The sequence below is a fragment of the Anarhichas minor genome, unplaced genomic scaffold (assembly GCF_050575085.1).
Source record: "Anarhichas minor isolate MPS153535 unplaced genomic scaffold, ASM5057508v1 ptg000026l, whole genome shotgun sequence".
Classification (NCBI taxonomy): domain Eukaryota; kingdom Metazoa; phylum Chordata; class Actinopteri; order Perciformes; family Anarhichadidae; genus Anarhichas; species Anarhichas minor.
Genome location: NW_027466472.1, coordinates 3,765,399 through 3,909,577, shown reverse-complemented (window position 1 = coordinate 3,909,577; position 144,179 = coordinate 3,765,399). Strand labels below are relative to the sequence as shown.

Below are 144,179 nucleotides of genomic sequence, written 5' to 3'. Positions count from 1 at the left end.
GTCAGCGGTTGCATTATGTCTGTATGCTAATCTATAAGTCCAGCATGTCTGTTGGACAAGTGACACATCCAAACCTCTGGATGGCCAACCTCACTTCACCCTCGGCCTCTCCTTTGGCTGCCCTGACGAGGCATCTCTTCGAAGCTGCGTGGAGACGCGAGTGAGGTCAAGAGGTCACGGGGATCAAGCCCCTAACCCTAACTGTTCCAATATGCGAAAATATGTCTTGTTTTAACAACAGCGAGCTCAGGTTTCACCCAGGTCAGACAATGTTAAAGTGGGCAAAATGAAAAGCCGTGATAACAACTGAAATATGCCGAAAACCTAAATATTCCCATTGAGCTGGGACACACATATATAGGAATTTAGGAATTTGAATTTTGCATATTCATATTTCCTTTGATAGATGATTACATTACATCAATAATTACATTACAACCGTCAGACAGAATTTCGCTCAAATGGAACTCTTCGGTGTTGTGTCTTTGTTTACCAACTGTTAAATCAATGCACTGCTATCTTAACGCTTCCCGTTCAGTGGCTTTTACGGCCGTTGCCATTATGTAACCTGCATGTGGTGCAGACACAAAAAGAGATAATGCCTCAACATGCGGCTATGATTAATAAGGGAATGTGCTAGCTGTGGTGAAACAAGCCCTGCGGGGCGTCTCTTGAACACCACCGGGGAAATAGACGATTACCTCAGAGACTGTGGGGAAACAAGTCTGATGCTATGTGAACTCAGCAGGGAAGCGGCCATCAATCGTCCCAAACTGAAGCTTACGCTGCAGAAGGGAATCACGGTTGTGTTGTCCAGCGCATTCCAGAGCTGTGAAAACATGGAGACAAACAGGGGGAAACATCAGAGATGTAAATTTAGGTTTCGGAAGAGAAGGAGCAACAAATCTGCTTCCAGTGAGGTTGCGGTGTTGTTTTGTGTATTTAATGTTTAGGTATTAGGTACCTTTCCCTTCCTGTGTGCCTCCCCGGTACCACCACACAACACAATATCACTGCAACACACATTTGTGACAGTGGTACAAACAGAAAATGGATGAACTCAAATGCAAGACTAGAGCAGGTAAAATGGAAATATTTACTTTGCAGCAAAAGTTCAGTACACAGGAAAGCAGTCCAGAATAAGGCAAAGGTGTCCAAAACCACTAAGCTGAGGCAGAGTCAAAGAACACAAAAGAAATGCCTATACCAAAAGGAACATATAGGAAGGGCTGTAATGCTAGACAGTACTACGACAAACAGGCACAGATAAAGGGGAGCACACAGTCTAAATGAAATGAGGGCGGTAATGAAGGTCAGGTGAAAACTTTCAGGGCGGGGTAGGTAATCACACAAGACAAGGAAGTGAAGCTGCCTGAAACGAGACACAAAGATGATTGTAGCAAAAATAAATATCTGCTGGTTATTACAATGCACAGCATCTTATGTGGATTTTTAGCTTAGGACTTAAAGTCTACTAGGTGGTACCTACTTGTCTAGTAACTCATAGCTAGTACTATGTTAGGACATTTCAAAAATTCTCTTAAAATGTATGTAAATTAAAGTGTGGCAACAACAGTTCGATGACACAGCCTGCCATTTAATGTTAAGTTCAAGTTCCTCTGGGACAACAAAGTCTTTGTCAACTAATGGTTTGATGACTTAATGAAGATTAAAATGTCATGTGCTTTTGTCGATTGAAACTAAATAAAAATGTTCTTTCAGTGAGTAAGACAAGACTTAAAAAAACAGTTTAGTTAACTAAAAACTGAGCAACATTAAGAAGTTGACTAATTATGACTTAAACTCACATAGACTTTTGATCTCAATAAGCCTAAATCTAAAAATAGCTGACAAAATGAACAGTGTTAGTTATCATTAATTGTTAGTGTTATTTGTATGATTTGAGTCACAATACATGTGTTGTGATTCATATGAAATTAATTGCAAACGTATATTGGAGATAAATATGTAGAAAATGATGTAAAATGGTCAAAAGGGGTTTTAATCGCAGATTACATTGACTAGACGAGAAGAAATATATATAATGCATATTATATCACTACACCCACTACTCTTTGTTAATATTCCTCAATAAGAAATGACATATGATTTCGCAAGTTTTTAGTGCAGTATTCAGCCACACAGAAAAACGGTGTTCATCTTCATTGTACACATTGCACATTGTATTGTATGTTGTATGTCATTTTATGAATGAAAGCAGCTATTGTAAGTCTATTCTGGCTTCTTCACAAGAAAAGCTGATTGTGGAGAAGTTTATGGTTTCAGTCATAACGCATCAAGAGGCTGCCACTCACTTCCACTCGTCAGCTTACTGTGGATATAATGACAGACAAAGAAAAACATCTTAGATGACTGTATCTAAACCGGCGGCTGTGGAACAAACGCCCTCACTTCAGGAAAGAAAAAAATGAAGAAGGCGGACAGATGCCAAAAGAAGCTGAGCTTAAATCAATGCAATTTCCTCCCTTCTCGTCTCTGGCCAGAAAGACCTTTTAGAGTTTTCCACCACTTTTATTTTATTTTTTTTAAGAAATTCTTTCTGCTTTGAGATATACGTAAATCACAACGCACATGGAGGGGCTGAGCTAGTGAGAGAAAGGGAAGGTTGTGGAAGGTTATATATTTGTCTTTCTGCCAGTATGCGTCTGCTTATGTTTTTCTGAGATCAAGTCACAGGCCTAAAAATCTAGAGCATTTCCTTCACTTCAGGAAGCACTTTCATAACTTCAAATATAATAATTTCCTTTTTGGAAAGACGCCGGGGATTATCCATGTGTATTTGGCTTTCATTTATCTGTTTTCTTCCCCTGAAAGAAAAGGATTAGAGAAAAAAAGGGGGAGCTCACAGATAGTAAATGGTTGGACCTCTGGCCTCTGATCCTAAATGGGTTTTGATAGGTGTGGTGAATTCAGTCTCGGCTCAGGGGTTATGATTAACTGCCTCTCTGGTTTGGCTCCAGGAAAAGCAGCACTCACATCCTTTGCCTATTTTCCTGTTTGTCTTGCCTTCCCTTGGTGGCAGCAAAACGGAATGTTTAATGTATGCAGGAGGAATCCCTCACTCCTCTGACGAATGGCACTATAAAGAGCAGAGACTGAGGTTGGAGTGTAAGGCATTTCAAATAAATTGAAGTGTATTAATGAGAATATCAGAGATTTATTGTAGTAGACATTAACCAATTATTGAGAAGTGTTGTTTGACTTAAAGTTTACCAAAGCATGTGAAAATAACGTCATAATCTCTGTTTTTATAGACTGTATAGGTTCCTCTTTGTGTCCTCTGAGGGGAGTAATACTAGTAAACTGTAGCAGAGTCACACCTAATGAGATTGAGAGTATTTTCAATTTTCAAACACTTGTTCTTTATTTGTGGTCAGAGTTTGTGAAACTTTCTCTTCACATCAACACAAAGTCAAGCTTAGTATAAATGTGACTACAGATGCAGCAGAATAACCAGACAGGATTTTACGAGCACCGGTGTTGTTGTGGTTGGACAATGACTTCACACTGCAGGTAGTTTTTTATGTTTAACATTCAATATTGGGACACTGATACTGTACTGTTGTTAAATTTGCATGAGGCAGTGTTTTCTGCTCACACAACCGCCAGGAGAATGGGCTACCATTACATTATTATATTGATGTTGCAAACTTGTTGCATGTTAAATTAAATATAAATAACAATATGAAATTGAGAAAACCATGAAACGTACTCTATTGTTTGAAAGCAGTACTAATATTGACGCTCAGGCGAGGATTTGCTTAAGGCTACTACAGTAAATGTATGAGAAAAGTAACCGCCGGCGAGACTGTATTTACACTAAATTACAAAAGGCGTTCCAGATGCTCAAACCATTATAATCCTTCCAGCATTACTTTGCCAATGATCTGATTCCCTTGTTTAATGGAGATGAGTTTCAGTTTAGCAGCTTTGGCAAAATTTGAAGCAAATCCAACATGTATTGGTTTCTAAATGCAACAGGCTGTATGCACTGACTCTTGATCCAACCACCGCAGATGATGCTTTAAATTACAGTGTTTACTTGCTGTGGTCCCCCATACTCTACCCCCAAATTTGTGGCTCCCTCCAATGCCCTCCACAGCTGACCAACCGTTTACGTAGTTCTGAACCACTTACACCAACCCACCAGGGTAGTTCGATTTTCATGTGGTATTTGCTGAAGACTGAGGTCAGATACCATTTGACAATAATAGACGAAGAGTGATACATATGGTGCGAAGACAGCAGATTTTGCAATAGAGACATTACGTCAGGTTATGTCATGGCAGCGAAGGGAAGTGTTGAAGCATAAGAATCATTAGAAGAGAAGAGTTTGGCAGGTGCACATGCGGCAAGGTTTGTGCAGGCTTAGTTTGAGGCTTCATCAACAATTTATGGAAACCGTTGAATATTTTTATGATAACTGAAAGGTGAAGGTTAATTTAACCACCTGCAGTCATACATTTTAAAAGCTGTGAATGAATTCATATCACACACCTGTCATATTTTACTGTCATGAACTACCTTTGTTTGCCACCGACTCTTCATGGTGTCTGTCATATGGCATATAAGGACACAACGCCTCTGACAGAAAGTGTGGCAGATGTTTCTTGCTGTGTGAAAAGACGCATCTGGATCCTTAAAGAAACGCTACGAGTACCTTGAGAGAGTATATTCAAACCAGACCTGGCAACCGTTTACATCTGATTGGATTCTGAACTTACTGGATATCTGTGGCTTGTCTGTCTGGAAAGAGAAGCAGAGAGAATAGGGCCAGGCTGCAGTAAGGTGGAGGGTTATGATTGTGAAAGTTTTTGTGTGGGCATGTGGACCGGGTGTAAAAGAGGTACACCGCAGTGTGTTTTTGTACATGTGCCTGATTAACGTCTTGACTGTAAATCAGACAGGGAGTGGAACTGGTGATGGCAGTTTGTGAAGCCACACTACTCATCTAAACTCAGCAGCTGCTTCAGTCTCACTGCAGTCTAACACATTTGGATACATTTTCACAAAAAATGTAATCCAGTGATTTTTGTACATGGACACGATTTCTTTCTTTTTTTTAGTCTTTCTGAATAATGTATTTCATTTGTTAGTATCTTTCGTGCCTGCACCAAGTCAGTCGGACCGACATTACGCAATAAAAGTACCGCTAGCTTTAGGCAACAGAACCAAGTCAGGTTCTGGAATAACATCGTGGTTGGACTTAAATTAAATGCATCAAGTTCTGTTCAGGCACCAGAACAAAACAAAGCCACTTTAGCTTTCGGAAAATCATCAAGAACATGTCACTTCACAAAAACACTTTGGGACACAAACAGACTAAAACTCTGTTCTTGTGGATGGAAGTCCTGTGTTTGTTTGAGCCATCCACCTACCGTAAGTGGTCTTTCTCAACATTCGATACTACGTCACTAGCTCTGCCCATCGCAGACTCATGTGGATATGTTTCACTTGCTTGTCCACCACGAAAAACAATTCAAATGACTTTCCATTGGCATTGTTTTCGTGCTGAGCGACAAGGAAAACACTTTATATTCGCGTCCATACACACGAATCACTAGATTTCAATTTCCTGACTATTTCACAAACTTCCATTGGGGAAGCACATGCAAACAAAAAAGTAATTTACACCACTTCATCACAAAATACATTGAAAAGAAACATTTAAATCTTTCACAGCATCAAAACAAAAGTGAAAATTGTATCTATCTATTGTGTAGCAAATGTTGAGGATTTCCCTTTCAGGGCTATCAGATATAAAAACTGTTGCTTTGCGCTGTGTCTTAAATCATGTCAGCTTGGTATCTACTTCTGGCAGGGCAAGGCTTTGATTGTCCCACACTCATTTTTCCCTTCTACATTTATTTTTTTTCATTTTCATCCCAATTGCTTCCCCTCCCTGTCCTATTGTTCCAGCGACGTGGCGTGAACACAGCTTCCTGGATTCCCACTCAGCGAGGCGAAGGACAGCACTCCAACTCCCTGCCAAGACACCTTATCTGTGCCTGGCAGCCTGCAGACAGGATGGAGGGGTGAGGGCGGGGTGGGATGGGGGTGTGGGGAGGGCTGGAGAGGGTAAAGGCTACAGGCAGCGATGGGAAAATACAAGAAAGGGCTTGGTGGAAGGCGCATAGGTGAAGAAATATTGAAATGCTTTACACAGGAGTTCTGTTTTGGTTTATTGTCCTGTCTTTCAATATATTAATGCAACACATCAGACTGTGTCAGGGAGTCAATTCATGGAGTTATTTTGATCTTTGTCCCTGGTGTTTACACAGTTCACCAACCTTTATTCAACTATCATGTATATATATATATATAGAAGAGTATAAAAAAAAGAGAAGAAAACACATTTCATGTCCATCCACCAGATTAATTGGGAAGATTAATAGAAGCATAATGCTCTTGGGTAACATGTATTGATGAAACGGCAAAGAGGATCGGATGGGAGAATGGACTGAGGGTCGGCACATTGACCTGAAGGGCACACAGCAGATTATTCTTTGCCGTCACACTAGTTGGCTGTCCAAGCGTCCTCAGGGTTATGCATTGTGTCCACTTTCTTTGAGACACTGAATGAGCAAAAATCTCCCATATCAGCAGTCAGCAGTGGTGGACAAATCTGACGGCATCATTCCTCTGTTTGTGTTCTGGCCCTTTCAAGGCCACATGGCTGCCAACTAGTGACTTTTAAAAGGCGATTGCCTAATTAAAGGTACAAAAACACAAGTTAACGGCGGTAGGATGATTCACTGGTCGCCTCTGTTTGAAACTGATAAGGGTGATTTATTTGACTTCCCAATTCTCTGTTGATGTCTTTCAGTTGTTTGTTTTGCTTTGCTGTAGTACTGAAGCATAACTTGACATTGAATTGATTTTTCATTTGTGGACAAGAATGAAAGTTCACCGTTTTTCTCCAGCTCAAACTTCACATTGATTAGTTGTTTGTGTGTGTGTGTGTGTGTGTGTGTGTGTGTGTGTGTTTGTGTGTTTGTGTGTGCATCTGTGTTTGTGTGGACACGAGGAAAGATCTCTATAAAACCCCAGAAAGGGCTATGGGGAAGTTCTTTTTCCCCCCATCTCTGTGGTTTTGGGTACAAAAAGTCAAAATCACTCAAAGCTGGCACAACTTGAGTCAGAACCAGCTGTAGCCTGCAGCCTCCTGAGCCCATGGGTTTAAGCTATATGAAGAAATATGGGAGCTGTCTATAGGTTGGGGGCTGAAATGTGCCACGTGTTTATGAATTTTTCAGTTCAGTGTACTGGAAATAAAGAGTCAGCCTATTTCTTCAAATGTAATGATTCAGATTAAATTTCCGTGTTGTAAAAAATGCTGATTTCATAATTTCTCTTGACTAGAAAACTATCTGAAATCACCTGATGTGCCTCACTAACTTATTCATTTTGGTTGTGATTGGTTCTGTTGTGCAGAGTGATTTATGGAATGCTTTCCTCTGACATCAGAACAAATTGTGTTCTGCAAAGCACTTATTGCTCAAAATGGAATCATTTAGCAGACTGCACTAACATGGACCATTTTAATACTCACTATGTACCCGTGCATATCCCTGTTGTGGAATTGAAAATATTTAAAAAGTAATAAATAGATAGAAATTAAAATGAAACAACATGAGTTCCATATTTTTGGAATAGAGGAAAGAGAGGAAAAACACAGTCTGGCTTGTGAATCTCGGTAACCTGGAAGCAATTAAATATGCCGTATTTATTTTTACAATTTAAATCTTATTCTTGTTTTTAATCCTCGGATTATTTATACATTTTATAAAAAGCCAACTGGATGATGAATGTTTGTCTACATTTTTTTTTTTTTTATTGCTTCTGTGGTGAAATATCAACCAGAATTAGATGTAATTACATGTGACTAAAAGGTAAGGAAACAAAGAAATACACAAATATGAATAGGAATGGTCTCTTTGTGTTTGCTTACGTGTGTGTATCAACAAAACAGAGTGTGAGAAGAGAAAAATAAAACAGATTTTAGAAACATTAAACAGCAGATTGTCATGGTGAGCGCTTAGCCTCTCAAATCCAGCAGGTTTCACATCATCTGGTGCGTTAATGCGCTGCAGCATCTCCTGACACGCAAAGTGAATCCCAGGAAATGACAACTACCCAACCACAACTATGCACCACATCTGCAGTGACATGCAGCTACCAGACACGTCCACTAGATGCCAGCCACGCTCCTAAATGTTCTCCGTTATACAGGAAGATGGACTCGAAGCATGAGTAGAGGAATTAAATGAATCCACATCGTTGGGACATTTGGGTAACACTATGCCCTATTTTGCTTTCGATGCCTGCGATGTGATACGCAGATGGAAAGATGCACGGAGAAGTATGTTCTCTGCACATGGCTGTTCAATCACTTCAGCAGATGCTGCTTTCATTCCATCTATCTCACTCTTCTCACTGTCATTCGCTCTCTCTGTCTCTGCCAGGTGATCGTATTTGTGTGATGTTTCACTAAACAATATCAACATCAATGTTCAAATTTGACACTGACTAGTGATGGGATATTTTGTGATCGGTAAGAAAGGAGCCCTGTGGGGAAAAATAGTAAAATTGTGGCAAAATAATGCTTCCTTATCAGACAGAATGTGTCAAAGATCAGATAATATTTAGTGTGGTAGACGGGTCGTGTTGCCTATTTGTCTCTCTTTGCTTCTTTTCTTGATATTTCCTTCTTTCCTTCCTTCCTTCCTTCCTTCCTTCCTGCCTTTCACACTCTCTCCTACCCCTCCATGCGTTCTCTCAGTGGGACCTCGTGCAGACTCTACCCAAACACTGCTCTCTTGTTTAGGGCTGGGCAAGCTCTCTGTCTGACCACTCCTTGGGCCTAATCGCAGCAGAGTTCTTTCCAAATTACAATTACCGATAAACACAGTTGGCTGATGGGGACAAGTGATTGTGCAGGCCATGGCGGGCAGTATCTGGCATCAGTCTAATTGTCACAAACAATCTGCCTCTTTTCTTTACCCTCGCTACCAGAGAGTGATTGCGCTGAGCACACTTGAGGGGCAAACCATTTATGGGTCCGCTCATTTGGGACCACTTTGAAGTGTTTCTCAAGGAAATGTCTCTCTCCTCAGCAATCTGCGTTTTGGGGATTGTCTCTAAACAGTTGTTTTAGTCCCTGGCGATAAACAGCCTCCGTTTAGAAATATTTTTGATTCGTCTTCACAGATAGAGGGGAGGAATATTCACTGAATAAGACACACAATTCATTTTTTTTGTTTGATGTTCATTTCCCAGGATGCTGTGAAAAAAAATCCTTTTGAGTTTAGTTTTTTTTTTCCTTGTGGCTATACATGTAGTAACTTCTGTACATTTTCTACATCCAAAAAGGTGTGGTGCAACACTTTGCTTTACATTCTGCTACACACTAAAACTGCAACCTTTTAATATACACCCTACTGGATCAGGAAAGTTCCTTGCTCAAGGGCCCATTACCCATTACACTAAAACTTTTTCCTCCTCCCAGGATAAACCAGCAACCTTCCTGTCACAAGCCTGTTTTTTAGCCCTTTACACCGTCATGATACCCTATTTAGAATTATATGAGTCCCACGGTTTCACAAGGCTTCATTCTGCCCAGATGTGAATCTAAGCTAATGCGTGACATGGGACGTGTAAGGGGTTTTCAGTCACTACTGGTGCACAGATTCTTCACCTGGGTTGTAAAAAAAAAAAAAGCAACTCCACATGTCTGTCTACATGTATTGTGTGTGTGAGAGTTTGTGAGTGACAGAAGGTTGAAGGCGAGGAAGCTACAACCTTGTCCTCTCCTCATCCATCCTGAGCTTCAACCTCAGCGAAGTCTGAACCCTCCCTCAGCGGAAAGAAAAAGGAAATGACCCTACTCAAACAGGAAGTGCTGCAAGGTGACCGGTAGCAGTCCACGGGGAGGTGGGGATGGTAATCTTTTCTGTGCGCATGTGTGAGGCAGACAGAGAGGCTTTGGTTTGTGTTGGCCTACCTTTGGTCCTGCTAAACCACTGTTTTAGCAGTTTGGGGCAGGAAACAGCTGTGCAGAGTGAGACAGAGGTTAAAGTCTGCACACAGCCGTTTGAGGGTTACAGCGCTCTGTTTGCCAAAATCAATCAAATTGCACGAAGCTGGGCTCTTACTGAGCTAGAAAACCACATCATGTTAGCACATTCAGTCAGACACAAGTTCCAGCACACTGTCAGTGTGCTGTGAAACACATGGCCACCCTGACGGAGGTGGATCTCGTGACGATAGATTCAGTCACGGGTTCTCGAAATAGTTTTAATCTCAGTGAGCAACAATATGGTAGAGATTTATGAATTAATTTATGGGCATTTCCAAGATGAAAGTGGCAATGAGCAACCAAAATATCAAGCAGATGTAAAAGTGAAAAAAAGAGGAATGAAGACTTGCGTGGAACAACGAGAGATCTTTTTTCCGCGGCTTGCAATGACGACGTGTCACTTTCTGGGTAATAGTCACACCAAAGGCTCAACCGGCCACATCACCACAATTCACTGGGTGTCTTCTCTGTCGCGTTTGCTCTTGACAGTAAATAAATCTTCCACTAATGAAAACCATAATATACTGCAAAGCTGATAGATTGCTGTGTGTGTGTGCATGTGAGCACACAAGTGTACAGAAGGTTGACTGTTATTTATAAAAACAATGGACACAGACATTTGCCATTCACTCCTGAAGCGCATGCCTGAAGCTAATTTGATTTGTATTCCCATGTTTTCCGAGCGATTCTATACCTGTGGCTTGTCCCTGCTAGAGCGGTGGCATTTGGGCATGCAGGTCCCAAGAGCCTGTTGTCAGTTCTGTCAGGAAAAGGTGAAATGTGACACAAGCCTGTAGGCAACTCAGGCATTCACAGATGACGCAATGGCAAAATAATCAAAACTGGCTTAGCTGACTTGGTCAATTTCTGTTTAAATGATTAAATGATTTAAAAAAGATATTAGAGCTCAAGGGATACGTGTGCAGTAGGTATCCTTTTATGTGGACACGATGGACAAAATAATGTAAAGCAATGTTTTACTATACCCCAAATTGAGCCCTAGAATACACCCCTAACATTTACTCAACAACAATTAAATGTTCTGAGCTCCACAAAGGCCCTTTTTACTGCAGTCAATTGCATTATGTTGCACAAATGTTGCTGTTGCTTTGTCTGCATCTGTTCTGTACGCTGGTTTTGGGCTCCCCTGTTTGAAGTAGAGGTGTCTGTATTTGTCTGCGTGTTCAACTGTGAGACAAATAGAAAAGGTAAAACTCTAAACGTTTCGAAGATATGTTCCACACAATAGGTGGAAGACTGGGAGGCATTAGCAGGTAACAGGAGAAGCCCCCTTGGGACGAGCGGAGGGAGCTGGAGGGTAGACCAGTGAAAGATGCTGTCAGTCCCCACATCTATGACCTCTGCATATTATTCCTTGTACAACTCCACATAAACTACTGCAACAAGAGAGACACCACAACAACAAAAGCTGAGTCCCAAGGGACCCCCCATCCTCAGGCAAAATACCTCATAATCCATTTCATGTCAAATCAGTTTAAGACACTCATATATTACCTCAGACATCTTTCTGTCACCCTGTGCCCCCTGGGTAGGGATGACGGTTTTTTCTTTTTCAGAGAAAAGGACGTAACGCTCAATAGCTGATAGCAAATGGGTAATCTGGAGTGCTTTTTTAAATAATCACCTGACATTAACTGGAAGCAGCTGGCAGTGGTATTTATAGAATGATCTGAAATTTCATTGTATCTGTTCTCCAGCTGCCGAGAGTGCATCTGGCAAGCACCTTGGTAGCCTGAGCCATTTTTCTCTCCCTCTCATTCCCAGCTCTCTCTCTCTCTCTCTCTCTCTCTCTCTCTCTCGCTCTCTCGCTCTCTCTCTCTCTCTCTCTCTCTCTCTCGCTCTTTTGTTGTCTAACAAAAGAGTTTTCATTGGAAATGAAACGGGAACAAAGGTAAAGTTTGGCAATGATTACATCAGTAGCCTGGACAAAGAGTATTTGCTTTTCTCGAGAACGGAACCGCAGTGCTGCAATTTACCTAGTAATGACAAGCAACTTGCATTTTGAATGGACTAGAACCAATTGAATACAGTGATGCTGATGATACAGTGTAACGTTGGCAATGACACGCTCCAATTACTTGCTATAAATGTTTTCAATATATGAATATGATCTGCTATTTTTATCAGTATATGAGCACGTTAAGCATATTTTGATCCTCATATGTCCTGTCATCAGAGCAGACACTCTAAGGAGCTATTTGCCGTACTCTGTCTCAAAGTTGTAAATCATATGGCCAGTTTGAGGGTTGGTTTGGAAGCTCTCCTGTGACTACCGAGCACGTTTCTTCTTTTTTTTATGGAATACAGTTCCTTAAAGCAAAATTCCATGCAAAAGTAGCATTCCCACATGTTTTAGCTATGGTAGACAGATTAACCTGGAATAGTAGATATGAACAGTTTTCTCTCAGACGAATAAAAAGGAGTTGCAAGTCATGCCTTGTGTGTCATTTACATTGACATTTTTTGACTAAGCTTTAACTTAATTGGTCATTTCAGTAAAACTTTCCTTTTGCTTGCTTCATCCCAAACACAGACTTTGCATCTGGCCTGCTCGTCTCCTTCAAAGTCGTTCCTGCAGGGTGTATGTTTGTTGTCATGGTTCCTTAAATCCCATGCTGTGCTTGTGGATTCAATGTAGTACTGTTGATCGCATAGTTTGTTCAAGACATCAAAGATCTTTTTTTTCTTTTTCTTTTGCCTCTTTGTTTTCTTTACCTATGGAAGAAACTTGTTAAAAGATCCTGTATAGTGCGGTGGATTTTCTCACAGCTTTGATTAAACATGTTTTTTCTTCCAGCAGCTTTTAAACAAGGTGAAGGTAAGAAAAACAGAAATGCTTTCGAGGGGGTTGTTGTATATTACACACACACACAACTTTGTTTATAGAGTCCAAGAATCTAAATCAACGATTTGCTTTTGCACGTCACTTTACACAGCTGTGCTGTTCTATCCAGGAACCATGCTGTGCCTTTACACGCAACAACCACACGCACACATACATGCAAACACGCCATACCAAATTGGTCTAATATTTAAAGTCTATCTGTGAATCTGGCCGAGATTTGCTTGAATCCTCCCAAAGCCACGCTGCACCAGGATCTGTGGAACGCCACTCCCTCTGTGATGTGTCCCTGTGGATGAAACCATTACAGATGACCTGAGTGGGCCTCACATAGCAGCAGATAAAAGACCTTTGAGGTGAAAACAAGTTATGCTTCAACATTGAGAATGTGCAATGCGAAGCCATATAAGGGGCTATCAGACAAAGTCAACTACTTTTTAGCATGAATAACCTGGTGGTATTCTGTATTTGTATAGAATATAATAGGATTGATGTTGAGGATGTTTTGTTGTAGTTTTTTTAAAATACATTTTTATCTGCCGTTTCAACAGACCAGGAAGTATTTCATTATCTTAATGTTGAGTTCATCATTTATTGTGTTTTTTTATAAAAATGGTCCGTCTGTTTAGTTTAATGTGACATTTTGTAGGTTTTAGGTAGTTTCAGTTTCAGCAGTAAAAGTATGTAATAAAGATGGGATTCAAATATTTGCAGTCATCTTTGAGCTGTCAACATTTCCTTTTAGTTAATTCGACTGTTAGTCTGTAACACTCCAGATTCAGTGGAGGCTCATCTGCAGAGGGCTGTGACTGAGCTTCTGAAGAATGTGTGTTAACTTTAGGAGCACGTGGCCCTGTCTGACTTAGTTTGGTGTCAGTGTGGCACGTTCTGGCACACATCGGGAGCCTCGCTGGATCGCAGTCCTGTTTCTCTTGGAACACTGGGCCACATATTTGAGCCACATGTGTGTTTGAGACAGAGAGCCCAAATGAAACACACATTGGGACACAGAAGTGCTGCGTCTGCAGTTGGATTCCTGGAAGCAGACTCACGGCCTGACAAAGAGGGGACAACTGTCACGGCTGAAATGGTATTCCGGGAATTATTTGACGGACGTCACATTGTTATAGTTTTATTTCTTTTTGAATAGTTTGGAAGCTATGCTACTGTGTCTGTAGTCCAAGGCTTGCTGCAGTGACTGTCATTTTTTGACAGAGGGCAGCAGTAAGCCATTCAAAAACAAACATGCTCTGGTTTGGTCTAAAACCAAAGCCACATGCTAAAGACAAGCCATGAACTTAAGTTGATCACACTCTGCCTAATTCGTCCAATTTAAGCTTGTTTGATTCATTAGTTGAAAATTGTCTGTCTGGGGAGAGCCAAACCGCCATTTGCTCCATCTCCAAAGCATATTTGAAAGTCTGCCAGCCATATTTTGGGTTGCATGCACATTGCTGCATTGAAACAATATGTCAGTTTGGAGCATGTCTTCATTTGAGCAGTAAGCTGGATGAGCCATCTTGATATTGTGCAACAAAGTGCGTGACAAGGGGAGTAACAGAGGTTAAAAGACACTATCAACCTTCTGTCACAACATTTTTTTTCTCTCACATCTTTAGGATTGTTGTGTGGGCCTCTTGAGACCTTTTAATGACTGCAGTATTCCATATAAGAGAATGTAATGGTCCTCATGTGCCCCCCTGAAGAGTTTACATCACCCAGTGTGTGAAAGGTAATCTTCTCTATGATAGACTGTAAAGACAGTCAATACGTTTCTGTGGCTTTATTCTCACAGAACATTTTTGATCGCAGCTCGAGCTGCAGTTAAAAACCTTGTCACTCAAACTTGAACAGTTGTTTCATTTTTTACTGGAAACAAAGGCAAGTATGACAGGGCGTGTGCATGAACTGTAACTGAACTCCACTGGAAATGATCCTGCATGTTTGTTAGGTCTTGTCAGTTGTTGTAAAAATGCGAACACAAATGTGACAAATTAGTTGAAGTTAAGTTCAACATTAGGCATCTTCCGCAAGATCACTTTAACTACAGACAGTGGGACGTTGCGTTTATCTGTCACGGTGTGGCCTGGTGGAAAACTGTTATCTATCAACATTGCATTCTGAGTGCTTGTCCACTGTTGTTTAAGACAGAGGGAGGGCAGGACATTAAAATACTCAGAGAACTGACCGTACTTGTTGGCATCCCCCAAGGCCCCGTCGATAGCCCGCTCTCGCTTGTCTTCATAAACAGAGGTTGCTCGGGTACAAAGGGGGGGTTCATTCCTGCAAGGGTTCATGTACTTGAGCTTGGCATTTTTCATATTTACATTGCTTGATAGTCTCAGTAGATCTGTTTATGATATGTCCCCCCTCACTGTTTGTTTGCAGTTCTTTCTTCTCAACTAATGCTTTCCTCCACCTCCCCTCCCTCCCCCTCTCGCCCTCTCTTTTTATGCACGATCGCGTTCTAAATTCATTCTCTCATTGTTCTTTGATATATTTGTGTGTGTCTGCATCAGGACATATTTATATTTCAAATGCGCAGAAAGGATGTCCATATCGAAAGATGACGTCTTGACAGCAGTTCAGATATTTGACAAAAACATAGCTGTCTGCTGTGACTATGAAGCGAATATAAACAGAAACAAGACTGTTTGTGACTGCACCAGCAAGTCTTTTTCCCCTGGCAAACTTGTAAAAAAAAAAATAGGGCACAAAATTTGGAGGCAGATCCATTTCCACTGCACTCAGTTTACTTTTAACTGTTTCAGCCCGTCTGTCCCACACCTGGTCGCTGAGCGTGGCACTGAACAGAGCACGCTCTGTTCTGCGCCCAGACAAATCTGCTGAGCCATACGGAAAATAAATCAGCTCCACGTTCATTAAACAAAAAAGCTGTGGGCAGATTTATTTCATGATTGGGTCTCTCTCATTTTTACCGTCCGCTTAGCTCTTTGCCCTCTACTTTCTTCTTTTTTTTTTCTCCCCCTCACATACAGCTATTTCACTCTCATCTCAATCCTTTTGGCTCCTCGTGGAGCAAAAGGCCCGAGCTATGCTTCTCCAGTGGATCCTCTTTAAAGGGGGACCCGTGTGTATTGATTTTGTGTGTCCACCTCTTTGCTATCTCTTGTGCTGCGGTTTGTAAGGTGCTGTGGAAAACGCTGGCCCAGCCTGGCCCAGCCAGTGAAATGTCCCCTACCTGGAGAGCCTGGGCTCTCTGAAACAACACAGATGAACCTGCACAAATAAACGAATCTGTTTGTAGAGAGGTGAAGCCTTCATGGGAATAATCAGCGTATTATGGTCAGATAGTTCAAAGTGTGCTATCTGTTTTCCCTCTTTACCCACATTTATGGTCTTTGATAAAATAATTCCCATGCCCCGTCCTCCAGGGGCAGCAGTTTTCTAGGATAAAATCCACTAATTCTCTCTGTCTTTGCGTGTGTCTCTGGCACTTTCTGTGCAACCATAAAAGTGTTGATTTGTTATCATTCTGACTTTGCTATGCTGGTGCACATTGAGGTCACAGAGCAGAGCAACTGTGAAACCACAGTGCCCAAATATGACATTCTTGTGAAAATAAGGTTAGTCAGTTTCATTTAGAGTCTTGAGAGATTGTGTTGATTTGGATTTGGACTCCCTTTCCTTTTTGAAACTCCACTGCAGAACACTCACGGTAATAAATCATGAAACATTTCAGTAAAAACAAATAGTGGTCGTAGTTTGGCTTGTTATTGTTACTGGAACATGACTGGGGCCTTTGAGAAGTATCACCTGTTTTACACAAATCCAATGGCCTTGTCTCTACCCTCCCAGCTGCTGACAGTACAACTACCTTTGAGCTGCTATCAGCTCCATCCTACCAGCATCCTCTGAGGAAGGAAGCAGGGCAGGCTGCATCAGTGCCCCACAAGCTTTGCACCGCCATCTCCTGCAGGGACACTGGTTATTTTTGGACCGAGGGCGGATCGCATTACGACTACGAGAAGACCCCTCAGACAGGAAATCACCCAGCACGCCACCCAGCAGCTCCTGCATTCTTGGCTCTCAGCCGGACCGACTGGACACTGGTTAGTGATTCAGCTCCATATGCAGACGATGTGATCAGAGAGAGGAAAGCCTTATAGAACAAGAGAGCCATCTTCCTTTCAACTGCCGATGACCTCTTCCCCTCTGACATCTCCGCACACACAACCCCTCAGCACAGTGTGACACGAATATATACATCACCATGTGTACTTCTCTAATATTATATATACATTATTTACAAAAAATACTTATTGATTTTTGTGTACCCAAAAGCACTATATTTGACAAAAAAAAAGACCAGCAAAGATTTTTTTTTGTACATAATATTTAATTTGGCTCGTCTATTTGGCTCAAATGAATGGAAATACATAGCTCTACCCATCAGTGCCCTGCTTGGTCATTCATGCTCGCATGAAAGCAAGATTAAATCAAGCTTCTACATGACTGAACTATTTGCTGGATCATTATTGTACGCCAGCAAGACACTGCATGATGTAGTCATGTGTTGTGCTGTTTTTTTTGTTTTTTTTTCATATGAACATTCTTTGGGTTAGCTGAAAAACCACACAGTTATTATGTGGTAAATATCAAAGCCTGTGCGGCCACCGGGGCTGAAGTGGAGAGCGTGGGAGGTTTGTGACATACCCCCGAATTCTCTCCATCTGCCCACCGAAAAAACATGCATGGACTGTGCATGTGAGTGCAGCTTGTGTGCACGCCTGTGTGGCTGGCAGAGGGGAGCCGTGCTGCAACTAATGAGGTTTGTTTGGCTGTTTTTGCAGTGGACTTCCACCTCATTTCAATGAAGCATCATCGCATCCTCAGCCAAACCCCTCCTGGGGGAAATCCTCAGCGAGGCCATATGAAACGGGTTTTATAGGTAATAAGTTTCAGAAATGTTGTGTATTGATAGTGAAGATAAACAATATCTGGACATTGTTAAATCAAACTGTCAAGTTAAATCCAATCGGAATCATTTTGTGTCACTTTCCACGGTTTTGTTTTTTGGTTTGAATGTGCGTCTCTGCGTTTTAAGAAAAAGGAATGTGTGCAAGTGCCTGGTTTTATTGGTGTTCACATCAGTCTGACCTCAGGGTGTAAAGGGCTGTTGCTTCACCGTTACTTCGCCAGCTCAGGTTACACATCGCCCATCCACCCCTCCGAAAAAAAGCAAAACGGAGGTGACCACTGCCTGAAACAGTCCTTCTCTCTCCCATTTGAATGCATCAAAATATCCGCAACACCACATAGCGTTTAGCATCCATTATGTATTGTTATGTATGGGCGAATACAAGTTAAAGTAGATCCAAGATGCACTCTTCATTCAATCACTTATTTCAACTGCATACACACACAAACAAACACACACATGCACTAACTCCTCAGTCCAGCTGCGTAAGTAAGTGGTAGTTATATAGTGGTGACCTTAAAAAGAGATATCTGCAATCTATTTTGTCAGCTCATATTTGACCTCTGCCCTAGAACCACAACATGAAAATATACGTAATCACCGTCCCACAGAGGGATACTTGACACTATAATAAATGCTGAAAAGGTGCACGTCCTTGAGAGTATGTGTACAGTCCCCAAAAGTGCAGTTGTTAGAGAGTTATCCTGTGGTGTGGGGGTTTCAGCTCAGTAATGGACATAGTTGGCCCTTGCAGGACTGTGTATGTTACTGACATCTATATCACTCTGTATTTATGAGTCGGGTGTGACTCTGATGACGCCTGTCTTGTCTGCTGAAATGTGCTTCTCAAAAGAACGAGCTATTGAAGTACAGAGTGCGGAACTTACCCATTACTATGGCAATCGCTTAGCCTCCTTTCATGCCCATTAGCATCACAAGTAAGGTAATGGGTGTAAAGAAATGGGAACCTACGTGTGGGGGAAGGTGTATAACTCTAAAAGCGTCATTCATCATGTTGTTTTTTTTCTCTTTAGGAAGCAAATAGCCTCACATCTCATTTCTTATCTGTATTCGATGCAGGACATGCATCCTTTTACTGTGTGCAACGGGCAGCAGCTGAGGAAGCTAGAAAACAGAACAGAACAGAAGCTAACTATAAATAAATGGACTAATGGTGAACTTCTCGCCCATAAAGCCTTGGGTACAGTATTCATTGGTTTGAAGGTATAGAGAGAGTGAGGAAGAAGGAGTCAACCGTCTCCCCCTCTTTCATCATTTCCCCACTCCCACACCGCCGCTGCCCCAGAACCCACCTTCATTAAAACTCACTCGAGGGTTATGAATGGGCCTGTCTGGCCCGCGGCACGGCCTTGAGAGCCCAGCTGGTTCCTATTAAAGACTCTCACCGTGTGTGTGTGTGTGTGTGTGTGTGTGTGTGTGTATGTGTGTGCTGGTGGTGCGGGTGAGAGAGAGGGGGAGAGAGAAAGCGAGAGAGAGAGAGAGAGCACGCTCAGTCATCTGACACTGAGGGGTAACAGGTTCTGGTTTATCCCCGACAGGTAGCTCTGATGAGACCCAGAATTCAGGTGCTGCCAGAGCAGACCCGAGGAGGGGAGAAAGGAGGGGAGCAATCGTCTGTGGGTGAAGTGGAGTTGGAGAGGATACAGTACATGTGACCTTTGTTTTCAGGCCTTATAGGGTGTCCATCTGAGCCCCCTAAAGTTACAAAGGGATGAGAACCCCTGCCCAAGACCGTTATCTCCCTTTTTCTTCAAATATCATCCCCCTCATCTCTCACTTCCTTTTATTGTCATCTTTCTCCTGCTTTCACTCCCCCATTTCGTCTCCCACTTATGCCTCTTTCACTGTCTTTCCGCTCTTCCTCTTTCACCTGCCTGCTCTTTGTAATTTCTCGTAATAAATTAGAAGAAGAAAAACGTGCTGTCCTCTCTTTGCTCAGACATTATTTTCCTGGCTGCGATCCAAACACAAGGATGGGATATGGGCCCTGAGCCCAGACATTTTGGACCCATTTTTATGAAAGTGTATAAATCTGACTAAGCCACAGAGGGAGGTATATATATTCTCAGTCTCATGGCCTTTTGTTCTCATGTTGGTGTTGGTCTCTTATTGCAGTGGTGGGTAGGGGGGGGGGGAGTTGAGGGCTGAAATAAAACTGTACAAATGAAGAACCTATGGTACAGTAGCTTAATGTGTTATCCAAACCAGGGTAGACTTCCTGCAAGTTCGAGACTTACTGGTCAATTTGTTAAGGAGAATAATGGGAGTTTCAAGATTACTATGATTGTGGAACATAATAACAACATAAATCCATCTTCCCTCATAGCCTTTGATGCTAAGACCCACACGAAGAGCCCTTATTGTACATTTATTCCACGTACGAAAATGGAACACCATGGGGACCACTAATAATAGGTAGAAAAACACGACAGCATGGCTGATGTTAAACTGTATTGGTGATATTTGAGCCATCTGTGTGTTGACAAATGTCATGTTGACATGTTGCGTGTCAGATGCTAGATAGCTGTACATCACTGTGGTCATGGTGACACAGCAGACATTTATTTATGGTAGCACTTTGTTTGTTGGACAATATGGTTTAAATTCTGTCCACTCACACAATCTCCCCCCTCCCTCTCCCCACTTTGTATTCCCAGGCTTTTTCAAATCGCCTCACTTTCGTCGGGGTTTACATTCTCATGCCCTCCCAACCGCCAGACCCCCATCTCCCACCCCCTACAAACGTTTTTTGTTTTTTCTCCTCCTCTCTTTCTCCCATCAGTGACACCCTCATTCACAATAGCAACACATACCCCTCGACCATCCTACTGCTGCACAGTGCAACACATGTGCTTCCTATTAGGCTTTCTTTTGTGAAGAAGTGAGGCTCCTCAGTCCACCGGCCCCTTCTTGTATTCACACACCCCCATGTTAGTTCACATGAACACATAAGGGTACAAAACATCAGGAGAGCCCCCTCCTAGTATTGAGTTACCCACTTTGGCACAATGCAAATTCATGTCATCAGTCATGTCGCTGCTTAAATGTCCTTTCTCTTGCCTCCCTCCCATTCAATGTCTTAATTAAGAGGATTCGGGGTGTGTAATGGGTCAAATAAATCAGCGATGATAGATTTTGTGCATGTGGATTTACTTGATCGGTGTATTTGTCAGGAGATTCTTTCAGATGTATGAAGGAATGCCAAAGTGGACAATGTATACATACATGTCTTGTTTTTTTTACATACACCATTCATTCAAACTCACATCACAGCAAGTATGCCTGACAAGACAATGCAACAAATAAGTCCCTAAACTATGTTCCCTGTAATTAGATATGTTAAAGTCATTAGTGTTTGTCTCTTGGGAGCTGTTCCTGTATTGCAGCCCACTGAAAGTCACATGGTCGGTGATAAGAAAGTAAGCAACTTTGTGAAGTTCAGCTTGAGACCACTAGAGGAGCCCATACGACACATAAAACACCACAGTCTATACTGTGGCTGATAAGTGACAGTCGAAAATAGTTGCTGGTGTACAAGTTTATTTTTTTATTTGTCACACTTAAGTGAAAATCCTTGCAATCAACTTTGCAATCATCTTCTAACTGCTAATGGTTACTGTGGTCTCCTCTAGCCCTCAAACAGCCGAGGAGTCTTGGAGGTCCATTACTAGATTGTACATCAACTTTATCAAAATGGGATATGAGCATGTGTGCACACACTTGTTAGTTCATTGCTTACCAGTGCCTCGCATAGCAGCATTGTTGAAGTGCAGTTGTTTTCTAGGCCGCTTCTGCGGCTTGTGATTGAAATTACTGTTGCCAAGGAAACGCTCTAATTTGGCTTCACTGTAGACATTGTGGTTTGAGCAACAGGTGCCTGTTATTTTTGGTTGCTTTGTTGCAGGGTGCAGTGTGTTAAAGTACCTCTGTTTGTGTGTGTGTGTGAGCGTGTGTGTCTGCAAGTTTGTGTGCTGATGTGTGTCATGTAGCATGCTACCTTTGCATCTTGAGAGGGACAGAAATACACAGCCGCAAGCTGAGACATGCAGGAGCAAATAAGCCTCTGCGGTTCGCTGAGCTCCACACCCATGGGATCCATAGCATTTGTTTACTTACCCCCCTTGAAGGTGTGAGATTTAGAAGAAAAAAAAAGAGGTTCTTCAAACCTCTTCTTAGTTCACACAAGCAAATCAGGCATGAGGGGAAAAAAATCTGGTTACCAAAGTTGTTGTGCACTCTGAATCAACCGCCACTCAACTTGACCTTTCAATTTTTCCATTGCTCTGTTTTTGTTTGAGCTGACAGGTTGGCTAAGAAGACGCAGTCTGATTAGACCTCACAAACGGCAACCCTCTGTATGTGATATGAAACCGAGAGCAGTCCACGCTTACCATTAATTTAAATGACAAATGTGAAGACATCACACGTCTTGAGACACAGCCTCTTCAACATCTTGTGAAGTATAACTAATGATTGATTGTTGTTGAGACTGAAACCTATGAATAGGCGAGACAAGTGTATTTCTGTTATCACCTTTCACACACAACATTTTAAAGGGACCTACTACGTCTAGATTCTTTCAGAAAGTCCTGCACAGTCCTGCCAGTTAAGTCTGATGATGACACACATAATCTTAAACGTGCATTGACACTGGTCCAAATGGTTGTTTGGAAGAGAGGCTAATTGATTTTGCACACAGCTCAACACTTCAGCCATCTGCATTGAAGACGACTGCAGACAGTGGCCATGTGGCATATTTCCACCACATAATTGTGATATTAACACAGACATTCATACCAAATTCTTGAACCATCACACAGCAATTTACCTTTCTGGTAAATAAAGAAAACTATAAAATCGGAGGTACCGTGCAGCCATAGAGCTGCTTTGGGTGTGTCTGACACTTATACAAACAGTCATAGATGCACACTGACATGCAAATGCACACTCACAAATAGGCCTCACTCGTGCTACTTCCGTTACACATTCAAGGCATTTACTGATAAATGTCTTGCCACCAAGAGGCTCTTTTGACCTTAGCCACTGTGTCCAGCCCACCGCAGGCCGCAGGGAGTCCACCTCCCTTTGACCTCCTCCTGCCTGGCTGATCTATGTTCGAGAGAGAGAGAGAGAGAGAGAGAGAGAGAGAGAGAGAGAGAGAGAGAGAGAGAGAGAGAAGGAGGGGAAAAGGAGTTCTCTTACCCTGTGACCTCTCTCCAGGCCCTGAGCGGGGAGTCGGGTTGAGCCCACCACGCCACATGAGGCCCCGCTGCGTGGTGCTCTCCTCCTCTGTTATTCCAACTCTCTGGTTACAGTCCTAAACCCAAGGGGGTCTTTAATGGGGGCCTTGGGATCACAGGCCTGACTGTTAACAGTTCCAAGGTGAAAGGCCTCAGACGCTGCCCTAAGCCCTCCATGTTACATACTCCCTTAGCTTAGCAAACTCCTTGGAGACGTCAGCCTGCTCCTTGGGGTTCTCCTTTTGGATGTGCACTGCCTAGTTTGTGCCTAGTCCTGCATGGACACCATGGTATTATATTACCACTTTTGCACATTGTAAATCTGGCATTTAGCTTTTTATGTCAACATACAATTGCACAAATCAATTTTTCAAAGGCATGGCGCCAAATGTATAGATAATTAAATCTTCATGTGACGGATAACTAACTGACCTGTATGCCTGAATGGAGTCATAGTGTTTACTTGAGTCAGACATGTCATTCACCCAACCACCATCGATATTGTTTACCCCTCACACAATGATGGATTGCAGGAGAGAAAGAGTGAACTTCTAATCATTTAAATATATGCATGCTTGTCAACTAAGTATTCAGCTGTTGTTTCAGCCCTTTTCCTGACCCCACAATTTATCTTTTTGACAGTGTCAGCGCAGAGAAATTTTCCATTATCTCTCCAACCATTATCTGCTTATGTACCACATTTAAACCTGTCAAAATCAATTCAAACGTGGTAATTGATGTGCGATCCGTTGCAAGCCCGAAGACCCTCTGCTTATTTTGTCAAAATTACACTTGTCATCTTCTATCCAAGGACATGCCTCTCAAGATAACAGTTGTTCTTTTCCCACAGGTGTGATTTGTCTCCGCTGTCATTCCCATTTGACTTTTAATGCCCCCCTCTCTGTTAATCATATTACTTTTAAAGATTTGCTCTTTATATTCAGGAAAACTCTTTTTGGAAAACATCTAAAGTTTAGCGTTGTTTGATTCACGGCATCCTAGACAAGTTGAATAGAATAAATACAATACTAGAGCTTGTCTCTTGAAATTGGCTCTGATGCAGACACACAGAGGTGATTAACATCCATTATCCTGATCAATAAGGGATTGTTGCAGTGTCATAAGGGTGGGCACAAACGCAAACACTGACACAGACGTTGGTGAAGTTTTGAGAAGCGTTATTACGAGGGTGACAATCTGAGTTTGCACGTGGGTAGCAGACAGCTTGATAAGCAAAATGCAGACAGGACAACAGGAATCCCAGAGCACAGGGAACAGACACCAATTAGTTCAGGTGCAACAATACAAAGACAAATACAGAAGTTGAGAAAATGATCTGGCCGTGAGTGGGTGAAGAGCCGGGGTAGATATATTGCAGAGATGATGAGCTGATGGTGTGTGAGGGAGGGAGGCGATGAGCCAATTGCAGGCCGGTGTGTAGGTAGACTGGGCCCAGGTTGGCGACAGGACAGAAAGAGACTCACACACACACACACACACAGAGAAAAGGCAGGGACAAGTACGACAAGAGGAGTGGGGAACAAAGGAAAACACAAGGGAGACAGAGACACAAGAGATTCTGGTAGATAGGCTGAAGAACGGCATATAGCCATGGATGGCCGTGCAGGGATCGTTTCAAGCCAAATCATCACTTGGCTTCCGCAAAGAAAAATTTCTCCACAAGTTTTGCTGCCGTGTCCATAATAAACAAATCTCACACTCGCCGTTGAATCATTTATGTCACAATTGTTAACACAAGTAACAATGTTTCTTTCCTTTTTTATTTTTAAACATTCACTTTGTCTGACTCAACTTGTGCAAAACAGCATTGGCAGATGGTACATTGTGATAATGATTGCACTGTTGTGTCTGGCCTTGCTGAGGATTTCCTCTGGGAAGTGTCTGGCTGCAGTTTCGATGATGCTCCATTGAAACTGGGTGGAGGTCCATCCCTTTACAGCTTAACAGGCTACTTTTAGGTGACGAGCAGGATGACACTCTTCCCTCAGACACACATTGCACACACGCACACACGCACGTATGCAGACGAAAAGCCAATAGGATGAGTGATGCCCGCATGTGTGCAACTATTATTTAGGAAAGTAGCAGTCCGCACAACTCCAAATCTTAAAACATATATCAGATGCACGGGAGTAGAAAGGATCGATAGAAACAAAAACCCGGCTCTAATAATTAAAGGGTCTTCTTAATCACCATGGGCAGAAAATAAATGCGTTTCAACTCAATTTCTAACTATGACGCAACAGGCAGTTATTTGGTTTTTCTTTAGCAATCTTTAGATAACTCTCTTCTCTTTTTGTTTCCGACAACACAATCCTGAATCATCATGATGCACTTCGGTCTTGTTATGCCATTGCTTGCTTGCGTCTTCCATGACCCTTGAGGGTCTACAATCTCAGTCACGCAGACACATCACACCTGCGCTGGTCAGCCAGCGGCCTTGCTCCCCTATTGTCTCCCATCCTTGCAGTCGTGACCCCGAACGCTACACAGCAGGGTTCTGTTCCTATTTATACTGGAGGGGGTTTCCTCTTCTTGTATTGTTGCTGTTTGCCATTCATTCACTGACCTCTTCTCTACTTCCTGTTTGTGCGACCGACAAGTGGTCATCCCAAGGGCAGTTTGGTAAATCCTTAATTAGTGTGGTTGAAGCAGCAGGGAGTGCAAGGAAATCTGAATCACTTCTGGATCCCCCATGATTTGTCCTTGTATGGTCACAATATCCTGTTGGACCAAATTGAAGTGCTGTACATTAATTCTATTGGAATCGGATCATTTTTTCTTAACTTTTTGTGCGTACATATACATTTTGGGGTTCAGTGTCTTGGTCAAGGGCCTTTTACCACATTGACAGGAAGAAGTCAAGCTTGAATCACAAATCTTGGGATCGATGGATCTCACTGCTAGCAAAACATCAAGGAAACTGCACTTTCTGTGACATGCCTGCAATAACATGTCTAACCTCATCTTTACTAACACATTAATTTAAGATTATAAAATACTATCATTTGCCAATAAATGACACTGTATTGCTGAACTTGTTTCGGCAATATTTTCTTCATGGGGGTATATGAGGCTCTTTTCAATTTCTTTACATACAATTCCTAAATAAATAATGTGACAACATGACAACAATGTATTTTAATAATAACATATCAATAGGTTAAAAAGGGCCATTCTACCAGTGACATCGACAAAATAATCTTTTAACTTAAATTTGTATTGCGCTATGTAGAAAATCAACTAACCTTCACTGAAATGTACTTCTTCACTCAACACTTACAGGCTTAAAATGCCCAATTTAGACATTTAAAGTCCTTTTTATTTAAATATTATCAGTGTCAGTACTCTCAAATTCTGAAGCTAACTTTTTAACAGCAGTGCTTATTTCATCCATATTAAAATATCTATCCAAATTCTTACTCCGACTAACTTTTCTGTAACTTTTTCCTGCCACCAAGGACCCATTATTTATCAATTTATTAAGATCCAGGCTGGTGGTGTGCAGTCGCCTCTGATTGCAGAACAATCTGTGAGTTCCACTTCAGATCTCATGTCCCAAGAGAGACCTTTTTATAGTTTAACAGGAACCAAACCTCCCATGTGGCTTCTACTCATCTGTGCGAATGACATAGTTTTCCTCATAATTTATCTCCGTTATTTTCTCCTCTGCTTTATGTTCCTCACACAAAGTAATCAGCAGTCATAAGGGAAAAGTGAGATTGTTTTTTGTGGTGATGGTGAGGCGAAGGGTTAAAAACTGGAACACAATGATACTTTGCAGCTTTAACTCCAAATTATAATCACATGCATACTTACCAGTTTTGTGCCAGTCTTTTGTTTTTCAGAGACTATGGCCTCAGGTGTTTAGAGGAGCAATTGAAAATAAACAATACAGTTGACACTGCGATTCAAAATCAGACAATTACCAGTACAATATAAGCTGAAGCTCTGGTGATACCAGTGCATTGCTCACCATTGATGCATACTTCACTTTGTTGCCCAGCCCAAGTTAAAACTATGGCAGGAAATGATGTAAATGGTGACCCGGAGAGGCAAAAACATTGTATGAAGGGAGTCTCATGAGAGTCTGGCTGACAATGGATCAAAATGAGACCAGGAACAATGGAACACAAGTTACTGACAACATTCACAGCCTCGACCAGATGCTAGTGTGAGAAAAAAAACTCTAGTTTGATTATTTGGACCTTTGAGCTGTTAGAGCCAAGGGTACGGCCCACCTGGATGTTACAAAGCCTCATCATACAGAGATGGGAGGCTGAACTCCAACTCATGTGCTCTTATCTCATGCCGACATCTGTTTGCACTGGGTCTTCCAGATGTTTCCTGCTTGGCTTCTGCTGATTCTTACTAGGGCCAAGGGCCTGCGCACTTGCCTGTCCTCCCAGCTCAGTGTTGGTGCTAGACCTTTGGGTCCCATCAAATGTGTTTACCAAAGGCCCCACACTGATAGTAACTTGGCGACAAGGCTAAATCATATTCCAAATGTCATCATCTGTGGGAGAGGCAAGTTATTTTTGATATGGGACAAGTGCTTTGGGCTTCAAGAGGCACAAAATGGGAGGGTTTTCGCTGAGTACTTTTTCATCCAATGGACATTATGTAACTGCGCTAAGGCAAAGTTAAAATAGTCAATCAAATGTGATAATCAGCCAACTGCAGTCCTTCAGGCCTACGTGACTCCATTCACTGCTTATTTCAGTAACTAATAATGTCCTTTGTTTCGTTTAAGAGACAGGTTGGATGACAGCCAAAGTCACCTTTCCACTAAATACATTCCCAGAGTGAAATGTGAACAATGACTTCATCAATACTTTTATATCTGATGTAGAGATTGTTTGGCATTCAAGAGGCTGGACACGTACACAGCCTTGTTACTATGAGTCACTGTAGCATGACGAGAAACGGGACATTGTGACATGTGACCGTGAGAAGAAAGATTTCAGTTAATTCTGACCATAAGTAGAAGTAAGACATTTGTTAAAGTGGGTTAAATCAATATTTTTACATTGAGAATGGATCACATGATTGTATGTGAAGGGTGTCGCATGTAGAGATGAACTCACAGATTGTACCCAGTTATCACCCAACTCTGCAGCGGCTACAGCAAGCAGCTACTTTTACCAACCAAAGCATTTAAAATGTACTGTACGCTAGTTCCTCGGCAACCTAGCTGGAGAACAATCGAAGCAACTAGCTGGAGAACATAGCAGAGCATTTATAAGATATTTCTGGAAATTAACCTTAGGAGTTGGTGGAGACCAAAAATAAAGCAAAAAGGAGAATGAACATTCACAAGGCGGACATTAACACAACTCCAAATGCATGCTAATGTTGCTGTGTGTCTACTGAATGAGCCAATATGCAACTGTTTGCTAACAGGTTAGCAAATCAAAGTCAGCCATGCTTGTTTGTGCTGCCCCTTGCAGCCAAACATCTATTATTACTGGTCTAAAATAGCTTTTTGAGATTGGCCCTTTTGTGTTTACTATGTTGCCCATTGTGCAATGTGTCAACACAGTTATTTTGATAAGTACTTTTCATTACATACCTTTTTTTCTCAAAGCAACAGTACTTTTTGTTGAGTAGTCTTTTTTTTGTACCACTGCGTTTATGTCAAATCACTGTTAATAGCAGTCATATTTTGAGAACTGAAAATAACCGCCCCATACACTGATCCATGCTTTAATCTTCTGCTTAAGTGGCAAATGTCTACAAGGTCTGTATCTGAGCAATGCAGGGATTAGTGTTTTACTGTGCTTGATAGGAGACAGTCTCTTACAAGATGCTGAGTTACTCTATCATATCTGACAGCAGTGGAGACTGCCTGCCTATCTCCTGTCTCATCCGCCTCTTCCTGATATTCTTCTCCAAATTCTCCATCCAACCCTCCTCCCTGCTAAACTACCTTTATCTCCCCCTAACCCCATTCCTCCTGTACTTTCTACTTCCTCTCATTCCTCATTTCTCTATATTTCCTCGTCCTGCTGCCTAAACCAAGATTGGTGTCGCAATGGAACAAGCTATAATTAAGTTGGACCTTTAACACAATTTATAATAATTTCTTCCACAGAAACAGACATTTAAAAAAATACATATTTGTAACAAATTCAAGTTTATTATTATTCCACTAGTTTTTAATTACAAGATATTTTTGTTATTGCCCCAGAGAGCAAACACCTCTCCTAAATTCCTACACCCATGCTGTGTTTGACTTTAAAACAGAACACATTTAACACTATGTTCGGAAAATAACATCTGCTAGAATGCCCGGCACAAGGTGTCTGTCACGCTAGGCTGCAACGCTGCAAGGCGAGGCGAAGACTGAAGACGAGAAGCTGTAGCACTTATTACATCATGAAATGAGTGTCTGAAGCCCGCAGACATATCACAGGGACATTGTTTGATGGTGTAGCAAATGCGTAAGCGCCGCCTCTCTTAGCCCACACACACAAACAAACCCAGAACCTTACATCACCTCACTGGTTCATGATAATTTTTCTTTTTCTCCTGCTGCAGATCATAAAATCTTTTAGAAGAAAATGAGAAGTAGAATGCGTCAATTTCCAGTGAGACAACAATGGCAGATGAGATGACCAACTTGACACAGTTGCGATTCACTCAAATGTTTTTCAGTAGTTTAATAATCCGACTGTTGTATGGCGTTGTGGTTTCTCCTTTCTGCGTCACTGTGAAGCAGCAGTTCCGTCATTGCTCCTGTTTATTCATTTGAAACCATTTTCAGAGAAAAGATACTTCAGCAACAAAGTTCCACCACCTGGAAATGCTGACAAATACAGAACATTCGACAAACAGAGAAGTATCCTGTACGTACACGAGTGTCTGTCGGTTCAATGCGACAAAGATGTGAGATACACTGTATGGATGTAGCAAAGGAAATTGTAGCCTGTCTAAAACCCTCCATGTAAATCTGTTATCAATTTTGAGTTATTTCTAGTAAGCGTCTATTCCTAGTGAGTTACTGTACTCACACCACTGGCACTGGTATACACTGGCTTTAAGGCAATGGGATCTATTTAATATCCTCCTACGTTTCATTTGAATTATAAGGATCAGAGCATATTTATGGGATGTACTGCCAGAATGTGTGATTCTTTCCAGACCGTTTGGCACAAAGCTTCGCAGAGTGCCCTGCAGATGGTTCTTTTATTCACCTTATCTGCCTTTTTTTCTCTCTTTCTTTCTCATTTTTCTTTCATAAAATGCTCCGGCTCAGTCTTTTTTGGAGAACGAAAGAGGAAATCCATCAGATCTGCAGTGGTGCACCGTACCTCTGGGCTCATAAATTGTACATGCCTCAAAGTAGCAGGAAGCACAGGCCTAATAGGGTGTATCCTCCAGGTTTCCTGTTAGGTTAACCCATTGGGTCTGGGGCATTCTACCCTGCCATTGGATCACAAGGCACGACTCCTTCTTGCCCTAATGCTTAAAATGAATTGACCTATAATGCAGTCAAGCTGTAAAGTCACCATCGAACATTTTTTGTTCTGCATTGTTATGTATTTTTTGCGCAATGCTTTTTATGGAAAAATAAGCCACATAAGCCATCAAACCCCAAGCTAGTTATTATCATTATTATTGAAGATGATCTTATTCCAGGCTGGCCATGGTGTAAAAGATAATGTCTTGTTTGCATGGTAAAGAATGATCAATAAATCCTACATATCAAACAGTTATTGAGTTTCCATACCATTATAGGGATCACCACCAGTTCAGATGCACACATGCATACACTATTTCACCACTTGATTTGATTCCAAGCTCTTCATTCAAAGGGGATGAAGTGTGACTGGCATCGAAAGGGTTAGATCTGAGCGCACAAAACTCCAGCCAGGAGCAAAGAGATAGAGAGAGAGACAGAGAGAGAGAGAGAGAGAGAGAGAGAGAGAGGTGATCAGGTCCCCCATCTGGATCCAATTCCACCTGGGCCCAGATAAAAATAGAGGCTTTGTGATGGGCCATAGGCGCACTAGTCCTACTTCTTCAAAGGTGTTAGGGGGAGGAGTGCAGTGTGGGTCCACGCTTATCTTTGATACTGACCCACGACCTTCTCTTCATTTTAACATAATCTATTTTTACTTTCATGACTGTTCGAATGAAAAAGAAAAAAGACGTTTAAGTAAGGCTACAAGAAGTGGTCTCCCTGTTTCCCTCTTGGTTTTGTCACACTTCATCTCTGTCCGGTGGATGGGTTGCAGGTGTTGGGAGAGGAGCTTTGCGGCACACATCCATATTTCAGCGGTCGCTGCAGTATGTTCGACTGGTGAGGAGTTGGCCACGGTTTCGTCACTGAATTGAGTTAGGCCCTTGAACCGTGGGGGTCATCCCCCTTGTGCCTCTTTTCACAGATAAAATGCTCAGATAGGACATGTTGAAAGGACATGTTTCCAATTTGGCTCGTGCCACCCTTATCCCTCTCAACCCCCCCCCCCCCCCCCGCCTCACCCATCATCTTTCTTCTTATCTCCCCTCCCACTGTCTGCCTCCCTGTCTGCCTTGGTGCATGTGTCAGACCACTGATTAATTCCCCTGAGGAGAGAGGGTGTGGGTGAGAGAGAGTGGGGAACACAAGAGGTGAATTGATAAATCATCTCTTTATTCATCCACAGGTAAATAAAAAAACATGTCCGTGCTCAGAAGATGCATAGATCTACCCTCTGACACCCACAGATGCTCTGCATTACAGTAATGTCTTCCTGGCTTATACACAGCTTCTACATGCAGACCCCGGGAATGACTCTTATCTCTGCTGCACTCGGGTGCACATGTGTCTCGTTGCTCTGAGAGAGATTGTGTGCATTAAGAGCGTCATTTAATTCCTACGCACGTTTATACTTGATATAAATAATTTGGTACATGGCCACAAGCTATAGGCTATAAAGAGCTCCAGATGTTGGTCAAATAGTAGTGTAATCTTTGCATTTGTTTAAACCTGCTTAGGATAGCATGAAGCATGAGATCTATCAGATAAGGACATCTTTTAATCATTTACATCTTCCCAGTGGAGCAGAGTTTTTTGTCGGCACTACCATTGCATTGACATACATATGCGAGTAAACTCTCATCGTGATTAAAAATAAACTGATGGAAGTATTTACAATTGCTCACACAGGTTCAGACTCAGCTGTACCCCCCCCCCCCCCTTCAACTCCTCTTAAAACACTGCTGCTTATTATTCATCACACATTTGTAAACATTAACTCTATGCTGTAATAATTGCATTACGTGTGTTTCTTCCTGTAAACGTTGTTCTAATTATATTTAACAAGGTATGAAATATGCAACAACGTGAGAATCGTGTTATGTCAGTTCAGTGAGAAGTCCAAGCTGTTCCTTTCGAGCAATGCTTTTTATTCAAGAGATTTATTTGCCATTTGCACCTTAAAAAAGTACATTGGAATTCTTTGAGCAATGCTCACTGAGTCAGTTTAAAAGGAAAAACAAGACAAAAGGCACAGAGGTAATAAAAGGCACATGAGGATATAAGTAGCAGCATCTCTGCCATATAAGAATATGACAACTTCTTATGATAGCACACACAGCAATGTACTCTGCAAGCCATTTAGCCCACTTTTTGGGTATCCCAAGTTGTTGAAGCCCTCTTACAACCCACGTGTGAGTGTGTCCTAGGCTGCAAAATATGACAAGTAGTCCAACAGGTAACACTTATAAGCCAGCTCTGAGATGGTATTTAGGAGTAGTTGGTATTTAATGACCTTAAAGGCTTCATCTAGGCAGCCAAAGCTGCCACCTCTAAATCAAAGACTTTTTGGGACTTTTGATTCATCACTACAACACCTGGTGTATTGTCAGACAGATGTGAAAAAGTATGTGGGTTTCTATTGCAAAGGTGTTCATGGAAGAGATCATTAGGTAGCTGTGGCTGTTGGTAGATTATCTGAGTGAGTAGTGCTTGTTTTCTATGTAAACTTGATTGTCGCGATCAAGCACATAATCCACAGATGCTTCTCAGTTTGCACCTATTACATTAACAATAGTAATTACAATGAGTGTGGCTGTTTGGATTATGAAGAACAACATTTGGCATCGCAATTCACAATTCATGTCTGCAGTTATTGCTGTTGCTGTCTCAAACAACTTGTTTTGGGACGAAATTGATGATTGTGTTGAGACATTGTGTTCATATAAACAGTTTACCATGCTGTTGAAGTTGTAGTTTATGAATATGCAAAAAATCGATCAGTGAAGCATTATCGGCCAAAATTATTAAATGTTATGTTTTGTTTAAAAAAAAAAAAAATCTTTCTTAGTATATATTATGTGATAATCAGTGGTAGTGAGTTTTTATTATTTAGATAAGTTCAATCAAAACAAAGCACGTCTTGGTTTTTTTGGTTGAGGTTCCTGAGGCGTTCAGCTTTGCGAGTGCAGCAAAAAAATATATTCTGGGGTGGAGTTTCTGATAAAAGTGGTTTCCTGTATTTGCTTCTTTTAGCGAGTGAGTGTGTGGGTGTGTGTGTGTGTGTGTGTATGTGTGTGTGTGTGTATGCGCACTGTGTTTACAACTGCAGAGCAAGTTGCTAATGGTTGCCTGGCCAGTGACCCTCAAAACAGACTGCCCCCCCCCCCCCCCCCCCCCCCCCCCGTCTTCTATTGCTCACCAGGCCTTATCTCTGCTGCCACTGCCGCCCACCCATTCTCATCTGCTGACAGGGAGGGGAAACTGAAAGTGCTGTATAGCTGCTTTAGTTACTTTGCACACCCAATGATTTGTACTTTGAGAATTTCAAGGGTAAGTATGTCCTCTTCGTCCCGTGGAAGTACTCACTACTTTTTCTCGAGTTGAACTGTATTTTTAGCATTGATTCATGATGGCCTTTTGATCAGAACAGGAAATCGCAAGTAATAATCTATTCTTGACATTTGGCAAGCAAATGCAGTTGATCTTTCTCCAGATGTAGGTGTACATGCCTACTCTCACTATGACTATACCAGACGTAATGAGGGCGATTCGTGCACATAACAGGGTTTACTTAACCCCACAAGTTGCAATCGTGCCCACAATTGGTTTTGTGATTGAAATCTGCTGAAATATTGCGATGTGTTTGTGATAGGCAAACTGTGCAAGAAACGACACGTATCTGAGAAACACAATATAGTGTAGCACTAACATAGGAATAATAAACAACACTAATAATGCTTTACATTAGGTCTCACAACTGTGGCCAAGAATATGCATAAGAAGAAATTTGAAATTTGAAGTTATAGGCATACGGTTTGGGTATATCAAGTAGTAAAATTAAATATTCTTCACACACAGCATGTGAAAATGAAAGCAAGTAAATGGGTCCAGATTGGCTTCTTTACTTTCATTAACAAATGAATACATGTAATTAAATAACTTTATTGTCATTTACCTATTAAAAGCTCAAAAAGGATATACAAATCTTACTGTCACATGCAAAATAAACAAAACAATGACACTACGGATAACAGTCGCTATATGTCAGTAATGCAGCTGTGGTACGCACACTGAGGAGAGTAATTAGTAAATAGCATACACAGTACAATGAATGTGTTGGGCACAGTATAAACATCAGGTATGTGTGGTCTGAAAGACAACAATATGTATAATTTAAAATGGTCAGAGTAAAATATAAGTATAGCTCAAGACAGCCAGTAAGTGGAGATTAATAAGTGAAGCAAAATGAAGTGCTGTGAAAATAAGCACTTCTCTCCCCACACAGAATGCATGCAGAAATGTAAGCATGGGGTCCACATGTTGCGTAGGCATGCCGAGTTGTAAATGTTATGCAGTTGTCCGATGAGTCATTTGAAAAGGATGACTACAGTTTGGCTTTGGATATGGGAACAGATATAAACACAACTTCCCCGACAGGAAATCATTGATGTTAATCTACATTTGTTTCTATCGCTCCAACATCACAATAAAAAACTGTTCCCCCATATCGAAGAGCAGTGTCACTCCGCTCTGCTTTGTTTCAATTTGTTATCACCTGACAGCCAGTCTCCTCTCACAAGACATCAGCTGTCCTCTGACTCAGTACTCTGGGCTGATTCCCTGACCACAAATTTGCCTTTGGTATCTCTTCCTCTCTCTCTCTCTCTCTCTCTCTCTCTCTCTCTCTCTCTCTCTCTCTCTCTCTCTCTCTCTCTCTCTCTCTCTCTCTCTCTCTCTCTCTCTCTCTCTCTCTCTCTCTCTCTCTCTCTCTCTCTCGCTCTCTCTCTCTCTCTCTCTTTGCTCGGTTAGTGACTACAGGGGGAGATGGTGAGAACAGCGGGCCGTAGCCTTTCCCAGCCACAACCCAGAAGATTGCTGTGGAGCGAGAAGCCCACCTCTCGCCTCAGCCCCTGGCCCCCCGGCCCCCCGGCCCCCAGTGATGTGGGAAAAGCCTGGGAGGGTGTCCCACTGAGCGCACTTAGGCTGTCGTCCCAGGCTCCAAAACTATCACTCCTGCCTCCTCAATGGCAGCGGCAGTAAGGCCCGGGCCCGAGCTTATTAAAGCTAGCTTGCTTCATGGGTTGTTTACTTTGCCGTGTTGTTTCACCTTGCCTCAGACCAAACAGAAAAGTGCCACACAAGTTGCAGTGGGAGTCAGTGAGGGTGAAATGCGCCAGTGAGTGGCGACTTCTCGTTACCACTTAAAAAGATCTGTGTACACATCTGTTTGGCTACAGTCACGAGAGGGCTATTGCATCGACGGTTCCAGCTTCAAACTCGTCACTTTAAATTAGTTTCGGTTTTTTTCGTGGGGTTTCTTTTACTGCTTTTGATACAAGCAACCGTTAAAACAACTGTGAACAACCTCTTTAAGTGCAATGACTTCTATCCAGCTGCGTGGCTAAAAGTTTAGAATTACACAATGTCCATGCGGAGCGAGAGGGATTGCATGATGGCCTGGTGAGTAATCTCTGGCTAGTCCCGGTGTGTTAAACTGATAAAGAGCAGGAGGATCTGTGTAGTGTCAAATCCTATAACAAGCCAAATGCACGCTCGCGCACACACATGCACAGATAAAATGACTTTGTACCGCTGCAGGGGATAAGAGCGCCCAAACATGAGGGAAAGAGAGAAATAAAGAGAGATCATTGACCTTCATCTAGGCTAAGAGAGCGTTATCATTCTAAGATCCTTGCATGTCTCCAGCAGCAGTTCTTGCCATGGGAATGTGTATTGTTCCACCTCCTCCGTCACAATGCTTTCATGTGAGAAGAAGAGCTCAAGCGAAGCAAAACTGCTCCGGAATCCCAAGTTATTTTTTTTTGTTTTTGTTTTTTCACAAAATACACAAAGAGGAATAAATCATGCTCGCTATAGTACGTTCACATGCGCGCCCCTCTCTCAGCTGAGAGCTTTACACTCTTCCAGACAACCCATTGCACTGATTCAGCATTCATAAGCCAGTGAGAAGATCTCTGTGAGGGAAACTCTGTGACCCAAGCAGCGTCCGTCTGCTCCGCAGCGTGTGAACAGCATCCTCCCTCCTTTTCCCCATGCCCCCCCCCCCCCCCACCTTCCACCACTTCATGCTAAACATGGCATTACATTTTCCTCATGTCATCTTTAGGTTTCATTGTCTCACTAAAGTGGCGACCATGTTGGCACCAGACCACCCTGCGTCTGCTTCTACGTTAGCTCTGAGTCACCAGGAGAGACCTGTTTATGCTGGCAAGGACGCTTGGGAAGACAGCCAGGAGACAACTTGTCCTCTTATTGTTGTTTTTTTCTGCTCAAAGTTTTATCTTGGATCTTGTGAGATACATTAACTGTCTTGGGGGTGAGGCAGCATGAGCATGTATTATGTGTGATTGTAGGGCATGGGGGAATGGTTTATGGGTTTTGTGAGCAAGAGCTTCTTGGCACATCATCATATGACTTTATTGTCTCACACGGTGAGAGAAACACATATATTGTTTTATTGTGGAAAAATATCACCGTTGCAGAGTCATAGTAAACACATGATTACATAGCAACCACAGGGAGTCTGAAGCCAGCTAATGTAAATATTGGTGGAATGCTATTGACTCTGTGGGTTCCCAAGGTATTTCGCTGCTCATTTAAAAATAAAGTGATGATGTTGTGCTGTGGTGATGATTAAGGGAGACATATTCTGCTGATACCACTTACAGTACACCTGAAAGGCTCTGTTTGCCTTTCACTTACAGACTTCCAGTTATATCTATGAAAGTAGAACATCATAGTGCCTGCTTAGCACCTGCTTCAAGACAAACTTAACTTCTGACATTTAGTAAAACAGGCACTTACTCCGCAACAAAAATCACTTGTTTCGAATGAAAAGAGAATTATATAAGACTTTTATAATAATTACATCATGTTTATTATTTCTCTAAAGATGAAAGAGTACAAAGGCTCTCCAGATAAAGTCATGGTAAGACTTTTAAAGGTTTTCTTGAAGTGGAAAACACTTTTTTTTTTTCTCCACAACTGTTGTGAATTGAACCCACATTTGTATTTTTAAACAATATAGTATTTCATAAAATGCTGAGAGACCATTCATCCGGCTTTTCCAAGTAAAGTTAATCTCAAACTCAATTTCAAAATGTCTCCTATGGATTCCCAAGAGATTTCTGTTTTCTGTTCTGTAAAACAGACTGGCTACTTATGTCCTTCCGTTCCTTTGGTCCCCTTCAGCTGCCAAGCACAAACACACATCCGGAGACTAAAACCATTAGCATCGCAGACTCAGATGATATCTAAACTGTGTCTTTCTATCGCCTGACGCAGCTCAGACCAGTACTGTAAGACAGGAGGTGGTGTTTAAAGTGTGTTTTGGAGAAGAAGGGGAGCTGACCATGGTGCTGTACAGGTGAGCGTTGTGACACACCTGCAGGGCTCTCTCCCAGGTACTGCAGCACTATGGCCTCCTTGGTAACACAACACTCAGCTAAAGATTCAGTTAAATTACAAAATTAAGTGAAAATGATTTTCAAGTAGTAACAAATCATCAACTGGAACATGATCTGACTGCTTTGGCGTGATACAAATAATTTATCAAAGACATTATCAGCTTGGGAAAAGTAACTTTTTTTTATGGTTCAACAAGGATCCAAATGATTAAATATCCATATTATTGTAAATATAACTTTACTGGTGTCCATAGGAAACAAAACTCCACCCCTGCAGCTCTCTGAGGCTGTTTGGCACAGAGGTGCTGAACGCTAACATCAGCATGCTAACATGCTTGCAGTGGAAATGCTAACATACTGAGGTTTATTATAAAGCATATTCACTATCTTAGTTCAACATGTTGGCATGCCAATATTTGCTAGCACGAAACATAAAAATCCAGAGGTTATTGTTGTGTGATTTTGGCATTGTGTATATTTTTGATTTGCACCGTACTTGCACTTTATTGTTATTGGTATCTTAGATTGTATATTTGCACCCTTCCCTCTTTGTTTTGCAGCTGCTCCACAGCAATGTTGAATAAAGTCTTATTTTATAAACATCTTTCTGTCCGGACAAAAGTGATCGACTGAGCAACAGTCACACCACCACTTTGCAAGAAAAACCTTAAAATACATTTAAAGTGCTAAAAAGTATTTAACACTTTTGTAGTCACTCGAAAACATAGAGTTTTCAATGTTACACCTTTGTTTTCGGTCATCATTATGTCAAGTTTCGCTCTACTGATCTGTCCACTTCTCTGATGACTCTCCTGATCTCAGCGGCCTCCTCCCTGAGGGCCAGGGGAGCTGCCTCACTTCTCTCTCCCCTCCTCTACTCTACGCTGTTATAGCTCATAGTTCAAGATGAAGCAAATGTACTCACTGTGTTATTGCAACAGACATAGTTCATTCATGTTGTATACATATGCCTTCACACAAACCCCGGGTGTTTCTGTCCTTTCCCACAAAACTTTAACCTCCGAAGTGCCAAAGGTCGAAACAGCTAACTTCACTCACTGTGGTCTTTGCAGAAGGGGCTGTGCCTAAATTCCTCATGGGACAAGATATTTAGTCACTCACTAGTCTTACTGGAATTTTACGAAGAATGAACACAAATGCAGGAAACTATGCAGGCAACAGGAACCTGGAGAAGTAATTTAAATTTAAGATCTGGTGCCAGAAAGGAGTTATTGAACATATTATAACAAAATCTACACTCGAATAAACAACGCTTTCAACGAACTTAATAAAATCATGGAAAGTATTTCCACACGATTAAACTGCTTTTGTTAAGCATAAAGCAATTATGTTGGTCCAACTTAATTTATTAGGGTTGGTTCAAGTTATTACTAGGGTCGGGTCCGACTTAACTAAATAGGGTTGGTCAAACTTATTTTACAGTAGTAAAATTACAGTAGTAAATTCAGTTCATCCAACCTACAGAATTGCTTATAGGCTCCAACAAAAACCATACTGAAAACCCAGCCCACTCTCACCAAATGGAGTATTTATAAGCCATTTAGCGTGCAATAAGAACGCCTTTCTTGCTTTTTGTGTGTCATTTGTAAACCATGTAGTCTGTACTGCAATGTAAACTTATCAGTGTAACCATGATACTCTCTCTATAAGGGACCTGGTAGAAAATGCAAGAAAGACCGCTTACAGAGGGGACTTGGGTCAGACAATCAATAGGACTTGCGCCTTTAGAATTGTGTTTCGACACAATATGTATTTTCGACACAATATACTTAGTGTCCCTAAGTATTATTATTTAGTTATGTTAAAGCCTTTTTTAACATATATAAATGACACTCGAAAAGCCAAAAATGCATACTGACGACACGCGGAAACATCAGAAGAAGCTCAGGTGAGGGGAATGAGGTAATTCGGCAGGAGAACGGGCAGGAAGATGATTGACAGGGGAAAAACTAACTCATTCAGAGGTGTGTAGATGGACAAAGGAGGCAAAGTTAGTACTGTAAACCTAAAACACTGTAAGCAATTCCAGTCTGCATAAAGTCTAAGTGCATCTGGACACAGTGGCAGATTGAGACAAAACTATTCCATTATTTCCAACCGTTCATTTATCTTGTTAAGATCATGGTCTCATCTCATCTGTAGGAGGCAATTACTCAGCCAAAGCTACGCCAAAACAAAGCATGCAATATGTCATGAAGCACATCATCGGCCAGTTCTCATGACTCAACAGTGGGACAGCAGGTGCTGAGATTTGGCTTTTCACAGCCTTGTACATCTCACTGAAACATATTTGCACTGACCGTGGTTTATGTGTTGTGTGCTTTGTGCTTGCTGTGCTGGGCCCAGTACGCTGTGTCAGAAGAAGCAAGTGAAACAGAGAGTCAAGCCGGGCAAGTGCTGGTGAGCAGCCAGCCTGCAGCAAAAAAAAAAGCACTTACAGGCTGTAGGCAAAAGAGGGCCGTGCCAGTAAGAGCACCAAAATATCCAAATCTAAGGCAGAGATGCTCTTACTGATGCAAAATCGTGGTGTAACACTAAAACGTCAAATTAAAGATTAAATGTATGATTGGCACAAAAACATGCTGAATATACATCTTTACTTGAACACACTTTGTTTACGAATGCATTTAACTTTGATCTTTGAATCTTTCCCTTATGTATTAGTTTTTATTCATTCTTCCTCCACAATCAACCCCATTAATCTTTTTGTATTCACTTTCAAAACACCGGGGATATGCAAAGGTTTACACAATACTGTTTTTTTTTAACGCAGGCTGAAGAGACAAAGATACAAAGGTTGAGTGAAAGTATGATGTGTAATTGGTGTGATTATATGTTTGTCTATAGAGCGCGCTGTCAGCTGGGATATGAAATCTTTCCTCCACAAATGTGTTATTAGCTGGGATTGTCATTCACTCTCCGCATTGTTGATTTTGCGCATCGTTTTATTGATTTTTCACAAGGAAGAAATTTTATTTGAACACACGTCTGGTTAACATCAATTGCATAATGCTCTGAACATTTAATGGCACAGAGAACTATCCCCGCAGCACTTTAACCTAATGTGGATAGAATTTACAGAGTCTGTTGTCTATGTAACGTTAATGCTGAATGTCAAAAGAAAAATTTTAGTTAAGCTGATAGCATGTAAAGTGAAACAGATTTTTTCCAAACAACAACAATTCTATAATTATAACACATGTCATAAACCCTATCTGCACTCAAAATGTAGGTTAACCCTCTGCTGCAGTGGCACACCACATATTTATTAGCTTGGACTGACCCAGGATCACTCTTGAAGACCAGTCAGCACTACTGCACTGTAAATCAGACCTTGCCCAGCAGGAGCAGGAGCACAAAACAAATGGTGTTAAGGGTGAAAGGTCAATGGGGAGGAAGCTCAAAATCAGGAAGCCACTGGTCATATCTTTATCTACTCTGGAGGCCACAGTCCTCATTAGCATCAGGTTTACAGTCTACGAATGAGTATGGAAACAGTCATTTTAATCGTGCAATTTAAAATATCCTGTAAGCTCAGTGTTTAGTCATATATTGTAATGTAGGTAGTCCTTGTAAGTAACCCTTATCTTCTCTTATTGCTGTCTGTGATGTTTAGATTTGCTGTGGGGTAGCCTCGACACAACTGTTAGTAATAACATCTACATTTCACTTGACCTACCTCATGAACTCCACGTTATTTCTCCCATGATTGTTTAGCCACGAGGGCCAGAGCCTATTAAGCAGTTTACTGGCAGAAACAACACAGTCAGCCTTACTGATGATAGCGAGCCATTGCTAAGAACTGGGGAAAACTGCTGCTTACGTTGTGTGTTTCTCTCTGGCTACAGTGAATCACCATGCTTATTTCTGAATATCTGTGGAAAGTACCTGCTATAATAAGCAGGCTTTGCTGCAGTTTGTTGACTTGCTGCAGTTGCAAGTCACGCAATAGGGGCAACAGTAAATTGACCACACAGGAGGGAAGAGCTGTGAATGAAGTAAAGTACGTGAGAAAGAAAAAATAGCAGAAACTGACGCTTGTGGTCATGGAAGTTGACCCTTAGTGCTATTTTCTCATGAAAAAGTGAAGGATGAGGTACTGCGGGCCTTAGTTAGTCGGTCGTAAATGTGTGTCTGAGTGTGTGTGCCTGGGACAATATTCTTTCTCTTTACCAATTTCTGCCCTATTTTGCTCAGTTAGTCAGAGTTGATCAGTGAATTGGTTCATGTATAATGATGTATCACTCTTTATAGTCAAACCTGTATAACTTCATGCATGTTTAGTATGTATCATGTAAAAAGATGAAAAAATATATAATATAAAGACGCCATTTAGAAAAGCAGTTGAATAAACTTCTGTAAGATAATGCACACAATAGTTTAATGTTGCTTGAAATGTAAAATTGCAGTTAAAGTTAAAGACAAGAAAGCTGCAGGAAAAAAAAAAAAGTTGCTCGTCGACTGGTGTGTGTGCGTGTGTGTGTGTGTGTGTGTGTGTGTGTGTGTGTGTGTGTGTGTGTGTGTGTGTGTGTGTGTGTGTGTGTGTGTGTGTGTGTGTGTGTGTGTGTGTGTGTGTGTGTGTGTGTGTGTGTGTGTGTGGGTGTGTGTATAACCCAGACAGCAGGGAGAAAGAGAAGCGGTCTTTTCACTAACGTTGATTGGAAGCAGATGTTGGCGAAAGCCAAGACAGAGGAGAAAATGTTTCGGAAAATTCTCAGGGCTCAGCCTTCTCTTTCTGGGCCCTGGCCCGGGCAGCCAATCACTGTGCAGCACACGCTTGTCTTCGGGTTGAAAGAAGGACTCCTATTGGATGGAGATTCAAACGTGGGCGTCGGGAGCAGATGTCCTGGGAAAGTTGCTGAATCCCAGTCGACTCACAGTGAAAGAAAAGAGAAAACATTTGCTTGTTCAACTGGACAGTGACCAAAACCTGTTTAAGTCCAGCTGCTTTCTCCCTCTCTTTCTCTCTAGCAGCGCTTGTACAAACACTTTTACAACGTCTCTAAATGATCCAGATATACAAGTAAAACTAAACATTTCAAATTAATTGGTGTTCAAATTAATACCAATTGAATTGCCTCTAAAAAGGAAACCTAAGAATAATATTTTGTTCGAAAAGAAAGTTGACTTCAAGACCTCTTCTCTGTCTTCTTTCATCTAGTTTGGAAACGGTGAAATGAATGCAGTTGAGAGCCTCCACACCTTTGCCATCTCCCACCACTCATCTCCCCATGCCTCTGCACCTCTAAGCCCTCCGCTCCTCCTTCGCTCCTTCTCACCCCCGAACCTTCACCCTCCCGTATTCAGCCTTCTATTCAGTTTTTTCATCCCTCTACGTCTCCATCCCCAAACCCCCTCTTCTTTCCCCCCCTCTCACCTCTCCCCCCCCCCCCCCTCCATCATCAGCACCCTGATTCAGTCACACTCTAGTTCACACGAGGCCTCACCTGCACACAAAGCCCCATCTCACTCTTTTATTGTGCCAGTCTATTGCCTATTCACAGCAACAGCACGGCACAAATCAATCATCTTTCCTAATGGAAAGTCCACATTAACATGAGAGGACACTCCATTTCCGTCCCAGAATGCCAGGTCGACTGGTACCTGAGCTCCAGCCAATGAAGATCCGGGGGCCTGCGGGCACTCTCATTTCAGGTGGGATAGCAGGGTGATGCCGTTAGGTCCAGGGGTGGCTCCGGGAGTCAATGGTGTATTAACTGAGGATGCGACAACGGCAATAAAAATGCAAATTACCAGCCAAAGCCGAGGATGGCCTGGATCTGCCCTTCATAAGCCTGGATAATATAGTCACCACACCTGCCAAGACATGTGGTTCAACACATCTCAGACACAACAATACAAGGAATGAGAGGAGGTGAGGATCAGGAGAGGTACGGAGTATGTGACAAACATTGAGACCATAGGTGGTATAGCTTAGAAAGGTGTAGTTTTATCTGTGGTAGCCATTATTGGTTTGTCAAATAGCCTCCGTTATGTTTCATTTGTTTTAGAAATGTATGCAGATTCTTAATCCTATGCAGAAATCTGCAGCAGCTTTTAAAATTTGCCTAGCCAGTGCATCTCACTCACTTGGTGGCAAAGAGCTGGTATTTGTGGAAGTAAACAAGCGAGAACCGAGAACAAAATAAAGCTTGTCCACTAATGTTAGAGAGCAAACACGCCCAGAAAAGCTTGACTGCCTTTTTCATGATTTATCCTGGAGCTATCTGAAATCTAAATCTAAAATAACCCTCTCCGTCATATACAGTATGTAGGTAAAAGTGAAAGCATTTGCTAAAAGGTAGGGATATCTGTCTGTTTATCTCATTCAAGATACTTCAGCTGCAATAAAAAGTGACACATAGGTCAAATTAGATGTTGCCATTACACAGAAATGTCCAAACTCCCAAATATTGAATAGATGCATTTTGTACTGAGGTTGGATGTTCAGGTTATCCACCTTTTCTTTTTATCCATTCCAACAACAAAAACTACAAAAACTTTTGTGACAAAACTTGTTTACAGTTTCAGTTCAAAAGGTGGACACAAATGCAAGACACCAGGCAGGCAGGTAAAATGAACAAAAAGCGAGCTTGAATAACACAAAGCTGGTAGCAAAATACAAAACTGAGGGAGCAGGCTGAAGCAACAAGGAAAAACTAAACTGAGCTCAAACCGGTGTCACAAGAGGAACACCAGTAACAAACTGAGACAACCTGACACTCAAAGAGGCAAAGCACACAGACTAAATACACAAGGAGAGCAGAGTGATTAGACACAGGAGGACCAAATCAGGGCGGGGCAGGCAATCACAAAGGCGGGAAAAAAACACACAAAGACAGGACACCAAGTTTGAAATTCTAAAAAAACGTTTTTTTGCAAATAGCTACACCCGCTTACTTTAGTCTTATCATATGCTGTCTGCTAAACTCTGCCATTGAAACACCACATCAATTATCAATCACCCACACTGTGAACCTGTGAAAATACCTGTAACCAGTTTGATCACTTAGAAAATCAGAATTTCAACACGAGAAGCAGGATTCAGGTTTGCTGCTTGTTCTGTGCAGCAATTGAGGTCACTTTTGCAGAGAGACTTAGAGCACTGTAATGGCAATACACTGTATCTAGTTTACAGTGCAATACAGTAACCATGTGAATGTCATCTTCACTTAAAGCCATTATCTCTGATACTGTTAAGACTATATGAGTAAGAACAACATTTACTAAGAACAACATTTTCAAACAAGCCTATCTATCAACTCTTAACTCTCTGATATCTGTCTCTCTCTCTCTCCCCAAAATCTGTGAGAAGGGTCATATTTGAGAGGACACGGTAAATCTGACTTCAGTCCCTGAACACCACTGGAGTCCATACTGGCCCAAGTCACCCCAGCCATGAGGGACAATAGGACATGAATACATCCCCAGCCAACTGTGTCTTAAATTGGCCCATCAGGGCTCTCTGGGACACATCGGTCATATTTCACAACTCCTCTGCGTAATGGAACAACTGAGTCGGTCTCTTGTGCGTCACAGGGATTCTCTTTCTACAAAGAGGGTTATAGGACAGCAAGGACATCCTATCATCCTAATCATAGCAGAAGGTCCACTAGGTCTTAAATCCAAAGAATGTAGACTCTTAAAGCATTACGACTGAAGTTGACAGAGATTTTGCAGTGATACATTTCTAGACTGTGTGATAATGTGAGCCCCATTGTTAGATCTTTGAATCTATTAATGTCCCTAAAATGAAAGATGCTATTCAACATTTTCTTTGGAGCCAGAGGAAGATCAGGCTTTAATTCGGTGTCATTACTACCAGTTCTGCTGCACTGATCTTTACAATTCATTTAGATTGCAAAAGCTTAGGACAGATTTACAAAATCTATTACAAGTTACTGGACCACAAAACCTTTGCTACTAGCTGCTACATTTTCAATTTGATTTGATTCTGATTCTTTAATTTGGCACAGCCACAGCATCTATTATTTTGTTTCAATGCTGCTAATTAAGACTTGATCAAAGGCAAAAGACACGCTGTGTGCACGTCTGCAAGCAATTGTGCCAACTGACAGCTCTGCTACTGAGCTTAAAAAATATTTAATAATAAAATAAATAAATAAAATCCTGTTCAAAACACAAATCCTTCAATTCAACCGACTTGAATCCAGAGGGAATTTATGATGACTAATTGATTTCACCTGATAAATTCACTCCAGAGGTTCAAGTTTTTATTGCAATGCAGCTAGTATTTCCCAACGTCACCAACGCTACACCAGTGCATCGTTTAATCTCCCGCTGTCTTTCTCACTCATGCTAAGACTCCGTGCAGGAGACAGTCGTAGCTTGGTAAGATGCTTTAGATAAATATTTAGGTTTGAATTCTGACAAACGGGTTGCATTCCAGTGTCAAGAGAGCTGTGAAATGCTGCCTCTCCTGACTGTTTTGTCAGAAATCATCCGACATCTTTCTTGCGACTGCCAGGTGTGACAGTTCTCGCTCTCTGCACCGACTTCCTCTTCTCTTTATGTCTCTCTCTCGGCTGTCTTTCACTTTTAAACACCTCTTTAAATCAGTGGAGGCTTTCTTTGAAGGAGGCACAGAGGAGAAGGGGGGCGGGACAAGTGTGGCTGCATGAGCGAGGCCAGCTTTGTGTCTGGGTTTGGATGTGGAATAAGCAGGTATGAATGGTATCATAATGGTTTTTGATTTTGTTCCAGGTCTGTTTGAACGTGCGCTGCCCTGGCAAGTATTTAAAAACCTGCCAAGCGATCCCGTCTGGTCTGGATCATGAGCCCAGTCAGAGCGAGGGAGGTGGAACAGGAGAAGAACCACCTGCGTGACCTCGGCCTGGCCTCCGCCAAGAACACCACCAACAGGAAAATATGGCTCTGATTTTAACAGAGGACGGCTCTATCGTGTTTGCTTTGGGGTTACATGTGAAATATGTTAAATCTGTCATGTATGTACAGTATATTCTGTTTTATGTGATGTATACAGTACGTGTGCTTTATTTCATCAGCATCGTTCTCATTTTCACATTGCTTTGTACATTGTAAAACACAATTTACAATTGACCTAAATGCACAATTCTAAAATGATGTTGACATTGAAAATATTTTCTATCGTGTTCTGTTTCTACATCCAGATTTTGTAAAAGGGATAAGCAGTCTACTGGACCTGTCTTTTGGCCGTATTGCTAGACTGCTGCAGCGGGGCCAAACAGCTGTGCTGTGTGGGGCAGCAGGCCATGGCCCTGTATGTTTTTATCTACAGTGGAATTTATATGAGCCCGGGGTTACAAGCACATGAATGGGCCCCAGTGTGCTGGTTCTGTTTTTGACGTCACCTCATCAGTGCGCATGGGACACACTCGTTAAAACTGTGACACCGTGGCCCGCGTGGATTTCAAAAGGAACTAGGCCCCCTTTGAAGGACCAGAGTGTGTTGATTTGAACAATACACCGATTTGTCTGACTAATTTGTGCCACTTTGAGTTACGGATTGTTGCAGAATCAACTGTTAATTAAAACTATCTATCAATATATTACTAAATGTATGTATGTATGTATATATCGGTTTGTCTACCAACAACAGAGTTCAATTCATAATTTCTTATATCTGTTCAGAATCGCTTTGATTTACTTCTACTAGTTCTGTAAATTGTGTTCTGGCTTAATGTTGAACTGTATCAAACACTTCGTCAACATCACATCTTAGACCACACCATGTCCTGCAGAATAATACAGTAGCACAATGTTGCCATACAAAACTGTGAAATTTACTACAATGACTGTTTATAAATAGTATAGCAAAGCCAGTATATTATAGTAATATATAGTACTACTCAGTATAATAGTGTGTTCTCATAATTCAAAACAGTAACACCACGCAGAGTATTAAATCTTTGTTCACATATATATTTTATAACATTTTGAAGTACATTAAGTACATTTTAGAAATAGAAGCTACAGTTTATAAAACCTTTCCAGCAGAAATCATTGATGGGCCAGCATCAGCCTTTTTTCTCTAGCAGACAGGTCTATTTTCTATATAAAAAAAGAATACAAAACAAAAACAAATCGCTACAATATTTTGTCCTGCGCTACCTTTATATTCCCATGAAAGCACCAGCTGTCTGCATCTCTTGTCTTTTATAAAATATAAATTATTGAAAAATATTCAAATGTTTGTGAACTAAATACAATAAAAATGATCTCATAACAAAAATACAGAGACACTATAAAATATACAAAAAAAAACAACAACAAAACATCCAAAACAAAAAAAGTTTTCCTTCTGAATCCATTCTGAGATATGCATATGCCACAAACTACTGGTGTGTATACACTTGCCTGACTAAGGTTCATTAATACATAAGACCTGCAGTAGATTGTAATCTGTGACATTGAACAATAGAATATTTTCCTGACATAATAAATTTTAAAATTCCTACATTTTAGGAAACAAAATGTTTTCTTTTAGCACATTAATCTTGTGACGCCAACCATACAGATATTATGACCTTGTTTGTGTGTGTGTGTGTGTGGGGGGGGGGGGGGGGGGGGGGGGTCACTTTTTCCAGGGCATCGACAACCATTACAATTATGATAAAAAAAATCTGGAAAGTTCTCTAATATAAAACACTGACAGACAGAAAAAGAAACCTGAACAAAACAAAGATAACAGTGTTTTGGAACCTTGACATCAACATGCAGAGAAGAATGAAAGTACTGTGCAGCTTATTACTAATACATTTGTCTAATTCCTTGTGTCAGATGATGAACATGGGTGAGGGTTTGTGAGTCAGTGTGCTTGATGAAGTTTGCTACCAATCAAACATAATGGACATATCCAGCATCTCTTTTCTACACTCAGTGGGAAACCCAGACCAGCGAAAGGCATTCCTCTTTGTCCTAAAGCGTGTGTGCTTTCCAACACATTAAACAAAAAGATCAAATAGAAGTCAACACTTTCCAAAAGTGTGAGAAAATTCTGGTCCCCGTCTTCCGACATCGTGGACGATACGCGAAGCACCGCGGCCAAAGACCTCACAAGGGTTTTGGTTATTATTCCTGCTTTGTCTCTTGCTTATTTGTGTAATCTGGGTCTCAATAAAGCATTATGAAATACAATCTGTACAAATAGACATTTTCATCCATATGGGTAACATTCAGCCATTGTAAACAATAACATTGTATTCTAAGATGATATTCCACTTTGGCTTTTCCCATAAGACCAGTGACTGTTCCCACTGGTATGGGTGGAATCGTAAATGAGTTACTCACTATGAACTGAATATTGTTTTGCTCATAGATAAGTAAAACACTAACCCAAAAAGTATTTACAAATGTCTGCCACTAGTCCTACATGCCTCCTATTTGCAACGAGGCTTCAGCTGCATCGAACTACAATGGCAGTGGAAAATGGAGAACACAACCCATGTAATGCAAACTTCCAAGTCTTTCTCCGTCACACCTTACAACTGATCATCACCTGCGGTATCCACGGACTCCTTTCAGTCCCCTTCATCTATCTCACAAAACATCCGCTTCTCTCTAGTCAACCTTTTCTTCTATTGCCTGTCCCTCTTTGTTTCCTACACTGTACCTCCACACTGCATTCTGCAGCTGCGTCCTCATGGCCAAAATGTACTGCATAAGAAAAGAAAAAGAAAAAAAAGAATAAATTCTGACATTCTTAGGATTTTGTAAAATCACTCCCTCGACTATTTCACTTGTGATTTTATTGTATAGACAGATAAGACAGGAGACTATTCAAACACGTCTAAAGCAACACGAACAGACAGTGAACCGACAAATTATGCATCTAATCTGCACATTAAACAACTCTTCTTACCAAAGACTCCTGAATTCCCCCACATGGATTGTCTACAGTTTGCTAATACTGGTGGTTTATGCAAAAAATGCACAAGTTTCACAATATGTGTGTCTAACAAGGTGGCAAACATGTAAGTAAAAGGTGAAAGCGTCAGTTTCAAAAGCAACGGCTACTTTCAGTTGTCTGTCTATCAAAAGCTCTTGGTATGAGTAATCTCACCATGTCCTAAAAGCCTACAAAGCACAGGGCCGGTGTCTATAGTGTCGTCTGATAACGAATCAGCACATTTCAGTTAAAGGCTCCTGGAGAACAGATCAGATACACTTGGCATCTAATGTTTGGTTCCACTGTAATACCGTCATTGACAACATAAGAAAAATACTCTTTCCAATATATGCCCGGTAGGTCTACATTGGGTGTTCTCAACATCAATACTATAATACTGGCGCAAGCATACGCTCCTCAAACAACAAATGAAAAACAACACTTTTTGGTCCAAGCTGAATATTCTCTTTGCCAATGAGAGACACTGAGCATTTATGTAAATATGTCATTATACCTTCCTTAGTTTGGTTTAAACAGTTTTGGCAACCCATTTTTTTTTCCTCTTCTGCCTGCTCTACCCCAACAATTAACTGGATCTATTATTTTCTGTCTGGGTTATCTCAGACCTTCTGTCGTGGTCCTCTCGTCTCCCCACTGTGCTACTTAGGCAGAACGGAACCTGAACTCTACCCGATAGTGCTCCGTCTGCCTTGAGCTGCTAAATAATACAGGTACATAACCACACATACGCACGCTCACACACACACATCTCAAATGCAACAGGGTATGAATACAGGCTTTTGGCTTGTGCCTTCTTTTTACATGGTCTGAGAGACAGGAGCTTGAAGTTGACAAAGACCACAGTTGGTCATTAAAAACATTTTTTTGGTCCCCAAAAAAAACGGTTTACCGACTCTATCAAAATAGTTAAGACCACTTCATGAGCCCCTGTCCATGTGTCTTCTAACTTTCGTCTTCACTTCCCGTTTTGTCTTTGCTTTCACTCGTCCGTATCGGGCTTTACGTCCAACATTGCATGGAGCTCCTCGGGAGTGTACCCCAGCAGGCTTTTTAAGTCACAGACAAAGCGGTAGACGTAGCGTTTCCCCGATGTCTTGTGGATGATATTCTTGTCATAGTAGTAGCGTAGGCCACGGCTCAGCTTCTCATAGTTCATCTTGGGCTTGTTTTTCCTCTTGCCCCACCTCCGAGCAACCTAAAACAATGCAAGAAATAAGCGCGTCAAGATGCGTCACTAACGATATAATGAATGTGTAACAAACTATTTCAAATCAAAGCCACACTTTTTTATATGGAAATCTATGAGAATGTATTCATTGACATTTCACTAGTGATGTAAAACCAGCAACCCTTCCCAAAAAGATTGATGGAGCGAAACGTTTTTGTTTTTAAAAAGGCAGCAGACATCTTGTTCATCTGGCTAACTACTTAGGACCTCCCAGCACGTGTACCAGTGACCAGCGGGGTCACAACCTCTCACCTCATCTGGGTCAGAAAGCTTGAACTCCCAGCCGTCGCCTGTCCAGCTGATGAAGGACTGGCAAGACTTGTCGGTCAGAAGCTCCAGGAGAAACTGCCACAGCTGGATGGGGCCGCTGCCTGCAGGACGGATGGGGGAGGGAGAGAAAGTGTGCATTAAAAACAAGCTATTTACACTGAGGAGACACAGGTCGGTGTGTGGACTTAACTAAATAACGCTAATGTTGGGGCAAAGATATGAAGACCCGGACTAAATTCTCAAGTTCTGTAGTCTTTTTATTAGTTCAACGCTCGAAATACTGTATTATAGATAATAATACATTGCATATATGGTGTGTTGATTGGTTAAACACATTTTTGGGAAGAATATACAAAAGTGAGACATCGCAGAAAACTACGCAGCCTATATTCTGTTAATGCACTGCAAGGACAAGAGGAGTGTGAAAATCCTTGAAAAGTGAAAGGTGTCTCAACAGTTTATACTTCGGCCATGCATGATGTATGTGTTAAATATGCATGCCAATTATTCACTTATGTCTGAAGAGGGACAACGTAAACCTTCTAATGTGGGTCAGACTGAAGTACAGCAGTGGAACTAAATGTCCTCCTAAATACAACAGTCCCTTTCATTATGCATTCCCTTGTCTGGCAGTCGCCCTGTGCAGTATGTGAATCTAGAGTCTGTGTCTGTATGAGTTCCATACTGATGAAATCACTAGTTTAAAAATAAGAGGGGCTGCCTGTAGACTTCAGCAACACATCTCAGGGATTTGAATGCAGACTGCGTGTGAGAAAGACAGCGGTTGCTAAGTTGTCTGTAATGTCGCGATGGATTCATGAATAAAGAGTACCAGTTAAAAGTGAACTTCAGCGCTATTACAACAGCTTATTAGATATTGTGGAGGGAAAAAAAAGGAGGGAAAGCAGAACAAAGATAACCAAAAAAAGGGCTCCTCTCTGAACTAGATACAAGGCAGCGCACTTTGATCTTGTGGTTTTTCAGCACACTCAACCACCCACTTTTGAGGCTCGCAAGTTGAAATCACACCTGCCTATGCAGCACACCGCCTCAGCAAAATTGAAGCTACGCAAAAGTCCCCTCTCTCTCTCTCTCTCTCTCTCTCTCTCTCTCTCTCTCTCTCTCTCTCTCTCTCTCTCTCTCTCTCTCTCTCGAGCCTCAGAAAACCAAATGTGCCCTTATACAACACGAACAAAAGCTTTCAGGGAAACAGACGTGTGGGTTTGAACACTTGAAATGGTGCATGTGAGCCTTCCTTTACTCCTGCAAGGATTCGGAGAAGGTGCATGACAACAGCCGCCAAGACTTTGGAAAATAAGTGGCTGTGCAACACCGAGTCTCTTTCAGACAGAAAGCTTCGACTCGCATTCCAAAAGTCTGCCACTGTAATAGCGAGCCCACATAAGGGTGACACAGTGCCCGTTTACCAGCCCCCCGTGCTCTCACGCCAGAATGGAGGCGACCCCCTTTGACAAAAAGTTTCCAAAAATATGTTACAAGTCTCCATGCACAATGGGCCTCATTGAAAAAGCATAGTGTGGCAAAGGGGTGGGTGTGGTGGGGGCTCGCATTTGGAGCAGAGTTAAGAATCTGACCCGAGGTTTGATAAATGAGTCTTGAGCATATGCAGCCACAGCAAGAAAGCTGGGTGGTGAGTGGAGCTGCAACTGAGGAGTAATGTATGGAATACTTTTTGTAAATGTAAAATAATAATTAAAAAAAAGTTATTCAGATCAGGGTTCTCATATTTGAAAAGGTGACACCAGCTAATATGTAGTGTTTTAACTTTGTGCAATAAATTATCAATATTTTTACCAATACATACAACATGACTACATCTAGTAGCAATGCAAAATAAGTACCTCGGTATGCATGTGTATGTTTGTACTTGTGAGACGGGAGCCGGAGAATAGAGAAAGCAAAGTATCAACGATACAGATTGAGAGTTCACGGTGTTGTAAGGCCGCCTGATGTTACTGTAGACAGAGGTGCAAATGGCAAATTGTCACAGGAAACCGCTGAGATGACAACTGGAGCTTCACTTCTTCACAATCTCTCTGCAGCCTTATCAGGCGCTCTGTCAAGTGTCACCTGTCAGCCCGTGACTGGTGCAGGAAGCCGAGCAGAGCAAGCATCAATTTGGAATCTTACAATTTTTTGGTTGAGGTCTCTCTCTCTCTCTCTCTCTCTCTCTCTCTCTCTTCCTGTATTTCTTCATCCACCCACACATATGCGCATGGGCAGGCACACGCATGTACAATCAAATAAAGCTTCCATCTTTGAAGGACTACACTCTCCTTGCGCTGCTCCTAATAACAGCTTGGACTGCAGGCTGTTTGACATTTTTCTCTTTCAGGAAAATGTGGGTATTTTAGTGTGACATTTCTTTTTATTTTTTTCATCTTCCTTCCTCCATCTCCCTTTTCCCCATCTTGTAAAGGCTCAGAGGAAGCACATTCTCCTCTGTGCGAGTACATTACTATGCATTAGGCTGGGAACACTCGCCAGGCTTTCACACATGAGCTCTTTAGAGTCATCTATCCTGTCGTAACAACCCATACATGTCAGACGTCAAGATTGAAGCGGTAAATGGAGCCAGAAAGCTGTGGGGTACATTTGAAAAGATTTTTGAAAGAAGATATTTCCTCATGCTCAGGTTTATATTTTGATAGAGTACAAAATTATTGTCAAAGCTTATCTCATAAAGGCGAATGTCGTCATAGCTTGTTTATAAACTCCTCATCAAGGTAACACAAATCTAGAAGGTGTACGTATCTCTCTCGTTCGTCCTGAATTTATCGGCTGATGCGTCATATTTATTTTTCGTCATTTATTTTCAGATTCTTGGTTCAGGCCACTTTTGTCAAAGACGGTGCAGGGAGCAATGCATCCTCTAATGGTCACTAGAGGGGCTGTTAGACTGCGTCTTTCTCCTCATCATTTGATTATGTGCATTACGACATCTTTCCAACATCATGAATGACTCATTGTTCTATAAGAGGCTTTTCGAGCTAACAACCATACAGTTGACCATTTAACTTGTGCATACCAACTTTAGGACAGTCCGTCGAGGTCTGATGTTTGCACTGTTAGTGACATTGAGACATTTTCTCGGATTTCCCCTTTTCCAATGCTGGCACTCCTGCAGCCTTGTGACTACAATTGAAACATGGCTGAAAAAGTCCCAAACACAATCCAACCGCAAACAGCCGTGTATGTCTTAAAGAGTTGAACTAAATCCTTGACTCGTGAATACAAAGGCGTAATATGTATTTTCTTATGCAACACGTGGTTTAAATGTGAACTGTTAAAAGTAGTAACAGTAGTTGCTGAAATAGTGCAAAAGCTTCAGAAGAGCGTGCAGATATCTCCACGTCGCATTGAACTTGGAGAACACACGTAAGCCGCCTTCTTTGAGCATGTACGAGTACGAAGATGCTTCTTGAGATAAAGATGTATATATATGTTTTTCTCATATTTTCTTATGTGCAGGCATCATTTCTATGTTTCGCCGGCGTTGCTAGGACGACCTGGAAAAAATAGGTTGAGATGCGGGCTGCAGATAATAAGGAGGTGGTTGAGAAGTGAAGACAGAACAAAAGAGTAAGAGAGAGTGAGAGAGAGAGAGAGAAGAAAAAAAGAAGACAGTACAAGCAAAATCTGTTTTGCTTCCTGTAATGTGCATGACTCTGGGTTTGTTTTTCCTCTTCTGGTCTAAAAGCAGTGCATTAAGGCACCTCCACATCTGGGGGCAGAGCACTGCATCTTAATCATTAAGAACTGGTGGCAGGAACTAAGTGTTTCTTTTAGATCCGTTTTGAGAATACTTTACCCAAATTACAGAAAAAATAATTGTATTATTACAAACACCAATATTATATTTTATTGTAAATAAGAAACTATATTTAATAATACTATGATGATAATATATGTATAAATATTACTACATTCCATTTATGTGTAGCAGTATCACAACCCCGGGATCTGGCCAGCTTACTGGCACACCTACATGGAACAGAGCTTTGATTCATTTTATTGCTTACCCTGTGATTTCCCTGCTGTGACATTTTTAAAATGTCTGCTGTAAAACGGTCTGTAAAAAGCCGCAGCACTTTTTCGAGGTAGGACTGTATATATAACGATAGTGTATAAACTATGACCTATAGACAGCTCTTACCTGTGTATCCTGCCAGTGCAGCCGCTGGGATGACGGGTTTATCCTTGCTGAGGTCTGAGCGCTCCCTCACATAGTCTTTGAAAGTGCCCTTGGGCTTGTGGCTGTGCAAGGCAGCGGGGTAGTCTTCCGAGTCGAAGCTGTCGTACGAAGGTACCCGCTGCAGGCTGCTGAATGAGGACTGGCTGCTCCATGACTGGGTCAAGCGGTCACAGCTCTCAAAGCTCTCGATGCTCTCGAAGGAGTCCTGGCCACCGAGCTTACCTAAAGAGGAAAGGACGGGCGGAGATGGCAAGACAAGGAGAAATGAAGTTGTTACAGAGGTTCAAACTGTACATTTTAGAGTCACATTTTAAAAATCATCGAATAAAGCCTGAATTTGTATAATGTAAGACTCCTCTCTCTGCTTTTCCTCTAAGAAATTTCAAAACAATAGATGTGTAGCTGTTTTTCAAAGTGATAACTTCAATGCATAAGAATTATAATTGTTGTTACAAGTATTCGGACGAATTTGACAAATGTATGAAAGCGTCGTAAACAACACCTAACAGTAAATTATGCTCCCAGTCACTAAGCTATATTGCTCTGTACGGGGCCACGTCTTTCTCCATTTCACACCTCATTTCTCTTTTGCAACCACCATATGGATTTGACTTTAAAATGGAAGACATTCACACAAATTGCGTTGCTATTTTTAGCCTTGGGGAAAGATAAGAGGAGCCATTCAATGACGAGTCATTATCAAATGACAGATAATGCAGCCCCTCCTATTGATGCCCAAATCTTCAACTGCTTAAATTGAAGCCACATGTGGATACCAGCAGTGCTACAAAAATACTTTCCCACGTTGGGAGAGCACAGCGCAATGTTCAAAAGCTATGTGTGATGCATGAGGGTCGGACCTCGTACCTTGTAGGCAAATGCAGGAGGATCGCACAGTGTGCACATGGCACATGCTATTCATTTATACAGCTGGGGATTTGTGAGAAGAAAACCCTAGCTTTATGGCTAATAATGTAAACCACGCTGCTGATTCCTCGGTAAACTATCGCTGGGAGAGAAAACAAGCCTGCGCATTCAGTAAAGCGGTTTCATGAGAAAACCCCACACTTGCTCGCTGAGGATGACACCTCTATCTCCTTACCTAGAAGTCGAGGAAAAGAGGCCAACAGAAACAAGAAGAAGAAAAAAAAAAAAGGTTCTTGAAGGTTACACCACTTGAACTGCTTTACATAAAGGACGGGAGGCAAGAACAGGTTGTGGCTTTGGTTCGTGTATCACACTGACAAAAACAATATAGTTCTCTTTTTTTTTTTTTTTCCCAACCTAGAGTCTAGAGTGTTCGACGCAGGTTTGCTCGAACCACAAACCAACCAGAGGGCCTGCTTTTCTTCTCTTCTAATACATGCACGTTGATGTGGCATGACAAGTTTCTGGTAGCCTCAGCACAATCACACGCACACTGACACCCACGCAAAAAAACATTTACATGAATTCGTATGCGGACACATTTATCGCAACACTCCATCCAAGCAACGTGTTGATTAAAACAGAAATGCAGCACATTCTCCACCGCGATGCTCTGCTTACAAGTAAGTATCTAGGCCTCGTATTTAGCGTGCGACCCCTCACCTCTGCTGAGGCGTCCCACACACATGTTGTCGGGGGACACCACCTCCTGCTTGACGGTGAAGTAGTCCCCCTGCAGCGGGTTGATGGGCGTGTCCCGTAGGATGACAGCGGGGTATTCACTCTCGTACTTGAGCGTCAGCAGTTCCTCCGAGCTGATGGGATGAAGTGTCTGGTAGGACTCCGTGATGAAGCCGGGCTCTGAGTATTCAGAAGGAGGGACACATTGAGCATGCTCAACACCGTAGCCTGGAGAGACAAAGGGAAATGAGTGTGGATAGAAAGCAGAGACGGAGAGCAAGGAGCGGAGCAGAGCAGAGCAGAGCAGAGCAGGAAGATCAATCTTAGGAGAGCCGAGTCATAATCCATCTTGTGCCAAACGCTTAGTGTGTGAATAGTCCATAGCGAAACACAGCCCTGAGTGCAGAAGATGAGTCTTGTGCAGGCAAGATGATCATACGTGTACCTAACTTTAGCAAAACTTATCGTGATGCCATATTGTTTCCTAAGATATGTGGTCAATACATGCACATGGCTAAACAGGCTTTTTACTGTATATGGAAATCAAAATGACGAAGGGATCTTTTCCCATTAAATTCAAAAACTATTTCATTCACAGCACTAAACCACTCCTCTTTTTTCCCCCCATTCATATGGCACCGATCTTGTGCTATTACACAGTGATTGACGACGAGTGTGATGAGTACTTACTGACAAAGTAGTCTGAGGTATAACAGGATTCCTGGAAGTTGGAGGTCAGTCCATTGATGGGGTAATGCTTTGCATCCTCTTCATGAAAAATAGATAGAGAACGAGCATCAGTGACCTCGCCATTGATTTCCATGTATCGTGTAACTGCAGCCAGCATTGTAAAAAATTAATGACCTGAGCTAAATTGCATCTTCCTGTTTGCCTCCTGTTACTATTGAAAATGCCAACAGTGTCCTAAATTGGTGCAAGCAGCGATATCACCCTGTGTGGTACACATACTGTATGTGAGATTTTAAAAAGTTGCAGACGATTGTCTAATAATAATACAAACAATCTGAAAATATGTCTTTGGACCAATGTGGCCTTACCTTTCTGAAGCATTCCTAGATGTTCCCAAAGGATGTCACCCACAAAGTCAGGCGCTAAGTCCAGGAAGCGCTCCATCCCCATCGCACACAGGCTGGCTCCGTTCACGCAGAACTTGCCAAAGTCGACATTTTTCAGACTGAACTCGTTCACTGTCCACGTTAGCCACGCAGCCACATGGTTTTCTGTCCACTGTCTGGGATCTGGAAAGGGTCACAATTGGCGATTGTTTTATTAACTGTTTAAATAAAAGTATTTGTGCAATTTGTTGAATCCCTCTGTTAAAATGTACATTCAAAAACAAACAGGTACATAGCAGTGTTAATGACAAGGCAGATATAATATGATTACTTAGACAGACACTGAGAGTCCAGCTCTTTCCAAACAGCATGAAGAGGCTCTGTGGTCGGCCTAACTCAGTATTTCACTCTTTGGAAGCTGCAGTCAGACAGTCTGCCCGTTCGGAAATGTATGTAATATGAGGCCATTTCTGGAATAACTGGGTGTCTCCTTGTTTTCAGTCATTCTAAGAGATGCCTTCACTGAATGATTTAAAGCAGGCTATAATGTGAACTGATCTGAATGTGAACGTGCATGGCGAAAAAGAGTTTTCTGAGGGCTCATGCATTTAACTTCCCCCAAACAAAATAAATGTTAACAGGGGCTAATAAGAGCACAAGCAGCTGACAGTTTTACCTTTGGGAATACCCAGCCGCTGCTGCTCCTTCGTGAAGCCACTGAAGGTGGCCTTCAGAGCCTGTGACATCATCTCTTTACTTCCTGGAGTTAGCAGGGGGACGTCTCCACACTCCGGATCTGCCGGTCACAAATCAAAAACGAAATTGATTATGTTATTATTGCAATTACAAATATGCTAATATCATATTCTGCTTTAATTATTATTGACAACTGACAATGCATCCTGTATTATATTTCATGCTGAGAAAGATTACCGAGTGAGAAATTAAATTGAGACAGAGAACAGGGGGTGGGAAAGAGAACTTGTGAATGTGGCTCAGTTAGATATTCTCACAGACACACACACACACACACACAGAGAGAGTTGTATTAGGCCGTGATCAACAACATGGCTAAACAATTACATCCCGTCTAGACAGACAACGTCTCTGCATGAGATCCAATCTATTTAAACAAGACCTGTCACACTGTCGCATCTGAACTGTTTACAAACAGAGGTAACACTGCATGTGCACTATTTTTGCACATGTGCATGTTTCAGAAAGGCTGAATAGTGGAAACAATGTTTCAACAGTTTTTAAACAGAATTTAGTGCACGATGAGTTGGGACAGTTCAGAGAATGGCTTCAACCACTTTTTTTTTCCTGGCAGTTGTTTGGAGTCGTAGGGCAGATCTGACTCATCTGGCACTCTGCATTAAAATAAACACACAAGTTTACTTGCAAATACTACAAACACTAACAGCTCTCCTACCACCGCATGCTGGGTGGGAGAGCTGCGTCTGGTGCCCATCACTGACCCCATGAACCCCTGCTAGCCCTCCTACCATGCTGCCCTTGCACAGTGGGCCTACTGTCACCGGACCAAGCATGGGGTCAAACATTTTGAGAGGTCAAGGGTCGAGGGATGAGGTGATGATGTCACAAGCGGCTGCTGGCGGGTGGCTAGGAGAGTTTGGGGGTGGGGGGTGGGCTCTCTCTCTCTCGAGGGTCTCTGTCACACACTGGGCTTTCTGTTCTCTGCTCACAGCTAGTGGGCAACCCAGTGCGGAACAGAGCTCCCTTTGATGACTTTAAACAGTGCCTGATGACTCACACTCATCTAATTAGAATGAACAGTCTGCAGAAAAGTGTGGGATGAGAGGGCAAAGCAGGGGAGATGATGAGGGGAGAAGGGGAAAGACCCCCGGGCCACTAACACAAGAATAGACTGCTAAAAACTAATCTGGCAAAGACTCAACAAATGACTTGTAAATAGACATAAAAAGGCCTTATAGAGTTCAATTAGCTGACATGCCTCATTCAATCTGCAAAGCGCCCACACTCATTTACACAACAAAGACAGACGTATATAATGATCTGTTTGAATCGTGTCTAATCTTGGGGGCTGAAAGTGCGTGGGACAAAACTTCAACATCTTGGGGCTTCAGCGGGTTAAGGTGCACACAAATTCAAGGGTTCAATCGGGCTTTGATTTTTTTATTGAGCATGTCTTTCTCTTTAGCTCATCCCTCCGGTCGCTCTCCGTTTGCGCGTCAATTCAAATCGTTAAAAGGCAAATCACAGAAGTCTTTGCTTGAAGGCAAAACCGTGATGAGGGAGAGTTGTGTCACTCCTCTCACAGCAACGGCATTCGTCGAACCCAGATGTTCGGGCTCCAGTGGCTGGTGGTTTTATCTGCCAGCAGTACACTGGGGCAACATACAGTTCATGCTTGTTTTCACCAGTCGCTGACGTCTCGACCTCGACTGGAATGCTCAGCAGCTGTCCCTCTTTTGCCCATGCAACCAATGGCTGTCTGGCTGTTTGTAAAATTAGGTCTCCCAGTTTCTTTTTTTCTGTCCCCCCCCCCCCAAAGAAAGAAGCCTCGCAGCCTCGCAACAGGCCGGAGACAGAGGACAGACAAAAGCCCTTTGCTTCTTCTTGTGATTCAATTAGGCATGCAATAATATATTGCTCTCTGTTACTCTGTTGGTGAACAAACAGAAAGTTGTTTATTCTCTGCTCTTCTACCTTGCTTTTACTTCCGACTTGAATGAATACAGCCTTATATAAAGACCCCAGTTTAACTATTGTCAGACAGTTGGCGGATAAAAATAAAATGAGCAGTTTCACAATGTAAATAAGACCCGAGCGAGCTCTCTTTATGTACAAGTTGCTCCTGACAGCCAGGTTGTGTAGGCCTCTGCTGAGCTCACGGTTTTGGTGTACACTCAAATGTAAATGCTGCAAACGGCTGCAAGCTGAGATGGGACTGGGGCTCAGACAGTCTGCGCTTTGATGTGAAGGCAGGGGGTGAAATGTGGCAGTTTATTTAAGCTGGATCGAGCAGAGTTTGTCTGCACTTTCGAACCGCTTACGCCCCTCCCTCTCCATCGCTTTTATCAACCCAGCCCCAGCCTGCGCAGGCCACACAGACTTGAACCCACTTTAGCACTAAATCCTCCATCAAAGACACTAAACACCATCGCGCACGAGAACTACCATTAGGCACTCTGAAGAGAGAAATGTGTGAACCATGATTATAGAGCAAATTTAAATGAGAACTGGCAATTTGTTTGATTTATTTTGTTCTTAATTTGAATTACTTATTTCTCTTCTTTGAAATGAGTTTTGAAGTGGGATTTATGTTTAATGTCTTGCAGCAATGCAAAGCACACAAATACCTTCTAAGTTTGTTTATTGCTCCAAGGCTGTTAGGTGACTGTACAGCAGTTGCTATAAAACACAAATTACATTTTCAACAGAACAATTTACTGTCTTAATAGTGCTTTATATGTATGTGCATCGCTTTGTTGTGTTTTTGTGAATCGAAATCTTAAAGAGATGAAGCAGAGGACACGGCAAGGCTGAAAGGAAAACAAAAGAGCAGAGAGTGCAGTGATAGCAGAGCAGCCTCCATGGTGAGTGATCCATGTGAAAGTTATCTGCGGCAGAGCTAATGTACAGTGTGCATCCATTAGCGAGAGAGGCGAGCTCGGATCTAGACAATCTCTAGTAAATGATGAAGTCCTGATAGGATTTCAATGCCTGCGAGTCCCATTAGATACAGAATGGTCAGTATGTACTGAGAGTTAGAGCATCCACAAGTCATCACTTTCCACATTAGACGGTGTGGGTCTGTCCACAAAATGAGTTCCATCCACTTAGCTCAAGAAATGTGGGAGTGGGTGTAAATCACATGCAACATTATGGCATTTCACTAACAACTAAAACGAGTAAAAAGAGCAGCTGGAGTGAAAATTTACGAAATGACACCAATTGCTACTAATGATGTAGAGAGAATAATAAGTCCATCTATTCTAAGAATCGCTGATGAAGTGAGACTGATGTTTAGTCTGGATTTACAGTAAAAGGTATTGATTAGCTACTCCCCTCTTGCCATGATATGAGTAATGGACGGGCTGCTGAGTGCGACGACCATATTTTCCCCGAGGGATTCTCACTGACAGACCGTGCACTGCCCTTGTAACCAAGCCCCAACCCAACCTTAGACCGGGGTTCTGTTTGGCACCTTAAGCTGTTCAACTGACACACATGAACCAAATTAGCAGCCTTCTTCGCCTGTGCGCCAGAGTGTGGGTGTGAAATTGGGATTTTTTTTTTTTTTTTGCGGCTGGGGCCAAAGTCTGTGGAGCAGGAACAGACGGAGATGGGCAGGGCAGGATCAGGGCTGGGGAAGATCCCGGGTGGGTGAGGGATGACTGAGTATGGAGGCCCGGGGGATGAGTCACCGGCCTGTAATATGAGCCCATCACAGGACGAGAGAGCCGGGGGTGGGCACAGCGGGGAGAGAGAGCGACGGAAGAATGAATGGGAGGTCTCATAATGCTCCCTCTCTTCTGCTCGTCTCTGGAGTGACATCACAGTGGGATCAGTGCCATCTCCCAGCCTCTGGCGGAGACTTGGTTCATTCATAAAGCCTGAACTGCTGCCTCCGCTCAGAGTGATGCAATGATACAAGCAAAGCAGGCAACCAGACCCAACAAATGGGGGACAATATGCTTTCTATCATGCCATTGAGTTATAAATAGACCTTCAGAGTTCGTCCAATGGGTGGTAGAGTTTGATGTGAGGAAGAGAGTCGGCTGTAAACAAAAAAAATAAATCAGGATGACATCTAAAAGGCTATTCAAAGCTGGGTTTGTGAAAAGTGAAACACGTTAGGGTCAAATTATCATTTAATTTATATCAGTTTCAAAGCATGTGGCAAGTCATGTCTCCCCCCTTCTGTAGCGGAGAGTATGGTGGGCTTTATTTATCAGCAGAAGAGTCCATTTCCTGTGGCTAAGTTGCCACTTCCTGTGGGAAATGAGGTGAGTTGTGGGTTCAGGTGAGGGTCATACCCTTCCTTAATATCCCTACATGCACACAGGTACGTATCAGCGGGGTCACGACGCGGTGCAGGGAAAAGAAAGGAGGTATTGGCTACTTGCCAAGGGCTTATAATCGTCTCTTTAAAGCAGACCAGTCTATCCACAGCAACCCAGAGGTAGCAGTGGTATCTGAGAGGGCCTTTGATGGAGATCCGTATCTGGACCCCTGGTCTGAGAACGCGGGGTCATAAACCCGACCAACATGAAGGGGGCCCATTCAGTGCCACGGGGTGATAAAGTGGTGGCTGAGGGCTGCAGTGGAACGAGAGGAGGGGTAGCAGTCTGGTTTTGAGAGGGACGCTTGTTTCGGCCAGCCGCTCCACTGTTTAGATTTCCATCTCAATGCCAATGACCAGGAGTATATGTCTTGGCCTGGCTCAAGCAGAAGTGAAGAAGCCAGACCAGACCCAGACCCAAGCCTGGAGCAGTGTTAACCTAAAAAGATCCTACACATAAACCAGGACCATCACAGACAACAGTGCTGAAACACTCGTTTTATTCTTAGCTCTCCACCACTGGCTTCTGGCTGCCCTCTTGAAGCACAAGCCTGCGGTGGTGTAAGGCAGCTGTACGGGACGAGGCCGCTACTGCTGACATCTGTGTTTGGCCATGAAACTAGAGTTGTCCGGGATCATCACCACCTCAGACATATCGGCTACTGAAGCAGACAATAAGTGAGACTAATACCCGATAGCTGCCTTGCCATCTTTCTTTATCCCACTCCCTCCATCTCTGAAATCATATTAGCTTATGATGTGAAAGTGTATTAACTCTACTGTTTATGCCAAAGTCTCAGCGCTTGATATGACATTACGTCTGAGTTTGAAATGATACGCGCCATCAGCAACAGACGCTAAACATATTTTTGCTAAAAGCTTGATGGAACTTCTCTCCTTTCTAGAACAATGAAGGGGACAGAGACAAAGCAAATTTAGCAGGATTTGGCTCCTTGGTGCTTATTTAATTGTCTACAAGCTTTGTTGCTCTGTGATCTTTAACGGTGGGAAAAGGTCTGTTTTTTGATTTTTAGGTATGCCTCAAGTATAAAAAACAGAGCAAGAGTCATGCGCTTCTCACATCACATTCCACAACCTTCATGTTCTCTATTACTTTGAGAAGGCAGACTAATACAATTGGGGAAAACAAGCTAAAAGCCAGCATGCACTAAAGCACTACACAGACAAGTATCTCATGGAAAACCATGAAGTTGTGTGACATCCATATATGTTAACTATTTATAATGAAAGCACTACTTGGTAGTCTTGTTTTATCCATCAGTGTTATGCCTAGTGGTGAGAAAGGGGAACTGACAGGCGAGGGCTGTGCTGGAGAGTGCAGGTGGTGTTAGCTGAGCCGTATCCAGGCTAGCTTCTCTCCCAGGCCCCCGTCCCTGTTGTAAACAGACAGGGGATGCTCTGGGGGAACTGTTTAGGCGTTAAACCAAACACACGACACATCCGACAAACAGTTTACTCTCTGTGCTGCATTTTTTCCACAAAACATGGTGCCTGCCCCCATTTTTGGTCCAAACTGACACATTCCACAACCAGTTTCCTGATAAAATTGTGAATTATGTGGGACGGCACGCAGCCACACATTCACACACACATCGATGGAACTGTTTGCCACTCGGCCGATCTTTTGTGCAACACATACGCATGTAAGACTTGTCGTGGCTGGCTCTAATTATACATATAAGAGCTCGTTGCTTGTTTGAAGGCAAGCTATGGGCGACAGATGGATACTTGATAAATAAATTCCCCCCAGACCGCAGTGTTTTCATGTTGCGTGCCTCACATTCCACCTCTGTTTTACAATCACTAATGTGCTTCTCACAGCTTTCTTGTTTTCCTCTAATGTGACCAAAAATGACTTGTGGTCCAAGTGGCACAATGGCTTCAGCTCAGGAAGATGAATTGCCCTTCTATTTTAACTTAGGCTAATAAGAGCATAAAAGATCAAACCTCTTCTTTCCTTTATCATATTTAAGATGTGGCTGTTATTTTTCACGATGCTGTGAAACACCTCAGCTTCGGCTTACTTGGCTGCTTGAAGAGATGTAAACCACAGCATGATAACTGGAAAGTCACAACTCTGTTTCGCAGTAAGTAATGGAAACCATTTCCTAAACATGCGTTTTCTCATTTCAGAAGTTTTAACTCACCATCACCTTGCTGTCTCCATATTCCTCTCTGTTTCTATATGTCTCTATTACACACACACACACACACACACAGACTGTGACTCACTCCATCAAAGAATGACTGGACTTGAGGGGATATCGTGCTGCTTCGTTTGACAATGTGACTGGTCATGATGAAAGCACTGACCATATCTTGTAAAATTCCTGCGCAATGACTCAAAATTGGTCACGCTTACCCTGTAACTATGCATAAAACAAACACGTTTTAGGCAACAAACAGATCATCTGCAATGAGCCTTTACGTGAAGCCAAAAGATCATTTTCCACCAACACAAAGGCATTTCTGAAACAGAATATTGTCAAAGTCAAGTTGTCATTATGCTTCCAATATGTGGGCCTACAGCAGACATAGTAAGAAAAGTAACTCATTTCCATATTTGAAACATGCAGATACTAGAGAAGTCAGGCTAGGCAATGGAATCCAGCTGCTTTTAGTCTCTCTAAACTCCAGAGGCAGTCCAAAGACTTACACCGAGTCCCTCTCCTCTACCACCTCCATGGCTGCCAGAACACATGTGCCTCCCATTTGACTGCGTCACCGGGGCTCGACTCATCGTGAGCACCACATAGTTTCACCTACACAGTGGAGCCAGCCACCCATGTGCACACACCCTTCCTTATCTTCCTTTGCTTCTGTCAGGCCAATCAATCAATAAAAGTCTGATGATGTAGGTCTGACAAAAATAAAGCCTGTGGCTGTGGCCCATTTATTCGCCTGATTACAAAAGCAGCATGCTGACTCCAAAAACAGGTGGTGTCCAGCATTCGCAGACAAAACAGAAAACAAGAAAAGGAAATCTGGAACATACACTACACAAAATGAGTGACATGGCCTTGTTGAGGACAGCTGAACGTTTGTTGCCTTTCAGGACACTGGACTGATTCTCAAAGCAGGCATCTTTCTAAACTAGCCCAGTTTTCATTCCATTATAAGAAACACTGCTCCTAAATGTGGAACCATAAAACAGAAACAGAGTAAGAGGACAAAAAAAGACGTTCTAATGCACTCCTGACAATGTTGAGGGAGGTTGTGGAGCCATTTTGGGGCAGCATCAGGCCAGTTAGGCCTCACAGACAGACTGGTAATTTAGTGACGGGAGAGGCCTGTGGTATCAGAAACCAGTAAGCAAGGCAAGCAAGCGCACAGCCGGACAACCAGTGGCGTGTGGTGCAGCAGGCGTCTAGTGCCGTGACTCAGGGATTACAAGCAAGGAATGACTGGAGATGGGACAAAGTGCACTCACTAGGAACTCACTATACACCACATCAAGGTGGCGTGCGAAAAAACCCATGTGGCCAACAGAAAGGCACTGGAAAACAGGGGAAGAAAGGGAAAGGAGGGGGAGGAACACTTGACAAGGAATTGTATGAGTGGGTGGGTGAAAGATTGAAAAAGAATTGTCCAAAGGAAGCTTATTAATGCTTTATTTCACCAGCCAAGGAACATATTATCCTTTGTTTTGCTTGTTGGCTTTTTGTGGAATGTGAGTAAAACGAGAAGCTGTTGAAGACTGATCGAAAGGAGAGGCAACTCTAGTCATTTTGATCTCTAATTATTCTTTAGCATAACAAGGACTATTTGCTACCATCATATCGGCCACACCTTGGAAGGCCTCTTTTTTTCTCCGTCCCTCAAACACCCAACCCCCTCTCTCGCTCTCTCACACCATATGCTTACTATTTAGCAGACTGCTGTATCTGGCATTAACACGCCTTGCTTTATGACTAAGCTTTATAAGCAAAGATTAAGGCGTGTAGTCACCGGGGAAGCGTCAAGATAGGACCAACGCATTATAATGGTTTTATGTTTATATGGGCAACACAGCAGATGACGGGCTTGATGAAGAAGCGATGAATGAAACCCGACTGAATGGAAAAGAAAAGCGAAATACTTTGGAATCACTGAGTAAGGCGGGAAAGAATGAAAGACAAGAACCATTGTGGAAACTCAGACAGCTATTTCATTTGTATCCACCCAGTCTGTTGACAAGTCTGACCAGCACAGGGAGGGTCCATTGAGGGAGCTGGTATCAGTTGCCCTCTTGGCAGAGTCATGGCCTGGTCAAACACTACCTAATGACACGGAAGTGATGCACTCACTGACTACGGTATCGTCCTCAGTTTAACACGGCGCACATCAGGTGGAAAACGGACCGGTTAGCGCCGATTGGCCCGATTCATTGACGGACCACATCAAGAGAAGCCTGGATCACCCAAACTGTGTTTGCACAGCTGCCAGGCGGCCACGCACACTCAAACATCGGCATATATTACACTGTGCTACTGAAGGAGTGCTGACACAAACACACCGAAGCAAAAACCTGGAGCTTATGTAACACCCTCTGTTCTGACACAAGCTACCCCTCTCCGCACCATACCAACATGGGAGGCACCTTGGAAAAGAAAAATCAGTGAAGCCCTTCCAAGAGTCATTGGTGGGGCATGGCCTGTATGCGCTTGTGTGCATAGTGTATGTGGCGGGCGTGGAACGAGATGCCTTATAAGGGCTCTCAGAAGAAGCATCAGGCACGCCAGTTATAACAAACAGCAGTGTTTTGATCAGATAAAAGTGAGCCTCCCACTCAAGCTCCCTCTATGCCTCCATGCATGGCACCCAGCAGGGCATGCTCACAAACATTCCTGTCAGCCACTGAACCCCGACCTTCAGGCCTGACGAACAGAGAAAGAAAGTACAAGAGGGACGACTCACTCAAGTCTAAAGCGGACAACTCCTTGTATTGTAAATGATTGACATATTAAATCTATACTTGGATAACCTCAGAACAATGGGCCTCATTCACCAACAGTTACTAAGAAAAGAATTCTTCTTAAAACCCACTTATGCAGAATTCAGGAATATTCTTATATTGACTCATCTCAAAATTGGATTTGGGTTTGGGTTTTGTATGCGTGTCCCCATACCCCCACATAATAGGTAATCCATGGAACCACGAGAGACAGAAAAAGTAAATAGAGTGAGTTCCGATTCAAGATATTTTATATAATATTGAAATAGTTTGACTTTTTTTTGTTTTTACATTAGGTGTGGTTTTCCAACATAATTAATGATGAATTACCATGCCTCGAAAATACCTCAAACTTCAATTTCTGTGTGTGCAGATGGCCCGTGCACAGCTTCATACACTCAATAAGAACATCACAACACAAGAGCACTTGCTCTTTCATGTCTGTAATTTCACAATCCAACACCTTCCTGGTTAAGCAATGCTCTCTCCTTTCGTAAAAACATCTCTCTGTAGCGCTGACAGTTTTGTTATGGCTGCATGATGCTTTCAATAATAAGCTACCATGGTCTGGGTTACATGGAAGTGAGTGTGCTGTGTCAGGAATTGACAAATATGACTGAACAGAGGAATATAAGCTTTGTGGAACTTTAGATGCCCTGTTTGGGTGCACCTCTGACCCTGGCACAGTGTGAGCGCTTTAAAGGGAATTACCTCCACTGGAGAGAGAGAGAGAGACAGAGACAGAGAGAGAGAGAGACAGAGATAGGACAGGCCTTGGGTAAGCTGAGACTGGCTACACTTCCATCGCAAAGGAAAACACGCAATATAGTAAGGTGGGATGAAGCCACTTAAGGCCGTTGGTGGGTATGCACGTACAGAATGTGGTTGCAAGTGTTTGGAGAAGGAAAAAAAAAAGACAACATCTGTAGTTCCCACAATGCCGTAGCTCTGCGCTTGCTTGTGAAAAGCTGAGCATCCATGTTCTTTTGGGACAGCTGCTGCTTTCACAATTCCAACAAATCAACAAATGCATTCTGGCTTTGGTGTGGAGCTCTTATCTATTCCAGCAAGCACAAGCAAAGAGCCTTTCATGCTCCTTTGCATGCCTGAAACACTGAACATCACTATTGTGTCTTATTGGGATCAGAAGCAGACATGTGTGGGGCACTTATCTACCGAGCATGCTATTAGCAATAAGCGAACAGAACAAAGTGTGTCTGTGTGTGAGAGACAGGGGTGGAGTAAAGATTTGTTTGTGTCAAGTTGTGAGCTGCTCCTTGGCAGCCTCAGCCTGACCCGAGTGCACCCTAGTATGCGAAGAGCGGGAGCGAGCATTGCAAAATGGTTTTGCAAGATAGCACTACGCTTTGGCAACTTAACTGCAGCTGTCAGCACTTTTTTTTTGCGAGTTTGTGAGACGTGTATGTGCGGATCTACGCTGTGCAGGTATTGACGGTGAGGAGCGGGCGGTTAATGTGGTGACTCACAGCCCCCTTAGTGGGTCAACACTAGCAATTAGTATAAAATTTCCACGATGCATCAATGCTGCTTGCTGCGCCGTGAACAGGCTCAACGCCACCTGAGCTGCAAATGCACAGGGGATTTGTTAATGTAAAATGCTGCTGGATGCAAATCATCCAAACATGCCACCATGTGTAACATCAAAAAAAAATAGAAGAGAGAAGTGAAACCACACAATGGTTTGAATCCAAACACTGCTCACAGTTGTGGGCTTCCCTGTGTTTGCCCTGGACTACCCCTGAAGCAAGCCAAGTCTTCCCAGGCAGCGGGATCAGAGAGGCCAGCCTCAGCACTGCAGATTCATCACCTCAGCCTGCCTCTCCTTCCCTCTGGAAAGTCAGTTTCAACCACCGCAGAGGAGGGGGAGGGAGGGAAGGAGGTGGAGGAGACAGCAGGGTTGGTGGGGAGGGCAGTGATTAGGCACTACTGCCTTTCTCCCATGCCGGCTGGGCAGAATGCCCTGGCTCTCCCAGAGTGGCACTGAACGTAGGGTCAGAGACGGGTGTTTAGATGGGGGAGAGAGAGAGAGAGAGGGAGATGGAGAAAGATCTGCTGTGAGATCGAAGCAGGAAGAAAGAGAGTACATGAAAACTACAAAGCATGTGTCGGTAGTCAATTGGAGCGACATGCGTCCTAAACACAATATGACAGAACTTAATGTACATGACTGTTTGCGGGAACATGTAAAAGCAAATCAGACCGTTTCAAACATGCAAGTGTGTCTGAAAGTGTCATCCACATGAAGGAATGTCCAAAACAATGTAAACATAATCAAACTATGTGGTGTGACAATTTATTTTGCCTACATGAGAATATTAAGCATATACGTTTGTGATGTGTCCACAAAAGCAAAACAAAATTACTTTACTATAGTAGCCCACGGATCATCGTATTGCTAATTATAAAGGCACGCCAGTCAGAGTCTGATGAATTCAATAAACATGAGAAACACACACACACACACACACACACACACACACACACACACACACACACACACACACACACACACACACACACACACACACACACACACACACACACACACACACACACTGGCTGTGGATGACATTACATGACTGTACAGCCTCCGGCGTGATTGCATTGTTTCTTAAGTGTTGCGTGTTGTCCAGTATTGAGCAACCGACAACCATATGCACTCTGAAATACGTTCGCGACGTCATCTCCCTCTCAGCGCGTGTAATTGCCGAGAATTATCACTGTCAACATCAGCGCGATCCGCCAGCAGCCGGCAACGTTACAGGGAAACCAGTCAGGAGTAACGTTAGTCTCGTGTTAGCTGTCAAGCGCTCACAGAAGAGTTGTAGTGTAGCCTACTCACCGTCCATTTTTTCAGCCTTTATGATTGTTAACGTCGGTTTCATATCGACAGCTGCCGTCATGACCATCGGATCACTTTGACTTGATGACGCCGCGTCCCTCTTTTATTCTAACAGCTCCACACAAAAAAAAAAACACTATACGAGGAAAATCTTCTCTTCCTTTTGGCGCCCCGCTCAATTCTACTTTTTTATTTCTCACACTGAAAAACGATTCAGTTTCTTTTTACTCCTAACTTGTCTTTTTTTTCTCTTTACCTCTCCGGTACATGTACACACACTCCCTCTTTTCCTCGTTCTTTCTCACTCACACACTCACTCACTCACTTCTTCCTCTCTATCTCTGCCTGTGGGCGTTGCTTAGAAAAGAGCCGGAGTGCGACGGCAGCTGAAGGGGGCGGTGTTTGGGGCTGACTTGCCAGTTGATTCACAATTCAATTACAATGCCCCCCCCCCCCCCCCACAACACTCCTTGCGCACATGCACACACACACACACACGCACACGCGTGCGCGCACTACCACCTCCCCCGAGTCTCAGTGAGAACCTACTTGTACCAAGACCCCTTTCGCGTCATCAGGACGCAGTTAGGAATCTACATGTTCCCGCAAATCGCTCGCGTTTTATAGGGATGAGACACACTGTGGAGATGTGAGAGCTGCTGAGAAGCCTGAGAAGGAGCTGTGGTAATGCTTTAACACGTTCCTTCCCAAACAGTCCATTCAACAGCTCCAGCATGCCTACTTTTAAGCTCAAAAAAACAAAAACAAAAAAATCAAGTTTTAAACATCTCATGAAAAGACAAAAAAAAAGCAAATCAGAAAAAAACGTTGCAAGTGTGTCTGAAAGTGTCATCCACATTAAAAAAATATTAAAAACAATAATTTTGTAGACCAATACAAATAGGGTACACAAACAGCTCGGAGATAGTGCCACTTTTGAGCCCTTTTGGAACCTTTTAGGCACAGTATTGTGATAGATGGGTAAGTACGAGAGCGATATGGCTTTTGAAATGGTTTTAGATCTTAAAATAGCTTCTAACAGTTTAGCTGTAGCCTAAGTTTATGTGTGGAGAACCGCTAACTAAAAGGGGAGTCCGGCCCGTCTGTGTCCTATATTCTGCAGGTCCAGGCTTCCTCATAACTTGTAACTCACTCTCGTAAACACCTCAGAGTATTTCCTGTTCATCTTGTACCGATCAATAAAAAAACAACCATGTCTTTTTTTTTTGTCTTTACACAGCTGTATTAGGTATTAGTAACAAAGGTTTCTACATATTTGCAAATAGGTGCAATATTATGTTTACAAATATTCTTGAATGAAAATGAGGTGTGTGATAGCAGTTTATAGTATGAAAATATTAGTAGTCGACATATCAAAATCAATCAAGCTGGGTCTCTTGTCACCAAGACCATCGTTGTAAATTCAGTTTGAACAGGGCAAAATGTCTGATCTCATTCTCAGTTTGTAATGCTTGTTTTATAGGTTGTGCTGTCTTATCTACAGTAATCAGGAACAATGGCCATGCCTTACTGGAAATTGAATCAGGAATTTGTTCTGCCACTGAAAAATGGAAAATACAAGAGAAAGATTGAGCTTTTTAGCCACAGCAAGGCTACACTCTGATCAAAACCTTTGCTATGCAGGAACACCTCCCATGGTAACCAAACACTGTTATAACAGATTATAATAGTAATTCCCACTCCTCTGGAACCATGCTGCTTTCAACCAAGTGCACAAAAATGGAGTTCCAGCGAGCAATACTGTAGGGTTAGTGCAGTCTTTTGTTCATTAATGAAGCAAGCCCACTTTTTCCATAGACGCAACCGTATCATATCTTGTTTAGTGAGTCATACGGCACAACCTATGATGCACATCAATATGATACGTCTGCATGCATACTGTACGCGTGTATGCGTGGAGGCTGGGGAGCCAGGGATATTGATCACACATGGATTTTTCAACCGGTGGTACTTCACCGGCTCCATTAGCAGCCCTGGATCAGGTTTCATTGGCCTGATAGGAGCCTCGTCTGGGAAGAGTGCTGGTGGGTTCTGTGGTGAGAGGAGCTGCCTCACGAGGGGCAAAGAAGAGGGGGTGATGGAGGAGAAGAATGGAAGGGGGAAGTGTACCTCTCACTTCATCTCAGTCAGTCAGTCACTCTCTCTGACTGGACCTCTTTGTTTTCTGTTAATGAACTCCCTCCTATCTGTTCTTAAAAGGACAGCCCTGGTCCTTTTGCGCCTAAGGGCAGCCATTAGGGGTTTAATGGCGTTGCTGACTAATATCTGGGCCGTCGTCACTGTAGCCCACTTGAGTTTGGGTTTTCTTCCGCCCATCTTCCCTTCTTTACATGCCTGTTTGATTAGTATTATAAGAAAGCATTTAAAGTGTATTTTTACTGATTCATTTCAGAATGCATAGTAGAACCGTTATGATAAAAGCTGAACAGTTATAAATCGTAATTGTAAGCGGGCAATATGCCGGCAAAGCTTTGAGTTACTGTTTCCAGAAAACATCTGACTATATATTCTGTTCTTGTATCCCAGAACACTGTGTTACTGATCTGTCTCTCAGAGCAATGACCATTTCCATCACCCTGACACAGCCTGGTGTACAATGACCTCGAAGACAAACACATTTTCATTAACAGGACACTGACATTAGGAAAATAATTTCCATAATAAAACATGTTTTACTATTAAACATTCAGTTTCTCGCCATAGTGATCTCGATGTCAACCGTAGGAACAGCTTGTGTCAAAGTTTTGCACAATACCAACTTAAAAAAACACAACTATTGTTGAAACAAACTGTGTAATTTCCTATTTAGATAAAACATAAAACAATCCGCCAGCATGTGTACCAGTATACACGTGAGGACGTATCAAACAAGTTTTGGTTCCAGTGTCTCCTTTTCCTCACCTGGCACATGCTGTTGCCATGGTTTTGACAGTTACTCATTTTGCGTTGCAGCATAGCAGCCCTCTCGCTAAAGCAGCTTTCTCTCTCCTCGCTGCTCTCTGCAGCTCGCTGTCTGAGTGTGTCGCTGGCACATCTGTGTTGTCTGCCTGCCTAGACGTAGCCGTTGCACCTGCTACTTTTCACAGAGTTAACTGAAAGGTTATTAGATTTAGAGCAATCCATACAGCTGTCGAGTGACATTTGTCTTTGATGCCGGTGCCCTCGCTGCAAGTCACAAGAGTATTTTGATTTCAACGCGACGCTTTCTTTCACATTCACAAACATGAACTCTGACATGATGACTTAGCTGAGACGAAGTGCGAAACATCTTGGACAATGGGCATGGCCTCACAGGTTCGGTATGTTGCGTGGATACAGTATTTAGCGTGTAATCAATCTCATTTACACATACTCAAGCGCACACTCACTCACACACACACACACACAGAAACACAGACAGAAAGAGACAGCAGACAGTAAAACAGTGGGGTCCTTGTGGTCTATGTCTAGTAGCTCAGTCTCAGCTCTATCTGTGGCGGATGATGTCTGAAGTGCCACAGGCTGAATGCACTCCTGCTGAGATCAGAGGGTTAGCTGGGACAGGAGTGGTGTATCCCTGTGTGTGTGCACACACACGCGTGTGTGCATGTTTTACCCATGTCGTGGGGATATAAATCTGATTACATATTGTGGGGACTCCCTTTCTTTTTTTGGGACAAAATCACATTTTAGGGAAGACTTGGTTAAAGCTTAGGTTTAGGTGAAGGTTAGGGTAACGGCTAGGGTTAGGATTAGGCTGGTTGGGTATATATCCAGTAAATGAATGTAAGTGAATGTAAAGTCTCCAAAAGTCATAAAAACACATATGTGCGTGTGTGTGTGTGTGTGTGTGTGTGTGTCAGTGTGTGTCCGCTCGACTAAATTGTGTGCATGTAAGTGCAAAGTCGCAGGGCCTCCCTGAACAAAGGCTCAGCTCTTTTCTGTACAATTAGCTTCGCTAAAAAGGACATCTCTTCCTCCATTAGCGGCACCACGTGCCCCCCATCACTCCATTGTGCAGATAATTCAATTATCCCCACCCCCCTCCGAGTCTCTCTGCCTCCCAGACCTCCCTCTTCTCGTCTTGCCCTCCCTCCCCTCTGTTACCACCACGCTCTCAGATAAAGCTCCACTAGTCCCCGTAGCTGAGGGGAAAATACATCAGTCTGCGGTTTTAATTCATTTCTCATTAAATAACTGAAGGTTGTACATTAAAAAGTACACAGTAGAAACACTCACCAGCACTGTACACTCTGAAAAGATAATGATCTGGCTTTGGTTATATAGCTGCTGCTTGTTGTATGTTGTTTCTAGTGAGTGATAATAGGGAAGAATTGACCTTCACCTACTAATATAGGTACTATACTTGATTCAACAATTACCGCACATTACGAGAAACAGTAAGAGGTATTCCCTCTTACCGTTACCGGTGTACACTCATTGTAGTTAACATTGTTATAATATTGCTAAGCTCACGATTAACAATGGGAGGTCTCTCTTAGGATTCATTAAAGCGCCACCTTTCCTGATGAGCTGGCATCTGTTGCATCATCAGCCGTCAGTGATTGTATGCGTTTCAGAACAGCATGTTGTCCAACTGAAGTGGTTTGTAATGAGTCACGGTGCTATCAAGAGGAACTTACCACACTAAATACTGGCATTGCGTTGCACTTGAGCACACCACAAATAGTACAGCCAACGGCCAATGAGCACGTACATCCAGTGCCTGCATTAGAGGAAAGTCTGTATTTTAAGTCTGTGTAGTCCGTGTAGTCTGTATTCGTCGTTCAAAAGGGAAACCGTAAAACCTTTGCCTACCATTTTGACACCACTTTCGCTCAATCGACCAAAGAGCCACAAAAAACGGCAGACTAGTGCCAACGGTGAGGAACATACAGCAAACACTAGGGCCACAGACGACGGCCGGTCAATGGGCGACGGTCTGCCAGGGCCTTTAAAGGTCAAGGGCATTTATTTAGAAAAACACTCCAATAAATGACTCATCAAATGAAAGAGTATACTTACCAGAAATTACTCTTTGAAATGCTTTTTTTTTTTTTTTTTACAGTTAAGGAAAACAGTGCTTTGAGTTATGGGGTAGAAATTCCAGAGTGATTTTACTGTAATTGCCGATTTCAATGCACAATGCAACCGCTTCTTAGAAGTCTAATGTGGAAACTCAAATAGTTGAGATTGCTAAAAATACTTCAATGTGCAGTGTAGTCGTAACCGATTACCTTTTTCCTCTGTTTATTGACTAACACCTCTTGCCTCAGAACTGTCATCACACTATGCAGTTCAAATCTAGGACCATGGCAGCCCATTCCTCCACAGTTGTCTGCTGTTTTTCCGTGTTTCCACTCTTGTTTTGTTTTATTGTCTGAGGGGGAAGTGTGCGCCGGCCTGATTAGCATCACTGTTTCCTTCTTTCCCATAACCCCCCGGACCCCCACAGGCTGCCTGTTTACTTTTTGAAATAAAAAATGGGCCTGCGCCCGTGAGGACGTGCCCCTCATCAGAGGCGAAGCCCCCCTCTCTCTCCCTCCCCTGAAGGCTCCACATCCCAGATCCTCCTCCCCTCGTCTCCTCTCCTCCCACCAACCCCAGTCTCAGTCCTGCGACTTATCCCTCTCTTTATCCGTCTTCTCTCTTCAAACTGTATTCCGCCCACTCTCCTTTGCTTCCCACCCCGTTCCCCTCCTCTTCCAACTGTCCAGCTGTCAAATCACATCAAATAAAACACAGGCCAATGGTCCCTGAGTGCCAGATCACAGCTGTGTATGCGTGTTCTAAATGGGAGGGCATGTTTAAATGTACAGTGAACTCATGAGTATCTGGGATTGTGCGTGTGTGTCTGCTTGTGTGTGTGTATGTGCGTATGCCTGCTTTACTGAATGGGAGGATGCTGTAATACAATACACACCAGAGTGCAGGGTGTGAATTTAATGAATGAATATGTGGAGTGTGCATCACTGCAGGATGTTGGTGGAGTGTGTATGCATGTGTGTGATATCTGTGCCTGGATTTCACTGAGATACTAGGCAGAAATACACACTCCGTTTTTTCCCAGACACACACACACACAGATAGTGATTTCCACAATGGGAGTTTACAACAGGCCCTGTGGTTTGAGTGTTGGATAGTGAAGAGGAGAGCTGGGTTAGTGTAAACATCACCATGGCATGGCTGTTGTCAGGAAGCAGTGTGTGTGACATTAGCCGCTGGGCCAAACATGCAATGGTCCTTTCACATCCAACATCCCCGTCTAACATCTGCTCTGTACTATTTCTTTCTCACACTAGCACATTTCATTTTAACAACACCCAATCCATTCTCGAAGAAGTGACTTGAGTTGTAAAATTGAATAACTTACGTGCACTTTAAAAGTTAAACAGAATATATATCAACCCCGATATCCAAGACAGTGGATCAAATTTGTTAGAAAGTTAGGAATGTTGTCAACTAAGTACTTACATGTGGAGCTAAAAAGTATTATCTTTATCATATCTTGATTTTTATGTCAGTCTGGTTTAAACTTAAAGCGGCTATAATCAATATTTTTCATGGAAAAAATACATCAAATAAAAATGTGGCAATGTGAAAGGGGTCACTCATAGTGATGAACCTCCAGAGAATTATCACCAGTGTCTGCAGCTCCCCTCGGTTTTTACCAGGCATTACAGTGACTTCCAGGTTATTGTTTTATCTATTTTCGGCTGCAGCAGGCAGCTGTTTTCACCAAAAAAGCTGTAAAACCCATTGTGCACCACCTGTTCAGCACCAAACAGCAGTTAGCAACTAGCTGGTGAACATACTACATACAGACTACACTACTATTACATACAGACTGCTAAATTCTCCGCTATAGCGGAGAATTTAGCAGTCAAAGAGCCAGATGTTTCCCTCAGGGGTTGGTAGAGGCCAAAAACAGAGCTAAAAGAGAGTGACTACTGGACTTGCATTCGCCAGGTGGCCTGAAACACGACTCCACATGAATGGATGATGAATGATAAATGCTCGATGGGCAAATAAGTAACTATAAGTAACTGCTATCAAGTTTGCAGTCTCGAGTGGTGAAAGGTGATGATATGTCAATGTTGTGTCCACAACTCGGTCTACTGCCCCAAAGTGGACAAAAACAAATCCGGTATTGCAGGTTTAAGGAATATAGCAAGATGAGTTTGTATTTACACTATTTGTTTTCATGAATGTATTGCTGCTGATGACCATTTTACTTCACCTTAATAAAACTCATTATATCATGGTATTCCCAGCAAATCCTCAGTTGAATGTCTAATATGTGTCCTAGTTGGTTACATAACACACTTGTTAGTGAGCAAATAATCATAATTACTAGACTGGCACAACCTCAGTGGTTAGAAAATGAATGGTGCGCACATATTACTTCAAAGCAGAAATCTCCCAGTTGCCAAATCATTTTCACGGCAGGAGGAAGATGAAATAGTTTGTGCCCGCATCTCGAATTATATACAAATTGAATGCGTGTTCTGAAACTGCAAGTTCAAAATATTAAAGGGGAAGCCATGTTTTCAGTTTGACAGAAATGAGTCAAAGCAACGGCTGCAGAGTTTGAGACCGTGTCAGAGGTTATTTGGCTGCTTTTAAGGTGAGCACAGACTCATAACGCCATTTCCTGGTAGCACGAAAACCTCAGTAGCTCTATATGACACCACCAACAAGAGCTAAATGACTCTAACAACATATCCAGGTGGCTAGAAGGCTCTGAGACCTGTGGTCTGCATAGGACTTAGGAGAGGGATGAGAAAAAAAAAAAAAAAAGGTCAACGCTCGGTCATTTTTTTCCACTCAGCAATGTTTATGTCAACGGTTTAGCGCTGGGAGCAATGAAGAGAGGGCTCCAAAGGAGTGTGTCTCTGGCAACAAACATCAGCAAATCCCATCAAATCCTGACTCCCTCTCATACTCACACACACACACACACACACACACACACACACACACACACACATATGTACACTCAGGCCCCCTCCACCTCTCCAGAGACCAAACCAGAAGCTTGGGAAAAAGATGGCCGCCCTTTAGACCCCTGTCTTGCCCCCTGCATCCAGCTCAGGGAGGTGACGGAAGAAAGCTTGTGCCCCCCAGCACCCCTACCCTACTCCCGTGGCGTGCGTCCCAGTCCACCAGCATCAATCACTTTTGAGGAGGAGAAGAGGCCAGAGTCAAACACAGGGAAATGCACTGGAAGGAATGTTCCAGTTTAAAATAAAACTCATATGAAAAAAAAATGAAAGGAAAAAAAATAGAAAGAGAGGATTGGAAGAAGAAAAATGCACAGCATTTGGTTGTCCTCAGAAGAAAAAAGAGGGAGAGAGACGGAGAGTAAAAGAGAGAGAGAGGGGGTATCTGGTAAAGGCATTGCCCTCAGGGTCAGCATCACCAACATCCCTTCTGCAGCAGACACAGAGCAACAGGCCAAGTCGAGCCAGTGGGTGCGTTCTAAAACAACTCAATGAGGAAGTTTAAATGTGTGCGTCAACATCGCAGATTGAGTGCGAATGATTGCCCATTCAGCATTCCAGTTAAAACAAAGTCTTTTGTTTTCTTTGAGCTGTTTATTCACAATGAACTATTGACTATTGTCTTATCATTATATATTGAAGCATGTACAGTATGAATAAAAAATAAGGTAAAGTGTGGGGGTTCTTTTATTTTTGCAGAATAACATAAATCTTATTAAATACAGGATACATGTAAGTATTAACTATGATGAAATACGCATTTTGCCTGGTAGCACATTTGAGGTCAGACTTGTATATGTCCATGTCTTACCTGTAGGGCACAGGTCATGTCCGTTGGGCACCTCCTGCAGGGGTTTGTCCTGGAAGTAAAGGGGCTGCGATGGGTAGTACTGCTGCTGAGGGTGAACCACACCTGGTAGGTGGGTGTGGGGTCCCAATGCCACACCTCCACCATGCCTCTGGAGAGAAACAACACACAGAACGGTTTAGCCTAAATTAACTGGGCAGCATGGAATACAGGAATACTGTATATTATTGAACAGTTGATGCTTGGTTATATCTGCCTCAACGTGCTATGCTGAAAACAACTGATCAAACTTCAGCTTTGGCCGACCGCGCAACCTTGGATTTTGATGACAATTTTTTTTCCATTGTTTTCCCGCACAGATAACCGTCGCGGCTAAATTTGACTCATTCAGTTTATCTTTTGCCGTGTTGATTTATCCCGCTTATCACAGCAATGTTCACGTAAGAGGTCGCACCAAAAGGGAAGTCTAAAGTCGGCACTTGACAGGAGAGCCAGGACAGATATGAAATTATTTGTGTATACAAGAGATAGTAGGGAGGAAGATAGCCACTCGGCCATTTTTAGCATATCAAAGCCTTCATTCGACAACAAACGAGAAACTCAATAGATATTGTTGGACGCTTCTGTTTGAAAGTGATGTGAACAGGGGATTGGCATTTTTCTCACAAGAGTGTGTGAGAAATTGTGCTCCTTTTAACTTAACATGTTAAATACGGGTTACAAAAATTGTTTTTTAAATATTTTTTTAACAATTACGTTGCAATGTATTCTCCACATTTGTTATCTGCTATAGAGTAGATGCTCATTTCACAAAGGTTTTTAAGATTTAAGAGCAAGACTTGATCATTTTATATTTGTGACATGCAAAAAGACACTAAAAGCAATGCTTCAGCTAGTCTTACTGTCAGACTGTCATATGCTATATGTCATATTTGTAACTGACACACTGGCTGACAGAGTGACTGCTGATCTGATAAGCAGCTCCTGTTTAAGCACTGCAGCATTTATCAGTAGCCGGCCAGCTTTATGGATGGCAAACACGACCAGAGGATCGGGGAGGCCAGTTTACGAGGTTCTGTAGAGGTTTGCGTTTGCGTGGGATGCTGCCTTCTCCTATCAATCCAGTCAGCAAGGGGGGGGGGGGGAGTAAGGCATGGAGGGAGCCACATGGATTAGACAGAAAGACTGGCATAGATAACAGTGAGGATAACATCGACACCATGATACTATTTGATCAGTTCAAGTGTAGAATAACTTCCAATGTAAAGGGTTGATACATAATTTGGATAACTTTGTATGCCTTTTTAATTTGAACTTAGTAATAGTATAAATGCTGCACTGTACACATTTTTTTGGTATTGTCCATTTTCATATGCATCTCCAGTCCATAAATTACATATATTTGAGTGATATTGACATAATTCAATCTTCATCTTCCCCATCTTGACTAAACAATAAAATAAGCGTCACTTATTTTATTTTTATCAGCTTGATTTTTCTTTTCTTTGTTGCCGTTTTCGACCCCTGTAGTTCTATAGTGAAAACAGCAAAACGTAGACACCAGCAATGGTCTTCAACACTACTACTGCTATGATCAATTTTGCACACATACACCCATTAGAATAGGAGTTTATTTACAGGCAAAATATTTGTGAAATTAACATATATTTGTAGGAAGCTGCATTATTTGGAAGTCAGTTTTGCAATATGGGAACATAAAACCTACATCAAATAGGTAAAACCAATAAATGTGATACCATTTTTTATTCTGAGCTGTGACTCACTGTTTTCATGCAATGCCACATGATTATTCGGTACTTGTACACATTCATTCATTCAATGTCACGTGTTTAGTTTATCTGCCGCCTCATGAGAAGAAACTGCAGTGTCTAAAAAGTAGCAGACAGGTGTAATGAAAAGCACAGGTGTAGTCAGTAACGATGCTGTTCCAGGGCTCTCATGTTGTGTGTATCGTCTTAGGATCTTTATGGAACTGAGCTGTCGTTATTGTTATTCCTGATTATTTTGCAGTCACAAATTTAAACACCTGCCATAAAAGAAAAGTCCTTAGCATGTGTCTCAAATCCCTCCCTACACATAGTGCACTACATTTCCCTCTGCCATTTCATTGGTGTGTCCAAATTATGGCAGACTGCATGCCATTCCAAACCAAAGCTAAGAATGCTCTGATGAAAATGACTTGCTTATGTCACAGATGCCAGAGTAGGGAGGCCTCACACTGTGCTGCATAATTTCTTCTGAACAAAGATCACCTTTGCAGTGAAGTGGCTTCTGGCATTTTCGTTTTAATTGCTACTTGGCGGCTTGAAATCCCTGATTTCCCCCCTCTGTTCTCAGCATACGGTCTTTGTGAAGCATATAAGACGCTGTCAATCACTACATAGAAAATAAAACACATCAGGCCATGCTGCTGTTTGCTGATAATTCATGTAAATTCAAGAGAATAGAGCTAGGTGATCCAGGTTCACCTTTTGACCAAGTCTGCCCTGGTATACAGTAGTCTCAATTTCAAAGGCAACCCCCACCACCTGAGCCAATTAGGACGCAGGGAGCTGTATCCTTCTATGTTTTCTATCAGGCCAGGGTGGGGTTGCCATTTGCATATAACCTCAGTCTCTTATCCTAATGTGCCGGCGTTCTGCATACAAATGGAGGCATTTATTTTGCCGCTCCTTGGCCTTCACCCTTCAAACGCTCATCTGACAGGAATCCCAATGTTCCCGGCTACCACTGTCTCTGACTCTGTATTCAGCTCTCTCATTTGGAAAGCGTTAAGAGCCTCGGTGTTCCTGCAAACAGACTGCTGCAAAGCACTGCGCGGGTGGCTTAGCTGAGAAAAGAGTTATTCAGTGGGGATGGTCTGACTCCAATTTGATTGGTTAGTGGCAAGGTTGGAGGCCTGCAGGTCTCAATATTTACAATATTACTCGCTAAAGAGAAGTGCATCTTAGCGCGCGGTGGTTGCGCAACACGGAGCAGTTCATAAGGGCGATTTCACAGCCTTGCAGAAATTTGTCTTGTTCAACAGCTCTGTTTCCTAACATTTGACGAAATCATAGGGAACAGCATGTACAGATACGGGCACTATGAGTGCAACTCTGGTGGACTAAACCCAACAGGAAAAAGGTTAAGATAGACTCTGTTCCTGTGAGGTGATGGTATCCAGAGTTGCTAACACACACACTGCTCATATGCTCCTGCATACATTCCTGCACTACAGCTAACACACACACACAAACGCTCATTCCTGGCCGGCTGTGTGGCAGGTAGCCTTAACACGGAGAAAATTTACGAGGGAGGACTTACCATTGCGCCCAGACGGTCACAGGGGTGAAGAGCCGGGTAGGAAGAAACTGGATCCATGTAGTAACTCATCACGGATGCTGCGGACAGGAGAAGCAGGGCCTGCTGAAGGGATCAACACTGCAAACAGACGGGACAGGGTGAAGCGACCTATCTATAACAAGCTGTTTACACTCTGTGCAAGTGTGTGTGTGTGGTATGTACTATGTGTATGTGTGTGTGTATATATAGGTGTGTGAGAGAGAGAGAGGAGAGAGAGGAGGAGGGAGAGGAACGGGGTTCAAAAAGAGAAAGAGCGGGGAGAGTGAGACATTTGAGCTTGGTTTCAATAATCTGCAACATCAGCGCCACAGTTTAGAACTGTGGTTTGGGTGAAACATGTCATCCCATCCGATCTTTATCTGATTTAGGTTATAGGGGCTCACAGGAGTGTTGGTGTATTTCTTTTAAATCAAACGCCGCTGATATTTATGTGGGAAGAAAAGGATTTCAGCTGAAGAAAACCCATCCATCCAGAGGCTTGTCAGCCTAACATTTCCATCTCATCTCTCTCAACATATCACTCCCTTCTCCTTGTGCAAAAACTGCCTCCTCCTCCTCCTCTTCTTCTCATATGTCTCACCTCTTCCTCCTCCTATTTCTCCTCCTCTTCTCCTTCCCCTTCCTCTCCTTCCTCCCCTCCTACACACTTTGCTTATCACTTAACATGGTTCACTTGAAGCAGCATCAACAAAAGAGACTGGGAACCGAGCTGAAGGATTACATTAGAGGAGGAATGGTGTATATGGGCAGTGGCAGGTCCCATCCTCCTCACATTCATATGTTAAGCAATTTGGCAAAGCTAGTTTGTGGCAGCTGCTGACAGACTGAGGGAAGATGCGCCACTGCTCAATGCTTGCAGATGTTCATCAGCTCAAAAAGATTCAGACGCTCTTGTTCCAGAATAGCAACAGAAAGTATGCATACACAAAGTGAATAATGTGCAAATCAGTTCTGTCATTCAAATGCATGCACTACCTTTAGCTACTTAAATGTCAGGGTGGGGGGGTGGGGGGAGAAATCAATGCTAAATAAAAGAGCGAAGCATTCATATAACCCCAATTATTCATGTTGGTATATAAATAGATCCTACTTATACATTGTATATTTTGAGTGATCTTTTTGAAGGCAGTTTCAAGCCCACGGGAAAAGTAACAATATTGGAATAAAGTTCATTTTACAAAGAGATAAATGCATGCAACTTTACTTTAAGTGGCGTTTTGAAAGCTGCTGCAAGGTCGCAACAATAAAAAATAAGCACAGATGAAACGGCGCATCTCAATGAAAAAAAAAGAAAAGAAAAAAAGCGCGCTGCACGCTTTATGCGAATTCCTGACGAGAGAAACAGAAACTTTAAAGCCAAGACTTTCACCCTGATGCATCAAAGGAGCGACAAGCGTCGATAATATAACGCAGCCTCTCGTAGTATTAGTTGTATTTAACAGTTCATTTTGGAACAATAACACTTTGCACTTACCGACTTCGGTGTGAGAAGTTTCCTGTGGAGGCGCCGGGCAGCTGAGTGTTGACAGCTGAGCGGTGGACTGCAGAGATGCTGTATACCTGCTCGCAGCCAGTCCCACAGAGGAAGGAATATTATGCACACTTCTAGTCCCTCCCTCAATCATACGGTGATCCTCTCCAAATCCTCTTCTCGCCTCTTGAGTAAGCTTTGGACTTGCACGTGTAGTTTTGGTTCACATGCAGCCACAGAACGAACAGGTGTGGACAGGAGAGCCTGAGCTGATCAATACTGGGTTTAGTGTGACTAAAGTTGTCCAGTCTAATTTCAGCTTTACTGTAATATCCCAAAATCCTGTGGGGGAAGTATATGTATCCAGTATCAGCTAGTACGTTTATTAAGTGCTGTGCAGGGGAGTTTAAACAATGAAGGCTCATAATTTCTTATTAAATAACCCAGATCCACATTTTCTCCTTGTTATTTGTTTATGTTTCAATTAAAAAAAAAGTGGTTGTTTTAATTTAGGATACATTTGAATTAAGAGTTTATTTGTTTGTTTGTTTTCCTCTCACAGAGAGCCAAAAGTCTTATACTGGGAAAAATAACAGGAAAGAGGGAGGAAAACATCAGACAGCGAGTGGGTGTGATGTTAATGACAATGGCTGATCTTCCTGTGATGTTGTCAACTGGAAAAAAAAAATATTTATTTATAAACATCACTTTGCCATTTTTGGACATGTGTGTCAACCTTTTGTTTTCTCAGCCAAGCCCTAATATTGTCAAGATGCTGGTAAAAAATCTCCTGGCATATTGTCCCTGCATGGTGAACCTCTGAAATATGGTATCAAGCAAGCCTTAAACCAACCATTTGAAGAAGTGTTGCCGTCAAATCAATTTGTCTCAGGTGTCGCCAGAATGCACATGAGAAGCATCTGCTTCTTGAATATGTATTTACTGTACATCGCTGACTATCATATCATCCTCCACCTTGTACCTTCTAAACCCAACCAACAGCCAATGCATGTGGGACACCGATTAAAGCTACGACGAAAACGTTGACCACTCTTCTGCGAAATGAGAAGTCCCCCCCCCCCTGTACAACGCAAGATCTACATCCACCTGCTCTGATAGAGGTTGGTGATAACCAGGTAAGTGTGGAGCTTTATCTATTTGCCTATTTATCGCTTTATTTGTTTATTTATTTCTACGCTGTAAGGTCGCAAGCTTTCCACTGCATTGCTACTATCACAGCGTAGATGGTGGCTTCTCTCTTTATATGTCTCTCTCTCCCTCTCCCTCTCTCTCTCTCTATCAGCCTAACACTCAACACTTGCGAGTCATCTGAAACACCTTGTGACTCCATGATAATTCCGTGACCCCAGTGCAGCATTTGTTTGAATTAGAAAGTGCACGGTTCAATCCTCCTGACAGCCACTGCTCTCAACAGTAAATCTTAAAAGTCTTGGGGTAAGGGTGTGTGTGTGTGTGTGTGTGTGTGTGTATGCTTGTGTGTGAGAGTGAAGAGCTGAGGCGAGGGGGGTCAAGTCCAAGGTGAGAGGCGTGAAGAAGTACCATAAGGGGCTCAGTGGCAGGCAGCCTGCATTTTCTCAAGACCTCGTCTGAATCCCTCTGCGTTATGTGGGCCTCAGCACACGGGGCCCCCAGGGGACACAGATGGGCAACACGTCGAGGGCAAAAGGCGATGGTATGACTTATTGCCATGTGGAGAGAAAAAGCGGCGGGACACACCCCTGTGATGGGACCAAATTGAATAAAAGCAGGGGATGAATGCGATCCAGATCTTCAGCCGGTGCCCCGGCAATGCTGTTTCAATTAGCCGGCTCGCCGGTTCAAAGGCGAGGCCCTCGATACACTTCTGCTCCGCATGAAGCCACTATCATCACGTTGCCCCCTCGCCTTTCACCTCCCCCGTTATGGCACCACCTTTTTCCGATCAGAGCCTCCGTCTACGCGCCGGCTTGCGCTCATGTTTTGCATTAAACAGATAGTGAGCGCCTTGCCATCGCCGCCAGTAAAAGCGGTCAAAAGATGTGCGGGGGTTTTTGGCCCTCACCATCACTCGCTTAGCGAAGTCTTACAGTGTTCTTGTATCTACATCAGCTCTGTGTTGAACTGATACGGGTCCATCTCTTCCTGGATATCTGAAATCTTTCAAATAATGCTCAAACTAATTATTCTCTAGACTTTGTTTGAGCCATAGTTGACAGCGTCCAATGCCACATTCCTGCACCTAAAACCACCAGGAGTTTAGAATCTTGACCGTATGACTCCGAGAGGTGACAGAAAGGTTTCATGACAGGTTCATTCTCCACCCTAAAATATACAGTATCTGGAGTCATGCAGGGGTCATGTTCCTTATCCTTACCATCTGTTCAGAAGAGACAGAAACACTAAATAAAGAGAAACAATTTGAAGCTATACTTTGTCCGAGCAAATATACTTTGAGACAAAAATTCCACAAACCAAGGGTTTTGTAAATGATGCATCAGTAATAATAAATCGGACTGTCCTGTTGCCCTTGTGTTGTCTTTGGGACATTGATTGAGTCCTGTCATCCTAATCAGCACACCAAACCATACTGCTGTCTGTCCTCCACTGGTTCCCTGCATCTCCGTGAGCAGCTCCAGACTGTGAATTCTTTTGTCTCATTTTCTCGTTTTGGATCTTCCAAAGATAGCGCTGACAGGTGATATTAATGGTCTTTTATTAGCATCGTCCTGATTGCTACAGATTTTTTGGAAGCAAGAGACAGAGGGAAAGAGCAAGAGAGTAAAAAAAAAGAAAGAAAGAAAGAGAGAATATGGAAGTCCTCCGCCCACCGCTTCTCACAGGAGATCGCCTCTCTCTTTGATACCCTGCCCGAATCTGTTCCCCCCATAGAAACTGCCCTGCAGATGTTGTTGCTGTATGCCGACTACAAAGAAGGAGCCCTTTATGAGAAGAACATCTATTTTGGGCCTCAGTGTTTCCGAGCCATGGTGCTCAGTGAGAGAAGCACAGGCCTAATCTGTGTGCTGCTGAAAACTCTGTTTTATTCCCTGCCCATGTTATTTTTAGATTAAAGCACAGTTCTAATGAATAAAGTGAGGATGTAATATTTTATGACAGTATCAATATGCCATCACCGCGGTGGGCTTGGGCCTGAAAAAGCCTGCGTTGCTATTGGCATCGGCAGAGAGAAAGTGGGGGAACATTGGGGCGGTAACCTCAGTGAAATAAAGAACATGGAGAGGCCTTTGTGTCAGGCCTGACTAGATTCATTTAGATGTGTATGCGGTTAAGACTCTCACCCTCACCCGCAGAACCGTGACTTTGTTGCTCTGTTGACTGTGAGGCAAAGGTCTTGGGGGCAATATTAGCTTTTGATATTATCTTTAATTAAAGCACCAATCCCTCAGCCAAGTTGTCCAAACAGTCCTAAATAGGACCTGTAAATCAGACAAACATCCTCAATATTTGATGGGTCGAGAGTGTGCACTATAGCCTCCAGATGGTTTGTGTTTCTCAAGCGTTTCACGAGGGATGGTACGGGACAGCGATCTTCTGTTCCGATGTGTGCCTCTTGACAGAACAAGTTCCTCCAAAACCACACGCTGTGTCGCTGGATTTCTGCCTAGGTCGCTCTCTTGTCTCCCTTTTTCCTGTTCCGTCCCCTCTTGTGTGTGGGTTTATCTGTAGGCTACGTGTGTGCATGCACCGCAGCTTTTGTCAGTCAATGTTTTATTTCATTAATGGCAAAGCCCACGGCCAACTGATTGTGCTATTGAAACTTGTACACTTTTACGCTGAGACAAAAAAAAGCCAGCACAGCACAGAGGACAGTGAGCAGTGACAGAACATGTATTTGCATGTATTTCTACATCAAACTTCAAAGACTGACAGAACAGAGTCCTTTTCGAACATCATGCCATCTTTAATACGTGTAAAAGTCAACGTTGCTGGGGCAAATAACGCCCTTTTCTGATCTTTTATGAGGAGAAAAGAAGATGAGTGTAGCAAGATGAAAGGAAAAAAGCAGGATGAGGAGGGAGGGAGAGAACGAGATGCTGAGTCCAACATGCCCCGGTTGATAAGCTGCTGGACTGGCGCCAGAATACTCCCCCCCCCCCCCCCCCCAACCCTCCAACACACACACACACACACACACACACACACACACACACACACACACACACACACAACACCCGCCGACCCAGTGGCCAGCATGACCCCCTCCCCACCAAACACACACAGACACACACACACACCACCACTCCAGTGGCGTCTACCGCTCGCTATTCCTCTTCATTAGTGTTCCAGAACGAGATGCTTGTCATGTAATTAGCAGAGGAGGTTTTTCTGAATGCCTGTGTAACACACGCTCTCATTAGAGAAGTGAGAGAAGGCTGGAGCGAAAGAGGAGAGGCAGGCCTCGGAGGCAAGTAGAGGGAGAGCAATCAGCGAGACAGATGGGGAGAGAGAAAGACATGGAGGACAGGGGGAGAGCATGCCAGAAACGAAGTGTTGATAGCAACAAGAAAAACAGAAACTGCCGTGATGAGGGGTGAGATTTTTGACTTTGCATTCCATCTTGCGACGTGAGCGACTCGGTCTGGAAAAAAATTATAATGACTTAGCTCAGTCGACTGGCATTCCTATTAATATTCATTAAAACACAGAAAGGGACATAATAAATATAATACAGTGGCTATACTGCTCTGGTGATTCCCTCTCCACCTCTTACACACTCATAATAACAGCTCAGTGATGTGAGTTCATCTCATGTGAGAAGAAGTTACGGACCTGGTTGAGGCCCTTGCAGTATTTCAGGATTTCCCTGGTCACTTGTTGTGAGAAAGAGGTGTCATTAGCTCCACTACATCCCCGATGTGTTCACACTGATAACAACATCAGCGCGTTAGTAGACCTGTCGGCTTCGCTCAGTCCATCCAGCCTGTGATGAGGTGTGTGGTTCAGGCAGCAGAGGGCGGCTTATCAGGGTGATGAGAGGGAAGAAGGAGCTGCTAGTCAGTGGCTGGTTTTCAACACAGTCTGTCTTGTGTCCTGCGTCTGGTCTTAAATACGTCAGTACATCACCTCTCTACCACCAGACCCAGGTACATACCCCATATATATAATATTTGAAAAAGACATTTTATGCTTAGTTGTATTAAACCCACACAGGTGACAAAGGAGTAGCAACAAGTTTGAATAAAACGAAAGAAAAAACATATTAACTGAGTGCACTTTTAGAAGTAGCAAGTGTTTGTATTTTCACTCTGCGGCACTTTCAATAGATTGCACGACTAGCATATGCTACACACTTGTTATTTCATGCAACCAGTGTCTTTTAAAGTCTTGTAATGCCATCGTATATCAGCATTTTAACTTAGAAACAATGTCTGTCATCTGAAGTGTATTTAACAGTTTCAGTATGTTGTGTGATTCCACTTACCATGAATCCAGTTGTGTGGTTAAGTTTGCTCACTGGCACACGTCCTCAATAGTTGAATGTGACTGGTAGCTGTGTAACTTTGTCGGTTTATCAGAGATATAGCCAAGGTAGGTTAGCTCAGCGCTCCACGTGTAGCAAATTCATATGCACGCTACAAATGCGTGTCCTCTGCATGAGCAACGTTTGTGTATCGCGGCGGTCCGATGTGTGGTCGTTGGATCACCCTTTATGAGAAGAAGCAGCAGGATGCTATTTGCTGTTCTGATCTGCTTCATGATAACACTTCCTGGTTTGTAACTCACATGTGACTGAAATAACCAATCAGAAGCTAGGGGGACTGTTAAATATTAAATATGTAAATAATTGACTGTCTAAACATTGTAAATATATTTTACTACATTAACTTGAATACCTCTCCCACAAAGTCAAGTAAAACCCATGTTCACATAATGAGAAACAAGTAACTGCTAATGAAAAGAAGAAAGCAAACAGTCTCATTTCAGAACATAGTCCAGAAAGTATCAGAGAGGTCTGACTTGAGAATTTCGAAAATCCTTGCTCACAATGAAGACAAAAGAGCCAGAGTCAGGAGTTTGTCATCCGAAGGTTTGGGACGAATTATCGCTGTGTGTTCAGAGGGCACAGTGTGTGGAGAAATTGAAGTGGTCGGATGCAGCGCTTCCTCACAGCTCTCTGCAGCCCTCTCATGAATGTTTGTTACTGCAAGCATGGGTCCAAACTGGCAACAAAGCGTCAGAATTTATCACCTTCTGGTGCATTGTGGTCGCAGTTGGGAAAGACTTCTTTCTGTTCTACAAGACGAGTGATCTCTGCATTGTATTGCGCTGCATTCACATTTGGTGTAAAGGCAGACTATTTTGGCTCAAAACCCTCTCTGAGTTCATCCTCTACTAAATCATAGTGTCTCTGGGTTAAAGGAGGCAGGCTGTCCTGATACAGAAATGCAAATTCAGCTGGGCGAGTAGGGAGGATGGAGGATGGAGGATGGAGGCCATCACTCTGTATTAGTGATCTAAAGACTTCATCGGGTGAGTCATAGACTGCACTGCCACGTCAAAGTGTAGACGAGACCAACTGGTGAGAGATTCAGTTCCGTACCCTTTACAAGCAGGTGGCAGATCAGTTTGCAGGGCACCAAAGACAGCATGTGGGGCTAAAGGAGCAGCGCTGGCCCTATACAGTAACATCCTGTGTTGATGTCTGAGAGCAGGCTGTAGCATCACATGTTTTGTAAGAAAAATCTGAATCTGCAATATCTAGTTACTAGACTAATTATCAAGTCAGTCAGCAGGTGAACACGTCTTTCATGGCCCCACCAAACATGATCCAATGTGCACGAAGAGAAACATTTCCAAAAGAGTGTTTACCAAGTTAAAGTAGGCTACTGCGAACACTCCGTTCCAGATTGGGGTTCTCTCTACTCCGCTATCACTCTCTTACTCCCACTCTCCATCTCCCTCCATCTTTGTCTCTCGCTCTCACACATATGCACAAAAAAGCCACGCAATCTCTCGGCCCGTCTCTCATCACCACTGTCTGGCAGGGTGGTGTTTCTTTGTTTCCCTCCAACTTTTTTACTCCCAGTCTCATGCGCCGATTCCCACTTCCAACCGACAGCCGCCCCCACTCACCCACACTTCACTCACCCCTACTCCCACTCCCTCCTCTTACTGTGCAGAAAACCGAGCTATTTTTAGAGCTCAGTTGATGGTTCAAGGATGTTAAGTCCATACTGTCCCATGGATTTTTATGGAGGAAACAGGCTGTTTCTCTTTTTGCCTCCAAAACCTTCACTTCATTTCCTTCTCTGCATCCTCTCTTTCCTTCTCAGAAGCCCTCTCTGTAAAACACCCCCGTGCTAACACACTTTCTTCTTTCTCCCATACACTAGCCTCAGCCTCTCTCTAACCACCCGATTGTCAACACACCACTGCCATGCTCTCACCTCCCTCCCTCACACCCACACAATTCTCTAGTTTTCTTGCTCTCATTCTCATCTTGTTTCTCTCTCTTCCAAGCAGCGAGCTGTTTTGCTTCCTCTTCACGCAATCTGGGCCCTTCACCAGTCAGACCGCTCTCCCACTCGGCTGGCTGTCTATGGATAGAAGCTGCTCCTCACAATTCTGACTTCCACACTGGAAATCCAACGCTGGTGTTGACTTTTGTCGAATTGTATATAATAGTAACTCCAAGGTCTTGATACAAGAATATTAGAGATCTATGTCATCTGACTTCTGCAGAAATATATAATTTTTTGTAACTTGCCAAAAAAAATACAAGTTTAGTTAGTTAAGGAGCAAGTTTTCAGCATTTCTCAACTCAAAGGTTTGTAACTTATTGAGAAAAGTTGTAAGCACAAGCCTGACATGACACACTGCTGCTATCTCACTTGTTTCACAGCTCAACTCTGCCCTCTATCACTGGATCGCTGCAATGCAGGTACAGGTCAACTTCAACTAACCTTTTTCAGGAGTAGCATGACACAAGCCACAACTAAATGTCTGCTTGGCTATGAATACAAAAAATCCTAATGGGAAATTTAGATATTTTTTTTTGTACATTGTATCAGCTCCTGTGACTTTGCCAAATTGAAACAAAAATCTCTAAACCTGGTTTTTCTAAAAAGCTGACATGTTGAGGTCTTCTGTCAGAATGCAATCAGAGAGCTGGCACGGCCACCTACTGGCTTCTGTGTGTCTCACCAGCCGTCTCAAATAGCCCTCACCATATGTTAACGCTTTACTCCCCAAATACCCATGATGACAGCGTCGCCCTGTCTCTTTAAGACCCGGCGTGGAATGCTGTGGTTTTGCCTAGGCGTTTGGGGTAGTGCCCTCACCCACACATAAACACAACCCTGAAAAGTGACTGTGACTCACTGTCCCTCTTTTTCACTCTCACATGACTCGCTGTGTGAGGACCTTTCTCGTGGTGTTTTGCGGCCTGTACTTTCATTCTGCTTCACTTGAGTGTTTCAAGGAAAACAATGTCCTGCCCCCCCCCCCCCCTGTGTGTGTTTCCTGTTCACATGTTTGTTTGTGCCACAGGTGAAAAGGGAGGGTGCTGCTGTGGTCTTTGACCTAAACAACCCCCGCAAAGGCAGCTCAGAGTAGGAAGCAAACATCTTGCAGATATTTGTAAACAGCATGTTGTCTTTGGACCAATCACAGGTAGGTATCTTAACGGTTAATACAAACACATTTTGTATTAAAAGAAGAAAAACCTTTTCTTAAAACTTTTAGACTTCTTTTAATACTGAATCACCTGAGCTGATCTGCAGCACAAATAAGTGAATCATCGCTGCTTGTTCGTTATGTCTCCCACTCTGAACAAAAGAGTACCAAAGTCCTCGATGAGCCGCTTCTAGCTTGAGCCAGAGAGCCCTCCAGTGGTGACAGCTGGCAGCAGCCTTCCCCATGAATAGGATCAATAGGCGAGCTCCCACTTATTAGATCCAGATTTGACCGTCTGACGGCACAGATGAATGATTTTTGTAGTCTGGTGAGCAGCCCACATCGAGTTCAGCCTGTCAGACATGTCTGGGGGGACGTGGGGGAGGAAAAGAGAGACGCGGGCCTCAAAAGCCTTGAGAATGCGGGACAGGGGTAAACCCTAAACCTGAGAGCTCAGCTCGGGCCTCGCAGCCTTCCAGGGAACAACACTTTTCTTATTGAGCCGGCGGGCCAGACCCAAATGAGAGGTGACAGCATATTCATTTCACTCAGTGTTTTCCTTTAAGGGCTTTTTAAAAATGCTGCTGAATGATGAGCGGTCAGTGGATTTATAGTTCGGGGGATGATTTAGGCTCTCTAAATGGCACTGCTTTCCTTCTGCTCTCGCTCCCACTGCTTTTTTTCCACAGGAGCAGTCATTTTGAGAGGCTTTATTTCAGCCTCATGTTGTTCATGTAGAGATGACACCCCCCCACCCCCACCCTCCCTGGCAACCCAAGATTGATTTAAAATGTAAAGTGAGCACCTTGTCACCCCATGCCCAGTCTGGGCTAGAGGCAGGGTGTGTCCACACTTACAGCTGAATGGACATAAGATAAGTGGTCGAGGGAAACCACGTATACAGCCTCAGAGAAGAGAAACTCTCACACACTGCAGATGCATAAAGCACAGACACACGCCAGACACTGACCCAAATACGCTCTCTTCAGAGCATACCAGAACATATTATACGTAATGATAACATGCATTTCGTCTCGACACCACATGTCCCTCCACAAACAACCACTCTCCCGAGCTCTCATCTCAGCACAACCCCCCGGGGGCAAGAATACCAAAGACCGAAGGGATGAGGTCACATAGTGGACGCATCAGCGGTTCACTCTGGAGCTGATGAGTGGCAACACATCAGGAGGCATTGGGAGGTCGTTAATTTATTGGGATGCTATTACCTTCATACATGCTTGCCTCATAAAATGACTGCCTTGCTTTAATTTAATACTTCCCCTTGCTAATCATCACTGCACAAACAAGCGGGCTGCTGTCTGCGCTCTGTGTGAGCTATTTCTTTCAACGGACAAATTCTTTGAATTTTGTTGTTGGGTGGTATCTTGTTAAGTTGGGCAAACCTTCGCAAGTCTTCTCTAATCTATTTTGTTCTTGTCAAATGTGAGTGTTGAGTTAGTTGTCGAAAACACATCTCCTGTTTCTTGATCAGGCCTGTGTGTTAAATCTTTCACGTTGTAATTCGGTGCAGAAAAAAATGATACATCTGGCCCATGACTGCCCTGAAGCTTGCGTGAAACAATTTGATACTGTGCCCTGCCTTCCCTGGTGCCATACTGCCATTTTCTCTCTCCCAGAGGACCAAAAAAAAGAAAAAAGAAAGGGCTGGAATTTGACCGATCTCCATCTCCAGATCATCTCTCGGTAGCCCCTTCAACTAAATAAATAACTCATTACAGTTCAGAGTAAGGAGCTTCATTTACTCCAGGCGATGTAATCGCAGCTGTCTCTAGGTTGCACACATCAACTCAAATACAAGTGTTTTTGGTGGAATCCCAAGAGAAGGAGCGCTGAAACGTTAACATACCAGTGAGGAAAGACTGGCAGCGGAATGCGTGTGGAAAGCTGTTGATGGCAGATTGTTTGGCCTCGTTGCACAGTAGTATTAAGTTTGCTAAAAAAGTACAGAAGGGGATTCTGTCAACAACATAGAGGTCTAAGTGCTAATAAATCATGGAAAACAATAGAGAACCCTCTGGCTGACACAAGAGGCATAATCACCCCAAAGCCACATTCCACATTTAATGTCAATACCATGGCAAAAACAAGAAGTCCTGGATGGTGCTGGAGTTGATGAGACAACCAGACAGAGGAGGTGAGGCATTAGCAAATATATTCTGTATACGGCACCATTTCAGTACAAGAAAGAGTGTTGCTACATCCTGTAGAATAAAGCATGGACGTTTAGACAGTCACGGATGAATTCAACTACCTCTGGTAAGTGACATGACTATGTGAGGTTAAACACTAGCAATTACTTGCAAATATTAATTAACTTAGTGAAGGTTTGGTAGAGTGGATGCTATTTTGAAACAGTTAGGCTTTATCCAAATGCCAACCTCGTTTTTTTTTGTCTTTTCAATTTCCTCTCATTCTAGATCCACTGAAATTGGATTTAACTTAATGTTGATAAACTTGATGTCATGTTGACCAGTGAGTTCTACTAAAAAAGTGTTGGACATTAAGGTTTCCATCAAAAGCATTTTTTTATTAAATGGGTCCCACAATGCATCTATCTTTATTAATGTTAGCATGAATATCTGGTATATTTCTTTTCTTTGTCTTTTTTTTTTGAGAGAATTTAATATTTGCTGTTCAAATGTGTTAGAAAACTTATTGCACTGTATCCTGAGGAAGGCCACGCAGCAGGCGCATGAATGCCATTTTTCAGTAAAACGGATGTTGGGATTTCCGTCCATTGTTTCGTGCTGGGAACACTGTTATCAATGTTGTTGTTTTTAATCATTGCATTAGGAAGCGGTGCCACAAACAGAAGGTCTAGCCGGTGATGAAAGACGACCTTTTTACCAAACCACCCCCAACACTGTAAAAAAAGAAGAAAAGAAAGTTGTATTTCGTCTGTTTCTATAAGTGATTCTTTTACATGATGTATTGTCGTTATTTTATTTCTTCCAGACTTTTTCTGTCACGTCGTTACCTCACTATTTGGCAGAAAATAACACATGATACAAAGTAATCATGAACAAGAACTTTTTTTAATGATGGATGCTTTTTGCAATGAGCACGTGAAATGTGCCCAAATTGCAGCAGAAGGCCCCTCGTCTCACTCATCTTTGGCATTCATTATTGCCTCTCCAATGCAAAGAAAGGCGACTTCTCTGTTTCACCTCGGTTGCTCCAGAGAAAAAAGGGCGACCTTGATGAGGCTATAAAAAGCTATGGTTGGGCGACTTTCCTCACCGTGAATTGCCCCACATCCTTTGGAGGGGGACTCTTGGTCGAAGATGAGGGCAGCAATGTGAAGGAAATGAAGTTAGTGAACTGAGTGGGGTCAACTGAGCAGGAAAAGAAAACCGCTGCAGAGGAACTGCTGCCGGTTGTATTCCTACGGGAGCTGTCACCATCAGGACAGACAGGAACATGAATGAATATCTAGACACGCCAGCTGATTATTCAAATCTATCGTGCTGATTTGAAGTAAGCATTACGTGCCTTTATCATCATCAGCATGACTGAAGGAAATCATTTTTTATTATTTAGAGAGGCGTGGAAATTAACAAGATTATCTATTTTCTCCAACGCCAAGATTGATCCTTGTGAATGACGTTTCATTTTCCAGATGTTCGGCTTTCTGTTGTTACAATGCAGGCCTAAAATACACCTGAACACACTTTGGTCGACACCTAATTTGCGGAGGGGAAGGTGTGAGGACAGTTTCTTGGAAGCAAAATGTTGTTTTTTTGCAATGCTGTTTGTGACTGTAGCCTACTGAGAGCGGTTTACCCACGTGCACCACTGCTGCTGCGATATGTGCAATGTTACAGTCCAACGTAGTCACACATATGTTATTTAAAAACATCTATTAAAAAAACAGAAGAAAGATTGAAACAGATATGCTACACTTTTCTTCTCATACAGCAGATTTATGACGCTCTTTTCTCTCTCTGCTTTCCCCTTATTTCATGGTTCAGTGGCCTCACACGGCAGGCAAGGGGAGGTTTTCTCTCGCTGCTCATTGGTCGCGGCTCTCCAGTCTCAGCAACATTTCCATTCATACACCACGGCGCTGCTTTTCAGCCCCTTTCTAAATAACTCACTGTCATCATCATTGGAAAAAACGGCTTTGCCTGGACGGGACTAATTATCTAGAATTGGCGAAGGAGTCATTCGATCGAAAAAAAAAGATCATACAACCGGCAGGAAAACGACAGGTGAGTGGAGAAAAAAAAGAAAAAAGAATCGCGTTTTGTGAAAAGTCCTGCTCAGCGATACTCTGCAGCGGTGTGCGTGCAGGAGGACAATAAATCGTTTCCACTTGTTTTATTGTTATTGTTGATGCACAGTCACATTGTAAAAAAAAAAGAAAGAAAGCAGATAGTGGATGTTTCGGAACGAGTCCGATAGCGGAATGAAACTGTGACCTCCATCTCGAAGCTTTGGGTTCATGTTAAATGTCTCTTTGCTCTATAAACGTGTTATTCAAAGGTTAAGTTATTCAAGGTCTGAGGCAAGTAAGAGTTTTGCTATCGAAAAACACTGAACTTGTGTCAGCTCGTCTCTTCGCAGTCTCTCCATAGGGGCTTTAGTCTTTAGTCTATGTATGAAAAAAAGAAAATGGAATACGTATTAGCTGGAAATCAGTTGGCTCTCGTTTATGATGGATAACAGAGAGGTAAGATGCTTAAAATGTAACACTAGAGGGGTCCCGGCCCACGGGGCTGTCTCGGAGGGAGGTTCACGCCGTTATTCACCAGTCCTCCTCAGCCTAATTGGCTGCAGATGCGGTGTCCTATGCTCTTTTTACCGCGTAGAAATTGGATGCATTTGGGGAACTTTATGAGGCGAGTCCTGCGTTTGCCTCCAGAAGCCGAGAAGACAAAAAAAAAAAACATTGGTCCTACAAGTATTTATGCCGTGCCACGTTTATATGGAAGCCCTCTCTTTTTTGGGGGATAATTTATCAGGGGCCAAGAATTCAATGATTCAATTGCGCTATAAAATAGGAGACATTTGAGTGCTATTAAACCCCTGGCTGCGTGTATAAAAGGTGTGCGTCTCCCCAAGTCTGTTTATTGTTTCATTTTCGCGTCTTTAATTTAGAATATTTCTTTCGGTATACTGGCTTTAAGATCACAAGTGCATCAACCACTAATTATGCTGAAATAGGTAAAAGACTCCTGCTTGTATATTTATTATCCTGACAGGTAAGAGCATGCTGAACAGGAGAGTGATACGCCTTGTTGAGATAACTTTGAACTTTAGAGGTCTTGAATGAGGTCCATATACGTTCATTTGCTTTATCACACAGTCTATATAACAGCCATTTGTGATGGTATATGCCACTGCCTCTCGAATAATTGCACAGGGAGGGAAGGGCTAAAGACACCGTCCTCTAAGTGCCCTTTCACCCTAGACTTTGTAAGCTGCACTTATTAAAGCGAAAAGTGTTTCAATATGTGGTAAGCTTGAGGGGGAAAACGTGATGGGGGTGGGGATGGGGCCCCTCTTCTTCTTCTCATTGCCCAGCTCCCATTGGGCGACTTGGAGTCATTCATCCATGTTAGCAGTAGGTCAGTGGTGTAACAGTTGGTGTTGTTAATGTACGGACAGTGGTAATTAAAACCCACCCGTATCTAATACCTCTGACCACTCTGGAGAAAAATGAGACCTCTATGACTGGATCATAGGATTATGTGTGCAGTCAGGCGTACAGGGGGGCATTGAGCAAATTTGACTTTCCCTTTATTTCGATGGAAGTTTAAACCATATGTGGAAGTTCACAACACCCGCGCTACTTTGTGGATGTTTGCTGTACAGCGCGTAGCTGTCATGTCAAGTGTAAGTGATGTCTTGATGGCAGCAAGAAAATCTAAAGCGCGGAGTATTTGTTGCTTTCAATTTCAGCAAAAAGTCACATAAGCATTACAATCATCCATATACATATAAAACGATACATAAAGCCGTTGAAATGGAAATGATACAAAAATTAAATAATAACAATAGTAAAATATTATTAATACCCTTTATTTTCCTTTTCTCAGGGCCCATTGGACACTGAGCACCCTTGGGCCTGTCTGTCAAGTAGACATGTTTCAAACTGTCCCTGACACGTCGTCTTACGTCAAGGTAAGACACCACCGTCTCTTCGATCAGGTAATTTTGGAAGGACAAACTAGGGGTCCTTTCATTCAGTTTTTTTTTTGTTATTGAGGGTGAGATGTTCAACCATAAATTGACCTATTTTCTACCCAGTCTAATATGCATTCTACTGACAAGTATCCCCAATCATTTCCATTATATAAACAAGTCGAATTAAATGTTTATGGTGCACTTTATTCGACAAAAATAAAACAAATTACAATGTATGCCAGGCTTATTGTATTTCATTGCCACTTTGTTATTTTCCCCTTCTGTTTGTTGCTCCAAAGATATTTGTTGAAATGTGGCTCTGTTGTGGTGGATTTTATTGTCTAAAGAAATGCTGCTGTTATGGCTCATTATTATGTTTGACGTCATGATCCCCCCCCCCCCCCCCCTTCTTTCTCTTTCTCTCTTTCTCTGCCACAGTCCTGAGAATGTAAATAAAGCAAACAGCGCACATCTGGTTTTCACATTAAAAAACTACATCGCAACGTGAATACCTGCAACTGCTACATACCTGAGGCACTGAAACCATTATATATATATATATATATATATATATATATATGACCATATACAGTCCACATGATATCAAGTTTAACGTCCACTTTGCTCGCATTTAGTTAGTCAGTTAATTTGGCAGCATGACGTTTGCTCACATCCATCGCAATAATCTTCCGAGGGTGACTGCTCGCATTGTGCCTCATTTAAATGAGCCATTGTGCAGAGGCGAGCTATGGTAATATCTTCATGATCAAGGTATTTTTCCAAGGGCGACTTGTTAATGTTTTGAAGACTTATATCCCCGTTTGAATAAGGGCTCTTTTCATGGAGCCATAGCGTTGTGCCACTGCAGAGAGACTCGGCGTTTCAGGGCTCAGAACAATTCCTGATCTGTTGTGAGAGAGTTGAATATTGCGGAATGTTTGAGGAGAAAATATGCTTTTAAATGAGTCTTTCTACTCCCTAATAAAAGACAGGAGGCCAATGAGGAACAAACAGAGGTAGTGGGACTTGAACAAGGAAGGAGTTAACTTTCAATTTCACAGGGCTTGCATATAGCTTCTTTGATTTGCTGTGGAAATGCAGCCTGGATTATTTCTGTTTGTTCTGATTCCAATAATGTTATTTTTTTTATTATTATTCTGCCCGGACTCAGGGGTAGCGTGCATTTTTTTTTGCGTGCAAGTGTGTGCACTCCCTGGCTCAGCCACATTCAGAGAGATATTGGTCAGTATGTGGCACGCCTCAATACAAAACTTAAAGAAATATTCCTCATTCAAGCGAATCCACGGCCCAACATTTGGTTTTGTTTGGTTAAGGCCAGGCGAGACTGGAACTCTCCAATAAAAATAAATCTCAAATTAATTATGGCCTAGAGCGAGGGGCCAGACAGTTCGTGCTTATATGTGCTGCAGACTCCACTTTTGTGCCCTCAGTATTTTGACTCGGGCTGTCTTTTAGCCCGAGAGAAGGAATGATCTGAATACAAATATGCTGTCTGAAAAACAGCAAAGTTAGCAGGGCTCTCATATTGACTGGGACTATTTTTTTCTTCTTCTTCTGGTTGATAACAGTCCTCCGAAATGTTACTGGATACGTAAGTTGCGACACATTCTCACTCCCAACTCAGGACTGATCCAGTGAGGTGCTACCTTTAATTTTTTGACCACACTATAAAAAAAAAATATTTGTATAAAAACCACAAGAAAAGAAAAAAAACATTGTTGGGGCCAATTTCCCGTGTTGATTTGTTTTGAGAAAGTGTTAGTACCTTGGCATGCAGCTGAATCAAGTCTGTGCCTGATTAAAGATTAAAGTGTGTATGTGTTTCCATTTTGACAGGCTGCTTTCACTTGCAAGGCCTTTGCGACGAATAAAACTCCTGATACTCACTATCTCTAAGACTTTACCAAATTCTCCACACACTAAATCTTAGCAGATCTTATATGCTAAAAAAGAAAAATTGGGCCTAACAATTGAAAGGCTGCTGAACATAAGCTCTGCATAGTGTCCGCCCACCTCTGGCTGGTTGCCCCAGCGGAGAGACAGAGGAGCTACTGGCTCGTGGTGTAAGGAAGAAATGTCTGGCTGTCTAGTTCCAGCGTCAAGCCAGATGCTCTGTGGTTCACTGTGTAAACCAACTTGCATCTGTTTATTGGCCTTCCAAAATGTTTGTTACCGCTGTATTCATTATGGTCTTGGTAGGTCCTGGACCCCCTGTCTTCTTAATAAGCTCTATGACTGGGATGGCAGGTATTTTGATACAGAGAGGGAGCGATCTCGTCTGAGGCCAACTGTTGGCGAGATGTTGACTGATTAGAATATCAGACCTCCCGGGAAAATGTGAAGGTTTTGTGTCATTTGAAAAGCATCCTGGAAACTATTTCTTAGCACTGCATTTAAATTATTTACACAACCCACACTCATTAGGCTGCGATGGAGGGTATAAGCTCACATTTGTATTAAAGGAACCCGATGACGTGAATCCAAAGACGCACATAAGTAAAACAAACTAAACGAATCTGGTGTTTTAAGAGATGTGGTTCTATTGGTCATAAAGCCCTGTATGGTGAATCACTGGAGGTCAAATCTTAAGCACCTCTTTAATTTGCCACTTTATCACTGATCTATTTTCAACAAAACACCTATATGCAGGAATGTATAGAAAAACACAACAAAAAAAAGAAACCAAACCAGTCACTGAAGAGTTAAACAAGGTGTCTCCCTTAATTACAGGAGTCTGAACTGGCCTCAGGCAGGAGAAGCCTTGACCCTTAGCAGGATCCAGATGTGGTGGTCCCAAGGGTGGGGGCCCTCGGCCCCACCAGACCCCCAACGAGAGAGCAGACTAGCCGGTCCTGCTGTCAGTCGTTGCGGCGGCGCAGTCTCTGTTTAGCCACTCTCAAGGCAGAACTTCAACACTGCAAAAAATATCCATCATCACAATTTCAACTAAATCGTATTATATTGTTAAACTTTGTTTTTAAATGTTAGTGTAATGAGAAACATTTAATTTGATTCAATTTAAAGTTTTTCTTTTTATCAAATGTGATTTTCTGGAATGGTCGATTATTAGAAAGTCACTGAAATAGTACAATCTGGAGTGGTTTTTCATTTAAATTTCTAAATCTATATTGTTCGATATGCGTTTCATTTGTCACTGAAATGCTGAATGTGCTGTGAAAAAAAGGACGTTTCTTGCAGTGTTATTGGTCTGGTCACGTTCAGACCTGGCTCCATGTCTAGCATCTGCACTAAAATTATGCTTGAATTGATGAGGGCAATTTCATAGGGCAGACGAAAAGGGGGGGGGGGGGGGGGGGGGGGGAGAAATACCTATGTGGGGGTGGGGATTAAGGGATTTTTCTTTTTAGGCGCAAGCAAGTATAAGGGAAAACCATTGAATAACAACAGCAAACCCATTACTATAATACTAATGCATTGAATACAGTCGTGTCCCATTTTCAACTGTGCCTTTGTTTGCATTGTATCCATTCATTCCTGCGCTGAACAGCAGACGCACACGTGTTGAGCAGACCCTCAGACTGTAGTGCGGTTAGGAGCTGAATGCTTGGGTTTTATTAATGGTGTTTCAGGGAAACTTCACAGAGAGATGTAACAAAAAAAAAGACAAGGTGTCTTGCCATAGGTGTTCATGGTTTCAATCCGGTTTTGATTTAGAGCTCGCTCAGCAGTAAGAGAGAAGCATCTGTCCACATTAAAATAGAAACTTTATTTCATGTATCACTTTCGCTATGAAATATAGGACAAAACAGAGAACCGGCTGATTTACAGAAGGATGGATGGAGGCATGGCCAGATGGAAGTTTGAAGTGTAGGCGTGAACCAAAAGCGCTCCAGAACACGGGATCACATAATTTAAGAGTGCCCTGCGACAGTAAGCCTCATTCCCCCCAAAAAAAAAACTCAGTTAAATGTGTGGAGAAATAACTCATAACTTGGACAAATAGAAAACACTTCCACACCATCTGTGACACTACTGGGAAAGCAAAACACACAAGCCTATTCTACAGCGGGCAACACGCAATGGCTGTGCACGACGCAGGCAGTCATCCTGTAAATATTTCCGAGCAGAAAAACATAACAGCGGAGCGAACACTCAATTGTTTTCCCCGCTTATCTCTCTGGGACAGTATCCTGCTTTTTTGAAGGCAGGGCTTTCGGTGACACACAGCTTCCTCTTCAACCTTCTCAACAGTGGTGACTTCACTTCCCAAATTTAGAAGGAGAGAAAAAACTCAATCCGGTAAAAAGTGTCTCTTTCTCCCCGCCACATACCGGGGCTGGAATTAATTCAGGAGCGTGTCATGTTTGGGATATTGTCGGGGTCCGCTGAAAATTGCGCAAAATGGACGGAACTATTAAGGTAAGGGTGGAGAACGGGGTGTATGAGTTTGTGGGAGAATGCTTTTTCGGAGTTGCGCCTCCTTTTTTAAGCAATGGGTTGAAATGCCCCTCTGTGTCGGTCTGTGAGCTGGGACCTCCAATCTGACGACGATGAGCGGCTTTCTTCTCTCTGTCTGAAAGCGGTAACCAGATTTCCTTATTTTCCTCTTTATTTGAAAGGACTCCTCTTTTTTTTAATAAACTGCCCTGTTGTGAGGATACGTTAAATTGTGGATTCAGGGCTAAATCGGAATCACGCTTTGGATTTTGGGGGACCAAGCGCAAAATTACGCACGTCTGGAATAGGCAATAAGGAGTGGCTATTTCTTTTAGACACGCAGAATATACTTTCATATAAGTACAAGTAATCCACGAGGTCGACGATTTGGTTTAGTCTGGACAGCGAACGGGGATTGAGCAATATCCATGACTGGATGTACCGCTGGATACGATGTGTCGAGCTGCGCAACAGCGGTGTGGCACATCGCCCGGCTAGGTCCGAAGATCCTGTCGTGGGTCAAAAAAAAAGTGTGATGGTTTTGTATTCACAAAAGAAATACCCTTTCTCCCTGTGTTGCTGTTGATAATTGTAACTTATCTCCCCCCGTTTCACTGAGAGTTTTGTGAAAGTGTAAGGAAAGCTGTCATTTGGTAACTTCATGCGGTAACTGCTCAGTTTGCAACACTTAAAACCCACACGCTTCACAATGATACCCTGGCTTGCTCCTTATATAGTTACACAACTATTTTGAAACGGTATGTTGGTAGCAAGAGCGCCGGTCTACATTAACTTTGGCTACTGGCCCCCGACAGTCAAATTCCAGATGCAGTATGGCTGCAGCCACCAGATGTTGAATGGCAAGTCACCCTGCGATGCGTTTGGTCTGTGTCCTCCGGTTAACAAGTGTATGAGCTCAGAAGAATGCAGCGTCTGCAAAAGTAATGCGACGTGTTTTCTTTTGGAAATTTAAAGTAGCGGGTTTGTGGCGGCTGGGTGTGGTGTGAGTTTTGGAAGAGTGTAAACGTTGGCCAGACAAAAATGTCAGGCTGCATAGTCACTTCAGTCCCGTCATTCAGCGTTCACAGCGCTGTGACTGTTTTGTTCTGTGTCGGGGATGAAAGCCATGCTGCAGGAGGACATTGATGTCTCAGCCTGGATGTTTGTAACAAAGCAAAGGGGCTGTGACAATTACTGCAGTCATAATTGAATCCTTGGGTGTAAATGACTGGCCGCTGTAGCTGCATTCATGCTCGCTAAAAGAAAGGACGGGCTCTCTAGCCATGAGAGCTTCCTGCTCCACACAATCTTTTCCTGACAGGTTTCCTCTTCCTCCTTAAACAAAAGACAGGAATGCCCCCCCCCCCCCTCTGGGTGTCTCCTGCTAGATTGGCTGTGTGTGAACGTCAAACAATCACACGTGTAGTCTGGATGTGGAGCTATTGCATATATCCAGTCTGCCCTAGACGCGTCGTGACGCATTTGGAGAGATAGACTTGGTTGATGTAAACACAACAGAGGTGGCTCCCAGCAGGTGTCACACTCGCACAATGCTTGTACTGGGGCATGCGGTTTAACAGTGGAGCTATGATTTATTTGATGTGTTTCCCCCTTTGTCATGTGGTCCTGCGGAAACATATACTGCAAAAGTAGAATTCTGATCTTATTCATGCTTTCAGAAAGCAAGAGTTTTTTTACTGAATATGTGCATGGTTCTCGGGAGGAATTCATCTTGATTGTTTAAGTGGCAAACTCTCTGTGGACATTGTGAGGCAGACAGAAAACTGTCTGTAACTCTCGGTGTGTGTGTGTGTGTGTGTGTGTGTTCCCCACCGATACTGGAAAGAAAACTGAGGGACTGCTCTGTCATCCTCTCAGCTTCTCCTCATCAGAGTAGTGCGATCCTATTTTTAAATTAAAAAAACCTCTACAATCTCGATAGGCACGCACCACTTGCCAATCATGGTTTCAATTGCACAGGCTGATATGTCACTGTAAATATAACATGCAACAGTCATAGTGGCTCAGTAAGCCCTTATCGGGCTGTAATGAGACATTCCCTCACTCTTCCACACTTTATCATCCACAGACTAGCTGGTGTGCTCTGCTCAGATAGTGAGTCCTGCTGCCAGCCTTCAGACTATGATGGATCCCCTGATGAAATCACTGGAAAATCTAATTTTGGCAAAATGGTTAAATGCTCTGGAGAGGTTCAGCTATTTTAAATCCACCCATTAATCTGAGGAGTAGTATTTCATTGAATTAGTATACAAATTAGTATACAAATGCTTTTTTTGTGGCATAGACAAAGCTTTCCAACTGTCTGCGGAAAAAAAAAAATCTCCCAATGAGGAGTTTGACTTGTCAATCTGCTTTAAAATAGAAGACAGGTGCCTTTTATTCCAGTGTGTTTACAAGCTGTCACACTTAGTAAATCTTTGTATACTTTACTTTGTGTAGACATATAGTCGGTCTGTGGCATTACAACAGAGGGCACTATAGTGCAATTACAAATTAAAACCCCTTTTCCACTGCAAAGGTCACCATAACTTGATTTAATGAATTGTACTAATTGAAGGCTTCACCTGTCCCTTTCTTTTATTAGATCAGTTTTAACGGAAATTATCTGCAATGATTTTAAACCTATTTACAATGATTTCAACTTTAGTAATTATGGAAAAGCACTGAAGGAAATGGTTGCCAATCAGTATCAAAGTACATGGTTCAAATATTAGATCAAGTATTGGCAAAGCGATTGATCAATGTTTTAGTTTTGCTGATCATATCCAAATTTTGCGAAACAAAATTATTTTGTCATGCTTATGCTTTCTCTTTCATTAATCGAGAGTATCTAGTAAATTCAGCATCATTTTGTCTGCGTTTGTAATGTATAAAGTAGCTCTCACTGCCATAAAAGCCACGCAGGTTGTGATTGTTGCGGTTCATGGAAAGTTAAAGGAAACGCATGTTGTATCTTTCAATTCAGTGTGAAAATGGAGTTGGTGAAAGAGCATCCCTGCCATTTATAGTCACTGCAGTGTTTTGGTGTATGCGATTACAGAGTATTCCACATACATTATTAAAGTCACCTTCTAGTTGTACCACTTTTGCTACAAAAAGAGACATTTATCATCCAAACAAGGATAAGTTAAATGTTCTTGCATGACATGTCTTAGAATGGAATGATCCTGAAGTTATGTGAGATTATGAGGATATTGCTTTCATAGAAGCAACTATTTACAGATTGCAAAAAGCTACATGTTGGAAATACTGATCAATGAATATTAAGTAGCATTTCCCCCCCCCCGAAGCAGATATGTGGCATTTTGGAATGAAATAATTCAGTCCTCGGGAATTAGACACGTCTCGGCCTAAGCTGTGCCATCAGATCCAGATGTGCATCAGACCCGAGCCTAATCCCCAGCAGAAGCATATGACTGTAATGAATTCACTTAATATTCAGACTTTTTTTGTATTTGTTGGTTTGATCGTTGTTAACAATGATGGATGGAACAATTGTAACATGGGTTGACTAATCAAGTTATTGTTAAGCAGTATCCCCACTCAGTGCCATCTAACACTTGCCTGGCACCAGTCTGAGATGGTGACATTGCCCAACTCTGTTTATTGTCAAACACTAAGCGGTGACATCTGTATGTTGAAATGTAACACACCAAGTACACAATCCATGTTTTACTTCCAAGACATTACACGAGGAGCGCTCACGTAATATGTTGGCCAGCCACGAGTGTCTGCGTTTGTTTTCTTTAATAAACTTACATTGCTCCAGCTGAGCTACAGCAGAGGGGTCAGTGTAGCTGCGACCCCCCCCACCCCCCCCTTGCTTCTGTTGAGTCTTCAGCTAAGGAGGGAAGCCCAACGCTCAGACGCTCAGACCGAACAGAAAGATCGGGGCATGTCAGGGGATTTTTGGGTCCAATGAAGTCAAGAATGAGCATGGAGGAAATGATTACACAACCAGGAATCTGGGAAATTTGGTTTGGAATATTTGGAATTGTCAGCCCATACAGACTTTGTGAAGTAATTTTTTGGTTTTAGTTCTGAACCAATGGTTCATTAATGGTAGAAAAACTGTATGTATTGACTGATAGTGGTAATAAACCAGCACCGTGGTAGAGCCCAGCCTTACAACTCTCTTACTCCACTGTGGGCATGATTGAAGTCACCCTAACATCAACATCAACATCAACAGGAAGCTATTGCTACATGGGTTGTGTACACAAACTATTTGGATGCCAGACTGCGATATGACCCATAACTGCTCATAATTGCTGTAAACAAAAAATACTCAAGAGATTGAAAATGTGACGTCACAGGTGTCAAATGAAAGACTTGAGTTGTATCTGCTCATGAGTTTATTCTTATCATTCTTATGACATGGTTATGTCTCACCACTAGATACAGTTTGAAATTTGGGAAATACGCCTTATCGCTTTCAGAGTTAGATGTGAAGATTGCTACTACTCTCATATCTGTCTGTTAAGAAACTACAGTCAGGACACGGTAAGCCTAGCTTAGCACAGAGAACCAGGGGGAAGAAGCTAGCCTGGCTCTGTCCAAAACTAAAACTAGCTGCCTTCAAGAACCTCTAAAACCATTTAATGAAATGCCAGACAACCAACAGAGACACCGTGAAGTCACTTTGCCTATATCCAAAAAATGTAACCACATAAAACCACCTATAAAGGGTTAATTAGTATGCTTTAGAGGTGTTGGTAGGTGTATTTTGTCATATTTTAATGGCTAACAGTTTCCCCCTGCATCCAGCCTTTATGCTAAGCTAAGCTAACTAGCAGATAGTTGTAGCCTTATTCTAAATGGACAGACTTAAGAGTGTTGTCGATCTTCTTATCTAACCCTGCATTAAAGCAAATAAGAGTATATCACAAAATATTGAAGTACTCAATTTAAGTGTGTATTGGGTAGGATGGCTTTATATGGCCTATTTGGAAGCTCACATACTTGCACTTGTAAAGAGAGTCGAGAAAGTCATACCAAGTATTTGTTCCTTCCACCTACAGGAGGCGCTATCAGTAGTGAGTGAAGACCAGTCCCTATTTGAGCCTCCGTACGCTGCTGCTGCCCCTCTCCCCAAGACAGACATGACTGCATCTGGCACACAGGACTACGGCCAGACCCACAAAATCAACCCCTTACCCCCACAGCAGGAGTGGATCAACCAGCCAGTGAGGGTCAACGTCAAGAGAGAATATGAACACATGAATGGATCCAGGTATGGCATAACAACCACATCCTGTGTCTTACATTACTTTGTGTTCAGTGAGATAAGAGTTTGTATCCATTTTTATGAGACATATTCGACATTCGGTGGTCATCACTACAGCTACTGCCATACATGTTGCCATTAGTCATTCAACAGGCCATTTCTTTACCACAACAAACCTTCACTTTTTGCTTCTTATCTTCAGTATACTTGGCCCAAGCCAGTTTAGGGCTTATCCATCCCATGCCAAAATCAATGGCTGGAAAAGAAAACCAACAACACCCAATTTATCTGCTGATGATATTTTTACAATGTTCTCGTATGTGTGTGTGTGTGTGTGTTTGTGTAGCAGGGAGTCTCCAGTTGACTGCAGTGTGGGTAAATGCAATAAGCTTGTGGTGGGTAATGACACATCTCAGATGAACTATGGAAACTACATGGATGAGAAGAATGCCCCTCCCCCCAACATGACCACCAATGAGCGGAGAGTCATTGTACCTGCAGGTATGCAATAACAATAAGCATGTATATAATAAAAATAAATCATATCTGAGATGGATAAGGGTGAATATGGGTTATAAAACACTGTATCTGTACTCTCACTGCGTATTTATACAGGTGCTAATTGTTTCTTTGTGTTGCTACTGCGATTGCAGACAGAATCACTCTTCTGTTTTGGTATAATTTTGCCAGTGCTGTAAATGTTTTATGAGTCCCATTTCTATTTAGCTGGTTTGTGAGGTAAAGCATTGTTCCAATGTTTTAGGTCACTCATGGGAGCACGGCTGAATGCGTGCAGGTAGAGATGTCTGTTTGTCCGCCAGACCCATATATTTCTTCACTGGTTTCACAATTTGATCCAGTATGTGAAATATCACAGTTCACGGAGTAACAAGTGCAATTTCAGGGTTATAGCCTTTAGAAATTAGGTTTTAACACTTAAGTTGATTATGTTGCTACACGTAAGCCGCAGAGCCAAAGAGACTGACTTTCCCAAAATAAGCACACGTTGTTCATTTAATTAAAATTGAATGGCGCCTTGGTCAATTTTCCATTGTAAAGGCTATTCAAATGTTTGTGCCAAACTGATACAAACTCATCTATTAACCTAATAGGAGCTCCACATGGAGGCCACTCCCTAACCGCAAGTGGTATGTTTGGAGTTTTGGTTTCCAGATTAGGCTATGCAGTATATCAGACTGGGGTCAAGTTATATTCACAAATTCAATGCAAAACATACTTCAACATTTTAACAAACACAGGAACAGATTTCTGTGAAAGATCATTTATCTGAATAACAGTTATATGGCAAATCCTATTCATGTGGTTAAAACAAGACAAAGAATATTTACTACCTGAACAAGATCTGCGATTGATAAAAAATTCTGTTTCCAATTTGTTCATTGCTGCCCCTGCCTTTACCTTAGTCAGATATGAGGCTCTCCCAACTCTGTCTATCCTGGTGTCTGTCCAGGAACAGTTATTCTGGAGTCAATAAACTTCCCCTCTCTTCTGCAGACCCCTCCTTGTGGTCTCAGGACCATGTGCGCCAGTGGCTGGAGTGGGCCATCAAGGAGTACGGCCTGTTAGAGATCGACACGGCCATGTTTCAGAACACAGACGGCAAAGAGCTCTGCAAGATGGGCAAGGACGACTTTCTTCGGCTCACCACCATGTACAATGCCGAAGTGCTTCTCTCTCATCTCAATTACCTCAGGGAAAGTAAGTACACTTTGTGCAACTTAAACAGAAAGGCTAATCGAGAGGAACAATGGATGTTAATCAATTGATGGGTTATTGGAACAAATATTGGACTCCAACACAAATTGTTTTGACATTTGATTGATGATTGAAGATAATCAGATTTTTTGACAGTGTAAGGATAGTCATTTTGGTGAAATGCACCAATGTTTTACAGCCTGCTGTCTGTGCTGAAGTTGAAATCGGCATTGGCTTCCATCTCTGCCAAAGAATGGAAGCGAAAAAATCAACTTTCAGTGAGGACACGAGCCTCTTTTCATATACTTTTCTCTACTTTTGGATGAGAAGTGCAAGTGAAAAAATGCCAAACTCAAGCAAACAACACGACACATTTTTTTTTTTGTCACCACACTGTACTCATATTACCGTCAATACACAATGAAATTGCCTTTACTGGAAACTCATTTCTCCATAATGGCTACAGTATTAAGCAGAGCTGTGGAAACCAAGGGGTTTTCTCTCCCTTCTCAAGATAACCATCGACTACATCCCCCACTTGACTTTGCTGCGCCTTATTCCACATGGTCCAGAAAGATGAAGCCCAGGTGCATTGCCTCAGGAATCACGCTAGGCCCGTGTGTTCAGCACAGCAAAGAAAGTTGATCTGCAATTTGCAATGGAGGCAACTAAATTTGAGCCTCTTGCCTTTGAAGAGTTCCTCGGTGCAATCCTGCTTCATATGTTTCGGCGGGGAAACAAAGCCAATTTTCTGAGGCAGTATGCTAATTACATTTTGATATAAGATGTAACATCTGGTACGGCTGCTGCCTTGAATACACAGTGATGTCTAGTTCGGACAATAGGTATGTCTCCCGTTTACTTTGAAAATAAGCAGATCAGGAGTAATGTGATTGTTGTGCATAAAGAGAACAGTTTGTCCCATCTTTAAATTCTTTGCATTTGAGCTGCTTCTGCTGTAGGAATATCATGACACCACATTGGGTGGAGTAACTGATGGCTCAACTAAGTTTAGCATTACTCCCAAAAAATTTGCGATGGGCCTCTGTGTGATGTAATGGGAACTGCATTTAGTGGGTGTCAACAGTTTTCTCTGTGCGCGGCGTCTGGGCAGAGAGAGATGCCTGTCATGAGTATAACAGCCTCATTGTGCAGCGCTGCAGCGGGTGGATCTGTCTGACCGCCACTGGGCACACTCTGCAGAGCAGTTTTCATTATGGCCACTGGCTGCGTGACTTAGCCACAGCTTAGGCGTGCTGCACCGCGATTCTGCCCAATGCTGCCCGTTTTTTGATTTAGACCTTGTGTGTCTTGGAGACAGAGAAGATGTCTCGGGAATCCTCTCCACTTGCTGGTTGAAATTGCTTTGGATCCGTTCCCGACAATCAAAAAGATGTATGCTTCCGTCCCGTGCCTGGACAGACTGACCTGTTTTGGGGCAGCTCTCCGACAACCGAGCAGTGTGTATTATTGACACTGGGAGCCTAAGGGCAAGAGGAACCATGTTAGTAAATGAATGTCTCAGGAAGACTGAGACGGAGGAGGAAGAGGAGGAGGAGGGTTGAGGCTTCATGCAGACCCTGCAGGGCTGGTGATTTGGAAACTAAAGCTGCTCTCTCTTTTCCCCCCGCAGCACAAACAAACACAATCATAGACGAGGAGTAACCCCGTCCAGAAAATAGACCTCTGGCTTCACTCACGAGAGTTGGAGCTGAGCCGAGCTTCCAAAATACAGAAAAAGAGAGAGGAAGGGAAATACTGAGCCAAGCCCTGGAAGCATTAGTGATTACAGGTCATGTGATGTCTTCCTCCAACCCCATTCATTCTTCCCTATATTACCCCCCATTCATATCCAAAAAATCGATGCTGCAAGGTCCAATCATTTCATACACATCTGTGTACATCGTGTGTGTGTGTTTGGTTCTGTTTATTGAACCCCTGATTAACATTCCTCAGAGTCATTAAGCCCTGTACATACACTCGGCACTGGGCAGGGACACATTTCCCCACCCTACAGCAATACCATAACAAAACATTCCTGCCACGTCATGCGCTGAAATGTCGTTCAGACACCCACAACGGTGCAACCGCGGGCACAATCCGAACATCTTTCTAGCTACCCAGCTGCTTGCAGTAACAAGGGTAGTTGCCCGTGCATTATTTTGGCCTCATTGTTGGTCACTTATCCAGATTTTTATAAGTAATGGCTGCCCACATCCCAATGTGCTTTCAATTTGGGGTGCAATTTGAGAATTTGTTCAAATTAGTCTGTCAGGGAGGGACCACGGACTGTTTGCTTTATCGCACCCATGTAGGTCGGTTTGATACCACATGTGCTGGAAATGGAGCGGTGCAAAAAAAAAACTCAGACAATGAAAGACGGTATCCTCCGATACACAGAGATGTGAGAAGAGACAGGGACAAATAAAAGGGGAATGATGAGGGAAAGTAACGTGACATGAGAACTGAGAATCTACTGGCTCTGAAGAAACGTATAAGAGTACAAACTGAATGATGAAATAAAACCTTGACTGCTTTTACAGTAGTTATTTGAGGACAGGGGCCGGAGGGTGTGAGCAAGAGAAACAATAATAGAGAGTGAGTGTGATATAGAACAAAGAAGTCGAAGTGGGGGTGAAGTATTTTTTTAGAAGTGTGTGGAAACGGTCTGAGGTGGTTATGATTGAGTGTCTTTGGAGAATTGCAATAGTTCTGTTTCCCAGCTGTCGCCGGTGCTTGTATGTCTGGATGGATTTACAGTGAGGGAGTCAAGAGAGAGAGAGAGAGAGAGAGAGAGAGAGAGTGATAAGTCTGGGCTTCTGCACTGCTGTTGCTCGCTCCAGAGTGGGGGACATTCTCAAGCCCTCAATAGTTTATACAGACCATAAACATCTGGGCTCGAAGGCTGAGTAGGGAAAAAGGAGGTCTGGAGAGCGCTCTCTCGTTCTCTTTCTCTCTCTCTCTCCCATTTCTCCCCTCACAACATTTTTATTGAGCTCCCCTTGCATTAGTTCCTTCTATTGGCAGATTATCACTGGTGCACAGGGGCTCAACAGCCTGGCTCTGCGCCCTTTACTGTTAGCTGTCTGCAGTTAGCCACCATTACAGAGCAGTCTGCGGCTGCTCTCTTGACTGCTGGGGTTCAGGCACTTAGCACTACAAGAATTTATGTACATATCACATTAGCATAAGCTGCGGTGGATAATAAGCAGTTGCTATTTGTGTAAACACTGAGATGAGCTCAGCTGTAATTAAAGCTAGCTGCTCAGAGTTGTATTATAATTGTGATTGCAACCCAATCGCCAGTTAAGAATGTCGATTTTGGGGCAATTCTGCAAAACCTTGAATTTCAGTCAGTGATGTTTTTTAAAAGTTAACCACACACAACTTGTAACAGTCCTGGTACTGGGCTTTTTGTCGTACTTTGTTTCCTATTTTAGTTTGAAAGTCCTCTCCTCTTGTTTCTTGTTTATTTCACCTGTTGCTCGTTAGCCCTGCTGTCACCTGTACCTCGTTATCTTATGTAATCTTGTTATCCTTGTGTATAGTCTCTGTGCTCCCATTGTCTTTTGTCAGTACGTCTGCGTTGTCTTCACTTGGAGTTTTGTTCACCTGTAACTTATTGCCTGTTGTTAGAGCCTGTTTTTTAGATTCTCGGCTTGTAAGTATTTTCTTTGTATCCGCCAGTCTGAATCTGCGTTTCTCCTTTCTGCCTGTGCTGCTTCATGCATTGCAACATTCAGCAAAGAAGACACCAGTGGGGTTGAGTTTGCGGTGCTGTTCCAAAAAAGCTGGACGTAGTCTGTGGAAATTTTGGATTTGACTGTTGTTTTTGCTTTGGCAAATATGTTCCCACTTGAGTAATTAGTAAAGTAATGTAAAATAAAATAAATACTCAAGCAACTTCCCCAACACTGCTAACAAACGATTCATTTTTAACAGTTGAGGCCGTGACAAATGGACTTGTTGCAAATATCTATCTATGGAAGACTGGTATGAAGATGGCCAGTGGTGCAACTTAAAAGGATGACTTACTGTTGGCTGGAGCCCAGTGGGCTGCCTCGAGGAAGCACAATTCCCAAAACTGGGTGACTGAGACCCTCGGTTTGTTGACAAATCTCAGACCACATGTTTGAGGCAGCGGTGTCTATAGCTCCGCAGAATAAACAGCAGGGGCCTGATGGAGGTCAATCACAATGCTGAACAAGCCCCAAAACATCTCAATATTATGGGCGTGCAAAAACTGGAAGACGGGGCCCTTTTTAAAGGAGCCATCAGTCATAGGAAGGAGAGAAAAGAAAATTGTTTGTGGATGTTATGTAATCTTACAGACTCTGAGCAGATGTGACTGGAGAGGGGAAGAGAGAGTGAGGGTCTTAAAGGCTGAACACTGGCCAGTTCTCCCTCTGTGCTGTCAGATTACCAGGACATGTTTGTTTTCTGAGTGAGGAAGAAGCCGTCCAAATAAATAGGCAGCACAGCCAAGACTCCCTCCACCAAACTGTCAGCTGTGGGGTCTTTCTCTCTCTCCTCTCTCTCTCCCCCTCTCACTCACTCTCCCCTACTCCGTCACTAACTCTCACTCTTGCTCGTACAGCCCTGAATTTCTCTGTGGGATGATTTGAGGTTTTCTCAGCAATGCTGCCTGTCTGGGTCAGGCCACATATGTGGCACACAGCAGGAAAAGGGTTAACAGCCCCCTCCTTCCCCTTTCCCTCTGATTTTCCTGTGCCGTCTGTTCATCTTTCTCTTACACTTTCTCCCTCATTCCAAAGCTTTTGGTGGCTCGCTTGCCCTCGTGCGCTTATACACTCTGCGTGTGGAATTATTTTTGTACGGGGAGCTGCGTTTGATTGCTGTGCAGGGACCCATGCCTCATACAATGGCTCCCCTGTTCTGAGGCCCCCAGGTTTCTAAACTAGACCCAGAGCCTTGGGGGTGCTGTGGAGTCGGTAGATTGGGAGGGGTGGGGTGTTGGGAGGTTAGAATACATTTGTGGAGCACCCCACTCTTTCCCCCCCCAGCCACCCCCTAAAAAAACAGACCCCTAGTCTGCCATCATGAGCCCCTTCATCCCCCTAACCCCACCGCTAGTAGCACAGCAAGTTAGGAACGGGTCTTTCTTCGAATCTCAAGCACATCACAAATTTATTTTTGCTTTTGGAGTTTTTTTGTTCTTTTTCAGATTTGCGCATTCAAAAAATGTATCTTCCTTACGCAGCAGCTCTCCGTGGCCGTCTCGCTGCTAAAGCGTTTCACTCCCCATGCAGTAGCTGTTCTTGTGTTTTCACTGTGCATTTCTGGCTCTGTTTTTCCACTCGCTGATTTATGCCTGGGGGCAGCTAAAATTAAGAGAGCATTTTGGTGCCGCCCAGGGTGCCTGAGTAAGTGGAGGAATGCGGCGCAGAGTTTTGCTCCATAAGGTGAAATGAATAGGCGGCCATATGCAGACTCTTGCCTCTCTGACTTTATTATTCAGGAATCGGGTTTTGCAGTTAAAATGCTGACAGGCAATGGGGTTTGTCCTACATTTAAATGGCTGACTGTGTGCTGGATTTGCTTATTTAGGACTAGATGTATGTATCATGAATTTCTTTATTTCTGAGATTATTTTTTAAGACAAAACTTGAACACAATTCAAGAAATAAAAATGGGTCCATAGTGCTGCTTGTCAGTAATTGAGCTGAGCCTACTACTGCCACCTGCTGACTTTTGTTATACAGTACCTTTAAGCTTTTAAATATTGTTTAATGTATACCTTTAATCACTTGATGATGTTGTGTTAGAGTTTATAAAAAATTGTATATTTCTTATATAGTTTTTGATATGGTAGTTTTAGTCGTAATTTGTCTGTAGTACAGGGCGGATGAGACATTGTTTTGTCTTACTATGCTCTCTTTTGTCTCACTTCATTACAGGTAGCTCATCATTATCCTACAACACGCCATCTCACACAGACCCATCCCCACGTCTGGTTGCCAAAGAGGGTAGGGACACAATCTTTTTTTTTTCATCCTTTGTGCTTTATCTTAATATCCATCTGTGTGTGTGTGTGTGTGTATTTGGGCTGATGTAACTGTAATATCAGGGGAGCACGGTGAGATTGTTTGACTACCTAAATAGAAGAATGACAAAAACACTGCTTCACAGTACCTGCCAGCTTCAGACAAGTAGATACAAATGGATACACACAGAGAGCACACACTTGATGATACAGACCACTTACACAAATCCAAAGCACATGCAGTAACCGGTTTGCCAAAGCTCTGTGCAGGTGCACCTTTTGTGTTGTTTGAATAACAAGGGCCAAGCTGCTGCAGCAGACCCTGCCATTCAGAACTGCTACCTGAACACTGTGACGCATAATAGCTCAGAGGGGACGTGTCAGAATAGAGGCGTTTTAACCAGAAGACAAAAGCAGTGTGCTGATGAGTTCAATCTGCAGCAGCATGGGCGAAAACAGACGGTGAATGTGACGATTGTGGGAGAGAAGAGGGGCGTATGAAGTGTGAATAAGGTTGTTTGACAGGCATCAGGGACAGGTGCGGAAGCAAGTACATGTGTGGTAAACATGGCAGAAGAGCCCGCTTTAGACGAGACTGGAGTGGAAAGAAGTGTATAGAAGTGTGCGTGTTAACTCACCACTTGTTATTTTGCACTTTTACACATTTTGCACTACAGAATAGATAGATGGATAGATATATACGTTATTCATCCCCAGGGGGAAATGTGTTCAATGCCATCTCTAAGTGTTACATTGTTTTTTTTATGAGATTACTTTCACAAAATGTTCTAGTAATATACCACTAATTCAGTTTTTATTCATCAATAAAATATCTGTACATTAGTTGAGGTTATTTTACTTGTTTTGAACTCAACTTTACTAAAAAATGTTATTCATGTTTGTTTAATTCTTTCTATTTTCAACATATTGACCGCTCGTTCGAACGGGAAGAATAGGTCACCTTATGTTGACTTTTGTCATGGAGAGTTTTTTGTTTTTTTTAACAGTGCATAATATTTCCGTAGTTAATGTAAACATAAAAAAAACATCATTAAAATGGATTTGTTTGTGTTATAAGTTGAACTGCTTGGGTGAATGTTTTTCACAGGTGTCTTAGCTTAGACAAAAATATCCAGTTCGCTCATCGAATCAGCATTTATATTTACAAACCTGCAGTAAAGTATAAATGCAGCAGCCAAATGAGACCTGTTGCAGTGTTGGTAATGTTACACCAGCGAAATTCTTTCAAAAGCCGAGCTGAGTTACTGAGAACAACACCCACAGCAGCACTGGATGAGTGTCTCTTTCCTCTGGATGCCTTTTCACTCTACAAACATTATTTTGTGCTGACACAACACCAGCTAGGCGAAAGCTGCCCTGCGTATCAGTTAAAAAAAAAAAAAAAAACACTACACATCCTTTACATCGGCTATATGGTGTCACCACCAGAGACGGGAGAAAGGACTGCAATAACAGCGATAGCCTTGCTCACAGGATGAGGGGCCCTATCGAGGCAGGAGGAGAGGAAACACTAAGTCTGATAAGTGTCCGAGAATGCCCTCTGCCTCTCTCTATCTGCGCCAGTGGTGAGCGTTAGCAGGCAGCGGACTTGTTCTCTCCAGGCTTCAATACCAATAGAGCAATGGGCAGGCCAGATAAGATTCTGCTCAGTCACCCCCGACCCCGGTCTTCCTGGTTCTCAGCGCCAGGTATTTGGACTGGCAGGAATACACGGTCACTCCCTTCAACAGCATTTCCCTTTCACAAGAGGTGACTTCTATAATGGGCTCCTGTAACACTGGTTGTGCCTCCTCTCGTGTCCCGTGATCCCGTAGCCAATGAACAGCGTCTAGCTGAGGGAAAGCCTGTGTCTCCTACAGGGTGACTTTTCAAGAATTCGGGAACACGACCAACGTATCAAATTGATACCCGTCCAATTTTAAATGGATCACTTTGTTTCAAGTTATTTACATTCATCCTAAAGTTCTGCAACAACAATGTTTTGCAATTGCAAATACACAAGAACTGGTACTCCGGGCTTGATTATTGAAACCACTAACCACTAAGTGTAGACTATGTAATTGGCAGGTATGCTAAACCACATGCACACTGTCTGCTTCACACAAGTTTGAAATTCACACATTTTGGCAAATAACTACACCCAGTCATCTACATTAGACATGTCATTCAAAACTAAGTATTTTTGTGTTGTTTGATGCTTGAAATACCACACTCAATTATCCATCACCAAATGACCACACCTGAAACCAATTAGATTACTTAGAAATCACAAGCAAAAGGATTCCAGTTTGCTGCCTGGTGCGCACAACAATGGAGGCTTATTTTGGAGAGAGAATTGGATGACTGTAATGGCAATATACTGCATTTTCAGTTATAATAGTCTATTTCAACAGCATGCTACACGTTTAAAATGCGAGATAGTGTTTAATACATCAGTGTGTAGTTGACATGTGGAGAGAGCTAAACATGTTCTGTTTGTGTGTAAAGTTAAGATGCAAAAATATATATATTTTTATTTTATTTTATTTTTTTTTTTTTTTAATGAAGTTTATGGAATTTGGGGTAGATTTTTTTTTTTTTTTTTTTTAGTGTGTAATAGTTTTGACAAACAGTGCCCTAGTTTCGGAATTATGTGCATGATGAACCAGATTTGAATATTACTAAGTGCTGCAAAATTAAGTGATAAAGTGAAATAACATAAAGAAAAAAACCTAGAGATCGGGGGATTGTGACTCAACAATAAAATAAGTCTTTCTCCACGGATAAGCCTTTATCAAAATTTCCTCAGATCAGCATTGCCAGATGTTCAAGTTCACATTGCCCTTCAAGAACAGTCAAATACCATACAGGCTCTTTGGGGTAGAGTAAGCACGAGCATGCAGCAGGAGACCACCCTTAATCTGCTCCAGACTCTGTGGTGTAAAATGCAATGTTATGAATAAAAGAGAGCATATAAAACACGGAATGCTGCAGCTATGAAAGGGTGTGTGAGTGTGTGTGTATCTAAAGTCTATGTATTTGTCTGTGGATGTGTGTGTGGGTGGGTTCCTGCATGTCTTAATGCAGCATGTGTTACAGTGGGTATGTGTTTTGTTTGTGGTATTATCTCTGTGTTAATGATTGCATATGATACGCCGTTGTTTCTCTGCAATGAGTCTTCCATTTTTAGCTTCTGTTTAGGTGCTGCTATGAACTTTTGGAATTTCATAATTTGCAGCGTGGGCATTCATATTCTCCTCTGCATGTCTCTCAACTCTTGCCAAGTAAAAGTGGCAATACAGCTGGAAGTGCGGCTTTATGTGTACAAGCTGTCCTACATTTATGACTTTCAATTGCTCCCCTTCGCATTTTGAAAATAAAGAAAAAATCAAAAGACGCAATTCTCTCTTCAAAAAAAAATATTAACAACAACATTGCACCAAACTTGCATATGCAATAATTATGTTATTTATGTGCAGCAGTGTTGCAGTCCCCTGTTGCTCTGAACAATTTTTTTTTGTTTTCCGTTGCTTCTCTGTCTCCTGTACTTCTTTCTCCTCCTCTTATGGCTCATCCGTCGCACAGATGGCTTTTTAAAGCACCTGTATTACAGTATTAAAAAGTTTGCCCTGTCTGGGTCTCTCTCTCCCTGGATCAGACACTCTACCTCCCTCTCCTCTGTCTCTCTGTCTATCTCAGCCTCTCTACTCAGTTGTTCTCTCTCTCTCTCCGTCTCTTGCCTCCCGCTGTCTTTCTCTGTCTCTTGGCCTCTCTGTCTAGCGCTCGGGCCTTGTTTTGACTAACGTGTCTTGCAGTCGAAGTCTCCCAGGAGTGTGCACCACACCCCAGACCAGAGTGGAAACTGGCTCAAGTCGCAGTCAGAGCGAGGCCTGGAAAAATGAAGGGGGTGGGGGGGGGGGGGGGGGGGGGTGGGTAGGTTGTTGGGGAAGAGCCGGCTCTGTGCACTTTCAGGTCTGCCTTTGCGAGTACCCCCGACCACTTGGCCACTACGTTTTGCATGTGCTGCTCATTCCTTCTTCTGCACTTCTGCTTCCCTACATTTCACTCACTGTAATTTGCTACCAACAACAACAACAACACCACCATGGGTATCTACAAGACGTGGATGAGCCCATATTACTGGGCATCTCCGCCAGCCCATTCCAGCTGGGCTGTGCAGCCCTTGTTTTCTTTTCAAATTCCAGTTGTGTTTTCATCTGACTTGTTTTATTATTTTTTTTTCTCTTCTTTCTATTTCAAGCCTTTTTATGCCCTTAGTCACTCTGTCTCCATCCTCATGTCTGCCTCACAATAAAGTCTCTTTCTGTGACTCCCTCACCTTCTTTCTCATCTCTGCTTCATTTGTCTCTGCTTCTCCCCCCGTGACCGTCTCTGTTTGTAGCCTCCTCTCTTCACGTATGGAGGTAGCCCCGTTGTGTTTTTTTTTCGGGGTGGTGGAGAGTGGATGGAGGGGGGCTGGCGGTGAGTAGAGGGGAAAAAAGGGCCAGTAAAACAAAGAGAGGTTGTCTGCAGGCGAGGCAGGCAGGAAACGCAAGTCTCCCAGGACTCTCCCCCAGTCACTGCTCCTTGGCTATCCTGCCGGCCCACACCAGATTGAACCTGACAGCCCCGCTGAGCCACGGCAGCCCGCTTGTTATTTGTCTCTTTTCTCCCCTTTTCTCTCTATTACACTCTCCTTTCATTCTTTTGATCATATTCTAATTCATTCACTTTTTTTTCAGCTTCATTGCAAGCTCATATCCTTCAGTTAATTCATCGGTATGGTTTTGGACCATCACTTGTACCGTCTTACTTCTACTCTTTTAGGTTACGGGGACCAGAACCCATGTAGTCGTCTGCAGAAGGGAATGGGCCTTTGCTGAAAAAAGTTGAGAAATTAGAAATTAGTGAAATGATCAAGAGGTCCCCAAGCAAGCAGTCTTGCGATTGGTGGATGTTGTGCGCGTGAGGAAATTGAAAACAAGGCAACAAAACGTCCTTTGAAAGTTGCACAAGACACCTTTTCTCTGGTAGATTATGAAATGAGTAAAACAATGAAACCCGTAGTTACCAGGCAAACATTGTTTTTATGGTTGCAGAGAGGTAATGGAAAAATAAGGAGTTTGATTTTGAGTATTTTATTATTTGTTGTTTATTTTAAGGAAAACTAAGATGTCAATTTGTCCCAAACCACAGGAGGGCAGTATGGTACAGTGTTGAGGGATGGCCGTTCACGAGGTGGAAGCTGATAATGAATATTGGTTGATGTCACTGAATGGTCCTCTGGTGTTGCTGTATGAGGTTGTTTAAGTCAAGATTGCACACAAAGTCTTTATGTGTTAGACTCTCATTTGTCTCTGACACGTAGAGGCTGAAAAGCATGCCACTCTTACAATAAGACATCTTTAAAGTTATATCAAATTTATGGACTGTTCAAATTATTTACAAATATGATCTATAAACTTTAGAAGAAGACCGGGGTTATATATCATAGGGAACACGCTATTCTTTTTGTCAGTGATAGATGAATAATCATCATGTGAGTTATTGACTCCACTGATTAGAACTCGGTTGAGAATAATTTGAAAAGGCAAACAAACAAACACCTACACATTCAAATACAGACACAGAATGCATTTAAAGTATCAACACACTCCCTCACTTCTGGAATGTCAAACATATTCTGATTATCTATTCATGTGGATAATTAGTCATGCGTATTGTGTTAAAACACAATGCTGTGAGCCACGCCATGCTCATATTTGCACAGGTTTTCTTCTGCTTTGTGGCAGGAGTGTTGAGTCTTGCGCTTCTCCTTCTCTGTAACTTGTGGCTTATTGAAACCACCAACTCATGTAAGCCTATGAGCCCATCTATTGACCAATTAAACCATTTTCTGCTTTACACAGTTTGAAATTTCAAAACACACATTTTGCAAATAACTGCACACTGTTATCTAAATTAGACACATCATTCAAAACTAAAAGCCTGTGTGTTGTTTGCTAAACAATGCCTCTCAAACACCTCACTCAATTATCAATCACCTGCCCCCAGAGTGCTCATGTGAAACACCTGTAACCAATTACATCACTCGAAACAGGATTCAGCTGCAGCTTGTTCTTTGGTGTGCACAACCATAGAGGGCAGTTTGGGAGAGTAATGTTAGAGGACTGCAATGGCAATATACTGTGTTTTGTTCAAAGTACAACACGGTAACTATATACATGTCATCTTCTCTTAAGAGGAGACAGTATAGGTGAATATGGTTAAAAAATAAATCAATCACCAATAGATATCACCATGAAACGTCCCCTACTGTATGACAATTATTTAATTTGATGCCATTTTTATGTTTAAATAGTAATAACATGTTTTATGTTTAAGCTACATTTTGGTGAATTTAGCAGGAAAACAGAGAATAAACCTTTTGAATATTTCAAATTAAGTGTTTTCTTTGGCAAGAGATGTAAGATATTTTGTGTATATGTTTTTACGTGAAGCGTTTCGACAGAGAGGGCTTCCGTTTCAGAAATTGTGTTTTAGCGATTGCAAAAAAAACTGTAAGATTTAGGGATTGAAACCGCCGTCTTTGATTGTCAATAAGCCTGCGACTCCAAAATTCCGCCGACACTGATAGGAAATGGGATTGCCTCTTGATCTTCTAACAGCTTGCTTATCCCAGCAACAACCACTGTCACCGCTGTCTCTATCCGTCGCCCTCTGGAAGAAACTGCTGACAAAAAGATTTGCAGATCATGATAACACTGTGAAAAGCATGCTGCACACAATACAGTGTAAAGTATATCAAGCCACAATATTGTATATTGTATTCTGGCAACTGATTGAACTGTTTAAGCCCGCAATAATACAAACCATCAAGGGTGCTGGCCAGGTGCACTGTGAGTGAAGCAGGGTGTTTTTGAGACATTGCCAGGGGAAGAATACATCCTCTTTTTTATCTGTTTGTGTCAGAGTGATTGATTGTTACTGGAAGCGGTCCAGCTTCACACTCGGTTTGGTTTGAAGCGCAGACACACAGCAGGTAGAACTCATGCAAACTGGGCCAGTTTGGCTGTTTGTCAAGGTTTCATAAAAGCTGCTTGTGTGTGAAGAGGGGTGAGGATGAACATCATGCGCATGTATTGTCTATGTTGTGTGTCTCTGTTGTACGTTCATTTGCATCAGTCCTTTTATTTGTGGTCAGAGTGTTGCAAGCTGCTCAACCAACTGTAGTCTGTTAAAGATTGTGCCATCTTCTGCATTTAAACCATCACAGTGATCCAAATAAAACCCACATTTCCATGTCCAGATATCCTGTGAAAAGCTTTTAGAACCATGTTTTGATAGATTTATTGATGCCATTTGGCACTGGGCTCTCCTCTTTTGTTGTAAACGTCACATTCCTGTGATAGAACATGAGATGAGACACTTACTCTAGTCTCATACACACAGCAACATCTCGTGATTGTAAATGCACAGAATTCTGGTCGACAGACAATGAATGCATTTCTCACCCTCTTGACAAAAAGCATTTTCCCAATTGGAAAATATATATATATATGTTTTTAAATAAGTAAACTTTGTCTCCTCTCCCCTCTCTTTGTCAGACCCTTCATATGATGCTGTACGGCGGGCAGGATGGTCAAACAACATGCACAGTGGCAAAGGTGAGGACACAACAAATATTACGTATATTTGACTGGACAACACTATTATGTTTGCATGGCTGAAACCATACTGAAGGGAGGCGTGACCCTGCTTTTCACCTGATGCCAATTGTATCATCTGGTACTGTGCAGGTTACAGTTTTTTGCAATTGCTCAACCACAATTTCTGAAATAAGGGCCCTTTTTGTATAAACTCCACACACAAAAATCAAAAAACGTACACAAAAAGGAAAACATCTGCATCTCTTACAAAAGCACAACATTCAAAACTATAGAAACTCTTCTTAGAATGTTATTTTTGCATCTCTACACACGAACACCAAATAATTAACTATTTCCGCATGCCAACTGCACACTGATGTGTTAAGAACAATACACTAGTAGTTGGCATATTAATTAGCATGCTAATTAAAGAAGAGTATGAACTCAAATGCAATGGAGAAACATCTAAATGTGTTTATTATCAATAGTCATCCCAGTATCAGAAACAATACTTTAACTGAAGATGGCAGGAACGTAGCTATTTTACTGTCAACAAAATATGGTGTATTGCAATTACAATCCTCTAATTAAGTCTCTCTACAAAATTGGCCTCTATTGTTGTCCACACTTAGGAGCAAACCTGAATCCTGTTTCTAGTGTTCAAGGTCTGATTTTGTAAGTGATGTAATTGGTGACAGCTATTTTCACAGGTGCAGGCGATTGATAATTGATTGTGGTGTTTCAATGGCAGAGTTTAGCAAACAACACACACAGGCTTTTAGTTTCGAATGATGTGTCTGATGTAGATAACTGTGTAGTTATCGGCAAAAGGTGCTTTTTAGAAACTTAGTGGTTTCAATTATACTGCCACAAGTACCATTTTTGTGCTTTAGCAATGGCAAAAAAATACTTTAAAAAAACAACACTGTAAAACACGTTTTTTTTCAAAATGCTATTTGAAGTCCACTTCACTAGAGGCAGTTCAAACATCTACAGAGTCTAGACAAGTAGGACATACTCCTAAAGATAACCACTTCTGTTGTCAAAGCAGGAACAGTCAGTCAAAAGAAGTCAGTCCAGCCAACAACAACTGCCTTATTCACTTTGGCATTCAAGATGTGAAACCTGCTTATCTGTTGCCACCCTACTTGTTATGTCTGTGTCTCTCTATTATCCTTCACTGATTGCTTCTCTCTGTGCAGGTTCACCGGTGGTTACTCAGAATGTGACCAAGTCCACTGAGCAGCCCAGACCTCAGCCAGGTAACGGCTTACCGGGTGTCTTTCTTGATCTTGTAGTATAAACACGGGCTTAAAGCTAATGTGTCAGCATGAAAACCAACTTCACTTTGTGCCAGTTTGTGCCCTTTGTGCCGAAACATGGCCGAGAATGATTATTCTATAAGATAATTGTATTAAAGTATAGCTCTTTGCATTTGCTTCTTTCACTGTTGCATTGTTATAAATTGGTTGTAGGTAGGCTTAATATGTAACAGTCTATGTAAGCATGCAAATATCAAGACAAGTCAGGAAACCGCTAAAACAATTGTTTACACATAGTTCACCAGCAATTTAATAATTTAATGGACTGTTTGGAATACAGTCTACCAACAAGCTTTGAGTGTTTATTAGTGTGTGTAGTTTTTTTCTTACCACTCAGCAACACATCTATTAGCATGTGTAATTGGTTTTCCCGGACAGTTAATTATTTAGAGGAGCACAATAATCCAAGCACACTAATACAAGACTTTACCACATAATGCTCTTTTGTTTTGTCATTGTTTTGCATATCGTGTGATTAAAATTAAAAGAGGATTGTTTTGAATTAGTATTATATCAGCAGCAGCTCAGTGAAATGTTTATTTTGTCTTCAGTCTTACATATTATTTAGTGTGAGTTACATATTGTTATATCACCAAGGTAATCAGCTTGGAGACCAACAATAATTTCCTTTTGTCCGCAGATCCTTACCAGATTCTGGGTCCCACCAGTAGTCGCCTAGCCAATCCAGGTACGATTTTGAACACGCTGTGGTCTTTACGATGCATCTGCTGTGAATAGGCAGTTTTTGTGGAAGTACCTCAAAAATGTCCTTTCATGCAGGCTGAATAGATAATGAATTGTCGAGCTGTGAACGGTGAATGACGACACTCTTGGATGAGGTTGCATCGTTAAGCACTGTTTGTGTATGTGTCCACCATCAGGTTCAGGTCAGATCCAACTGTGGCAGTTCCTCCTGGAGCTCCTGTCCGACAGCGCCAACGCTGGCTGCATCACCTGGGAGGGCACCAACGGCGAGTTCAAGATGACTGACCCGGACGAGGTGGCGCGGCGCTGGGGCGAGCGCAAGAGCAAGCCCAACATGAACTACGACAAGCTGAGCCGTGCGCTGCGCTACTACTATGACAAAAACATCATGACCAAGGTGCACGGCAAGCGCTACGCCTACAAGTTCGACTTCCACGGCATCGCTCAGGCACTGCAGCCGCACCCCACCGAGTCCTCCATGTATAAGTACCCCTCGGACCTAGCCTATGTGCCTTCCTACCACGCCCACCAGCAGAAGGTCAACTTTGTATCCCCACATCCTCCATCCATGCCCGTCACCTCCTCCAACTTCTTTGGACCCACCGCGCCATACTGGAGCTCGCCAACTGGAGGCATCTACCCCAACCCAAATGTTCCCCGCCACCCTAACACCCATGTGCCGTCCCACCTGGGTAGTTACTACTAAACACCCCACTGTGACCATCCACCACCCTCTGCAAACACCAACAACAAAGCCCACAATTGATGACCTGCACCCCCAATGCCTCCGACCCGATGAAGACTGAGTTAGAGGCTGAGATAGAAGCATTTGTCCTCTGAAAAAATCTTGCTCCTAAATGGATCATAAAATCTAAGGATTCTTTTTAAATTTTATTTGTAAGAATCTATAAACAACTGGATTCTATGGTCCAAAATGGAATACTACTTACCTTTACCAGACTAGCTACTATTCGTTTATGCTTTTTTGACGCGCGTCTGAGTTTCCTACTTTCCAAAACATCCCCAAACAAAGCAGGACAGGAGAACAACTTGAGTCTGTCTCCCTTCTCGCCATGCTTCAGTGCCAGACATGGGCCTATTTTTTATGGGTCTCAATCTACATCCTCCTCAGTACATTATGTACATTACGCTTTAAGCATCTGACTTTCATGCTTGTTGGGGTTTTCTATTCCCACCACATCTAGCCTTCTGTTTCCACTGTCTCCGCCTGTTCGTCTGCATCTTTTTATGTGTGTGTGGAGAGTCTTCTGGAATTCGCTGGACAAGAAGGAGCTCTCAAAGAGTTGAACTTTTCTCAGCACTGAATGAAATTTGGCAACTGGAATATGCCATTCACAATTTTATTTATCCTCCAAAACTGGAAAGCTAGAGAAGAGTAAAATTCCGGAGAAGGAAGCGCTGTATGTTTTGCTGGCCTGGGTCAACTTAGTTACTTTAAATGCTTTCTGTGTGTTGTGCGTGTGGAGCTCAAGATGGGCGACGTGTACAGTTGACTTGACTGTGCTGGGGAAGCTGAGTCGAGATGTAATTGAAGTAATTTGCAACAGTAATTCAACCCAGGTCAGATGTTTTCAGGGGGCCACACACTAGGCTATTAAATGTTTGCCATGTTGTTGCCTTTCAGCCATGCCATTTCCAGATGTTTTGTTGCTCGACCATGTCAGTATTAATGTGAATGTCTTCTGGTTTGTGAAACACGTAAAAGGGACACCCTGCAGCAAAATCAAAATTTGTCAGATCTTTTTATTTTGTTTAACTAAAAAAAATCCCTCATTCTTCACACCATGTATGCTGCACACGTCTTTGATCTAAAACATGAAAGTGCCTTATTTTGTAGATGCGATTATGTAGCTGTAATCTACACAATAAGACTATGTCTGGATGTACTGTTTTATCCAAAGTGCCTGACAGTGTATCCAGTTTTAGTATTCGGCACACTGAGAAACCCTCACAGTGCCTTAACTGCTGTTTTATACCATATGTTCTATTCATTATAGACAAAACAGCATTACATGATAAAATGCATATTTTACTGACAATTTTTGATTTTGAAGTGCATCCTGTGAATAACGGCTGCCACAGTGTCTCCTTCTTCTTCGTAGGCCAGTCAGGACCTCATAGGTCAGCACAGAGAAGTGGCTTAGCAGTAAGTCATGTTAAAGGTGCAAGATACGAGATTGGGAGCATTTTTGATTGACTCTCAACATGGCGACGCCTGAGCCAGGGGCTTGTAGCTAACGGTGCTAACAGCGCCAACAGTACAAACTATGGCAATAGTGCTGACAGAGCTAAAGGTGTTTACCTGGAGGGTTTGGCGCTACGCTTCCACAACGAGGCTATCAGCTGTATCCGTCTTAGGAGTGCACTGCACTGCGGAGCGATGCATATGAGCTAACAATTGGGGCACGCTCACATGCACTAAAAGCACGCGTGGCGGGATTGGCTATGTCAACAAAGCAAGGCGAAGCTCTGATAACAACAGAGGGAGAGTGACTTCAGTCTCTGCTCAGGTAGACATTATTCCACTATATCATTACATAGCAAATAGTTGTTTGCTGCTATATGAATGCTCTGAATGTCGTATATTGCTCCTTTAATAGACAGTTGAGTTGTATTTTACCAGGGCTGGATCCTAGTTTGAGAGCAGCATGTGTGTTTGAATGTTAGTTTCTCACTGATCGAAAGCCCAGCAAAATGCACATGAATCTCAAGTCAGAATTTCATCTTCATGTAATAGTATCATGTCAAAACATATCCATCTTCAGGTGTTCATAGCTGTTGATAGCAAAAGTATTCCTTTAGAGTAACTGAAAATGGACACTTGAAAATAAATTACTTGGGATTAAGTAGTTTTTCAGAGAACAAAACCAATAAAGTATGACGAGATGAAACAAAGAAATCCTCAGATTCGCAAACGCTGTGCGTTTGTCAGACCTATTTTTTATTGTTTTATAAGCATCAGTCAACTAGGCATTAAAGCAACTTACTGTATAAATTATGCAGAGTTATTTTCATATGTGACACAGTATAAAAAGTCAAGAGAATTAATACGAGTTGACCTCGGTCAAAAATGCAAACATTTAAAGTCCATTTCTGCTAAGTAGTTTGTTCAGCATTTTTAGCGTTTTTATATCTGTACATTTGGGCAATACATTTTAAAATTTTGTTATTGTTATTATTTCTGAAATTCGGTTGTAACATCCTAAGTGTCTTTATGTGCACGTGATATTTTCTTGTATTCCCAAAACCACAAATGCGTGCTTGAATCATAACCCAACCACCAGGGATTCCTTCACTTTATATGCAACATGTGATTCAGATGAAACTTTTCCATTGTGAATCAAGTTTTATGCCAAAGAGCCCTGGAATTGAAAGCTTTTCCTGTGCATTAAATAATTTCAGGTATGTTATGCAAAACAGTACAAACAGTATTTACATCCACAACCAGCTTCTCCTGAAAGTTTATAGCTTTAAAAGAACGAATAAAAAAGGGAACTTGTAATTTGTAGCATAAAGAAATTATTCTAATGTACCCTTCATTTTCATGTTTCACAAGCATTATCAATGAAAAGGGATCTGTGCTACTTCGTATATGCAATGTATTTCGGATATCAAATATATATATATATATGTGTGTATAATTTTACAATTAACCAATATATTATTATTATTGTCATTCCTGCAATGTATGAAGTAATACCTTTTGAAAAAGGGCTTTTGTATAGGAAAATGTGACAAAATAAATGTTTTTACCTCTCAAGTTATGTTCAATTGCCTGCCTGTTGCCTCACCAGATGAAAACACAGTGATTGTATTTTTATTGGCCATTTTGATGTACACAATTAGTGATGTACATCATTATAGTGACCTATATTCACACCTGCTGATAGAAAACATCTTCGCCTCTCTTTCTTTCGGCAACTTTAGTTTGTATCAAGATACTAACAAAACAGTCTTACACTAACTAATCTTACTTATTGTTACTGACACTGATATGTAGCGTTTTTACCTGGATTCACATGTGTTTTAAGGTAAGATGAAGTGGCCATTACAGTTTTAGTTATGAATATGAATCTCGATCATCCTTGAAAGACTTGTTATCTAATTGGAATATAATCAAATGTACAGACAAACTAACCATGACAAGGTACTACAGAAATGGTGTGTCTTATTAAAAGAACACACAGTCAGTTGCTGGTATATTAGTTATACCTAATGCAGTGTAATACATCAGCAGGTTTTTTCTTTTTTACTATTGATTTTGATGATTTATGATCGTGTGGTACTGGTTAATTGTACTGCATTATACTAGGTGTTTCAAATATTTTTCCACCCCAATTACCGCATATTGATGATGTTATAATTAATATTAGACTTTGTTAGTTCTAGCTGGCTGTACCTGAATAACTGCATGCAATTTCATCTAATTCAAATTAATCATTTCCCGTGCAAGGGAAAGAAGTGTCAGGAAGCTGCACCATTTTTTCATTTTATTTTTTATTCCATCTTTTCCATCACAAGTTACATTTTGTCATTGAAAAAAAAACAATATACGGTGTTTACACCCTTTTCATTTATACTAGGTTTTGAATCAACAGGTCATACAGGGCCACAAGCTGTGAGCGAGGGAATTAGGTGTAAAACCACTTAAGGCTGGTGTACGTTAATTTGAAAGACTTCTTAGTAATTGACTCTTTGCATCATTTAAGTCTCACTCTGAGGACAGCTTTAAATAATATGTGGTGGTAATTTAACAACCAGTGTCTATGCATGTTGCCTGTGTGTAAGGACGGCTACAGTCTTGCAAAGTGCTCTTTTGGTTCGTATGAGACAAACATATGTATCACAGACACAGTGAACAGCCATTAAGGGACAGTTGTGGACTTGTTTTTGCATTAGAATATGTCTGGCATATATCATCTTCATGCTGCTTAGTCATTTCACATAATTTGTCAATAATATTCACAATCTTTTACCCGAGCCCTGCTATATGCCACTTGATATGGCAAGGGTGCAGGCAGACACGTAAGGATATACAGTTCATTAGAGAGGTCGGCCTCAACAAAATCTGTTAAAGCTCCATCGTAGCGTACAGTATGTGCTGTTATTTCTTTAAATGGAAAGTTGTGGTTTCATGTTCAGAACCTGCACGTAAACTAATGGGCAGAAAGCAACAGCACTTATCTTCCAAAAGCTTTCACTCTGTTGTGTTTGGATCTCTGTTTGCTGTCACAACTTATCTTTGTTTACAGATGAAAACCCTGATAGGGGTTGGCACTTGTCATCACGCTGCTTTGACCTTTTTGATCACAGTCCATATATAACATTCAGGCTCGGTTAGGTACAGAATAATATGATGACACGATGCAAAAATAGCCTTTATTTCAGTGTATTTTCCCCCTGAGATCAAATACAAGACCGAACAAAGACACTTGATTATCATACTATTCAGTGCTGCATGTAGGCATAAGTGTTTCCTGAAAGATTTGTTCTCTCACAATGTTTCTCTCAAGGAGAAAACCACAACTACATCACCCACTGTTTGAAAAGAGCGGCCCCTGAGCCCCACCCTTTGCTAGTGCCTCAGTGTCTGAATAGTTAAGCATACTGTAATGGTTCAAGTCCAAGTGTCTCTTTGTGTATAGCAGCCTAAAGTAGCATGAATTATTGAACAAGCCACTTAATCTTTTTCTCACATATGATAAAAGCATGGCCCTCAAAAGTGGTCCTTCAAGTAATAGTAAGATTTATATACAGGATAACAGATTTGATTCATTTTTCTGTCTCTCCATGCTCGGCAAACCTGATGTGCAAGGCCATAAGTAAATTACAGCCACTCATCTTCATTTAAAGTGAGAGCACATATGTTCAATCCATGTGAGAGTAATTGGGAAAACGTTCTGTTCCTGTTGCTGAATCGTAGCCTCTCTGTCTTGCCCGACCTGGTCTCCCTTTTGAAAACAGGTTTTTTTTGTCAGCAGACAGTGGCAGGTGTGGTTTTACATACAAATGGTTCACAATAAGTGTTCTTGCCCACAGACGGCATTCTTATCTGTGTTCAACACAATAGAATAATAAATAAGTGGGTTTTCTTTACTTCATATTTAAATGCTACACAATGTGCTGCCTGACATTGGGTAACCCTACCTGCCTCCAGCACCTCTTTGTCTTTTTGAGATTTGAGGAGTTCATCAATGAGAGGTATAAGCCTCTACTTGTCTCAGTTTTTACTGTTCATTACTATGTGTCCATGATCTCACATCATGGTGGCATTGGGGGTGTCATTGATTTCAATCACCTCAAAGCCCTGGTTGTCATGTCCATCTCTGGAGTGATGATGATGACCCTTGATGTTGTGGAAGCAGTAGGCACAGTGTGCAGTAGCCACTGGCATCACCTTGGAGAAGTTGGAGAAATCTACTCTGTACTTGCCTTCCTTGCTTCTGGAGATGATGGGCAAGAAGTTGTAGCCCCACATGATCTCCTGAGGAATAAAGGAGGTCCGTACTTGGCAGGCAGAGCTGGTGGACTCGGCGGTGCAGTCTAGGAAGACGACCAGCTCAAACTCTTGTTTGTGGAGCGTATCCACGGCCATCTCGAAGAAGGGGCTACTGTTGTCGATGGTGTGGTAGAGCGTGAGAGGACACACGAAGAAGAGGTTGTCCTTCCCGGCATCCACAATGAAGTCAATGTTCACCTGGTCCATAATGATTGTCTCCCCATCGGGTGTTTGTGTTGTCCTCAGCAGCTTGCCATAGATCTGGCTTCCAATCATCAGGGTCTTACGCAGGTTGGCCACTCTGATTGACAGGGAAAGGGTACCATTTTTGGAGCTGATGACAGCCATGTTACTGAATGAGATGGTCTTTGCCCTCTTTTTGGGCGAAGAGATTTTGGACAGGATGACTCCACACATGAAGCAGTTGATAATAGCTCCGAGGAGGGACTGGATGATGATAAGGGCCACAGCACCTGGGCAGTGAGGGGTGAGCGCTCGGCCACCATACCCAATAGTTGTCTGGGTTTCAAGGGAGTAAAGGAACGCTGTGGTGAGTCCTCCCACATTATCAACACATGGATTGTGGTCTGATGTTGGGTTTTGCCACGTCAGGTCTCCATTGCTGCGCGCAATCCAGTACCACAGTAGGCCAAAAATGAACCAGCTGAGGGTAAAGGAGGCGCTGAAGAGGAAGAGGACAAAACGCCACCGGATCTCCACAAAGGTGGTCCAGAAGTCCGCCAGGAAGTATAACTGGTTGCTGTACTTGACGTTTCCGTATTCAATGTTGCAGTGACCATCTTTGGTAACGAGTCTGGCCCTGCATCTTTTTCGCTCCACCAAATAGTCATGGATACGTCTGTTTATGTGTCCAAACATGTTCCACGACCTATAAGACGATAGCACAGGAGCAGCGTCTAAGTACAGAGTGGAAAACTAGTCATCAGGCTGTTGTGTGAACGAGCGGTTTCTATGCACCACTACTTGTAGAAAGCAAAAACAATCGGCCCCTATAGCTGACTTGTTCTAGCAGATCAGATGCTGCACTTGGGACGAATGACAGAAAATATCTTTATAGTAACAGTCCGGCCATTTAACCAGTCAGCCAGTCAGAGGCCCTCTCAAACTGTCAATTGTCCTTAAATACTGTAATTCACTACAATCAGAGACACTTAACTGTGTATCTTCAGTCTCACATGTTCCAAGCTGCTCTGACCCACTGCAGTTGTAATCCTCACTGTTGTCAAGTCATGCAAACTACCCATTTGGATCGTGGCGTGCTTGTTAGTGAGTGTGAAGTACAGAACGATCAGTACACTGAGGTTATGATTTTGCTTTCAACCCTCAAAGCTCACATCCAGTCATTTTGCCAAAAACGAAATCTGATAATCACTCTGTGTTGCTTGTTTGCAAGCTTCAATCATTTTGGAAGCAAACCTAGTCATTCCACAGCTAATCATTAGGTCAGCATGTTTTCATACCGTAACAAGATATGTGCTGCAATTATTTTGGGTATTTGGTATTTTAATTGTATGTTAGACAAAGTACTTTAAATTATTACTTTGCATTGGAAAACATCTACCTTCAACAAAATCAACTCTATCCACAGAATAGTAAACACACAGCTTTAACCCTAAAATGGCTTTACTCTCATGACTAACAATCAAATTTCAACCTTACAAATAATCACATTTTAAATGTAATCAGTCAATCAAAGACTAACACTGTTCATGGTAAGGGTCCTTGTGAGAACAATACATTTTTTAAATAAAAACTTTTTTCTTGTATTCTTCCTTTAGGCTTTATGTGCTACATTTGCATTTATGTGTTACATTTGCATTGTAAAAGTGGATGTCTCAGCAACACCTTTTAAAAGGGAGATCACTGGAATACATCTCTAATGAGCAGTGACACCTTATTTGTATTAAATGCTTTATTTTGTCAGTTAAGTACAAACCAGCTAATGTTTAAAGTTAAAATGTATTTGCAATCCTTTTTCTTTCTTTATTAATTTATTTTTTTTTAAAAACATTCACAGTGACAATTTCCTTTGAAATTATCTGAACTACTCACACTGTGACATCACACTCACTATATTCTTGCAGAAATGTGTTACAGCTGAAAATGAAATATGTTAACATGAAAGTGAACTTTCTTCAGTCAAAACTCACCTCTGTAATTTGAAGTGAAAGTTATATGATGCACATCAGAAGGTTGATGAATGGAAAAAATCCAGCTCTACTTTCTCTCCTCTCCTTCTCTGTCTCTTTCTGGTTCACAATTGATTGAGACAGTTTAGGCGTGTCCTCCTCCAACTCCTGTTCACCAACACCTGTGTATATTTATACTGCCCTGTCTCGGTGTACAGGAATCATCCAGGTGATGTTTACACCCACAGAGACATCAAGTACCCATCCGCCCCTAAACACACACGCATACCCTTCCCCTCCCGGCTCTAATAGGATGTTTACCCCACAGACGCCTGGCACCAAGGGCCAAGCTGACCTCTATCCACCACACTCCCGGTACACCACAGTGTAAGATTTGCTCCGGATTTACTGTTGGTTGTTTCTATTTTTTTGTGATCTTTTATTTGAGCTTTTCTCTCTTGAAAAAAAAAGGGAATGTTGACAATGTAAATGCAGTACCTGTATGTACTGTATCTGTATGGTTCTGGTCCTCTCTCTGACGAACAGACTGTCTTATTATTTACTGTAGACACACACTTTTATTGGCATGTTTTGGGTAAATCTTTTTTTCCTGTCGTTGCCAGTGTAGTAGTGACTGTCTGAAGACGTTTGTCTCGTGCAAAGATGATTAGAGTCATCTGGAGGAAGGTACAACAATTTTCCTCTCCTGATATTAACATGTTATAATAATGTTGTTGTCCCTAGAATACTGTATCATGACAGAAGAGAGCACATAACTCACATTCCTTTATACATGTATTCCTCTGCGTCTCTGAAAATGGTCATGTTTAACACATTCCGGGCACAGTGTGTGTGTGTTCACCTGGTATGTCTCCAGGGTTGGCCAGGAACCGAATATCAGTTCATGAGCCCAAGATGAATGCTCTGGGGAGAGAAGTTGTGAATTGTGAAGGGAGTCATTTTTCAACTCCATTGTTCTCTGCCAAAAAAAAGTGGCAGAAAGGGCTGCAGCATTACCTTACATGCTGCAGAATGTGTTTGACAACCACAATGCATTACTGATGACACACAACAAGATTAGGCTTGCCATTTTTTTTTCTTAATCCACGCTTTTGTAAAAGGATGACAGGCCTTTTGTATTTAAGCTTCTTTTTTTAATTCAGGAGCTGATTTGCCTGTTTATTTAACTAACTCTCTCGTTTTCATCCCTTTTATATCAGACAAAAGGCCTGTGAGTAGCCACCAGACCACATAGCTGCACTGATTTTAGGGCTGATTTAACACGTTATAAGCTACAGAGGCTGCAATAGTGCAATAGATGTCATGTGTACAGAATGAACAACATAACAGAGTTACAACACATTTAATATATATATATGACAGAACCACGGCAGGAGGCAAGACCATGGTCCAGGTACAACCAGGCTCCACGGGAACCTGCGAGGTGAGAAAGCACAGAGGTGAAGAAGCAAAGTCAGTAATTTGCATTAATGGTATCGGCCCAGCCCCTCAATTAAGTTCCTTTGATAGATACAATGGATAAAATGGAGACAAGTGCATTGCTGCTCATAGTTTTGGATGATGTTTGCCAGAATTAAACTACAGACAACACGGTTAATGTGTGGCAATTTTCAACTAATGGTATGGTTAACCAGAATTATAAAGAAACTTAGTCAATGATAAAAATTACAATCACCACTCTTCTAACGCCAGATTTACTGAGTAAACACTTTTTTTTCATCTTTATGTTAGAAACGTATTTATTATATTTATACGAAGTTTAAAGTAAAATTATTTTTTTGTTGGCCACTGGGGGGCAGCAGAAACAAGCTGTGAACAACAGTGACATTATCACTGTTAAATGTAAGTTTATATGGGGAATTTGTTAGCTAGCAGTTGCTCATCCAGCAGATACAGAGTAACATTATCACTCATTTGTTTCTGATCAAAACTTTTATCTCTGTTTTTGGTCTCTACCAACTCCTGAGGGAAATACGTGGAGCTCATTTGCTAAATGCGGAATGCAGTGAGCAACATTGATCCTGTTGAAAATTGGACCTCGGAACCATGTTGTACTGTAGGGTCCAGCCCCTCAAATCAACAGTTCTGAAGTTAGGAGAAGCCAGGCCAACTGATGATTAGAATTTACAACAATTCTTAGGCAGTGAAGTCGAGACCAAAAATCTCTTTTAAGTCTGTCAACACTTCTGTTTAAGCTTCCTCTCAAGCTGTTAAACATTTAACATGTTGTCATGACCCTTTAAGGCTCATATCCTGTCACACTTTAGCTCCTTTGTGGCTCTCTTTGCCTGAGCCACGATTGAGACTCTCCAACTGAACTCCAGCATGAGCACAGTGCTTAGTCTGTGAGTAGTTCATGGTGAGAGAAATAACTTTAAGGATTTGATTAGGCTATTATTTTTCAAAGAAAATCATTGCTCTCGTTGCTACTGTCTAGCCCATTCATTCAATTTTTTTTCTTTGTTTAAAAAGACCTTATTTGCAAACCACATCTGACTGTTTCACATCTGAAAAAAATCCACAGCAGTCAGATTTAATTATGCAATGTAGCCTTGAGCAAAACCATTTAATTAATTCTGTTGTGAATAAAAATGAAGCCTTTGTTTTGAACTTAGTGATTAGTGATTCAGGCGTGCTTTCAAACATTCATCATGTGGCATCATATTCTAAGATATGCTTCAGTTGAACTGAATAGATATCTACTTGGGGGGATAACTGTTTGCGTTGCGTCTGCTGTATGTTTGTATGTGCGTGAGCAAGAAGGGGGTGCGGTGAGTGGGACGTACGCTGATGGCAGGCATTTCATCATGTCAATCAGCATTCAAATTCCATATCCATCATTCTCTGAGTAAAAATGGCAAAGTGCTAAACGCCAAGCATTGCAATCCCAACAAGCTGTGTGAAGTGCTTGTGAAGCATTTGCCTCTTGTAATGATGCAAACATATGCTGCGAAGCATTTCTTAGTAGATGTGCATGCGCTTTGCTGCCTTAATGTCAGCGTTTGTTCAAGACCATCTTGTGTGGAAAATTCTGAGATGTAGGCAAGCAGGGGGAAAAAAGCATGCTGTAAAGATGATAATGATCTTAAGATAGGTGCAGCCTGTATTTATGCCTTTCGGTGAAATGTGCATGTCAATAGAAGCATATAGACAAGGAATTGGGCTGTCAGGCCTGAATAAGAAGCCTGGTCAACAGGGTTTGTGGGGATTTTCCATTACACGACTTGACACTTGCTTGTCCACTAACTATTGTAAGTTTTTACCATGCCATACTTCATCCCTTCATAACCACTGTTGTTCTTTGAGACTATTTCATCTTTTTAACAGATGGCTGGGACGTCACAGTCGGATGTACAGTATATGAAGTGTAAGGTGAAAAGCCTGGTATAAACATCCAGTACAGCGGGGTTGCATATGTTATGCAGGGCTGCAGGGCGATGCATTCTAGTTATTTGTCTCCTTTGTTTCTTGAACACAAGAGTGTAATTCTATCTGCCTTGTGGACATGTGTAGAGATAAACAGACAAGTAAAAAGCGTGGGATTCTAAACCAGGAATACAAACTAAAAGAATCTTATTGATAGGTCAATATTTGACCTATATTTATATTACCTGAATTTCATTTTGATGCATAGTAATTACCTTTGTGTAAACTCAGTGCAGAGGGACTTTGGGCAGTTCCCCTCTCCGGCTGAATTAAATCAGCAATTTGGAGGTTCCAAGGACACAGGGGGGATCACACATGTATTCTTGTCCTCCACTCAGCTTTCTCAGGTCACAATATGGTATTGTCTTTCTTCTTCCTGCCATAACAGCGCACCCACTCAAAGGACTTCGGCCTGATTAGGCAGCCACAGAGCCTAAAAAACAACTCAATGAAAGGGAAATAAATTACGACCTGCCTTAAAAGCTTAAAATCACCTCTCTCTCTCACTCAACCTTTCTTCTTTACCCCGCTGCTCTGCTGCGACACGGCCAGCATGAATTCAATTTTGTATTTTGTAAAGTGACACCCGGGCGACAAAAGCCACAAGAGATCAATGACCTATTGTTCAACCCGAGGGATTTTACAAATTCTCAGTTGACGAAACAGGTATTTTCGCAGGTATTTATTCTTATTTTATCGTTGCTTAATGTTTTTGTGATTCAGATATTGAAATTCCCTAACTGAAAAAAATCGTGTAATAAGGACTTATCTCTGCTTTGCAGCAGTTATAAAAATGAAGACTTCACAGCCCTTCCCTGCATATCGAAATGTCTCTAAGATTGTACATTAAACCCTTCAGATGAATGAATGTCAGGAGGGTATACCAGCGATCTCAGGGATCTCTCTGCCTGCAGGGAGGCTCAGAGGGTACAAGACTTTGCCTTACAGTATCAACTCAACCTGACAGCAGTTCCCCTGAGACTATATTTTTAACACCCAGCTATTAGAGGAGGAGGTTGCTCTAAAGCATGGATGCCAAAGCTTTTTGACATTGATGGACTGAAGCATATGGAAGAATGGGCCAGTGGGCAAAGGACTGAAACAGTAAAGCGGACCATTAAGTTTTATACATAGGCATTTCAAGGCTCTATATCTTCATAGTGTTGGAATGTTTCCCCAAATTATCGCTGTATTTATTTATTCATTAGGTGAAATATGTGCCACACGTGCAATAACTGGCCGTGCTTTGGACTCAAAGGGCTTATCAAGGTAATATCGCTGATGTTAATCTGCTCTTTACTGAGCAAGGTACATCCACCCACTGCAATGCACACGTTTCCCACAAGACTTGAAATAAGCTGCACATTTTTAAATGTGATGACTAAGCTAAACAACAAAGCAGGAGAAATTCAATTTTGAAGTTTGAGGGAGCAAGCTGAAAGCGGTCACCAATTATATCGGCCACTCACCACACGTAGCTCTCACAGAGAGAGAGACCAACAGAGAGATGCTGCTTCCACCTACTTCAGACTGTCAGTAACTGATGGAATCTGCTGTTTCATTATTACAGCTTGTATAAGCTTGTAAAGGGATAACCCCAAGAAAAATGCAGCAGCTAAACTTCTTTCAGGAGCAGAGCATCAGCCGGTGATGCTGTTTAATCACTCGCTGCTGTACCGCTTTCCTCCACATAGTGTCACTGTGTCTGGACTGTTGAGTGGTGTCCATGTGAGGACCAGTCCATTAATATAGGATTAAGAAAAATAGCATTCATGGTAGTTATTGTACACACAACGGCATCTACATGACAAACTATTCTAATACCCTTGAAAAATATGAGCCAGTAAGAAATAGTCCAGGCTTTTGTAGTTGATTCATGTCAGACCGGCCAAACGCAATTATGTTCATGTTAAGTTTGAATTGTGTTTTTGAGTGTTTAGTGTCCATTGAGTATGATGATGTCATACAATGAATGTATATATCTGCTGCAAGACGTCCACTGCACTCAAGAGTAAAAAAAATACATACAGTACTGTATCTAAATTATGTATTCACATATAACAAGCACAGTGCTGCGCTAGATCTTCACACTCCCATAATTCATAATTGAAATGCTAATAGATGTACTAGTTCCTTAAAGTCAAGCTTCCCTTTAAACGATACATGAATGAATATAAAAAATAGGGAGTATACATAACGGTTGCTGCTATGCTCCTATATCTGCATTTTGTCATCTATATCATGATGCGTTGGGCCAATATATTGACAGAGATTCATTTGTTTAAGCTAAAGCTGTGCCCTCCCCGCTCAGATAGATCATTTAATAATTTATACTCTTTCCATTGCAAACAAACCTTGCCTTTTCATGCATTCACCACTTCTCAGTGCCATTAAATGCTGGCCTCCATCTATGTCCTTGGTGTAACACCAACTGCAAAACAGGCACTTGGTTGAACAGTTAAATATTTCAGATGACAACATATGTAGTGCACCTTAAGAGCAGCTTCAACTTCGGTGATTTCTGCTTAACTATTCAGCACTGACATGTGTGACACATTTGTTCTGTTTCTTTACGGAATAACTCAACGTGCACGCTCCTCAGACACCAAAAGTCCACCATTACGCCCTCGTAGTGATATGTTTTCTGTGGTTGTCCTTCGATTTCCATCCCCGCTCCTTATTGTTTCCAGGCCGCTTGTAACAATGCAGTTCATTGCGGTGCCATAAGCTCTGACAAGAGGATCAATCAGAGCTAATGAAGCCTGGGAGCAGGTGAGAGAAAGCAAAGAGGCATGGAGCCAAAGGGGAAGTGAAAGGGAGAGTAAGGATGGGCAGGGAGAGGATTAACAAACATGACACTTCCTCCTCACCATGGCCTGACACACACTGTTGACTGTGGGCTGCTGCTGCTGATTTGGACTGAGACATTTTGCATAAGAGTCTACTTTGACACCGGATACTGCCATCCTGTCTGAACTGTTTCAGCAGAATGGGCAAATATATTATGTACATCATGTATTTTCCTTTTTTGTGTAGATTTAAGCCACACACACGTATGCTATGCCATTTTCTTTACATAGTCTGCAGGAAGATACTAAAAAAACACATTCCCACAGTGATATAGGAGCTATAGAGCTCAGGGGTTTTTTCATATTGAGATCTCTGCATTGATGAATATTAAATGAACCTCGCAGTACGTAACACTTCGCCATTTGCATTCGGCGTCTTCTTCCTGCAGTTCACCTTAGCAGGACAATCCACAGTTTCATCATTCTAATGGATCGTCTATTAAAGTGATGAAAAGCCTATTATGTTGTGTTACCCACACCTCTTAACAATAATGCAAATCTAATGTACACACGGTGTACACTATACACAACTTTCCTCCGAGCACTTGTGGTAATGAATGTGCCAGGAAGTTGTATTAATGTGTGATTAATGTGTGGGGGTACAGTTAACTGAATGGATTTCACCATGGGATGAACAGCAGAGGCAGTAAGGTGGAGGCTCTGCTTTGATCAATAGCGGTTTAACCTCAGGGGGGGAAATAATTACACATGCCCCGGTTCTGAACCACGAGGGGCCGATCCACACGCAGGAGAGGTGCCGCCGAAGGAACTAGAATTTTTTACAATTAAGATCACCAACACTTTGTGATCACTGCTGAGATGAGCGTGGCCCAGAACTTGTATTCCTCAGCCAAATCAAGCTCCTCATTATTCTAGCCTCACTCCTTGATGTTCCATAATCCACTGTCATTGGCTCCTGTCAAGTATCTCCCAGCCATCTCGCTCTGACTCGGAGAGAGGGGGGGGGGGGGGGGGGGGGGGGCACATGCAGGAACAAACGGTGGGGCTGCAGAGTCATAAATCTCCTTCCAAACCCAATGCAGGAAGTACATGAAGAGGCTTTCTGGTGATAGCTGCCTCTGTCGCTCCTCCCCCGCCTATCATCGTCTCCCTATCTTTCTCTCCATTTGCTCTACTCTCATTACTCCTCCTCTGTTATGTCATGTCTACATTCAATTTTCCCTATGCCTAATAACATCTCAATGTCAAGCATCCCTCCATCTGTCTCTGTCTGCACTGTATGCCCCCTCATTTGCGCACACTTCCCGATCGTAGATCACACACTTCCCTTTCGCAGTTACCGAACTGAATTTTTAATAGGGGGAAATAAATGAGCCCACGCACTCCATTCTGCTGCTAAGCTTTATGATTCTTTTTTACTTTTGAACGATGCCTCGCCATCATGGTAGATTTGATGTGATTCACTTTTTATTCAGATAATTCTGGAGGCATCATTTCGTTTAGGCCTTCTATATTTTAGGAACTGCATTTGTAATTCATGTCGGGGATTTAGTGAAGGTGACACTCAACCGTATTTGTAGATTACTTCTGAGGAGAGATTCTGGGTCAAAACGTCCCTTTCCCCCTGTTATCTCGACCTTACTGCCTTTCCTTTGTACTTGCTCCCCTTTAGTCCTTTTCACGCTTTCCTCGTACTTCTTTGATATTTTCCTCTTTTGCTCATTCTTTATCTTGCTCTGTGTGGCTTTTTTTCCAAAGGACTTTTTTTTATCTGCTTCCACTTTATATTTCCCAAACCGGTAGAGCATTGTTTTCACCTGCAGTTTTAGAATAAGTCATTTTATCACAAATCCCTGTCTGCACCCCCAACATGCACACACACACACACACACATGCTTTTTCTACCCAACTGTACTCGACATTTTTTCCACATATCTTGCCTACATGTAATATTGCCTTCGCAGCGGAGAAAAGGGATATATTCTCTCTCACACACACACACACACACACACACACACACACACACACACACACACACACACATATATGCTGATTCTCTGTGCAAATAGGCATAAAAAAACCTCTCTTATGAAGGACAAATCCTGAGAGACAAGAGGTTCAATCTCTGTGTGGAAGTGAGAAGAGAGGAGCATTGAAGAGAGAGCACACACGCACATTTACATCCTTACCATCTCTTCCCTCACCCACTCTGACTGCCCCCCCCCCCCCCCCTCTCTCTCTCTCTCTTTCCCTCAGATGCACACACACACATGCACAGGCAGACCCCCCTCTCACACAGGAGTAGATAGAGAGCGGTGAAGAGCAGAAGGAGCTGGGTGGCAGGAGAGAGGCAGGAGGGCTGTTGTTGATTGAACAAAGCCAGGAAAGGAGTGCGCAGTCCTGGGGAGAAGAACAGCTGTGAAATGCCTCGAAGGGAGCCTGCCAGCAACTCCTGCAGAGACCTGAAGGTAAGCTT

The 144,179-nt window shown here is 42.4% G+C and overlaps 3 protein-coding genes across 8 annotated transcripts; 1 reads left to right on the top strand and 2 right to left on the bottom strand.

Moving 5' to 3' along the window:
* Nucleotides 1-48,002: 48,002 nt before the first annotated feature.
* On the bottom strand, nt 48,003-71,732 carry ets1 (v-ets avian erythroblastosis virus E26 oncogene homolog 1). Of its 2 annotated transcripts, none has more exons than XM_076100181.1 (8): nt 71,276-71,732; nt 59,085-59,204; nt 58,391-58,591; nt 58,023-58,100; nt 57,315-57,512; nt 55,686-55,946; nt 51,491-51,609; nt 48,003-51,205 (listed from the first exon to the last, which is right to left on the bottom strand). In XM_076100181.1, the coding sequence occupies exons 1-8, from the start codon at nt 71,340-71,342 to the stop codon at nt 50,990-50,992; spliced, it is 1,260 nt and encodes a 419-aa protein (XP_075956296.1). In that variant the 5' UTR covers nt 71,343-71,732; the 3' UTR covers nt 48,003-50,989. The 2 variants fall into 2 exon arrangements, with proteins under 2 accessions (XP_075956296.1, XP_075956295.1); XM_076100180.1 differs by having other exon boundaries at nt 57,315-57,560; nt 71,276-71,731.
* Nucleotides 71,733-97,660: 25,928 nt separating this feature from the next.
* On the top strand, nt 97,661-130,557 carry fli1 (Fli-1 proto-oncogene, ETS transcription factor). Of its 5 annotated transcripts, none has more exons than XM_076099974.1 (10): nt 97,661-97,795; nt 99,626-99,710; nt 109,175-109,386; nt 109,730-109,881; nt 110,896-111,099; nt 117,015-117,083; nt 124,708-124,767; nt 125,952-126,011; nt 126,712-126,759; nt 126,953-130,557. In XM_076099974.1, the coding sequence occupies exons 2-10, from the start codon at nt 99,672-99,674 to the stop codon at nt 127,480-127,482; spliced, it is 1,374 nt and encodes a 457-aa protein (XP_075956089.1). In that variant the 5' UTR covers nt 97,661-97,795; nt 99,626-99,671; the 3' UTR covers nt 127,483-130,557. The 5 variants fall into 5 exon arrangements, with proteins under 5 accessions (XP_075956089.1, XP_075956088.1, XP_075956091.1 ...); XM_076099973.1 differs by having other exon boundaries at nt 97,663-97,795; nt 109,727-109,881; XM_076099976.1 differs by lacking the exons at nt 97,661-97,795; nt 99,626-99,710 and adding an exon at nt 103,953-104,114.
* Nucleotides 130,558-133,053: 2,496 nt separating this feature from the next.
* On the bottom strand, nt 133,054-134,175 carry LOC142959639 (ATP-sensitive inward rectifier potassium channel 1-like). Its single transcript, XM_076101013.1, has one exon. It carries the CDS (start codon nt 134,173-134,175, stop codon nt 133,054-133,056), a length of 1,122 nt encoding a protein of 373 aa, XP_075957128.1.
* Between the last annotated feature and the right edge of the window lie 10,004 nt (nt 134,176-144,179).

Bases quoted from the DNA above. Each gene is read 5' to 3' on its own strand.
- ets1 (XM_076100180.1), bottom strand. From the start codon at position 71,342: ATGGTCATGACGGCAGCTGTCGATATGAAACCGACGTTAACAATCATA. The intron at 51,610-55,685 runs GTAAGAGCTGTC...TCCGTCCTGCAG, and splicing joins TGCACTGGCAGGATACACAG to GCAGCGGCCCCATCCAGCTG. The intron at 51,206-51,490 runs GTGAGAGGTTGT...GCATTGTTTTAG, and splicing joins AGCTTTCTGACCCAGATGAG to GTTGCTCGGAGGTGGGGCAA.
- fli1 (XM_076099973.1), top strand. From the start codon at position 99,672: ATGTTTCAAACTGTCCCTGACACGTCGTCTTACGTCAAG. The intron at 109,882-110,895 runs GTATGCAATAAC...TCTCTTCTGCAG, and splicing joins GAGAGTCATTGTACCTGCAG to ACCCCTCCTTGTGGTCTCAG. The intron at 117,084-124,707 runs GTAGGGACACAA...TCTCTTTGTCAG, and splicing joins ACGTCTGGTTGCCAAAGAGG to ACCCTTCATATGATGCTGTA.
- LOC142959639 (XM_076101013.1), bottom strand. From the start codon at position 134,175: ATGTTTGGACACATAAACAGACGTATCCATGACTATTTGGTGGAGCGA.